The sequence below is a fragment of the Salmo salar genome, chromosome 01, assembly GCF_965601325.2.
Source record: "Salmo salar chromosome 01, fSalSal1, whole genome shotgun sequence".
NCBI lineage: Eukaryota > Metazoa > Chordata > Actinopteri > Salmoniformes > Salmonidae > Salmo > Salmo salar.
This window is the reverse complement of record NC_138291.1, coordinates 53,469,413-53,594,605: the sequence shown is the minus strand read 5'-3', so window position 1 is coordinate 53,594,605 and position 125,193 is coordinate 53,469,413. Positions and strand designations below refer to the sequence as shown.

General features: G+C 41.7%; 7 protein-coding genes across 19 annotated transcripts; 5 read left to right on the top strand and 2 right to left on the bottom strand.

The window, feature by feature from the left end:
* The first annotated feature begins 5,559 nt into the window (after nt 1-5,559).
* LOC100195485 (abhydrolase domain containing 12, lysophospholipase) lies at nt 5,560-13,132 on the top strand. Its single transcript, NM_001140514.1, is given in 13 exon segments — nt 5,560-5,782; nt 9,338-9,465; nt 9,558-9,663; nt 9,863-9,982; nt 10,065-10,095; nt 10,172-10,217; nt 10,544-10,673; nt 11,378-11,415; nt 11,580-11,659; nt 11,758-11,840; nt 12,093-12,171; nt 12,359-12,483; nt 12,600-13,132. Coding segments are annotated over 13 exon segments (1,119 nt in total). The 5' UTR covers nt 5,560-5,657; the 3' UTR covers nt 12,628-13,132.
* Nucleotides 13,133-14,402: 1,270 nt separating this feature from the next.
* Nucleotides 14,403-33,561, top strand: tm9sf3 (transmembrane 9 superfamily member 3). Its single transcript, NM_001141728.1, is given in 15 exon segments — nt 14,403-14,542; nt 17,634-17,829; nt 18,050-18,172; nt 20,460-20,620; nt 20,769-20,846; nt 21,261-21,392; nt 21,574-21,740; nt 21,847-21,941; nt 23,440-23,570; nt 24,342-24,481; nt 24,819-24,887; nt 29,629-29,775; nt 30,191-30,274; nt 32,178-32,254; nt 32,399-33,561. Coding segments are annotated over 15 exon segments (1,764 nt in total). The 5' UTR covers nt 14,403-14,446; the 3' UTR covers nt 32,467-33,561.
* Nucleotides 33,562-34,322: 761 nt separating this feature from the next.
* Nucleotides 34,323-38,483, bottom strand: LOC106604727 (thioredoxin-dependent peroxide reductase, mitochondrial). Its single transcript, XM_014199680.3, has 7 exons — nt 38,331-38,483; nt 37,869-37,983; nt 37,501-37,642; nt 37,168-37,303; nt 34,942-35,045; nt 34,670-34,835; nt 34,323-34,512 (listed from the first exon to the last, which is right to left on the bottom strand). The coding sequence occupies exons 1-7, from the start codon at nt 38,364-38,366 to the stop codon at nt 34,459-34,461; spliced, it is 753 nt and encodes a 250-aa protein (XP_014055155.1). The 5' UTR covers nt 38,367-38,483; the 3' UTR covers nt 34,323-34,458.
* A 4,116-nt stretch (nt 38,484-42,599) lies between these two features.
* On the top strand, nt 42,600-58,771 carry sfxn4 (sideroflexin 4). The gene is made up of 14 exons (NM_001139929.1): nt 42,600-42,765; nt 42,898-42,963; nt 50,368-50,430; nt 50,524-50,553; nt 51,972-52,026; nt 52,446-52,471; nt 52,667-52,720; nt 54,344-54,406; nt 54,513-54,581; nt 54,906-54,996; nt 56,839-56,954; nt 57,050-57,135; nt 57,388-57,505; nt 57,597-58,771. Exons 1-14 carry the CDS (start codon nt 42,727-42,729, stop codon nt 57,672-57,674), a joined length of 954 nt encoding a protein of 317 aa, NP_001133401.1. The 5' UTR covers nt 42,600-42,726; the 3' UTR covers nt 57,675-58,771.
* Nucleotides 58,544-99,182, bottom strand: dennd10 (DENN domain containing 10). Of its 7 annotated transcripts, none has more exons than XM_082975137.1 (11): nt 65,395-65,519; nt 65,211-65,259; nt 63,576-63,705; nt 63,135-63,331; nt 62,947-63,026; nt 62,701-62,849; nt 62,419-62,530; nt 62,101-62,201; nt 61,597-61,704; nt 61,351-61,445; nt 58,544-61,122 (listed from the first exon to the last, which is right to left on the bottom strand). In XM_082975137.1, the coding sequence occupies exons 3-11, from the start codon at nt 63,619-63,621 to the stop codon at nt 60,955-60,957; spliced, it is 1,056 nt and encodes a 351-aa protein (XP_082831263.1). In that variant the 5' UTR covers nt 63,622-63,705; nt 65,211-65,259; nt 65,395-65,519; the 3' UTR covers nt 58,544-60,954. The 7 variants fall into 7 exon arrangements, with proteins under 7 accessions (XP_082831263.1, XP_014055141.1, XP_045575382.1 ...); XM_014199666.3 differs by having other exon boundaries at nt 63,576-63,685; XM_045719426.2 differs by having other exon boundaries at nt 63,576-63,645.
* Nucleotides 65,939-82,368, top strand: LOC106604689 (eukaryotic translation initiation factor 3 subunit A). 6 transcript variants are annotated; one of them, XM_014199636.3, is made up of 23 exons: nt 65,939-66,117; nt 68,009-68,199; nt 68,305-68,441; nt 68,724-68,887; nt 69,408-69,607; nt 69,774-69,982; nt 70,555-70,726; nt 71,072-71,176; nt 71,357-71,455; nt 71,999-72,115; nt 72,315-72,500; nt 72,832-73,179; nt 74,776-74,880; nt 75,007-75,120; nt 75,326-75,448; nt 77,717-77,870; nt 78,165-78,364; nt 80,011-80,099; nt 80,201-80,218; nt 80,336-80,775; nt 81,019-81,160; nt 81,333-81,520; nt 81,817-82,368. In XM_014199636.3, the coding sequence occupies exons 1-23, from the start codon at nt 66,069-66,071 to the stop codon at nt 82,026-82,028; spliced, it is 3,762 nt and encodes a 1,253-aa protein (XP_014055111.1). In that variant the 5' UTR covers nt 65,939-66,068; the 3' UTR covers nt 82,029-82,368. The 6 variants fall into 6 exon arrangements, with proteins under 6 accessions (XP_014055111.1, XP_014055102.1, XP_014055089.1 ...); XM_014199627.3 differs by having other exon boundaries at nt 81,019-81,172; XM_014199614.3 differs by having other exon boundaries at nt 80,998-81,160.
* Nucleotides 99,183-99,190: 8 nt separating the features above from the next.
* emx2 (empty spiracles homeobox 2) lies at nt 99,191-104,171 on the top strand. 2 transcript variants are annotated; one of them, NM_001141726.1, is given in 3 exon segments: nt 99,228-99,895; nt 101,221-101,405; nt 102,994-104,171. In NM_001141726.1, coding segments are annotated over 3 exon segments (747 nt in total). In that variant the 5' UTR covers nt 99,228-99,507; the 3' UTR covers nt 103,168-104,171.
* Nucleotides 104,172-125,193: the final 21,022 nt, after the last annotated feature.

The window sequence follows — 125,193 nt, the reverse complement described above, 5'->3', positions numbered from 1 at the left end:
AAATTCAGAGAGTTATCAGATTGTCCGTTCCTACATTTTTTGCTGACGTTTACTGACACTGGCCATATTCAAGGGGTGTTGAGTGTTGGTAAATTAATCAGTTATCCTGAGGGAATTTACAAACGCACCCTTACTAGGCAGGTTAGCTCAAGAGTGAGAGTGCTTGAAGCAACCACTAGAGCGAGTGGCTCCCTCTGCAGGTCTGAATCAAGGGCAACACCCTTGACTTTAAATACTGTAAATGACTACACAATGCCAAACATTTGGCTACCATATACACTACATGACCAAAAGTATGGTCGTCGAACATATCATTTCAAAATCATGGGCATTAACGTGGAGTTGGTCCCCCTTTTGCTTCTATAACAGCCTTCACTCTTCTGGGAAGGCTTTCCGCTAGATGGTGGAACATTGCTGAAGGGGACTTGCTTCCATTCAGCCTCAAGAACATTAGTGAGGTCGGGTGCTGATGTTGGGCGATTAGGCCTGGTTCGCAGTCTGCGTTTCAATTCATTCCAAAGGTGTTAGATGGGGTTGAGGTCAGGACTGTGTGCAGGCCAGTCAAGTTCTTCCACACCAATCTCGACAAACCATTTCTATATGGACCTCGCTTTGTGCATCCGTCGGAGTGCTAGATGGTGAAGCGTGATTCATCACTCCAGAGAACACGTTTTCACTGCTCCGGAGTCCAATGGCGGCAAGCTTCACACCACTCCAGCCGAAGCTTGGCATTGCGCTTGGTGATCTCAGACTAGTGTGCAGCTGCTCGGCCATGGAAATCCAAATCTTGTGCTGACTTTGCTTCCAGAGGCAGTTTGGAACTCTGCAGTGAGTGTTGCAATCGAGGACAGACCATTTTTACACGCTTCAGCACTCAGCGGTCCCATTCTGTGAGCTTGTGTGGCTTACCACTTCAGGGCTGAGCCGTTGTTACTCATAGACATTTCCACTTCACAATAACAGCAGTTACAGTTGACCAGGGAAGCTCTGAAGAAATTTGACGAACTGACTTGTTGGAAAGGTGGCATCCGATGACGGTGCCATGTTGAAGGTCACTGAACTCTTCAGTAAGGCCATTCTACTGCCAATGTTTGTCTATGGAGATTGCATGGCTGTGTGCTCGATTTTATACACCTGTCAGCAACGAGTGTGGCTGAAATAGCCAAATCCACTCATTTGAAGGGGTGTCCACCTATTTTTGGTGATGTAGTGAATCTTACAATCTCCCACATTTTAGGATGGCAAGACCGGGAACACAAACATGAGCAAAAAATGGTACAATTAATACAGAAAGTATTACCCCTTTTTCCCATCAACTATTTCCCTTTTTCTTTGATTTTACAGACAAACTAGGACCAACAATAGTAGCCTGACTTTATCAGAAATTTCATCAATATAAAACCAACCAACCTCTTTTGACCTTGTGGGGTTTATTTATTGAATACATGATACTGAGATTGTGCTATGGTAACGCACAACTAAGAAAGATGGTACTATATGATAATTATTTGCAGCATTTATCATAATTCTGCGTTACTATGGTAGAATGTATAATGCAGGTTAAAAAACATGGTATTTCCATGATCCACATCTATCTATACCATGGTAATTCAGGAAGTACAGCGCAGTTGGTAGAGCATGGCTCAGTTGGTAGAGCATGGTGTTTGCAACGCCAGCATGGTGTGTGCAACGCCAGGGTTGTGGGTTCAATTCCCACGGGGGGCCAGTACAAAGAATAAAATAAATGCATGAAATGAAATGTATGCATTCACTACTGTAAGTCGCTCTGGATAAGAGCGTCTGCTAAATGACTAAAATGTCAAATGCATTCGGAAAGTATTTAGACCTCTTCACTTTTTCCACATTTTGTTATGTTACAGCCTTATTCTAAAATGGATTCAATTGTTTTTTTCGTCAGCAATCTACACACAATACCCCATAATGACAAAGCAAAAACAGGTTTAGACATTTTAGCAAATTAATAAAAAATAAAATGTTTAAATGAAATTACATAAGTATTCAGAACCTTTACTCAGTACTTTGTTGAAGCACCTTTGGCATCGATTACAGCTTTGAGTCTTCTTGGGTATGACGCTACAAGCTTGGTAGACCTGTATTTGTGGAGTTTCTCCCATTCTTCTCTGCAGATCCTCTCAAGCTCTGCCAAGTTGGATGGGGAGCGTCGCTGCACAGTTATTTCCAGGTCTCTCCATTTTTCTTTGTTTTTATCAAAGTATTGCTTATGCATATTCAGATGCCTGATTGCATCCAGACTACACTACCGGTCAAAAGTTTTAGAACACAAAACTCAAGGTTATTCTTTATGTTTACTGTTTTCTACATTGTAGAATAATAGTGAAGACAAACTATGAAATAACACATATGGAATCATGTAGTAATCAAAAAAGTGTTTATTTTATATTTGAGATTCTTCAAATAGACACCCTTTGCCTTGATGAGAGCTTTGCGCACTCTTGGCATTCTCTCAACCAGCTTCACCTGGAATGCTTTTCCAACAGTCTTGAAGGAGTTCCCGCTTTTCCTTCACTCTGCGACTCATCCCTAACCATCATAATTGGGTTGAGGTCGGGTGATTGTGGAGGCCAGGTCATCTGATGCAGCACTCCATCACTCTCCTTCTTGGTCAAATAGCCCTTACACAGCCTGGAGGTGTGTTGTGTCATTGTCCTGTTGAAAAACAAATGATAGTCCCACTAAGTGAAAACCAGACGAGATGGTGTAGTGTATATCAAATTCCAAACACAAGCCTGGCAGATCTGAACTTATTGTGAGCACAATACTTTGAATGTTTTATAGACACTGAACAAAAATATAAATGTGACATGTAATGTGTTGGTCCCATGTTTTATGAGCTGAAATAAAAGATCCCAGAAATGTTCCATACGCAAAAATATCATGTTTCTCTAAAATGTTTTGCCCAAATTTGTCTACATCCCTGTTAGTGAGGATTTCTCCTTTGCCAAGATAATCCATCCCCCTGACAGGTGTGGCATAAAAAAGCTGATTAAACAGCACGATCATTACACTGGTGCACCTTGTGCTGGGGACAATAAAAGGCCACTCAAAAATGTGCAGTTTTGTCACACAACCCAATGCCATAGATGTCTCAAGTTTTGAGGGAGCGTGCTGTTGGCATGCTGACTGCAGGAATGTCCACCAGAGCTGTTGCCAGAGAATTTGATGTTAATTTCTCTACCAACGTTGTTTTAGAGAATTTGGCAGTGCGTCTAACCAGCCTTACAACCGCATACCATCTGTATGGCATTGTGTGCGCCAACGGTTTACTGATGTCAACATTGTGAACAAAGTGGCCCATGGTGGTGGTGGGGTTATGGTATGGGCAGGCATATGCTACGGACAATGAACACAATTACATTTTATCAATGGCAATTTGAATGCACAGAGATACTGTGACGAGATCCAGAGGTCCATTGTCGTACCATTCATCCACCGCCATCACGTTTCAGCATGATAATCTACGGCCACATGTCGCAAGGATATGTATACAATTCCCAGAAGCTTAATATCTCCCAGTTCTTCCATGGCCTGCATACTCACCAGACATGTCACCCATTGAGCATGTTAGGGATGCTCTGAATCAACGTGTATGACAGCTACTGACTGGTTTTCTGATCCACGCCCCTACCTTTTTTTTTAAAGGTATTTAGGACCAAACAGATGCATATCTGTATTCCCAGTCATGTAAAATCCATAGAATAGGGCCTAATTGACTGATTTCAATTGACTGATTTCCTTATATGAACTGTAACTCAGTAAAATCTTTGAAATTGTTGCATGTTGCGTTTATGTTGGGTTTGGCCGAGGTAGGCCGTCGTTGTAAATAAGAATTTGTTCTTAACTGACTTGCCTAGTTAAATAAATAAAATTGTTCAGTATAATACAGTCAAGAAATGGAATGGCAAGGCCACAGAATATCACATACGCAGACCACCTCAAGCATGCCCCTAGTAGAGCTGGGGGTGGTGTTTACCCAGTGTTGTAAAGTACCTAAGTAAAAATATTTTTGAAGTACTACTTAAGCAATTTTTTTGCGGCATATGTACTTTACTATTTATATTTTTGACTACTTTTACTTCACCAATATTCCTAAAAAAAATTATGTGATTTTTACTACATATATTTTCCCTGACACCCAACATTTTTAGTTAGATTTTGAATGCTCAGGACAGGAAAATGGTCCCATTCACACACTTATCTATAGAACATCCCTGTCCATATCTACTGCCTCTGATATGATGGACTCACTAAACACAAACGCTTCATTTGTAAATGATGTCTGAGTGTTGGAGTATGCACCTGGCTATCCGTAAGTAAATTAAGTATATTAAAAACCAAATACTTTTAGACTTTTAATCAAGTACTACTTTACTGGATGACTTTCACTTTGAGTCATTTTCGATTTTGGCATCTTTATTTTTACTCAAGTATGACAATTGAGTACTGTTTCCACCACTGTGTTTACCACACCACCACGCCTTCAGCAGGCTTGAAAAGTGGGATTGATCTGTTGGTCTTTGTTTGATCCATTTGTTTCAGTTTTCAGTAGTTAAATCCTTTGACGTATTGTTGATTTAAAAATATATATTTTTCAACAAAAATGCACTGGATTGGTTGAAAGGCAATACTAAACTTACACTGACTGTACAAAACAATAAGCACACCTTCCTAATATTGAGTTGCACCCCCCTTTTGCCCTCAGAACAGCCTCCATTCATCGGGGCATGGACTCTACAAGGTGTCAAAAGTGTTTCACAGGGCTGTTGGCCCATGTTTATACCAATGCTTCCCACAGTTGTGTCAAGTTGGCTGGATGTCCTTTGGGTGGTGGACCATTTTTGATGCACTCGGGGAAACTGTTGTGTGAAAAACCCAGCAGTGTTGAAGTTCTTGACACAAACCGGTGCACCTGGCACCTACTACCATATCATGTTCAAATGCACTTAAATCACCCTCTGAATGGTACATACACAATCCATGTCTCAATTGTCTCATGGCTTAAAAATCCTTCTTTAACCCCCCCCCCCCCCCCCCACATCTACACTGATGAAAGTGGATTTAACTGGTAACACTTGGCCAGTCTGTCATAGAACGAGCAGGTGTTCCTAATGTTTTGTACACTCAGTGTATGCCATTGTACATTGAAGCACAGTGGATCTCAAAGCTGTATTGCTGTGATCATAAAACATGAAAACACATACCAAATAAAATTCCTTAGTCATAAAGGCCTACACTGTAGGTATCCTACTGAATTGTATATGTTCCATGTGAAAAGATCCCTCTTACAAGTATTATATGTCCCCATTGTATAAACTGAAGTATGCCTTCGTGCGTTGACTTATCCTTATGATTGAAAAACATATTTCTAATATGTGAATTCATAAGGTACACCGGGAAGCATTATTTCATGGCTTGTACATACACAGGTTAGGTTAACAAAAACAAATATAAAAAAAACGCTTAACTCCTCCCTCATTTCCTTATCAACAGTGTGGGACGACTGAACTTTCACCCATGGAGCCTCTGAGGTAGACTAAAAGAACATACGTAGGGTAGAAAATAAAGTAGTTAGTCACATAGCCTAGATGTCAATCTAGAACAGAACGGCTGCATTACAGATGCAGAGGACTGGTGGCTCGGTTAGTAAACATCTCAGGATGAGGAAGAGGACCGGTGACCATGATTCCGAGGAGCAGAAGACTGCGAGAAAAAAAACTTGGGCGTCATCGAGTGCGCAGCCGAGGTGAGTTGGTAGGCTGTGCACCGCACTAGCACTGCGTAAAATGAATCTCCCGTCTAGTCGAGACTAGAGTCTAGACTAGTAAATAGGCCTACAGTTGAAGTCGGAAGTTTACATACACTTAGGTTGGAGTCATTAAAACTCATTTTTCTACCACTCCACAAATTTCTTGTTAACAAAATATAGTTTTGGCAAGTCGGTTAGGACATCTACTTTGTGCATGACACAGGTAATTTGTCCAACAATTGTTTACAGACAGATTATTTCACTTATAATTCACTGTATCACAATTCCAGTGGGTCAGAAGTTTACATACACTAAGTTGACTGTGCCTTTAAACAGCTTGGAAAATTCCAGAAAATGATGTCATGGCTTTAGAAGCTTCTGATAGGCTAATTGACATCATTTGAGTCAATTGGAGGTGTACCTGTGGATGTATTTCAAGGCCTACCTTCAAACTCACTGCCTCTTTGCTTGACATCATGGGAAAATCAAAAATAAATCAGCCAAGACCTCCACAATGATAGACCTCCACAAGTCTGGTTCATCCTTGGGAGCAATTTCCAAACGCCTGAAGTTACCACGTTCATCTGTACAAACTATAGTATGCAAGTATAAACACCATGAGACCACGCAGCCGTCATACCGCTCAGGAAGGAGATGTGTTCTGTCTCCTAGAGATGAACGTGTTTTGGTGCGAAAAGTGCAAATCATTCCCAGAACAACAGCAAAGGACCTTGTGAAGATGCTGGAGGAAACGGGTACAAAAGTACAGTTGTATGAAAAAGTTTGGGCACCCCTCTGAGGCTGCATAATAATTTACTCTGTCACAGGAAATGATCACAGTGGCATGCCATTCATTTTCTAATAAAAGCTGAGTACTGGGGTATTGTCCAGACAAAGATTTTTAGTGTAGCAATATTAAGTTGTATGAAATTAAATCAGATGTGAAAAATAGGCTATGCAAAAATTTGGGCACCCTTGTCATTCTGTTGATTTGAATACTTGTAACTACTTAGCACTGATTAATTGGAACACACAATTGGTTTGGTGAGCTCATTAAGCCTTGAACTTCATAGACCAGTGCATCCAATCATGAGAAAATGTATTTAAGGTGGCCAATTGCAAGTTGTTGTTCTCTTTGACTCTCCTCTGAAGAGTGGCAACATGGGGGGCCTCAAAACAACTCTCAAATGACCTGAAAACAAAGATTGTTCAACATTATGGTATAGAGGAAGGCTACAAAAAGCTATCGCAGAGATGTAAGCTGTCAGTGTCCACTGTGAGGAACATAGTGAGGAAATGGAAGACCACAGCCACAGTTCTTGTTAAGGCCAGAAGTGGCAGGCCAAGTAAAATATCGGAGAGGCAAAGGCGAAGGATGGTGAGAACGGTCAAAAACAGCCCACAGACCACCTCCAAAGACCTACAACATCATCTTGCTGCAGATGGTGTCACTGTGCATCGTTCAACAATTCAGCGCACTTTGCACAAGGAGAAGCTGTATGGGAGAGTGATGCGGAAGAAGCCTTTTCTGCACAAACGCCACAAACAGAGTCGCTTGAGGTATGCAAACGCACATTTGGACAAGCCAGCTTCATTTTGGAATAAGGTGTTGTGGACTGATGAAACAAAGATTGAGATATTTGGTCATAACAAGGGACGTTATGCATGGCAGCAAAAGAACACAGCGTTCCAAGAAAAACACTTGCTACCCACAGTAAAATTTGGTGGGGGTTCCATCATGCTGTGCGGCTGTGTGGCCAGTGCCGGTACTGGGATCTTGTTAAAGTTGAGGGTCGCATGGATTCCACTCAATATCAGCAGATTCTTGGGAATAATGTTGAAGAATCTGTCACAAAGTTGAAGTTACGCCGGGGCTGGATATTTCAACAAGACAACGACCCAAAACGCTGCTCAAAATCTACCTGGGCATTTATGCAGAGGAACAAGTACAATGTTCTGGACTGGCCATCCCAGTCCCCAGACCTGAATATCATTGAGAATCTGTGGGATGATTTGAAGCGGGCTGTCCATGCTCGGCAACCATCAAACCTAACTGAATTGGAGATGTTTTGTAAGGAGGAATGGTCCAAAATACCTTCATCCAGAATCCACACACTCATTAGAGGCTATAGGAAGCATCTAGAGGCTATTATTTTAGCAAAAGGAGGCTCTAGTAAATATTGATGTGATTTTCCTATTGGGGTGCCCAAATTTATGCACCTGTCTAATTTTGTTTTGATGCATATTGCACATTTTCTGTTAATCCAATAAACCTCATTTCACTACTGAAATATTACTGTTTCCATCAGTTATTTGATAGATCAAAATGAAATTGCTGATCCAAACACCCAATAATTTATAAATGGAAATCATGGAAATTGTGAAGGGTGCCCAAACTTTTTCATACGACTATATCTATATCCACAGAACCTGAAAGGCCGCTCAGCAAGGAAGAAGCCACTGCTCCAAAATGGCCATAAAAAAAGCCAGACTACGGTTTGCAAATGCACATGGGGACAAAGATCATACTTTTTAGAGAAATGTCCTCTGGTCTGATGAAACAAAAATAGAACTGTTTGGTCATAATGACCATCATTATGTTTGGAGGAAAAAGGGGGAGACTTTCAAGCCGAAGAACACCATCCCAACTGTGAAGCACAGGGCTGGCAGCGTCATGTTGTGGGGGTGCTTTGCTGCAGGAGGGACTGGTGCACTTCACAAAATAGATGGCATCATGAGGCTGAAAAATTATGTGGATATATTGAAAGTTAAATCTTGGTCGCAAATGGGTCTTCCAAAAGCATACTTCCAAAGTGGGACAACAAAGTCAAGGTATTGGAGTGGCCATCACAAAGCCCTGACCTCAATCCTATAGAAAATATGTGGGCAGAACTGAAAAAGCATGTGCGAGTAAGAAGGCCTACAAACCTGACTCAGTTACACCAGCTCTGTCAGGAGGAATGGGCCAAAATTCACCCAACTTATTGTGGGAAACTTGTGGAAGGCTACCCGAAATATTTGACCCAAGTTAAACAATTTAAAGGCAATGCTACCAAATACTAATTGAGTGTATGTAAACTTCTGACCCACTGGGAATGTGATGAAAGAAAAGCTGAAATAAATTACTCTACTATTATTCTGACATTTCACATTCTTAAAATAAAAGTGGTGAAACTAACTGACCTAAGACAGGGAATTCTTACTAGGATTAAATGTCAGGAATTGTGAAAAACTGAATTTAAATGTATTTGGCTAAAGTGTATGTAAACTTCCGACTTCAACTGTATTATTGGCATAACATGCGCTTCAATGTCAATATCCAGAAAGGTCAGCTGACAGCATGGACCAGTTGTCATTGTAATGTTTCTGCTTTTTCCCCTTGCATTTGGGGAAGTAATGATCCATTTTCTCATTTTCTCTCTCAATTCAATTTACATCTTTTTTTTTATTTAGGGGCTTTTTTGGCATGGGAAACATATGTTAACATTGCCAAAGCAAGTGAAGTAGATCGCTCTCCCTCAGTCGTTCTCTCTGGCTTTCTCTCTGTCTCAGACCTTGCCCCCGTTTGTTGTGGTGGTTCAAAAGAGGTCTCCTGGCCGTATGTGTCATTTATGTTTCTGTGCCTTTCATGATGGCACCGTTTCCTGACATCATAAAGCACCTGGTTTATTCTCACAGAGGTGAGTGTAATCATGAGCATTATCCAAAAATACTGGACAAATTAGGAATAATAACTCAGAGTAATTAGTATATATTCTCACCTTGTTTTTAGTCAGGATCCCATTCTTCATCGACCACAGCCAGCCAGCCGACCTGTCTCTTAACCACACAATGAACATGTACCTTACATCCGAACACGGGATCTCATTGGGAGTATGGTGAGTAGGCTAACGTAAACCCTTTCTCCAGGTTACATTGTGAGTTACGTTTAATGTAGCCTACCTACCTTACATCTGAAGTACATTCACTGCCACTGGACAGTGTAGATTTATAAAGACTGCATTGAACTTTATAGATCAAAGTCAGTATATAGTCCCTTACCCCTTACACGTGTTGTCCCTGTACAATATCTTCAAGGCACACAGTCCCTGAAAGTCAGTGGAAAGAGGCACAGGGAAAGGACTTGGAATGGTACCAAGATTCTTTGGGAGCTGGAAATCCGATCTTCATTTATCTTCATGGCAATGGAGGCACAAGGTAGCAAGAACAATGGATTGCTTCACAATAATATTTCAAATGTTCTCACTTTGAATCTAAAAGTCCACATTATTTCAAACAGGGCAGCAAGTCACCGTGTGGGAGTAATACATGTAAGCGACTGACAACTACAACAAAAGTTACTTCATCATGGTGTGAATGATTAACTGGTGATTGGCCTTTCTACAGCTGCTGAGTGCAATGGATTACCATGTTTTGGCTTTGGACTACAGAGGTTGGTTAAACTTGAATTCTTCTACTAGACGGTTGAAACATGTCATTACACATCCTTGACAACCTGACATTAGCCTCATTTTGTCGTGTGTTATTTCACCTTGCTGTAAAGAGACTGATAACCAACTCCCAATTCCAAATACTGTAGTAAAGTTCACCTTACCCTCTGGGGTTGTTTTGCTTCTGACTGCCCCCTTGTGGTAATTTACAAATCAGTATACAACTGCATCAAGTTTGCCTCAGGCAGACAGACATGACATGATAGGACTATACGTAGTCTAGTATGTTTGCATACTGTACAGCCATTGATATAAGAAACTCTGACAGGTTTCGGGGACTCCACCGGAGAGCCCACTGAAGTTGGTCTAACCACTGACACCCTCTACTTGTACCAGTGGGTAAAAGCCCGCAGTGGGAGCAGTCTGGTGGTATTATGGGGACACTCCCTTGGCACTGGGTGAGTGACCAGGTAGATGGTTCAGTCGGTAGAGAAAAGCGAATGGAAATGATAACTTATGTCAATGCATAGTTGCACACAATTATGCTTTTACTCAAACAATACACAGCAGTCTCTTAAATGAACAATGCTCAGCTTTCAATTCAAACAAATAACAGTTAAATCATATGACCACGATTCAAATCATGAAGAGCCTAACAGTCAAATAAAATGCACATCTCAGATGTAATTGGCAATTTTCATTAAAGCAAAGGTAGTCAAAAGTAATATTGTGTCTGCATAAGCAGACACAATATTACCTTTAGCTTTATTAAGATTAACTTAAACTTTCCCTGTAATGCCTTTGTCTTACATTCCAGAGATATGTGTATGTCATTCCACTGGTAGGTATCTCATTATTTAAATTATGATTATGTTTAAAAGTAAGCATTGTTCATTCAAGAGACTGGACTATGTTTAACGTTTGATTCAACACTTGTTTCATTTGTTGCTTGTTCCCCTCATACACAATACAGTATTTGTGAGTTTAAGTTAGAGGACCTGTCACTACCACTACTACTACTACTTAATCTACCCCCACTAATGGTGATGATTTAAATACTCAAATCAATGATTAGAAATATGACAGAACATTTTGACAGTTACTCTGATAGAGTATAAGACATGAGCAGTAAATGCCATTTTTCCCCCTCATCTTTGTACAGAGTGGCCACTAATACTGCAGTCAAACTAATGGAACATGGTAGGCCTAAATCCATTCAACTTTCGTATTTTATACCCTCTGGTTAAAGTACAATACACATGATCGGCATAATGACATTCATTTCATGAAAGTTTCTTGTGTGACTCATTATGCAAGCTGACTTGATATATTTACATGCTTAGAATATTTTTTGTTTTTATCAGGGATTGTTGTTGATGGTGTGATCATTGAGGGAGCATTCACCAACATTCGACAGAAGGGTGCTCATGATCTGTTTGGCTGGGTAAGATTCACATACCCTCCTTTCCATAGCGATACAGTACATCTTTAAACGCCATGATTTTGTATTCATTAATGTACTAAGCTGCATTTTGTCTTCAGTTTTATTGGAAGTTCCCAGGTTTTGAGTACTTTTTCCTGGACACAAGGGCAGAAAACAATATAATCTTCCCTAATGATGAAAAGTAAGTATTTTTGATTTAGACTTAGGTTCAAATTAAACCAAAACATTTTGTTGTAAATTTGTTTTGGTTCATGCAACTTTTCACCGTACTTGTCATCCCTTATTTTGATATCATAATACAGGTTTGCAATATGCGGTAACAAATCGAATCAAAATAACTGATACACCCACTGCAACCAAATGTGTTTCAGAATTGTTCTGAGAGTTTGAGGTTGACTGTTCATGAAAGTGATGTTTCACCGTGTCTCTACAGCTTGAAGAGGATGAGGAGTCCTCTTCTGATACTTCATGCAGAGGATGACCACATAGTGCCTATCCACATGGCTCAGCAGGTGTGACTTATAGTTTTACTGTAACTAACAATAATTTCTCTATTGTCATCTGTCTATTTTATCACAGGCAACATTTGTGATATATTATCTGTATGGTTTGAATGACAATAGCAAGAAGGGTTCCTGGAAACATGATATACAGTTAAGGAAGGTTCCACCTCTCGTCCTTTGTTGTGTTCCTATCAAGCTGTATGAAATTGCACAGAGCGCCCAAAACTCAGAGAATCGAGTTAAGATGGTACCGTTCGCCAGATCCCTTGGGTACCTTCACAATGGATTGTACAAAGACCCTCACCTGCCCAACATTATTAGGTGAGGAAATCCTGTCAACTCTTCAATTGCAATTTGAAAAAAAGGCAACACCGGTTCTATATCAATGTTTATTCTAACTATAAAACGTACACCTTTTTTCATCCATATCGTTACAGGGAATTTGTACATTCATTGCCCCCCTAATCCAGTGACCTATGCAGAAGAACCTTTGGACATCAATTGTTTCAACATATCTATAGAACTGCAAAACCTAGATGCAGTTTGCACGTGTCTCTTTACCTTATGGCAAATCAGTAGGGTGGACTTCAATCACATGGTCCAATCATTGATCTAATATCAGATAAAAGTTGCATTGCTAGTAATGTAAAGCACTTACTTAGCTGAAAGGACTGAGAACAAAAAGAGAATCTAAGAGGTTCAACTCTGGGTTGAGCACTTACTGAGATGTCCAATGCATTATTATCTAGCTATAGTCTTAGTCTATGTGCAAATTACAGAACTTTTGAGATGGAGGCAATGAATTGGTTTCCTTTCTATGAATTATAAACATGAAAAATTATGATTAATCAATGTTTTAAAGTGTTCAAGCTTTGGTGAATTCTTAGTAGGGATTACAGAAAAGATACTGTTGTAATAGCTTTTCTTTTTGGCAAGTATTACATTACAAATAAAACCTGATCAACGTTCATGAATCGTACATGTTCTTGTTGGATGTTTACATGGCTGGTTACTAGTACGTCTGAGATAAAGACTAAAAGAGACAAATCACTACAGTGGAAGTGATACATACTGTATTTTATGATGTAATGAGATGTACCTAGAAATCCTAGTAGATACACTACCGTTCAAAAGTTTGGGGTCATTTAGAAATGTCCTTGTTTTTGAAAGCATCCCGGAGTCGCCTCTTAACTGTTGACGTTGAGACTGGTGTTTTGTGGGTACTATTTAATGAAGCTGCCAGTTGAGGACTTGTGAGGCGTCTGTTTCTCAAACTAGACACTCTAATGTACTTGTCCTCTTGCTCAGTTGTGCACCGGGGCCTCACACTCCTCTTTCTATTCTGGTTAGAGCCAGTCAGCACTTTTCTGTGAAGGGAGTAGTACACAGCGTTGTACGAGATCTTCAGTTTCCTGGCAATTTGTCGCATGGAATAGCCTTCATTTCTCAGAACAAGAATAGACTGAGTTTCAGAAAAAATGTATTTGTTTCTGGCCATTTTCAGCCTGTAATCGAATCCATAAATGCTGATGCCCGGATACTCAACTAGTCTAAAGAAGGCCAGTTTTATTGCTTCTTTAATCAGAACAACAGTTTTCAGCTGTGCTAACATAATTGCAAAATGGTTTTCTAATGATCAATAAGCCTTTTAAAATTATAAACTTGGATTAGTTAACACAATGTCCCATTGGAACACAAGAGTGATGGTTGCTGATAATGGGCCTATGTAGATATTCCATAAAAACACTATAGTTTTCAGCTACAATAGTCATTTACAACATTAACAATGTCTACACTATATTTCTGATACATTTGTTATTTTAATGGACAAAAAAAATGTGCTTTTCTTTAAAAAATAATGACTTATCTAAGTGATCTCAAATTGTTAAATTGTAGTGTATAATGACGATCTGTTCAATGAGTTGTCTCTGTAAAATTAGATATCAACAGCTTAGTCATACATGAGAAGTGGGTCAGGCTTCATGCCCCCAAAGGTGAGGCAGTTCTAATACTTACAGTCGGATGACGTGGCTGAAAGTTGCGGACAGTGTAGAAACCAGAGTTCCATTATTCAACTATTTGTTCACCGTCTTCGATTTGATTTGAGATTTCAAACCATGTGACATGTCTGCATCAATCACAAGCGAATGCGATGCGATGCGAGGCAATTTACGCCATATGCGTATGAGAGCATCCTGAAAAACTGCCACTGTCGTACAACCAGGAAGAAGGTGGGATAGCATTAACAAAGCTAACATCCCAAATCTGCAAACTTTCCCAGAAAATGATGGGGTCTTCCAGGTGGAAGATTGCAGTGGTGGTCTTTCTCTCGGTTGCCGAGATATTAATGCCGATCGAGGCAGATGAACACGAACACACGGTAAGATCATTTGAGGCCGAATAAAAATGGGTAGCCTTGTGTGTAGTGTGAAAATAATGGACGTTCTGGCTTGTTAGCTAGCTGTAGTAGCTACATGATACAACCGATTAGCCTATTATTTTTTTTAACTCGGCGAGATAAGAGGAATAATATCGTTGCATGTAACTAACTAGTTCATTGTTATGAGGTTAACGTTCAATGTTAAATAATAAATACAATAACTAACGTTGGGGAACAAGTTAACGTAGGGGACCAAAGTTAGCTAGCTAATGTTAGCAAGTGACATCTCATTGCATACCTATGGTAGGAATATTTTGCATAACCAGTCATCCATATAATTTGGTTATTTAGCTACTTATCTAGCTAGCTTGCCAAATACATATAGAAAAATGTCTCTTCTAGGAATATGCCTAGCTAGTTAACTATTGTTGGTAGTTTACTAACGTTGTCATTGCGAAGACTGCATATCCGGTTATTCAGGCGGCAGGCCTGTCTAGGTACCAGGACATCAAATGGTCAAGACAAAAGCAAATCGCCTTCCGCGTTTTAGGGTACAATTGGAAGTAAATACTTTTGCTCTTGATTTCTGACCTGTAACCTATATGGTGGTTTGATTATGCTTCAACCTAGCCAATAATTCTCAACTTTGCAAGTTCAACCTAGCCTATTTCATAGACGCTGACTACCTTCAGCGTCTATTCATGAACGTATCTTCTGGCCGAGGGAGTGTTGTAGTAGCCCCGACGCTCGGTATGAACGTTAACACGCATCGCTTGCGGCACTGGTTTGGAAACGTAAGAGACGTGTATTTCATAGCGGTGACAAATAATTTTCATAAAAACAAAAGGTTAAATTACTACACCTTTTTTAATAGGGTTTGTGATCCCACACGGCCATATCTCCATGTTAGCGCTTGTTTACTGAAGACAGACAGAAGATAGCTAATTAATACAGGTGGTCAACTATCTAGCTTCCTCTGAAAACTTGTGTGTAATGGGGAAGTGTAGTTTGTTGGTTGGAGGCGCACACACGGCAGTATGGATCTGTGCAAACCTGCTAGACCCTACATGGCCAAAAGTATGTGGACACCCTTTCAAATTAGTCCATTCGGCTGTTTCAGTCACACCTGTTGCTGACGGGTGTATAAAATCGAGCACACAGCCATGCCATCAACATGGACAAACATTAGCAGTAGAATGGCCTTACTGAAGAGTTCAGTGACTTTCAATGTGTTACTGTTCTAGGATGCCACCTTTCCAACAAGTCAGTTTGTAAAATGTATTCCCTGCTAGTGCTGCCAACTGTAAGTGCTGTTATTGTGAAGTGGAAATGTCAAGGAATGACAACAGCTTAGCTGTAAAGTGGTAGGCCACACAAGCTCACAGAACGAGACCGCCGAGTACTGAAGCAAGTAGCCTGTAAAAAATTGTCTATCCTCGGTTGCAACACTCACGACTGAGTTCCAAACTGCCTCTGGAAGCAACGTCAACACAAAACTGTTAGGAGCTTAATGAAATGGGTTTTCATGGCTGAGCAGCTGCACACAAGCCTAATATCACCATGCACAATGCCAAGCGTCTGCTAGAGTAGTGTAAAGCTTGCTGCCATTGGACTCTGAAAACGCATGCTCTGGAGTGATGGATCACACTTCCCCATCTGGCAGTCCGACAGATGAATCTGGATTTGGGGGATGCTAGGAGAACGCTACCTGCCCAACTGCGCAGTGCCAACTGTAAAGTTTGGAGGAGGAATAATGGTCTGGGGCTGTTTTCATAGTTCGGTCTATTCCCCTTAGTTCCAGTGAAGGGAAATCCTAATGCTACAGCATACAATGACATTCTAGACGATTTTGTGCTTCAAACTTTGTGGCAACAGTTTGGGGAAGGCTTTTTCCTCTTTCAGCCTGACAATGCCCCGTGCACTGAGGTCCATACCTCACTAATGATCTTGTTGCTGAATGGAATGTTCCAACATCTAGTGGAAAGCCTTCCCAAAAGAGTGGAGGCTGTTATAGCAGCAAAGGGGGGGACCAATTCCATATTGATGCCCATGATTTTGGAATGAGATGTTTGACGAGCAGGTGTCCACATACTTCTGGCCATGTATTGTATGTAAAAAAGAACGTAGGCCTATTGCAAGTGATTATTGACGTTTCTAAACATTAAAATAGAGCGTCGGGATTGTAGTTCACATGGTCTTACCGGTAAAAGACTCTGCATGGTCAATTTGACGTCTGTAGTGGCCGTACAGCATTTACGGTGATATGGCCTCTGCAGAAGTCAGGGCATTCATACTTCTTGCGCTTTGTTGTTGTCAAGGACCTCCCGCCCCCACCTACCATCAACCAATCATGTCAATGCAGAGCTACACGGAGCCCTCAATTGCATCCCTCCAAATGGAGCCTCCGACCACATTTTTGGATCAAGTAAAAATTGGATTTAAGCCTTGTTTATAGGTGAGAACCCTTTGCATAAGGCACAGTGCCTTGTTAATGCCTTGGGTTCTCAAGTGCAAGCTTCAACTTGGTCCTCACTGGTGCCATAGCCAGTTAGCACTAGCTAGTAAGCTTTGCATCCGCACTCAGTGCAGAATGAATAGCTGGCTACACAACCAGCGCAAGCAGACGTCCTTACCAATGCTGTGTTGTCAGTGTGAATGTGATCAGGTGAGTTTTTACATGGATAAAGCCCCTTGTCGCTACATTGTTTTCTGCCCATGATTGTCAACTAACAAGGGTGCTTGCTCATGCTTGAGCTTTCACTCCGGTTGAAAAGACCTGTATTCAGTTCAATATACATCTCGTTGTTGATGCCTCATGCCTGTATGTCGTGTGGATTGGTTTTGACATGGTGTCATTAAAACAGTAACTTTATGACTCATTGTCAATGTATTTTTGCCACCGACAGCTGCTATCCGAAAGCTTGATAGATGGAGGCTGCTTGGAATAGACTAACATGTTGGCGGTTTTTGTTATTATTTGCCTGAATGCACAATTGTAATATCCTTGAATGGAATACCAAATGAAGCCATCTGAGAACTAACAAAACAAGTAAGTTATAGCATGTTTAATGTGTTTTCTTCCCCTTTTCAGTACACAGATAAAGAGGAGGTGGTTTTATGGATGAATACAGTGGGGCCTTACCACAACAGACAAGAAACGTACAAGTACTTCTCCCTGCCGTTCTGCGTGGGCACCAAAAAGACCATTAGCCACTACCATGAGACATTAGGAGAGGCTCTGCAAGGAGTCGAGCTGGAGTTCAGTGGCCTAGACATTAAGTTCAAAGGTATACAAAAATCTACACCCACAGGCAACTGTACTATGTGAATTACTTGGACTCTGGAGTGACAAAGTCACTATTTTATCAGCATTGTTTGATTTTGAGTAGTCAATTATATGCTTTCCTAGCATGAAGTTAGATCCAAAAGCAGCCTACACTTGCTTTATGTCTTGTAGTGTTATGTCATACTAAAAAATGTTTATTTTTTTTCATTTTGTTCTCACAGATGAAGTCATGCAAACAACATACTGTGAAATCGAGCTGGACAAAGCCAAACGGGATGCCTTTGTATATGCCATTAAAAACCACTATTGGTACCAAATGTACATTGATGACCTACCTATCTGGGGTGAGTGATACTGCTGCACCGCCTGTTGCAACTTGTCCAGTAATTTAGTTATGGAGAATCAGTTATGCCCCTGAGGCAGTTGAAAATATGGCATCCAAATGTTCATTCATACTTTTCTGGGCTTATCTGTTGCCTCACTGGTTGGTATGGGAAGTTGTTTGACTATGGGATGTTGTTTGACTATGACAAAGGTTATCTATGGAAAAGCTGAGTTCATTACTATTGAAAAGGTCCCAGTTTTGGAATGAGGAATTTCTTAAACATGGAGTTATTTCACATGGAATGGTGCCTACTAAGGTTGGTCGACGTGCCGATGTCTAGTTTATTTCAACTTGACTGGCACCGCAGTAGAGCTGACCGGGCAGCGACCAGCCGGGCCATGCCAGGTGGCCTTTGCTATAACCTGCATAAGCTATTTCAATAAATATGTTTTAAACAATTTACAGAATGCAAGAGAATAATGTACAGAGCTAAGCTTTTCACCAAAGCAGCGCAAAATGTCCAGTCAGAAAATGTTTTTTTCCCCCTCTTTGAATATTTTTACCGAACACTCCGGTGTCTTAATTATTTTAAAGCCTAAATTTGTTTTTTTTTCTCTCCATTTGATATGACTTCAGTTTTTATGCATGCTGGCTTTCTCCCGCCGCGCTACTTCATGATCAAACAATTAATTTATCTAATGGAGTTCTAGGCTATATCAGAAAGTTTGAAGTTGTTTTTGAATAACCTAAAAACATTAACATGTTCTGACAATGTAAACTCAGCATTCCTCTCTCTCCCCCAGTAACATATTTCAAGTTTAGAAGTCAGAACCCATCATAGGCCTAAGGTAATAATGAGAGGGGTAGAACAAACCATAGCAAGACAAAAAACAGAGCTAGTAATTTGAGAAAAAAAACATTTCAGTAAATATTAGTCTATTAGCTATAAAGGAAATTCTGCATGCATCCCTCTTCCTTGCTGTTGCAAATCAAACGACCAAAAGGCCAATCCTACTAATTAAAATATCCTATCAAAGCATTAATACAAGTTAGTTATGAAGAGTATTTCCCAAATAGGCTAGTGTTTTAATGTCCTAAAGTTGCAGCTTTCAAATGGGAAAGTCAGTCTATAGGCCATTTTCGGCCAGCTTTATTTTGAATGACAATTATTAGACAACGAGTGAAATCGAGCAAACAATATCAAGATGGAAAAGTCCAATTGGAAGTCAAAAGAACTTACAGCTGAGCAAAGCTTATGAAAGAGTAGGCCTATTTCCATAGCCTATTATTCACAATGTAGGCTACAACCTACCTACATCGTTTAAAACAGAAGCCTAGGCCTAATAAGAGCAGAAGATGAGGCAAAAATGTCAATCATTGAATAGTTATCCAGTTCTGGGGACAGCAGCGTTGCGTGCTTTACAGCCAGGCCCTTGGTGATTTATAACCCATCACACGACGCACTGCCAGTGATTGTCCTTGACTGCCACTTGTCCAGACGCACACCTCTTTCATGCCACCGCTCCACATCACAGTGTATTGGTCGAGTACACAGATTAGCCTATTCCTCTCCAATAAAGATTTGGCTCCAAATATATTTTGTCAAGATTCCTCTCATTGGCTAAACAGCCACACTTAAACACAGAGTATACAAAACATTAAGACTATGGCGAATCAGGTGACCAGGTGAAAACTACCATCCCTTATTGATATCACTTGTTAAATCTACACAGTGTAGATAAAGGGGAGGAGCCCGGTTAAAGAAGGATTTTCAGGCCTTGAGACAATTGAGACATGGATTGTGTATGTGTGCTATTCAGAGGGGGAATGGGCAAGACAAAATATTGAAGGCATATCGGTTTGTACGTCTTTTTCACGTTCAACAGTTTTCCTATGTGTATGAAGCATGGTCCACCACCCAAAGGACATCCAGCCAACTTGACACAACTGTGGGAAGCATTGGAGTCAACATGTGCCAGCATCTCTGTGGAACGCTTTTGACACTTTGTACAGTCCAACCCCTGACGAATTGAGGCTGGGGGGGGGGGGGGGGGGTGGTGTGTGCAACGCAATATTAGGAAGGTGTTCCTAATGTTTGCTGTACTCGGTGTTAGTGTATGCACAGGAGGTGGGGCAGATGGCCTTGCCCAAGTCTTTATAACAACGGAATAGTTCCATATTCTGAGTATGAATAAATATAGACTTTAGCCCTGGATCTGGTTACTGCATTCCACACCAAACTTGCCAAGTTGCCGGTAAATTTCTGGTGGCAGTGCACTCATCGCACTAATCTCTCTCTATTCTAGGAATTGTCGGCGAGGCAGATGAAAACGGAGAGGATCATTATCTGTGGACTTACAAGAAATTGGAGATCGGCTTCAATGGCAACAGAATTGTTGATGTCAACCTGACGAGTGAAGGCAAAGTCAAGCTTGTGCCCAACACACGAATTGCAATGTCGTACTCGGTAAGTATTTGCAATTGCTTTTCAGAGATGGGAAATGGGACTGGATCTTTCACAGAGCTTTATATTGTTTTAAAGTAAAGTCCTCTACGTCAGCATCCAAACGTGGCTCATTTGCCAAAGGATTGATGTGAATTGTCTTTTACCACAGGTAAAGTGGAAGAAGTCAGATGTGAAGTTTGAAGACCGATTTGACAAGTATCTCGATCCATCTTTTTTCCAACACAGAGTAAGTTCAATCTTTAAGATAAGCAATGCAATTTTGCACTGAACTCTACAGTACTCGGTGATCAACCTGTTTTTAAAGATGCAGTATGCAGAAATTGCTCCGCCATTTCCTGGCTGCTAAAATTCTAATAGTTTGCCTAATTTCAGTTTGTGACCCAAACAAGCAAGTATAGTGTAGAGAATCATTGTACCATTTAAACAAACGGGAAGCATGGAAATGGCACTCACAGAACATATCTACTGCTTCTTAGATTTGCTTTCAATGAGTGAAAGCGCTAATATTTCTATGTGGATTTTATCGGGTCACCCAGAAAGTTACATATTGCAGCTTTAACAATTCTGGGATTCAAGGATGTCATGTTCTAAGGATGTGCGATATTCCCTGTGGTAATAAAAAAAAGTGTGTTTTCTCTAGATTCACTGGTTTTCCATCTTCAATTCCTTCATGATGGTTATCTTCTTGGTTGGCCTGGTGTCCATGATCCTGATGAGAACTCTAAGGAAGGACTATGCTAGATACAGCAAAGAGGAGGAAATGGATGACATGGTAACGTTTCATAGCCTCAGTAGCATTAGTGATAGAAAATCACGTTGAACATCATGCACTTAAGATTTTGCTTTATTAGTTTAGGCCCAGGGCTTCGTGTGATTTTTTTTTTTTTTTTAGCTAGCTGTATGTCCTTTGTCTTAATGTACCCCTGGACCTTTGACGCCTCTCCCTGCTGCAGGACAGGGACCTGGGGGATGAGTATGGGTGGAAGCAGGTCCATGGAGACGTATTCCGGCCGTCCAGCCACCCCATGATCTTCTCCTCCCTTATTGGCTCTGGATGCCAGATCTTCTCGGTCTCGTTCATCGTCATCGTCGTGGCCATGATTGAGGATCTGTACACCGAGTGAGTGATGAGCACCTCCCCGCGGATAACCTAATGGAGTGTTTCTTCGTTGCTGTCTAACGTGGGTGTGTTCACGCACACTGCGGCTTCCCATTTGTCTCTGCAGGAGAGGATCAATGCTGAGCACAGCCATCTTTGTGTATGCTGCCACCTCTCCTGTCAATGGCTATTTTGGCGGAAGTTTGTATGCAAAACAAGGAGGTATGTAAGGGCTTGTCTTAAAAATAGAAACTCCATTCCTACACATCACACCTCAATTATTACTGCACTTTGCAAGGGAAGCTTTGCACACACAATATTGTCACATTTTCTGAACATGGAGCCTGGGTTGTCAAAACACTGTTTGTGGTACTTGGTGTAGAATGCTGCGGTTGATGCCTATTGACAAAAATGTGGCTACATTGTTAGTGTCATTATGTGTAAATGGCACATGGTGTTACAGAATCCCCCTCCTGAGGGTGCTGTGGGACTCATTTCTAGCGTGAGCATTTTCTTTCTGGAGCTGTTCGGGCTGACTCACCCATCCTCACCCTTTCTCCCCCTCACATGAGAGATCAATATCTCCTCCAGCTCATGGCTTTAGCCAATCGGACATTAAAATAATTTGGCTGGCCTTCGCTTCATACTCGTCGCCAAACCCACTGGCTCCAGGTCATCTACAAGACCCTGCTAGGTAAAGTCCCCTCTTATCTCAGCTCACTGGTCACCATAGCAGCACCCACCTGTAGCACGCGCTCCAGCAGGTATATCTCTCTAGTCACCCCCAAAGCCAATTCTTCCTTTGGCTGCTCTCCCCTTCCAGTTCTCTGCTGCCAATGACTGGAACGAACTACAAAAATCTCTGAAACTGGAAACACTTATTTTCCTCACTAGCTTTAAGCACCAGCTGTCAGAGCAGCTCACAGATCACTGCACCTGTACATAGCCCATCTATAATTTAGCCCAAACAACTACCTCTTCCCCTACGGTATTTATTTATTTTGCTCTTTTGCACCCCATTATTTCTATTTCTACTTTGCACTTTCTTCCACTACAAATCGACCATTCCAGTGTTTTACTTGCTATATTGTATTTACTTTGCCACCATGGCCTTTTGCCTTTACCTCCCTTATCTCATCTCATTTGCTCACATTGTATATAGACTTATTTTTCTACTGTATTATTGACTGTATGTTTGTTTTACTCAATGTGTAACTCTGTGTTGTTGTATGTGTCGAACTGCTTTGCTTATCTTGGCCAGGTCACAATTGTAATGAGAACTTGTTCTCAACTTGCCTACCTGGTTAAATAAAGATAAAATAAAAATAGCCATGTGTCTCACCACTGTGCACGCTCTAGCCATGCAGTCTCTCCAGGTCCTGATTGGCTAGCCAGCCTGACCCATGCTCTCTAAGGGAGTAAATATTACCAGTACCTGAATGGTGTTATTCCAGTCTGAGTGTGGGTGGACATATGTGCATGGGATGTGTGAACACAGAAACCATACCCATGTTCATATTCTCTTGAGTGTGATTTTAAAGTTTCTGTGTGTGTTAACTCTTGGGCTGCATTATTCCCCTCTAATCAGGGGCGGTGTCAGTGAGTCACACACCAGTAAATTACATAGAGCCGTGTCGCTCTCTTTCACATGGTATGGTAGATTGTCATTCACGCATAATGTGCACCCTTACGGTAACCAATTTTATATTTGATCCTATAGGCAGACGATGGATTAAACAGATGTTTATCGGGGCCTTCCTGATCCCTGCCATGGTGTGTGGGACAGCCTTCTTCATCAACTTCATCGCCATGTACTACCATGCCTCCCGAGCCATCCCTTTTGGCACAATGGTGAGTTTAGAGCAGTGGTATTCAAAATATTAAAGAGAACTGATCGTTGTATTGTATGGGACAACATACAAATGTTATTGAGAAATGTAATTAGAAAATGACAATTTTATTGAGTAAATGTATTTATTGGTTCATTTACATTTTGAAACGAGAGATGAACATGTACTAAATTGGTTATTTGTTGATATAAAAAGTTTTTTTTAAAGGTAGTATCATTATATGTGGGGTGGGGTTGGCAGAAATTCTAGCAAAAAAATGGGGTCCCCAGAAATTCTGTTAATTGGTAACCAATTTATTATATCAATAAGGCACCTCTAGAGATTGTGGTATATGGCCAATATACCACAGCTAAGGTCTGTATCCAGGCACCCCGTTGTGCTTAAGAACCGCTCTTAGCTGTGGTATATTTAAGCAATAAGGCCCGAGGGGGTGTGGTATATGGCCAATACACCACGGCTAAGAGCTGTTCTTATGCACATTGCAACGCGAAGTGCCTGGACACACCCCCTAGCTGTGGTATATTGGCCATATATCACAAACCCCGAGGTGCCTTATTGCTATTACAAACTGGTTACCAACGGAAAAAGAAATGTTTTGTTATACCCGGTATACAGATGTGGTATATCAGACCGTCAGCCAATCAGCATTCAGGGCTCGAACCACCCACATTATAATGGCCAATATGCCACCCCCCCAGGCCTTATTGATTAATGAGAGAGCAGACTATATTTAAGCATTCTCATGGATTCTACCATTCCATGTTGTTTTCAGGTGGCTGTTTGCTGCATTTGTTTGTTTGTTATCCTGCCACTCAACCTTGTGGGGACCATTCTGGGAAGAAACCTCTCTGGCCAGCCCAACTTTCCGTGTCGAGTCAATGCAGTGCCGCGGCCAATCCCTGAGAAGAAATGGTATCTATGACTATGATCTTATTTGTACAGCACGACGCACTAAAAGCAATGCATGTGTGCCATTTTGTCATTTTACGTTCATTGGTGTTTGTTTATTAAGATCCCAGTGCTGATATGTTTGCTACTTGAGAGCCACTGTACTGTTAAGTTTATGTTCTCGTTGATAGTTCAATAAAGGTCTGATTGGCCAAAGAGTCTATACCTACTTTCCCAGGTTGAAACCAGTCCTGGATTAACAGAGGAATGAAAACAGTGCTGAGGCCTGGAGTTGCATAGCTCTGTGATTTGTAAACTATTGGTGACAATGTCTGTATTGTAAATGTATAACATTTTCCAGGTTCATGGAGCCAGCTGTCATTGTCTGTCTGGGAGGCATCCTTCCATTCGGTTCCATTTTTATTGAAATGTAAGTCCTACCTCACATTAACCTCACTACACTATAATCTAGATCAGTTGTCACCAACCGGTCGATCTCCAAGGCAATCCTTGTCTATCACCAAACATTTCTATGGAAAAACCCAACGATAAAGCCTTGAGTTCCTATTTTAATTATTTGTTTTTCCGATGAATGTACGGCGCTCCAGCATGAGTGGACATCAAAATATTTATTTGAGGTATCGGGGAAAGCTGTGTGCAGAGAGCATTGCTGTCTTGAAAGACTACAACTTGTCCGACACACTTCCAGACGAAGCATGCAGAGAAATATAGAAATGTCTTCTGAGCAGAGGGCAAGTGAATCGAAATAATTTCTTTCTTTCAACTGTTGTTCCATATTCTCTGCGATGTCCTCAACACGCCGTGTCACTGTTTTTCTTGACAGGGAAACATTTTCAAACAGCTCTTTCTTGTCGGGGCAAATGGTGATGGTGGCATACCTCGTCTATGCACTACCTGGGTTGATTGGAGTCCATGTGCGAGTGGGTCGGCCGGCCTCAGGCTGGGGACGAGCTCCCTCCCTCAGGAGTGGTGCGCCAGCGAGCTGTTAGTCCCTCTACTGGGCCCAGTATCCCTCCCCGGAAGCGTGGCCGGCGCCACCGCAGGCAGAGCCCATCGGCTGCCAGTCCTGGACGGGGGCAGGAGTTGGACCGCTGGGACCACCTTGAACGGTGGGTGCATGCCCTGCGTCAGGAGGTTGATAGCTGTTCCCTGTTGGCCAGTAATGGGCTGTTCCTGGGGGACGATGCTGGCACTGTTCACCACCGTGAGCGGGGCTGACAGGCCATGCAAAGCCGGCGGTGGGGCTTCATCGCCCCCAGCGGCTCGAGAGGCTGAGGGGCCTACTCACTCGGGTAGCCACTGCACTGGGCATCAAACAGGTGGACAGTGATGACTCTCCATCTGTCCCCATCTCTGCTGAGTTCCGCGAGGCCTTACAGGAGAGCTGGGCCTCTGCCAGGGTGCGCGTCTGACTCAAAGCAGAGATTGGACCATGGAGTTATGTGGCGGGCGCGGAGTCACTCAGCCTCGGAGTACCCGACACCATGATAGCTGCCATGGTCTTCCCGGACCGGGAGATTATATGGCGGACCCGCGACTGAAGCCGGGACCCCCCCCCCCCCCGAGTATTTGATGCGGACTTGAAAGCCACATATGGGTCCCTCTGCTCTCTTGGCCGCCTTACCAGGCCTTTCTGCAGACTGTTTCCCCGGCTGCAGGGGGGCACAGAGGAGCTCCTCCGGGAAGCGATGGCGGTGTCTCGCCTGCTTTCCCTGCTCCAGAGGTGGTTACCTCCCGGCGCCATCTCTGGCTGGCCCAATCCCATCTGCCAGCTGCTCTTCAGAGCACATTTGCCACTCTCCCCATCACCCCAGGGCTGACATTTGGCACAGGGGTTAATGACATTCTGGAGCAGACCGATAAGGTTTGTAGGGACTGTGAGACCCTGAGACTGTTCATGCCGCCGCCCGGGTCCAAGGCAGACGGACCGTCGCCACCCACCTGCACTTGAACAACAGTGGGGTCCCTCTCCTGCCCCATCGCCTCGTGGGGACGTGCCTGGGGTGCCAGAGGAAAGGCGTGCCTCAGCAGCCCCCCCTCGAAGAAAACCCTGCGTCTGGAGATCGTCTCACTGCTGGACAAGGGTGCCATCCGCAGGATCGAGAGTTTAGAACGTCTAGGTGGGTTCTACTCCACTTATTTTGTGGTTCCAAAAAGAGACGGAAGGTCCTCCGCAACCTCGATGGGTACTTAAAGGTACAGAGGTTCCAAATGCTGTCCCCAGCCCGTGTGTTGCAGGCCGTGTCCAGGGACCAGTGGTTTGTGACGCTGGACCTGAGGGATGCGTATTTCCATTCACCCAGCTCATTGCCAGTACCTCCAATTCGCTTTCGAAGGGAGGGTTTACGAATTCATGGTTCTTTCCTTTTGGCATCTCCTTGGCACCCCGCACTTTCACAAAGAGCATGGACGCTGTCCTGACACCACTCACGTCCCGAGGGTTGTTGATCCCCAATTACCTGGACGATTGGCTGATTTGGGCCCCAACCAGGACCCAGGACCTGTCAGACAGAGACATGCTCCTGACCCACATCGGCGGGCTGGGCATTACTATAAACGATGAGAAGAGTCGTCTGACGCCAACCCAGAGGCTAGCACACGGTGTCGGTCCTGCCTGCTGTGTACCGGATAAAACCGTGCCCAACAGGCGGAACACCGGCTTCCGGTTGGCCCGATAGCACAGCAGAGGGAAGGCTAGGGCGGCACCGTGTGCTAGCTAGCTTGCTAGTTAGCGATCACACATTGTCACTCCCGCCTGCTGTGATCCAGAGTCCTCTTTAGTTCTAGCTGTCTAAGCTAGCACATAGTGTATTTTGCTCCCACCTGTTGAACACCTGCCCTCACCGTTAACAGAACTGCGGGAACACTGCCCGACAGGCAGGGGTGAAGGACACCGTTTACCGTTGTATGGCTAGCTAGCTACCGTTGTGTCGCTCCTTCTGTGGGGTTTATCGGCGGCTTCAACGTTATTGTGCATTAACGCCACCTGCTTTACTGGAGCGCTCCCACCAGTCCCAACTTAAACATGGACCAATGGAAGTATAAAGAGGGCTTCCTGCAAATGCAGGAATGCCCTGAATTGCTGGCCGCAATTTCACCCTTGAGGGACGGTGAGTTGGGTGAGAGGCAGCCTCACTGCTCACTAACTGCTGCTCCCTCCCCTCAGACTGACCATCAGATGCAGGCCATCAGTCCAGTAAAACAAAGCACTCACTCACCTGTGCCTCACAAGCAATACAACCAGTGTGATCATATACCTACATTTTTTAAATGTAATTTCAAAATGGTCTGTGAAGAACAACATTGGCAGGGCAATTCAAGCATAGCCAATATGAGGTGATAATGTATTGGGCTTATGAACTGTTGCACAAACCTCATTGCTACAGAACTGTTTTTAATTGGTTAATGTTGCATAGGCTTACGTTTTAAGTCATGTTTGAATTGTTTTTAAATCAGAGGGGTAGATCTGCCTGCATTTTCTGAGTCAAGATTACTTGAGTCAAAAGGTTGGTGACCACTGAGTGCATTTGAACCGCTTAACTTTATCCACATTGTTATGTTACAGCCTTATTCTAAAATTGATTAAATTAATAAAAAATCCTCAATCTACACACACTACCCCGTAATGACAAAGCGAGAACAGGTTTAGACATTTTTGCAACCAAAAAAGTATTCAGACACTTTGCTAAGAGACTTTGAAATTTAGCTCCGGTGCATCCGGTTTCTGTTGATCATCCTTGATATTTTTCTACAACTTGATTGGAGTCCACTTGTGCTAAATTCAATTGATTGGACATGATTTGGAAAGGCGCACGCCCGCACACACCCGTCTATGTAAGGTCCCACAGTAGACAGTGCATGTCAGAGCAAAAACCAAGCCATGATGTTGAAGGAATTGTCCGTAGAGCTCCGAGACAGGATTGTGCCAAGGCACAAATCTAGGGAAGTGTACCAAAACATTTCTGCGGCATTGAAGATCCCCAAGAACACAGTGACCTTCATCATTCTTAAATGGAAGAATTTTGGACCCACCAAGACTCTTCCTAGAGCTGGCTGCCTGGCCAAACTGAACAATCGGGGAGAAGGGCCTTGGTCAGGGAGGTGACCAAGAACCCAATGGTCACTCTGACAGCGCTTGTTGTCCTTCTGGAACGTTCTCCCATCTCTGCAGCACTCCACCAATCAGGCCTTTATGGTAATGGCCAGACGGAAGCCACTCCTCAGTAAAAGGCACGTGACAGCCTGCTTGGAGGTTGCCAAAAGGCACCTAAAGGACTCTGACCATAAGAAACAAGATTCTCTGGTCTGATGAAACCAAGATTGAACTTGGGTCTGAATGCCAAATGTCAGGTTTGGAGGAACCTGGCACAATTAGTCAAGATCAAGGGAAAGTAGAGATCCTTGATGAAAAACTCCTCCAGAGCGCTCAGGATCTTAGACTGGGTTGAAGGTTTACCTTCCAACAACACAACACAGGAGTGGCTTCGGGACAAGTCTCTGAATGTCCTCGAGTGGCCCAGCCAGAGCCTGGACTTGAACCCAATCAAACATCTCTGAAGAGAACTGAAAATGGCTGTGCAGCCAACCTGACTGAGCTTGAGAGGTTCTGCTGAGAAGAATGGGATAAAGTCCCCAAATACAGGTGTGCCAAGCTTGTCGTGTCGTACCTAAGACGACTTGAGGCTGTAATCGCTGCCAATGGTGCTTCAAAGTGCTGAGTAAAGGGTCTGAATACTTATGAAAATGAAAGATTTCAGTTTACATTTCATTTACATTTCAGTCATTTAGCAGACACTCTTATCCAGAGCGACTTACAGTAGTGAATGCATACATTTATTTTTTTTTAAAATTTTTCCCCATACTGGTCCCCCGTGGGAATCGAACCCACAACCCTGGCGTTGCAAACACCATGCTCTACCAACTGAGCCACACATTTCTAAATGTGTTTTTGCTTTGCCATTATGGGGTATTGTTGATTTGATGAGGGGGGGGGGGGGAGAACAATTACATTTTAAAATAAGGCTAATGTAACAAAGTGGAAAGTCTAGGGGTCTGAATACTTTCCGACTGCACTGCATATCAGCATTTAGCAGGTCGATAATTCACCAAATAAGACCTGTGCGTAAGACCATTGTTTGCTTATTTTACAGGTACTTCATTTTCACTTCATTTTGGGCCTACAAGATCTACTACGTGTACGGGTTCATGATGCTGGTCCTGGTTATCCTCTGCATTGTCACTGTGTGTGTCACAATTGTCTGTACTTACTTCCTCCTCAATGCTGAGGACTACAGATGGTGAGTGAAAGATAACCAGCAATGTATTTACTTGAATCATGTAATTGTAGAGACATTAAATTAATTCATTACATTAATTAAATGAGGGACCTTGTACACCACTGTGTGATTAGGCCTAAGTAAGTATATAATTACATGGCTAGCTTTAAAACTATTAAAAAGCATGAGCTGATGCACACCCCAAAATTTTAGGTGCTGACTAACGGGATGGTAAACTTTATAAAAAGAAAGTTGCATACTAAATTGACTTCCTAGATGCCCAACAATTTAATGGATATTAAACATGGCTAGCTTTAGGACTATAACACAGCTAAATTCAGGAACAAACCTTAACACCAGCGTTACTGTAATATTCAGCCTGAGGATGTTGCATCTGTGCTTTTCAATTAAATTCTTTCTTTTTTTCTCCACTCAGGCAATGGACAAGCTTTCTCTCTGCTGCATCCACTGCAGTTTATGTTTACATGTACTCCTTTTACTACTATTTCTTCAAAACAAAGTGAGTTCCAAAATCCATTTTGTTATTTAAAACACATTTGTACACAACTGAAGTGAATAATCTGTTGACCGTAAAGACTAGCCCCAGTGCATTCTGTCATAAGGGAAGGTTGTTATTCGTTTACTAAAAATGAATACAAGTATAAAAAAATGTACAAATGCAATTTAATTGTTTTACCTTTTGGGGCCCTCACCAGTTTGAATCGAATAGGGGGGGACCCCCATTGATTTTGTTAGTCACTTTCACTCGTATGATTAAAATTTGCAAACATTTCTCTCCACGGTATACTGAAACTTCGGTACATTTCCGATACAAAAAAAAAAACGGTTCAGTACTTCTTTCAAATGTGCCACACGTGATTGACAGGATCAAATCTATCACCGCAGCCCCTTTATAGCGTGAAGAGCATAGTGCTTGCTCCACCTACTCACTCATTGTTAGAGCTGTCTGGGCTTAATTAGCTCCCCAGTCCTCACTCATGCTGCACAGACGTTTACACAATTGAATAATGCAACACGGCACGTAGAAATGTTGAAACTGTTCGTTACTGTTCGCAAAACATTGTCTAAACAGGCTAGAACACTTTTACAATGCAAGAGAAAACCGATGGTGTTCAGCATTCAATTGTAGGCTAACTTTCAACTGAATTCACTACCCTAGTACTTTGTTTGTGATATGCAAACCATAATGCAAAAATGCTGATTTCAAAGCTGACTAATCATACTATTAATTCACTTCATCTCCCTCGCCACCAAAAACAAATTAACTTGTTCGTCTTCCTTTGCTTCCCGTCTAGATTCCATAGCCAGTCAGATTCTACAGCCACATTCTGCCTCACCAATAACATCATTAATTTCTTAGACAGCACACACATTTTGAATAGAGATTGCTTGTTCTATGCAAATGTTGTTGATCAGTACAATAAAATATGTTCTAGCAGTTGCCAATAAAAATGTGTCCTAAATGGAAGGTTCTCATCTATAGCCCCATGAAATCAGCTAAAACAAGCTTAAAAATTCAATGCATGCATATACTGCTATTGAATAATATGCATTCGCCTATATTGCGAATAGACCTAGGCTAAATCTTGGTTTACCCAGTTTATCAAGAGATCTCCCATTCAAATGATTACCGTTTTGTAGTTTGATTGTATTTACTAAAGTAAAATTGATTGTATAATTGGTGAATACGTGGCTGTCATTAATGGACAACATATTTCAGATGTAATTATATTTTTCTCAGATGCCCAACGATTGAACAGCGCAGTAGCTTAGTTTGTCTGGAACATGTGCCATTCTGTAACTTTGACTAATACATATTTTTTTTGTGGTATTGAGTATTGTGATACTAAACCTGGTATCGAAGTTAAAATTCTGGTATCGTGACACTAGTGTCTTCCTGTGTATTACTTCCGCTGACCAGTGGTGTAAAGTACTGAAGTAGTTTTTTGGGGTATCTGTACTATTTTTGTATTTTTATACTTTTACTTCACTACATTCCTAAAGAAAATAATACTTTTTAATGCATTGTCCCTGACACCCAAAAGTACTTGTTACATTTTGACAGGAAAATTGTAATTCACATACTTATCAAGAGAACATCCCTGGTCATCCCTACTGCCTCTGATCTGGCAGACTCACTTAACACACATGCTTCGTTTGTAAATTGAGTGTTGGAGTGTGCCCCTGGTTATCCGTCAATAAAAAAAAAATGCCATTTGAACTTTTACTTTTGATACTTACGTACATTTAAAACCAAATGCTTTTAGACTTGAGTAGTATAATACTCGGTGACTTTTACTTGAGTGATTTTCTGTTAAGGTATCTTTACTTTTACTCAAGTATGACAATTGAGTACTTTTTCTACCACTGCCTGCTGACAGTTGTTTTGTCCCACAATTCAGGATGTATGGTCTGTTCCAGACGTCCTTTTACTTTGGCTACATGGCAGTATTCAGTACGTCTCTCGGAATCATGTGTGGTAGGTTCAACTTCTATTCACAGCATCTGTTTTGATCAAAGTATTGTGACTGTTACTTCGTAAACACTTTTAAATTCTCAAACGAGTGCAAAGCATGTGTGGTTATTGATGCAATGACACTCTTGTAACATCTTTCTTTTGTAGGAGCCGTTGGGTATGTGGGAACAAGTGCCTTCGTGAGGAAGATCTACACAAATGTGAAAATTGACTAGGACAGTCGCAAGCAGCAACAAGGGATCCAAGGATCAGCTGAAGCTCTCCCCAACAGAAGCGGGCACAAGTCGTTTCTTTTGCAAAAAGAGATTGTGGTATCTCAATTTGTACAAATGTAGTTTTTCCCATTTCTGAATTCATTTCAATGTTGCAAAAGAGTGTACTAGAGCAAAAAAAAACTGCAGGAAAAAGAAAACATTAACATCGGTTCTGTTTTTATCAATTGCATTCAATCAATGTTCTGAAGCAGATGTTCTTCAAAACGTAACATGGCTTCCCCTTTCCAATCCAGTCCCACCCGCCACCAGAGAACATAAAGATCTTTATTGATGGAATAGTCTAGCTCTCTTCAGTGAAGAGGCCATATTGAAAGCCTTTGTTCTATTGTATTAGAATATTGAAGAGTTGGGTTTGTTCATGCTCTGACCTGATTCTATTTTGTATTCCTGAGTCACTCTGGATGAAATATTATTTTATTCTGGCTTCTACATTCAATTTTTACCAGCTACACTAGACAATTTTTACATTCAATAACTGGATGTTATACTAACTTATCTGAGTTGGAGCCATTCCCATATTTGGACAATTCTCTCATTTCCAAATGCAGTAGTTTTACAACCAGCCACCCAATAAATTTGTTTGCTGTACATATGGAGAAAAAAAAACATTCAGGAAAGGAAGGTGTGATCAACAGTTGGTTTTGAGTTACGTTTTAAATGGATGTTTGATGTGATCCAATTTCCTGTTTAGGCTGTTTTCATAATGGTAGGGTTTGAATGAAGACTACTTGTGAAAGATAATATGGATGGGGGGAAAAGTGTATATAACCTTAATGTAACTTTAGATGTAGATCCCAAATGTATTTTGGTTGTACAGATTTACTACAGGTATTTTTTTTTTTTTTTTTTACAAATGATTCAGTTATAAGCAAAAATATATTTCGTTTTGTCTCTTGGGTTTGGTGCTTGGGGTGGCGCTGTTACATATTGCATGACGTTTCCATCAAACCATATGCTCATCAAATTCTGCTTTTTTTTGGCAGTTTCTCACTTTCCCTGGTTGTAGCAATAATAATAAAAAAAAAGTTTGTCGCTGACTTTGTGCTGGCTGCTTGCAGAAAGGGGTGACATTGACAAACTGACACTATTTGGTTTTATGGATTATTTAAAGCTTTAAAGGGCTCTGTTCTTTGGTCAGACATGTCCCTCACAACCTGAAACATTGAATGTCAGATGAAATGAGGCGATTGTGCCAAGTTGCCGCAAACGTACTGTACAAAGTGAAGTACACTTAGCTACGTACAGTGCTGCGGAGTATTTAATGCTCCCCCTATGTGTAAATACAGTATGTACCTTAAATGTATGAGAAGTTGCAATGCCTTTTTCAAATTTTACATCCACTGAAGTTGATGTGTACCATATGTCAAGACATTTTAAACCTGCATATTAATTTGCTGTAAAAAAAAAACTATGTACAGAGCTTATATAGGAATGGTTTGTAAATGAAGGTTAAGTTGTCTGGCTTTTAAATCTCGTAACTGCTTTTTGTTTTTTCAACTATCAAGACACGGTAGGAACGGTCTCTTAACACTGTTTGGGGAAAATACAATCTTTATGTATGATCAGTTTAATTTTATTGATTGAAAAGTGTGTGATGGGTGTTCCCCCCCCCCCCCCCCTTTGCTTATTTTGATACTGTCAAACAGACCCTTGAAACTCTTGACGCTCTTTGCAATGTTAGGACCATTCATTATTTTAAAACAAACGTGTAGGCTCTCAATACTTGCAATGTGATCACAGTGAATTGCTTGTAAGAAATAGAAGCTAGTGAACAGGATGAAATGTTTCAACTCAGATAACTGACCACTTCAAAATCTTTATTTCCATCTACTTTAAAACTAATCTGTAATGGAAAGTATTTGGTATATTGTTTTTTTTTCTTCTCAATTCTGGATAATTAATTTGATTTATTAAAGCTGTGAAGTGTGTCCTCTAGTCGTTGACTTTCTCAAAGTACTCCTTTGAACCTTCTGGAGTTGGCTTGATCTGAAAAACAAAAACTTGCATAGTAAGCAAACTGATCATCCAAAAACAATGTACTGATGGGAGACCAAGACAAAGTCCTTGCTACTCATATTTTGGTGCTTGTATTCATTTTAGTTGTCTGAGGCCCTGGCAGGGTAGTGAAAGAGAGTGGCCTCACCGTAGGAGAGTCAGGGGTCCAGCTAGCAGGGCACACTTCACCGTGAGTCTCCACAAACTGGAAGGCCCTCACCAGACGCAGGGTCTCGTCCACACAGCGGCCCACTGGCAGGTCGTTGACGCTCATGTGCTTCACCACACCATTTGGATCAATGATAAACAGTCCCCTAATGGACAAACAGACAATGTATAACTACTCAATATCATAGTAGAAATACATACAATTCTGTGTTAAACTATTGGGAATAGGTTGCCATTTGGAATGCACAGTACCTCAGTGCAATGCCAGGACCCTCCAGAAGTATGCCATAGTCTCTGGACACCTGTTTGTTGAGGTCTGCCAGCAGGGGGATGTGGATGTCACCCAAACCTCCAGCCTGAGAACAAGACACCAAGACAATTTATTAGCACTGTGTGTATGTAATAAAGGGAAAGGGGGACAACCTAGTCAGTTGTACAACTGAAATGTGCCTTACGCATTTAACCCAACCCCTCTGAATCGGAGGTACGGAGGGCTGTCTTAAATCGACGTCTTCGGCGCCCGGGGAACAGTCGGCTAACTGCCTTGCTCAAGGTCAGAATGACACATTTTTTTCCTTGTAAGATCGGGGATTTGATCCAGCAACCTTTCGGTTACTGGCCCAATGCTCCAACCTGCCAGGCTTAATGTCTGTATGTCTATGGGAAAATGTCTATGTACAGTACCAGTCAAAAGTTTAGATACATATACTCATTCCAAGGTTGTTGTTTTTTTCCTACATTGTAGAATAATAGTGAAGACAAACTATTAAATAACACGTATGGAATCATGTAGTAACCAACAAAGTGTTAAACAAATTCTTCAAAGTAGCCACCCTTTGCCTTGATGACAGCTTTAAACAGTCTTGGCATTCTCTCAACCAGCTTCATGAGGTAGTCACCTGGAATGCATTTCAATTCATTACATTTTATTATTACATTTAAGTCATTTAGCAGACGCTCTTATCCAGAGCGACTTACAAATTGGTGCATTCACCTTATGATATCCAGTGGAACAACCACTTTACAATAGTGCATCTAAATCTTTTAAGGGGGGGGGGGGGGGGGGGGGAAATTAACAGGTGTGCCTTGTTAAATGTTAATTTGTGGAATTTCTTTCCTTAATGTGTTTGAGCCAATCAGTTGTTGTGACAAGGTAGGGGTGGTATACAGAAGATAGCCCTATTTGGTAAAAGACCAAGTCCATATTATGGCAAGAACAGCTCAAATAAGCAAAGAGAAACGACAGTCCATCATTATTTTAAGACATGAAGGTCAGTCAATACGGAACATTTCTCGAAAGTTTTCTTCAAGTGCAGTCGCAAAAACCATAAAGCACTATGATTAAACTAGCTCTCATGGAAAACCCAGAGTTACCTCTGCTGCAGAGGATAAGTTCATTAGAGTTACCAGCCTCAGAAATTACAGACCAAATAAATGCTTCTCAGAGCAGTCTAAGGCACTGCATCTCATTGCTAGAGGCGTCACTACAGACCATACCCTGGTTCGATCCCGGGCTGTATCAGGAGTCCATTGGGCGGTGCACAATTGGTCCAGCGTCGTACGGGTTAGGGGAGGGTTTGGCCAGGGTAGGCTGTCATTTTTAAATAATTTGTTCTTAACTTACTTGCCTAGTTAAATAAAAGGTTTTAATTTTTTTTAATTGCAGCAAAAAAAACACTATGAAAGGACACCAATAATAATAAGAGATTTGCTTGGGCCAAGAAACACGAGCAATGGACATTAGACTGGTGGAAATCTATCCTTTGGTCTGATGAGTCTAAATTTAAGATTTTTGGTTCCAACTGCATGTGTGGTTTCCTCCGTGAAGCATGGAGGAGGAAGTGTGATGATGTGGGAGTGCTTTGCTGGTGACACTGACTTATTTCGAATTCAAGGCACACTTAACCAGCATGGCTACCACAACGATACGCCATCCCATCTGTTTTACGCTTAGTGGGACTATCATTTATTTCTCAACAGTACAATGACTCAACACACCTCCAGGCTGTGTAAGGGCTATTTGACCAAGATGGAATGTGATGGAGTGCTGCATCAGATAACCTGGCCTCTACAATCACCCAACCTCAAACCAATTGCGATGGTTTGGACTGCAGAGTGAAGGAAAAGCAGCCAACAAGTGCTCAGCATATGTGGGAACTCCTTCAAGACGGTTGAAAAAGCATTCCAGGTAACTACCTCATGAAGGTGGTTGAGAGAATGCCAAGACTGTGCAAAGCTGTCATCAAGGCAAAGGGTGGCTACTTTGAAGAATCTAAAATCTAACACTTTTTTGGTTACTACATGATTCCATGTGTTATTTCATAGTTTTGATGTCTTCACTATTATTCCACAATGTAGTAAATAGTAAAAATAAAGAAAAATCCTGGAATGAGTACGTGTGTCCAAACTTTAGACTGGTAATGTATATGGAATGATTTCTGTATGTCTGGAATACTACCCTAGGTACACCCACTGTACCTTGCGAGGGGTTTTTATCCATGCCAGGTGGGTGAAGTGCGAATCCACCGACACGCCCACCACTTCACAGTTGATGTCATGGAACTCGCTGGCCTTGTCACTGAATGAGATGATCTCTGTCGGACAAACAAACGTGCTGTAATGAGAAAGAAAAAAATGTTTCTGAATAAAATGTCACATCCACCATCTCCTGCTTAGGTATCTGTAGTGCAAAGAGCATAGCCCGTTAAATAATTCTAAAGATTAATAAAGTCAAGGATGGTGGACCGTACACGACATGCAGCTAAACACAGCAATCCATTCTTGTCTTTCCAAGGGAATAGTGCAACTCACAAATCGAGAGGGTAGAAGAAAAGGACCAGGTATTTGCCCTTAAAGTCATCTAGGCTCATCTCCTTGAACTCGCCATTGTGGACAGCTGTAGCTTTAAAATGTGGTGCGTGCTGAGTGACAGCAGGAGCCCATCCAGCTGTACCTATTGGGAGAAAGATATTAAATGAATAAAGTGGATTCTATATTTAGGTGAATTACATTTTTTTTTATAACATTTACTTTATTGCATGACTTTAATATAATTGTATAAAGTTGTTCAGCAGTTACTGAATGTGTTTTGGGAATGCAATTTAATATGCATAATTGTTGCATCCTCCCTCACTTTGATCAACTTCATATCACATTCCCTGTCCATGGTCTATACATACTGGTGGAGAAACAGGTTTTCTGCAGCACAGGACAGATCAAAATTCTTGAGGCCTTGCTCACTGAATTTCCACGTGGCGAGGCTGATACTTTCAGTCCTCCAGATGCAACCTTTGCCTTAATGGGGAGGGGATAACGTTAGAGAGGGAAATTGCACTTCGTGACAACAACCGTTATTATTGGCGCTACCGTTAGTATAATCAGTGATTGTATATTTAGAGTTTTTACTTAAAATTTGGCATTAGCTGTAAATCTTTATTTGGGCAGAGGGATTTGTCCTGAATAAAATCAGTGACGTTCCCGTCAAGCTCAGTTGAGACTTTTTGCAAATCTTCGTCCAATTCGCATTGCCAATTTATATAGCTACAACGAAATTATAAATTGCTATTATACCGTTTGTATTTCAATGCAGCCCACTAATACTGGTAACTTTGTAACATAAAACTATTTCAGAAGGAACTTACAGAGGTCTTTAATAGTCTCCCAATGGTGGCTGCCATTTTGTATATTGACAAGAGCAGAGGCTAAATTGCATTACTGGATACGAAGGCCTCAATTTGCATACTTCTAGCGTCCGCGCGCGCCTCTCCTTCTCAAAACCCATTGGATGAGAAAGCCAGAGGTCCCTCCCCTCTGACCTCCTCCAATGTGTTTTGAGAATGAGGAGAGAGGACACTCACTGCAGAAAATCACATGGCCCTGACAAAGAGAATACAGTATAAAGATAGGCTAAAACGGCTTCTCCAGGTAGAAATCCCCGACCACACTTGTTGACTAGCAAAGCTCATGCGTAGAAACACCGTCAGGTCTAACGGTCGTCTCAAGCGAACTGCGCATGTACATGTCGTCAATTTAAAGGCACCTCTTCGATATAAAGTTGTTTTGAATGAAAACAACATGCTTAATTACTTAAGACATTGGCTTGGATCTAGGTTGTGCCTTTAGATTTATCAAATAAGTAAGATTTTTTTCACTTCTCTCATTGACTTCTCAAAACCCGGCCTGTTTTTTTTCGCAAGCGTTCCTGGAAGTCTCGCGATGTTGCGTCTCTGGGTATATGTACAATAAATAGCCTATCTAAGGTACAGCAACGGTAAAAGGTACATAAAAAATCCTCATAGTTTCTGGAATATTATACCTCATTTTGTTTTTCAGAAGTTCGGAGGGCTTAATTTTTTACTACAATGTCCATATATTGTGGGTAAACTTCCTGTGAAACTGGCGGATTTTCACAAGCAGGCTTTAATGTGCTGGGCTTTGTTGTATAAACACAACTTTTCACCTCATAAATGTTTTATATGGAACAATGGGTCGATATTACATAGAAACAAGATGTTATTTAACCATAAATGGTTCTCGAAAAACATTGTTCTTGTCAGCCAATTAGTTAATATTAGTGGGAATCTATTTACACGGAGAGAATTTATGGAAAGAGACAACTTTGAGGTTTCAAGCAAGGAATATGACACTGTTATTAAAGCTATACCTAGTGGGATAAAAACTTTACTTCAGAATAATACATATTTTGGAATATCTCCGATTGTAAGCAATGTTCAGGTGAATGGCATTGGTCTACTAGATACGAAATTCAACAATCGTTTATTAAGGTATATTTGATACAGGAAGTCTATTCCCCCCGTGATATTTTGTTAGGCTTCATCGTTTGATGTAAACTGGCGCCGCTTTGCTCACTCCACACAAATTTATGGTGACCAATAAAGTGAAGGAGATCTCCTTTAAGATAATCCATAGATTCTATCCTTGTAATAGTTTGATTTCTAAATACATACTTGATGTTACCAGTGAATGCAGTTTTTCTGAACTAGAAACTGAATCTATTGAACACTTTTATTCTGTAATTGTTTATATAGTGAAGTGTTCTGGACTGATGTAAAACTATATCTTGGCCTCAAATTGCATACAACCATTGAAATTTCTAAGTTTGACATATTTTTTTACTACACTGATTCCACAATTGAACGTGAGTATGTCATAAATCTCTTTATTTTATTAGGAAAATGTTTCATACACAAATCAACATTTATGAAGAAAAAGCCCCTTTTCTTAATTTTTTTATCTGATGTGGAAAACTATTTAGAGTCTTTAAAACGTATACAAAACAAAATGTCAAAAAAATGTATTCGCTATATGTCTGTATTTGATTTGATATAATGTGGAATAGTTTTATTTAATAGTTTTTCTCATTTCTTTGGAATCCCTCTGGCTGTTATGTTCATGTTTTGCATGTTACTGTTAAAAAAAAAAAAAATCATTAAAAAAAAAGGTACAGCCACGGGATTTGGGAATGACAACAGATGAAAAAGGATCAAATGCACGACTTCTTCTTCTGTGGGTTTTATGGCACACTACAACCCAAAAAGGTATATTACCGCCACCAACTGGACGGGTTGAAAAAAACAAGGTAAAAATACGCGACAGGAAAAACTAACTTAATCCACCCAAAATAAAACAATAAAAAAAAAAACACATAGTGAGAGTAAGCCTACTGCGTGAAGTAGGAGAAGATGGAACAAGATGGACATTCTGCACATTTTCTTATCGATGAAACATTTGATCTCAATAAAGTTTTTTGTTCACAAAACTAGACATCTGTTTTGAACAGAGGGGACTAAGTTTTGTCGACTTTGCCCTTTTCCAAAGTATTTCAACATCGTGTTGTTTAGAAGGTGCGCAAAGGCGAATTTAGTTATTTCACATGCGCACTTCACAGAATAGGTGTTCCCTAACAGAAATATGCAGATGATGCTAGAACATGCAAATAGGACCTCGCTAGCTCGTGCTTGGCTCTGCCCATCTCCTTGCTTGTTCTGCCCACTATGACTAATTTGTTCCCTTTGGAAACGACAGGTTGTGGTCTTACCAGGATGTGTACTCAGAGCATGTGCGGACCAACTGACATTTTCAACCTCTCCCTGACCGAGTCTGTAATACCTACATGTTTCAAGTAGACCACCATAGTCCGTGTGCCCAAGAAAGTGAAAATAACCTGCCTAAATGACTACCGCCCTGTAGCACTCACATCGGTAGCCATGAAGTGCTTTGAAAGGCTGGTCATGGCTCACATAAACACCATCATCCCGGAAAGCCTAGACCCACTCCAATTCACATACCGCCCTAACAGATCCACAGACGACACAATCTCAATCGCACTGCACACTGCCCTTTCCCACTTGGACAAAAGGAACACCTATGTGAGAATGCTGTTCATTAACTACAGCTCAGCGTTCAACACCATAGTGCCCTCAAAGCTCATCACTAAGCTAAGGACCCTAGAACTAAATACCTTCCTCTGCAACTGAATCCTGGACTTCCTGACAGGCCGCCCCCAGGTGGTAAGGGCAGGCAACAACACATCTGCCACGCTGATCCTCAATATGGGGCCCCTCAGGGGTGCGTGCTCAGTCCCCTCCTGTACTCCCTGTTCACCCACGACTGCGTGGCCAAGCACGACTCCAACACCATCATTAAGTTTGCTGATGACACAACAGTGGTAGGCCTGATCACTGACAACGTGAGACAGCCTATATGGACGCCAGGACAACCTCTCCCTCAACGTGACCAAGACAAAGGAGCTGATCGTGAACTACAGGGAAAGGATGGCTGTTACTTTTTAATACATTTTTTACTTTAGTTTATTTAGTAAATATTTTCTAACTCTATTTCTTGAACTGCATTGTTGGTTAAGGGCTCATAAGTCAGCATTTCACAGTAAGGTCTACTACACCTGTTGTATTCGGCACATGTGACATAAAATTAGATTTGATCTTGGTATAGTTATGTGAATGTAATATACTTTCATCTCTTGTATCTTGGACAGTGTTTGACATTGCAGAGGGTTAGGCATTGCAGTAATATCCGACCAATTACGTGCTCGCTTTAGAAACGCCAACTCCTTTGCACACGCCTATACTCCGGTCTCCACATAATGGGGCGCAGCTACCGCTTCTCAAAATTCTCCAGATCTCAAAGGTAAGCATGACAACGAAGTGATTTAGGAGGTATGGCAACGCGGGAGGACGTGACCGGCCTGACACTCTTGTACAGTAGGTGGCAGTGTAAGCACCTCTTGGTTGGATGCGATCCGCCAACACAATTAAAAGAAGAAGTGTGTACAGCAGTGCGGTGTTTTAGGGCGTCATACAAATGTTTTGCGCAGGTAGGCTGCCTAATAATAACTTACCTAGCTAGGTAAAATACCTTGGAAAACTTTTTAAATATATATATATATATATATATATATATATATATATATATATATATATATATATATATAATATTGAAGACTCATGTTAAAAGGAACCACCAGCTTTCATATGTTCTGAGCAAGGAACGTAAACGTTTTTTTTTTCATGACACATATTGCACTTTTACTTCTCCAACACTGTTTTTGCATTATTTAAACCAAATTGAACATGTTTCTTTATTTATTTGAGACTAAATAGATTTTATTTATGTATTCTATTAAGTTAAAATAAGTGTTCATTCAGTATTGTTGTAATTGTTTTATATATATTTGGAATACATCTTGCAGAGAAAGTTTGTTCGCCAGTAACATAACGTAGCAGGCGTAGTATAAACTGGTTCGCTATCTGCAGATTTCTTAATTTTGGTCATTGTGCTTGCCAATCTGCGCACTGCTCAGCTCAGGCTGACTCTTGTGAACATGGCAAACGCTCCCTGCCATGTGATCAACTCAGGAAGAGAATTGTACACAGAACTTGACCTAGACACGTACAATTCAAACGGAGTTATTTCTATATTTCTTTCCATAATGCAACAAAATATGTAATCTATACACCAATAATTCAGTGTGACTGTGGGTAGTCGTTGCTTTTTCAAATGGATATTAACTTGCTTTATTGGAAAAACGAGGGCAAGGTGAATATCCCATCCATCAACGTGTTAGATGAGCAATGAATAACATACATCATGTCTGTAGTAACCCACAGTATGCATATTTGGAATGATTATTGATCTGAAGTGTTTCAATGCATGGAAATTCTTTTTCAGACATTCCTCAGTCGACTACGCCTCTGGTTTAATATTCTTGACCCAAGTTCCTTGCTCTGCTCTGATGTGAGTATCGAGGAAATGTGACTTATGAATGATTACATTTTTTTGTAAACTCCACATGTGACTCGATTGTGGAGAGAACCGTTAACTGGATGTGAACTAGCCTTTGATCATGACTCTCAGTTCTGTTACACATGAGCGTCATTGGACGAAGGCGTCTTCTGTAAGGGGGAGTATTTTTAACAGCATGGACGCTCGGTCTGAACGTTAACAGCTACCTTCTCTTGCTGTAAAGATTTGGATGCATAAAGACCTTAACTTTCATATTAGCGATAAATAATTTTCCAAAAACAAAAGGTTAAATTGATACACACTTTTTTATAGGGTTAGGGTTCACACATGGCCATATTTCGATGTTAGAGCGGTTGTTTACAGAATGCAGGGAAGACCTGTGCTAATTAGCCATCTGTAGTGCTGAGCAATTAGTGCTTTGAGGTCGTTTCGATTATAAAAAAAGAATGGTTTTCGGTTTAGAATATATATATTTTTTTACATGAAGTGCATTATGTAGGTTGAATGCTATAACAACCCAGAATACAACAATAAAAAACCCACGATGGTAGTGACTGTCCATTACTGCTTATCACTTAACCATCATTTATTCACATTACTTTAATACAATATTTCAGTTGTGTATTTTACATTTTGTTTTATTCTTCAAAGTAAAAAAAGGTATACTTTTATGACATCTGAATACCAACTATCAATCACTTTGATCATGTATTTTCAGATACCTCGCCAAGCAACAGCTGCTATCTATGTCACCTCACGATCAGGCATTCTTCTCTCTTCAGTAGCAGGCGTAAAAAGAAAAGGAGAGCTCAGATGCAATATTTTTATAACCAATGTTTCGACAGCCAAGCTGTCTTTTTCTTCTTCGATGAGGTTTAACAGCGGTTGGCATCCAATATGTTGCATTACCGCCACCAACTAGACTGGAGTACAACTCCCTTATACTTTGCTTGAAAAAATAAACAAACAAATACCCTACCATCTAACATATTAACTAGGGAAATTGTGTCACTTCTCTTGCGTTCTGTGCAAGCAGAGTCAGGGTATATGCAGCAGTTTGGGCTGTGAAGACCATTTCTTCCTAACAAAGACCGTAATTAATTTGCCCGAATTTTACATAATTATGACATAACATTGGAGGTTGTGCAATGTAACAGCAATATTTAGACTTAGGGATGCCACCCGTTCGATAAAATTCGGAACGGTTCCGTATTTCACTGAAAGAATAAACGTTTTGTTTTCGAAATGATAGTTTCTGGATTTGACCATATTAATGACCTATGGCTCCTATTTCTGTGTGTTTATTATAATTAAGTCTATGATTTGATATGTGATTGAGCGGTGGTAGGCAGCAGCAGGCTCGTAAGCATTCATTCAAACCGCACTTTCCTCCTTGCCAGCAGCTCTTCGCAATGCTTGAAACACAGCGCTGTTTATGACTTCAAGCCTATCAACTCCCGAGACTAGGCTGGCAATAAAAGAGTGCCTATAAGAACAGCCAGTAGTCAAAGGTATACGAAATACAAATGGTATAGAGAGAAATAGTCCTATAATAACTACAACCTAAAACTTCTTAACTGGGAATATTGAAGACTCATGTTAAAAGGAACCACCAGCTTTCCTATGTTCTGAGCAAGGAACTTAAACGTTAGATTTTTTACATGGCACATATTGCACTTTTACTTCTCCAACACTGTTTTTGCATTATTTAAACCAAATTGAACATGCTTCATTATTTATTTGAGACTAAATAGATTTTATTTATGTATTCTATTAAGTTAAAATAAGTGTTCATTCAGTATTGTTGTAATTGTTATATATATATATATATATATATATACTGCTCAAAAAAATAAAGGGAACACTTAAACAACACAATGTAACTCCAAGTCAATCACACTTCTGTGAAATCAAACTGTCCACTTATGAAGCAACACTGATTGACAATACATTTCACATGCTGTTGTGCAAATGGAAGAGACAACAGGTGGAAATGATAGGCAATAAGCAAGACACCCCCAATAAAGGAGTGGTTCTGCAGGTGGAGACCACAGACCACTTCTCAGTTCCTATGCTTCCTGGCTGATGTTTTGGTCACTTTTGAATGCTGGCGGTGCTTTCACTCTAGTGGTAGCATGAGACGGAGTCTACAACCCACACAAGTGGCTCAGGTAGTGCAGCTCATCCAGGATGGCACATCAATGCAAGCTGTGGCAAGAAGGTTTGCTGTGTCTGTCAGCGTAGTGTCCAGAGCATGGAGGCGCTACCAGGAGACAGGCCAGTACATCAGGAGACGTGGAGGAGGCCGTAGGAGGGCAACAACCCAGCAGCAGGACCGCAACCTCCGCCTTTGTGCAAGGAGGAGCACTGCCAGAGCCCTGCAAAATGACCTCCAGCAGGCCACAAATGTGCATGTGTCTGCTCAAATGGTCAGAAACAGACTCCATAAGGGTGGTATGAGGGCCCGACGTCCACAGGTGGGGGTTGTGCTTACAGCCCAACACCGTGCAGGACGTTTGGCTTTTGCCAGAGAACACCAAGATTGGCAAATTCGCCACTGGCGCCTTGTGCTCTTCACAGATGAAAGCAGGTTCACACTGAGCACATGTGACAGACGTGACAGTCTGGAGACGCCGTGGAGAACATTCTGCTGCCTGCAACATCCTCCAGCATGACCGGTTTGGCGGTGGGTCAGTTATGGTGTGGGGTGGCATTTCTTTGGGGGGCCTCACAGCCCTCCATGTGCTCGCTAGAGGTAGCCTGACTGCCATTAGGTACCGAGATGAGATCCTCAGACCCCTTGTGAGACCATGTGCTGGTGCGGTTGGCCCTGGGTTCCTCCTAATGCAAGACAATGCTAGACCTCATGTGGCTGGAGTGTGTCAGCAGTTCCTGCAAGAGGAAGGCATTGATGCTATGGACTGGCCCGCCCATTCCCCAGACCTGAATCCAATTGAGCACATCTGGGACATCATGTCTCGCTCCATCCACCAACGCCACGTTGCACCACAGACTGTCCAGGAGTTGGCGGATGCTTTAGTCCAGGTCTGGGAGGAGATCCCTCAGGAGACCATCCGCCACCTCATCAGGAGCATGCCCAGGCGTTGTAGGGAGGTCATACAGGCACATGGAGGCCACACACACTACTGAGCCTCATTTTGACTTGTTTTAAGGACATTACATCAAAGTTGGATCAGCCTGTAGTGTGGTTTTCCACTTTAATTTTGAGTGTGACTCCAAATCCAGACCTCCATGGGTTGATAAATTGGATTTCCATTGATTATTTTTGTGATTTTGTTGTCAGCACATTCAACTATGTAAAGAAAAAAGTATTTAATAAGATTATTTCTTTCATTCAGATCTAGGATGTGTTGTTTAAGTGTTCCCTTTATTTTTTTGAGCAGTGTATATTGTCCGATTATAATCGGTATCAGCATTTTGTGGTCCTCCAATAATCGGTATCGCTGTTGAAAAATCATATTCGGTCGACCTCTACCAGAAACCATGGAAAGATGGAATCATTCACACACAACTGAAAGCACGAACCACTGTATTTTAACCATGGCAAGGTGGCTGGGAATATGGCCGAATACAAACAGTGTAGTTATTCCCTCCGTAAGGCAATCAAACCTGCAAAACGTCAGTACAGAGACAAAGTGGAGTCGCAATTCAACGGCTCAGACACGAGACGTATGTGGCAGGGTCTACAGACAATCACAGACTACAAATGGAAAACCAGCCACTTCATGGACTCCGACGTCTTGCTTCTGGATAAGCTAAACACATTTTCCGCCAGCTTTGAGGATCACAGTGCCACCGACGCGGCCAGCTATCAAGGCCTGTGGGCTCTCCTCCGTGGCCAAGGTGAGTAAGACATTTAAGTGTGTTAACCCTCGCAAGGCTGCCGGCCCAGATGGCATCCCTAGCCGCGTCCACTTCGCTGATCCTCAACACGGGGGCCCCACAAGGGTGCGTGCTCACCCCCCTCCTGTACTCCCTCTTCACCCATGACTGCGTGGCCACGCATGCCTCCAAGTCAATCAAGTTTGCAGACGCAACAGTAGTAGGCCTGATTGCCAACAATGATGAGACAGCCTACAGGGAGGAGGTGAGGGTCCTGGGAGAGTGGTGCCAGGAATATAACCTCTCACTCAATGTCAACAAAACAAAGGAGCTGATCGTGGACTTCAGGAAACCGCAGAGGGAGCACCCCCCTATCCATATCGACGGGACCGCAGTGGAGAAGGTGGGAAGCTTCAAGTTCTTCGGCGTACACATCACTGACAAACTGAAATGGTCCACCCACGCAGACAGTGTGGTGAAGAAGGCGCAGCAGCGCCTCTTCAACCTCAGGAGGCTGAAGAAATTTTCCTTGGCACCTAAAACCCTCAAACTTTTACAGATGCACAATTGAGAGCATCCTGTCAGGCTGTATCACCGCCTGGTACGGCATCTGCACCGCCCACAACCGCAAGGCTTTCCAGAGGGTGGTGCGGTCTGCCCAACGCATCACTGGGGGCAAACTACCTGCTCTCCAGGACAGCTACAGCACCCTATGTCACAGGAAGGCCAACAAGATCATCAAAGGCAACAACCAACCAAGCCACTGCCTGTTCACCCCGCTATCATCCAGAAGGTGAGGTCAGTAAAGGTGCATCAAAGCTGGGACCGAGAAGCTGTTTTTCAATCTCTATCTCAAGGCCATCAGACTGTTAAATAGCCATCACTAGCACCTTAGAGGCTGCTGCCATATATACAGAGACTTAAAATCACTGGCCACTTTAATAGTGGAACACTAGTCACTTTAATAATGTTTACATATTTTGCATTACTCATCTCATGTGTATATACTGTATTTTAGTCTATGCCGCTCCGACATTGCTCATCCAAGAATTTATATATTCCTTTAGATTTGTGTGTATTGTTGTGAAATTGTTAGATATAACTTGTTCGATATTACTGCACTGTTGGAGCTAGAAACACAAGCATTTTTCTACACCCGCAATAACATCTGCTAAATGTGTATGTGACCAATAAGATTTGATTTGAGATGGAGTATTTGGCTGTTTTGGCTTCCAGAGCCAATTCACCTTTAATTAGGGCTAGGCGTCCCATCAACGTGGCAGTTGTAAATAATGCAGCGCCATGTGTCACGATCGCAGATTTTAGAGAAACAACAGATGTCGGTACATATGTGTCTTATATCGTCTGAAAGCTTAAATTCTTGTTAATATAACTGCACTGTCCAATTTACAGTAGATATTACTGCGAAAAAATGGCATGCTATTTTCTGAGGAGAGCTCCTAACAACAAAACACTTTCTTTTCACCCCGATAGGTTTGATAAGTTCACCTCTGAAGGTGAAATGTGTACTTACATTCTGAAATCTTGCTCTGATTTATCATCCAAAGGGTCCCAACTTAACCTTGCTCTGGCCATGTGATCCCGTGGCTCCGTACGGAGGGTGTGAGATGCAATTGCGTAGCCTCTGGAGGCTTTGGGAGGCCAAATCAAGCTCCGAACTGCATAGCCACACACCTCCCAAATTTTGTAACAATGCAGAGGGTTCCGTATAGCTCCGCTTTTTCATGACTGGTTGATGGTAGGTGGGGGCGGGAGGTCCTGTATAAACACAAACTCACTTCCTTGGCAACAGCTCTGCTCCAGGAAGCGCAAGAAGTATGAATGCTCTGACTTCTGCGGTGGCCGCATCGCAATCCTTGCTGTACAGCATTTTCTGCTATGCGGCCTCCGTAGAAGTCAGAGCATTCCTGCTTCTTGCGCTTCCCGGAGCAGAGCTGTTGTAAAGGAAGTGAGTTTGTGTTTATACAGGACCTCCCACCCCCACTGACCGTCAACCAACCATGGCAATGCGGAGGTATGCAGAGCCCTCCACATTGTTACAAAATTTGGGAGGCACACAGCGATGTGGTACAGAGTTTGATTTGGCCTCCGGAGGCTCCGCAATTGTGTCAACCCTCCGTACGGAGCCTCCGGATTTCATTGCCAGAGCAAGCATAAATTGTATTTAAGGCTGTAGAGTAGACCAGTGGTTTTCAACCGGTGTGCTGCGGTGTGCCTTGAGGATCTATCAGGTGTGCTGCGAAACCTTTCCTAATCTTGATAATTTGTTTGAACACTCACTTACAAACGTGACCAGTGGTATGAATGTCGGATTTTGACTTGGGCGCACCAGTGCCGCTCAGATAATTCATTGAATGGCACACATGGTTACATCTGCATTTTTGTTTCAAGTCCAGTGTGCAGGAGCTGTTGTTACAGTTGTATCATTTGAGGGGCGCACATCACAAGCAAAATTATTTGTTTAATTTTACTTTGCCTGTGAGAACCATTAGCGAAGGTCTGCGGCTTAGCAGTAACGAACCTGGTCTTAGAGCATTTCGTATTATTATGTATATAAATCCGGGACATTCTAATTAGTATGGTGTGTTACATTTGGTAAGGTTACATAAGACGGATGGTTACTAAAGGCAAAAATGAAAGGCGGGTATAACGCGAACGTCTAGCAACTCAAAGGTTGCAAGTTCGAATCTCATCACAGAAAACTTTAGCATTTTAGCTAATTACTAACTTTTCAAATACTTAGCATGTTAGCTAACCCTAACCTTAACCCTTTTAGCTAACCCTAACCTTAACCTTAATCCTTTTAGCTAGCCGTTCCCCTAATCTTAACCCTTTAACCTAACTCTTAAACTTACCCCTAACTCTTAACCCCTAGCCTAGCTAACTTTAGCAACCTATCTAGAATTCGTAACATATCATACTTTTTGCAAATTCATTACATATAAATTAATTATCATTTGTAACAATGAATACATACCACACGGAACGTAACATAAATGGAGTGTCTCAGATTTACTTACAGAATAATACAAAATGCTTTGAGACCAGGTTGCAGTACCACAGTGTCTTACAAACAAACAAACAAAGTGTGGCTTTGTCTGTGGTTGCACCTTTACGATGCAGAAAACCGCTCGTCGCTAGACCGTTCGGTTCAAAAGGAAGACCTATTTTACCAACGTTTAAAGGGGTACACACAAATTAACCATCGTGAGTAAGGAACTATGAAAATAGTTTAAATAAACTCTATTTAATCTATGAAAAATGGTTGTCACCGAAAATGTATGGATCAGAAAAGTTTTTATCACGTCAAGTTGTGCCACGGTTAAAAAAAAGGTTGAAAACCACTAGAATAGACTGTAGTAAACAGTTCACTCACACAGGAGGCCCCACTGTTTGAGTCACATTTGGGGCTATGTCACAGATCTCTTTGGCTATGTGTTCTTGCTACACATAGAATTTCAAGCACCATGAATTGTAGCTCACAAAGGTGAAAAATGTATATTCAAATTAGGGTTTATTTCTTTTTCTCAGGCTGAAATAGAAAATGCCCACTCACTCATTGGAAGTGTGGAGAGAATGGTGCATGATGAAAAGGTAGGCTAAAATTGCTGAAAAGGTAAGGTTTTTCTGTCATCATGGCAAATGTTTTCATTTGACACATTTTAAATGAAGTTCTGTTTCCTCTAGGCTGGAGATGCAGCATGGATACTTTCTCTTGTAAGTGAGATCCTACAACCAGCTAAGTCTACAACCTGTACTAAATCTGGCTTGTACAGAAACTGTCTGATATCCAGTCAGCGTGAATTGAAAAATTATAATAGTATACACTACCGTTCAAAAGTTTGGGGTCACTTAGAAATGTCCTTGTTTTTGAAAGAAAAGCATTTTTTTTTCGTCCATTAAAATAACATCAAATTGATCAGACATACAGTGTAGACATTGTTGGAAATGACTATTGTAGCTGGAAACGGCTGAGTTTTAAAAAAAAATTCTAATGGAATATATACATAGGCCTACAGAGGCCCATTATCAGCAACCATCACTCCTGTGTTCCAATGGTACGTTGTGTTAGCTAATCCAAGTTTATCATTTTAAAAGGCTAATTGATCATTAGAAATCCCTTTTGCAATTATGTTAGCACAACTGAAAACTGTTGTTCTGATTTAAAGAAGCAATAAAACGGGCCTTCTTTAGACTGGTTAAGTATCTCTGGGTTCGACTACAGGCTCAAAGGCCAGAAACAAATAATTTTCTTTTGAAACTCAGTCTATTCTTGTTCTGAGAAATTAAGGCTATTCCATGCGCGAAATCGCCAAGAAACTGAAGATATCGTACAACGCTGTGTACTACTCCCTTCAAAGAACAGAGCAAACTGGCTCTAAACAGAATAGAAAGAGTGGGAGGCCCCGGTGCACAACTGAGCAAGAGGACAAGTACATTAGTGTCTAGTTTTACAAACAGACGCCTCACAAGTCCTCAACTGGCAGCTTCATTAAATAGTATCCGCAAAACACCAGTCTCAATGTCAACAGTGAAGAGGCGACTCTGGGGTGTTGGCCTTCTAGGCAGAGTTCCTCTGTCCAGTGTCTGTGTTCTTTTGCCCATCTATTATTTTCATTGGCCAGTCTGAGATAATGCTTTTTCTTTTCAACTCTGTTTCTGGCCATTTTGAGCCTGTAATCGAACCCACAAATGCTGATGCTCCAGATAATCAACTATTCTAAAGAAGGCCAGTTTTATTGCTTCTTTAATCAGAACATCAGTTTTCAGCTGTGCTAACATAATTGCAAAAGGGTTTTCTAATGATCAATTAGCCTTTTAAAATGATAAACTTGGATTAGCTAACACAACGTGCCATTGGAACACAGGAGTGATGGTTGCTGATAATGGGCCTCTGTACGCCTATGTAGATATTCCATAAACAAAAATCTGCCGTTTCCAGCTACAATAGTTATTTACAACATTAACAATGTCTACACTGTATTTCTGATCAATTTGATGTTATTTTAATGGACAAAAGAATGTGCTTATCTTTCAAACAAGGACATTTCTAAGTGACCCCAAACTTTTGAACGGTAGTGTACATTATGGCTTGATTATGGCATTTATTTTGATATCTCTGATTGTTTCTGCAGTCTTCTGTTCATGCTGGTACTGGTGCTATACTTCCAGCTGTTTTCCGTCCTCAAGGTACTGTCTCATTAATCAAGTGAAATGTCTGATCGTAGCCTAGTTCTTTTCTCTGTGCTTTGTTACATTAGTCAAAATCCGGTCTTAGAAATCCAAGACTTAGGGCAACAAACATGGGGTAACATTGTGGGAGGCAGCCCGTCTGTCTAGAGCAGGGTCTCCAGCCCGGTTCCTGGAGAGCTAACTTCCTGTAGGTTTTTGCTCCAACCCCAGTTGTAACTAACCTGTTTCATCTTATCAACCAGCTAATTGTTAGAATCAAGTGTGCTAGATTAGGGTTGGAGTGAACCTACAGGATGGTACTTCTCCAGGAACAGGGTTGGAGAGCCCCGGTCTAGAGAGACTAGCTTTTGACAGAAAATAAGGGCCACAAAATCATGATATCTTTTAACGGCATCTTTCATTTTATTTATTTTTAGCATTTTTACCAATATCAGCCCCTTTGGTAAGTGTTTTACATTTTATTTCATGGTGTATCACTTTTTACTCTAAATTGTTAGTACAAAAATGTTAATAATCACTCAAACTCCCATAGCAATTGCAGCTGGTGTATTTCAATTTCATGGTTATTTCAAATTAATTTATATAATCTCGTATTCACCACACTGTAGTGGTTAACATACTTTTCATTTTCCTTCAGGTTGTTGCCAGCTTTTTGCCACACAGTGGAGTCAAACCGGCTCTATTCTGGCAGGTAAGGGACTTGCAGATGATCACATCAACTGATATAATCATAACCAAGTACCAGTGGAGGCTCCTCAGAGGAGGAAGGGGAGGACCATCCTCCTCACTGAAATAATTTATTAAAACACTGTTTTGCAATGAAGGTCTACAGTTGACTTAACAGCACTCTGGGTATATTGACTTCAATACAAAACCTAGGAGGCTTATGGTTCTTACCCCTTTCCATAGACTTACACAGTAATTATGACAAGTTCCGGAGGACGTCCTCCAAACTATCAGAGCTCTTGCATGATCTGACATTTTGTCCACAGTCAAAGGAACAGAGAATGAATCTAGTACTGAAAGCATAAGCTACAGCTAACTAACACTGCAGTGCATAAAATGTAGTGAGTAGTTGACTCAAAGAGAGAAAGACAATAGTTGAACAGTTTTGAACAAATTCATATCTTTAAAAATTTAGAAATAAACTGGGGGAGGAAGAAAAATTGCATAAATAGGAAAGTATACCAGTTTCATTTGACCAGGATGTTGACAGCTGTGCCACACAGATTGCAAAATAGTTAGGAAGAGATTTTTGATGTACCGATTCCATGGTAAAGGGTGTATGAGTCGATATATAAAACGCTGCAAGATTTAAGACTTCGTGCTTTTCATCTAAAATGATTGTACAGAATTCTTGTCACCAACAAAATGTTTAATATTTGGGGCATACAATCATTGCAGCTCTGCAGATTTTGTTGTCAGGATACAGAATCAATAGATAATTTGTTTTGGCATTGCCCTCAGGTAGCCTGTTTCTGGTCTCAGGTTCAGGAATGGCTGAAAATGCATAACATTGATCTAAAATTGACCCTAGAGATAGTACTGTTGGGACATTTGGAGAGACCAGGTCAGTCAATTACTAATACTCTTAGTAAAAGTATTTATACACATATACACACACTCTCATTCTCGGATGGTTGAGGGGCAGCTCTTGGGGAACTGTGGGGGGATCTTAGAGGCCTGGCGGTTGGAAACTTGGGGCGGTTGCTGATGGGTCGCTGGTTCGGGTCCCCGTTTTTTGACCTTGTGGGAGATCTGTCGATGTGCCCTTGAGCAGGATGTTGACCTTAGTTGCTTCTGTGGGTCGCTCTGGATGGGAGTCTGTTAGAGCACCAATGATTCTTTTGAAAAACGTTTCTTAAATGGAAGCAAACGGAGCGAAACGGGGACGAACATACCTGAATTTGTCCAATAGAAACTCGTTTGCAACTGTTGGACTAATGATTACACCCTAGATCAGATAGATGCAGGCAAGAGTGTGCAAGGCGGTTTTGAATGTGTCACTGTCTGTCATCTTGATTATTCAAATGTTTCTCTCAACCTGTTCACCTACGTTGTAAACCTTCATTCATAGGCTAGGTTGTTGCAAGCTCATGATAGGTATAGGGGAAAATGTGAGTATCCTGTAGTAGCCTAAACCTATCGACGTTATGTTGAACTGGGTAAATGGAATATGATTGACAGTCATCCAATAAGCTTTAATAGAAAAAGGCCATGCTCATAAAAAATTGTTCTCCCTCATCTTAAATGTCACCAACCGCCACTGCCTGGTACTCAATATTGTTCACTAATGAGATAAATATTTCTGTAGTTTTTGCTTCAGAGTTACAGCGCTGGATTCAATCATGCAAATAGAAACGTATCTTCTGACAAGGTAAATAGTGAAGAAATTACCTTATTTTCACCCAATTATGTCATCCCACACTGTACTCTGTTTTCTACTGGTGTTTCATATGGGTATCATGTCTTTTCTCCATCAGGGGATTAAGACCTCTTTGAAGCAAGGTCTGTTGATTGTCGGATCAGTTGCATATGCAACATGTGCAGGGGTGAGTATCACTACTGGGGAAGAATTGTATGTATTTGGTTAATGAATTACTTGTAGAAGAGTAGATTGAGGCGGCAGGTAGCCTAGTGGCTAGAGCGTTGGGCCAGTAACCGAAAGGTTGGTAGATCGAATCCCCGAGCTGACAAGGTAAAGATCTGTCGTTCTTCCCCTGAACAAGGCAGTTAACCCACTGTTCCTAGGCCGTCATTGTAAATAAGAATTTGTTCTTAACTGACTTGCCTAGTTAACATTTTTTTTTAAAGATGATGTCAGAGGCTGTTTGATCATCAAGATGACACCAGGTTTGACTTTTCCTGTGTTTCAGGCAATTCCTCAAATAGTCATACAGCGACTTAGCATGAGCAGCCCAGCTGTCCAGATGTTTTTTAGGTCCGTATTACCAATTCCCCTCTCAGGTAAGTCCTAAGGATTTGAAAAACTATTTCTCACTTGAAAAGTGCACTGAAAGTAAGTGATCTGGGTGCACCTCAGCCACGCTCCATGTCCTAAACGATATCATAACCACCATCGATACGAGACAATACTGTGCAGCCGTATTCATCGACCTGGCCAAGCCTTTCGACTCTGTCAATCACCACATTCTTATCGGCAGACTCAACAGCCTTGGTTTCTCAAATGACTGCCTCGCCTGGTTCACCAACAACTTCTCTGACAGAGTTCAGTGTGTCAAATCGGAGGGCCTGTTGTCCGTACCTCTGGCAGTCTCTATGGGGGTGCCACAGGGTTCAATTCTCGGGCCGACTCTTTTCTCTGTATACATCAATGATGTCACTCTTGCTGCTGGTGAGTCTCTGATCCACCTTTACGCAGATGACACCATTCTGTATACTTCTGGCCCTTCTTTGGACACTGTGTTAACTAAACTCCAGACGAGCTTCAATGCCATACAACTCTCCTTCCATGGCCTCCAACTGCTCTTAAATGCAAGTTAAACTAAATGCATGCTCTTCAACCAATCGCTGCCCGCACCTGCCCGCCCGTCCAGCATCACTACTCTGGACGGTTCTGACTTAGAATATGTGGACAACTATAAATACCTAGGTGTCTGGTTTGTAAACTCTCCTTCCAGACTCACATTAAGCATCTCCAATCCAAAATTAAATCTAGAATCGGCTTCCTATTTCGCAACAAAGCATCCTTCACTCATGCTGCTAAACATACCCTCGTAAACCTGACTATCCTACCGATCCTTGACTTCGGCGATGTCATTTACAAAATAGCCTCCAACACTCTACTCAACAAACTGGATGCAGTCTATCACAGTGCCATCCGTTTTGTCACCAAAGCCCCATATACTACCCACCTCTGCGACCTGTATGCTCTCGTTGGCTGGCCTTCGCTTTATATTCGTCGCCAAACCCACTGGCTCCAGGTCATCTATAAGTCTTTGCTAGGTAAAGCCCCGCCTTATCTCAGCTCACTGGTCACCATAGCAGCACCCACCCATAGCACGTGCTCCAGCAGGTATATTTCACTGGTCAAATCAAAGCCTATTCTTCCTTTGGCTACCTTTCCTTCCAGTTCTCTGCTGCCAATGACTGGAATGAATTGCAAAAATCACTGAAACTGGAGACCCATATCTCCCTCTAACTTTAAGCACCAGCTGTCAGAGCAGCTCACAGATCACTGCACCTGTACATAGCCCATCTGTAAATAGCCCATCCAACTACCTCATCCCCATACTGTTATTTATTTTTTGCTCCTTTGCACGCCAGTATCTCTACTTGCACATTTATCTTCTGCACATCTATCACTCCAGTGTTTAATTGCTAAATCGTAATTATTTTGCCACTATGGCCTATTTATTGCCTTACCTCCCATATCTTACCTCATTTGCACACACTGTATATAGACTTTTCTATTGTGTTATTGACTGTATGTTTGTTTATTCCATGTGTAACTCTGTGTTGTTTGTGTCGCTTTGCTTTATCTTGGCCAGGTCACAGTTGTAAATGAGAACTTGTTCTCAACTGGCCTACCTAGTTAAATAAAGGTGAAATAAAAAAAAATCTGGTACATCAGGGTACCGTTACAAAGAATGATCACAATACCAATTTTAGATGAACGTTGTTACATTTTCTATCCAGAATCAGTGCCCGAGTATGACTCTGATTGTGTCTTATGAACAAAGTACTTGATAGATTTATTGATCAAAGGGTGTTTGTTTCTGAAAGCCCTTATGTACATTTATGGATAGGGTGGTGTTCCTTTTCTCAGATCTGTGCTTTATCCCATAGCCTCCCTGGCCTATTTCAATGTGGTCATTGTCAGAAGTGAGGAGTCCGAGAATGGAATCCAGGTGTTTGATTCCAATGGGAATTCTGTTGGAATCTCTCAGGCAGCTGGAGCAAAGGTGAGAGGAAAAAGTTAGTGAAGTAAAATAAAAAGGCATCAGCAGGCTCTTTTAATATACCTTTGTTAATGTTCGCTGACATGTTTCCTGGTTAGGCTGTGAAGGAGACTGCTCTCTCCAGAGCTGCTCTGTTAGGCACTACAGCTGCTGTTCCTAATCTTCTTCTTTTCCTCTTGCAAAAGTAAGTCACTCGTCTTGTGCTGGGGCTGTATTTCCCACTATGACCTATTCAAGTCTTTGAGTATATAAGGTTAGCTAATCTGTTTTATAAATAGTTGGTGACACAGCTTTGCTAATATTGCCTATGATATGACTAATACAATATGTGTTTTAATCCAGGAACATTTAGCTTGAAATCAGAAAAATGATTATGAAGATGTCTTTACCTAAAGCTATTAACATATTGACCCCATCTTTTTTTCTGTCATTTCAGGGCAAGGTTTCTGCAAAGGAGCCCCCTGCTGGTGGCTCCTATACGTCACATCAGCACTGCGATCGTCCTGGGCCTGATGATCCCAGTGTCCTTCAGTCTCTATCCACAGCTTGGAACGGTAGGACCTAGATACATTAATACTGTATTTACTGTGCGCTTCTCAAAACCCAAACATACTGCAACTCAACATTTTATTCTCTGCTTTACAGATCAAAAAGGAAAAGCTGGAAAAAGAATTCGAGACTGCAGCGGTAAGCGGTGAACTATTCTACCACAGGGGGCTCTGAAGCACCAGCAAACAAGTTCTGCAGACTGCAATGTGGGAGCAGGAGGACCAAATCCGTGTGACTTCATTGACTGGGCAGCACGAGAAGTAACCTTGACGGCCACGGGATGCAGCGTTGCTTCATACACTAGGATGATGAATTCAGTCGTAATTAATTACAAATTGATAAAGGACAGAGTCCATGTTTCGATTCAGTTGAATTTAATAGCTGCAACTTGTAAGTGGATGTGAATTAACAATGCACTGCAAATGAATTGTAATCACGAGTTTGTTTAGCAAACAATGCCCTTCCTCGTACAGCTGTTCACGTTTCAAGTTTAGTGATTTGGTTTGCAAGTTCGATCTTACAAAAGCAAATCATATTACTCTCCATTATTTTAGTTTATTTTTGTCAATTGAAGTGGATTTTCTTGACAGCACAGATACTTACTTGTATTTTTAGAACAAATAGGATATTCCAGAAATGTAAAATAGATTAGTTGAATCTCCTAAAACTAGATGAGGACATGCATAGTGCACGCAACATTAGTGTCTCATTTAATCTATTCAGGCACAAAGACAAGCCTTTGAGAACAAGGGTAGAATTGCCCAATAAGTAAAACAATAAATTACATTGTTTTCAAGATGTCATATTACAGTAACAAATAGGTATGCAACATCATTTGACATAATGGTCATATATAAAACCAAAAATATTGCTCTAGTAACTAACAATAGCTGACAGCTTTCCAGGGAGGACAGAGATCCGTTATGCCTCCACCCTTGGCAATCGGTCTACTGCTTATCAAACTGAGGACACAAGTTTAGAAAAATGTTATCTGTTCTCCCTCCCATCTGACCAACACCCAAATATATGACAAATTCCTTACATTGCATTTATCCAAAGATATTAGTTCAATTTTGGAACTTTATTCAATAATAAGAATCGACAACACATTGTTAAGATAACTGATAGAAATATTTAAAATAAACTACATTTCTCATATTTGCCATGCATCTCTTACTTTCATTCTGAAATCTAAGAGGATAAATCATGATTCTTGAGACCTCAAATGATTCTGTTACGTCTTTAAAATAAACTATTGGATTGCTGAACTATGTAATGCTAGGGATACATGATTTATTAGACAGTTTAAGACACTGCAGTGCTTATATTCCCAGCCAATACATTCTGCACCTGGGGAACAAGACAACTATGTTCTCACTTGTTCATGTAAGACAAAGTAACCACAACCAAACACTGTTACCTCGTCAGTGTTCAATGGATTAGCCCTATTTCACATATTGCCAATAGCACCATTCATTTAGGTATTCGCTGTTATTGTATTATTGTCAAGACGATACTTTACAATAAAGAAAATGTATATCAATAGTTTTTTTCTGTCACGGAAAATGACAGGTAGGCTTTTAGTATTGTTAAAAATCAGGAATGCAATAGTGTGTGATACATAACACCTGAGTGCTTCCCATTCACCTTAACCATTAAAATGGCACTGTGGCATATTTGAGGTTTCAACATCCAAAATATGCATCAATATGGGGACAAAATGGATGAAATTTTGCCACTCATCAAACTAAGCTGCCATACAACTGAATTTGATGAAATTGATATCAAACAGCTATAGCAGGTAGCTACAGCACATTATACTAGTTGTGCAGTATAAAAGTACATTTTTGCATTTTGGCTGCTGTTGTCCCCACAAACCAAATCCTTGTTGAATGCAAGTGCACGGTTCTTTCTTACTACAACATAGTGCATTTGGAAAGCATTCAGACCCCTTGACTTTTTCCACGTTTTATGTTACAGCCTTATTTATTCTAAAATTGTTAAATAAAATGTTCCTCAGTCTACACACAATACCCTATAAAGACAACGGCAAAACAGGTTTTTAAAAATGTTATTTACATAAGTATTCAGACCCTTTGCTATGAGACTCGGAATTGAGCTCAAGTGCATCCTGTTGTTTCCATTGATCATCCTTGAGATGTTTCTACAAATTGATTGGTAAATTCAATTGATTGGACATGATTTGGTAAGGCACACACCTGTCTAAGGTCCCACATTTGACAGTGCATGTCAGAGGATAAACCAAGCCATGAGGTCGAAGGAATTGTCCATAGAGCTCCGAGACAGAATTTTGTTGAGGCACAGATCTGGGGAAGGGTACCAAAAAATGTCTGCAGCATTGAAGGTTCCCAAGAACACAATGGCCTCAATCATTCTTAAATGGAAGATGTTTGGAACCACCAAGTCTCTTCCTAGAGCTGTCCGCCCGGCCAAACTGAGCAATCAGGGGAGAAGGGCATTGGTCAGGGAGATGACCAAGAACCCGATGGTCACTCTGACAGAGCTCCAGAGTTCCTCTGAGGAGATGGGAGAACCTTCCAGAAGGACCACCAGCACTCCACCAATCAGGCCTTTATGGTAGATTGGCCAGACGGAAGCCACTCCTAAGTAAAAGGCACATGACAGCCTGCTTGGAGTTTCCCAAAAGGCACCTACAGTCTCTCAGGCCATGGAAAACAAGATTCTCTGGTCTGATGAAACCAAGATCGAACTCTTTGGCCTGAATGCAAAGCGTCACGTCTGGAGGAAACCTGGTACTATCCCTACGGTGAAGCATGGTGGTGGCAGCATCATGCTGTGGCGATGTTTTTCTGAGGCAGGGACTGGGAGACTAGTCAGGATCAAGGGAAAGATGAACGGCGCAAAGTACAGAGAGATCCTCAATGAAAACCTGATCCAGAGCGCGCAGGACCTCAGACTGGGGTGAATGTTCACCTTCCAACAGGACAATGACCCTAAGCACACAGCCAAGCCAATGCAGAAGTGGCTTCGGGACAAGTCTCTGAATGTCCTTGAGTGGCCCAGTCAGAGCCCGGTCTTGAACCCGATTGAACATCTCTGGAGAGACCTGGAAATAGCTGTGCAGTGACGCTCCCCATCCAACCTGACAGCTTGAGAGGATCTGCAGAGAAGGGGAGAAACTCCCCAAATACAGGTGCCAAGCTTGTAGCGTCATACCCAAGAAGACGCGAGGCTGTAATCGCTGCTAAAGTACTGAGTAAAGGGTCTGAATACTTATGTAAATGTGATAGTTTTTTTTTTAAATACATAAACTATTTAATACATTTTAGAATAAGGCTGTAACGTAACAAAATGTGGAAAAAGTCAAGGAGTCTGAATACTTTCCGAATGCACTGTATGTATAATTGCATAGATGAAGGCCCATGCTAATATTCAGAGTGACCTCACACCAGATGATGTAGGAGGTCAAGGGTCATATCTTGAGGAGCTGCTCAGCAGCTGCCAAGTGGAACAAGAAGTTTTCGGTAGCAGGCGGGAAGTGACGCTGCTTTAAGTTCTCCAGGGTGATTTTAGAGTTTTCACAGTCCTCAGCTAAGGACGCCAGGTTAGCAAGGATCTCCCTTGTCTTTATGGAAATGTCCTGGAAAACAGGTTGAATTTCAGTCATCATCGCAAACAGACAGCTTTTTTTTTTAAAGATTGTGCTAAATACCTGAATACTTTTAATGTATTACATTTCTATAACACTTCATTACATGTATAATCTCAAATTGTATAAAATACTAAGTCTTTGAATAGACATCCACAAACATCATCTCTGAGCACAGAAGGACAAATGGTAAGGATGTCATGTGTGCTTTCAACTCACCTTGATAACCTGCCCATCTGTTCTATCAGCATCCTCTGCAGACTGGACAATGACGAGGCCAATGTCTTTGTGCAACTTTCCCATAGCCATGGCCTCTGGTAGTGTGGTAGAGACGTCATAGTGTTTAAGAAATGGTGGATGCTTGCATTGGTAGCAAAGTTTATCTTCAGTAGAATTTTTTTTAAACATCGTTCTTCACTTTGTCTTCTACACTCATAGGAAGAATATACTAATTGTGACACCCACCTTTGGCACTCTGGGATATGGTAATCTCAGTATCTGGGAGGTTTACATACACATCAAACAAGTCAGATCTGTTGCTCACTTGTGGGTCAACAAATCCTGCGACATATCCTGCAGAGACAGTGAGCATATGGGTGAATGCAGATGGTGGATACTCAAATTGAACACTAGGTTGAAAATCTCCAAGGAACATGTTTCTTTATGAACAACATGCATGTAAATTAATTAAATGCAAGTCAATTATTGCATGAGTCTTCCTGTGTCTGTCAGTGAAGAACTGACTGTTGGGAAACAATGGGTATCTGTTCAATATCTGGGTTGTGTTCATTAGGACATGCAAAGGAAAACATTTTAAAATAGTTTTGCAACAGAAAATGAACATATCCTATTGGACAGGTCCAGGAAGTCCCTCCCTTAGTCCATTTTCTTCTCTTTGGTGTTTAATGATCACACCCAAGTCTGAATCAGTTTGTTGTAATGTGGATCTAATGATCCAGACATCCTCACCAGTGCATGTCCTGAGATTCTCCAGCTCACTGTCAGTCAGGTGGACATAAGGGTGCAGAATGGACCAGTCTTTCCTGTGCCATGTCAGAGCTGGAAGAGCTCTGTGGGAGGAGAATACAATTAAATGATACATTTAATATAATGATTAGAATGTTCTTTCAGAAAATGACATTGTTATCCACTTCTACAATGAAGTCCAATATACAATGAAGTATATTGAATATTCTACATTTCCATCGTTTGTGCCCCACCGTAATGTAACAATTATGTTTGTCAAAGCTCAAACCATAACTGCATTTCCTCATTTGCCTTAGTCACCTTGTGAACTCCAACAGTGCTTCAATCCGAGGGTGATGGACCACAATCCTCTTCTTTAGCATAAGGGCTGTGTATAGGATGATGGTCTCCATCCCAAACTGGGACACCACATCTGAAACAGTAATCACAAGATAGTCACCCTAATCCTGCCAATCAAATGGTATCAGCTTCTTCATGGACATGCTTCTTTGCATACCATTAAGAAATCTTGACAGTGTCAAGCACCTTGTATCAACAATAATTTCCTTACACTGTAATAACTGTTTTAAGTACACATTTTACCTTTCACTGAGCCTGCCAAGTACGCCTTCCTGACATCGTAGTCCTTGATGAGAAAGGAGCCGTTCTCATCACTCTGGCAGATGCCTTTGGTGAGGACTGCAATGTAACCCTCCATCATTTTCACTGGGCTCCCATGTTTGATGTACATCCTGAATGATAAAATACACATGAAGAAATACATTTTTGGGGAAGTATTAAATAAGCAGACACTTAGCCATGGGGATGCATTAGTGTAGTATGTTGTACCTGCATAGTACTCGACTGAATGCGGCATACTTCTCAGGGTTGAAGTCCTTTGCTGTGACAACTAATGAAAAATGTGTGACCTAAAGAGAGAGAAATATGAGCAATATAATAGAAGTTATCATCATTAGGCCTACAACACCTTTGTTACAGTTCTTTCAATGAATGGAGAATGTATAAACTAACTGTACCTTCTTTAGGGCGGTGGGTTCCTGTACCTCTACAGTGGATATATAGTACCAGGTACGGCAGAACTGTCCGAACACAAAGGTGTTCAGGCCCTGGCTGTCCCGTGTGAGACAGCACTTACTGAGCAGGACCTCCCGGAGCTCAGCACTGACTGAGGGATAGCACCACACCCACAAGGTGTCTGCATTCACGTCTTTCTCTGTGTGGGGGAAGAATGGGAGTATACTATGTCATATTACTTTCACAACTCATTATCACAAATATTACCAGTATATATTTCAATTAAATTGGAACTGTTCTCAAGATTTACAGGAAGTCAAATACTTGATCACATTGATATCATGTGGTGACAGTCAAAGCCAAACAAGAGAACACTTGGCATGCATCAACCAGCAGGATAACATAATTACAACAAGGGAATGATATTCGGTGTTTTGCCTTACCAATTAATCCAATGCTTAGCATGAGCTGAGTTTCTGGTGCCGCCATCTCCCATTACAGTTCAGTCGTAAACTGTGGGAGTTGATCATTAGGGACTCGTGATAGCTTGTTACTTAGGACAAGGAAGCAACACTTTCACCAAACAAGCAGGCCAAAGTAATATTAGTTTTACATTGGATATTCGGCTTTCTCCAGTCAATGGCTATTGAACCAAGCATGCCATGACTATGAAGATGGTACAGTATATTCTGAATCGGGTGGATGGAGAAAAATCTGAAATTTCTATAAAAAAAAAGATGTGGATTTTTGTCCATCCTCCCCCGATTCATAATATATAGTTTTCATAGTCATGGCACGCTTTGTCTAAGCTATTGAAGATTGAAACCTTATTATTAAAAACAAAAAGAAAGAAAGAAAAGGTGTGGATTTTTCTCCATCCACCCCTGATTCAGAATATACCATCTTCATAGAGCTTGCAAGCTTGTAGTCCTAAAATCCAGAAATAAGTTACCTCTGGTTCGTTCAGCCATCCCTATGGGAAAAATGTATGGGGAAAGAAATGCTAAAAGCAGAGCTGCCCTATTTTTCGGTGCCATCGTGCCAACCAGCATGGCTACCACAGCATTCTGCAGCGATACGTAATCTCATCTGGTTTTCACTTAGTGGGACTATCATTTGTTTTTCAACAGAACAATGACCCAACACACCTCCAGGCTGTGTAATGGCTATTTGACCAAGTCGGAGAGTGATGGAGTGCTGCATCAGATGACCAAGCCTCCACAATCACCTGACCTCAAACCAATTGAGATGGTTTGGGATTAGTTGGACTGCAGAGTGAAAGAAAAGCAGCCAACAAGTGCTCAGCATATGTGAAAACTCCTTCAAGACTGTTGGAAAAGCATTGCAGGTGAAGCTGGTTGTGAGAATGCCAAGAATATGCAAAGCCAAAGCGGGGCTACTTTATCGAATTTGTTTAAACACTTTTTTGGTTACTACATGATTACATATGTGTTATTTCATAGTTTTGATGTCTTCACTATTATTCTACAATGTAGAAACAGTATAAATAAAGAATAATCCTTGAATGAGTAGGTGTCCAAACTTTTGACTGGTACTGTAAGTATGCCCCCAATGCAATTCTGAATTCAAATCCATCAACAGTGTGATTTCAACAGATTTTTTACTTTACTTTGTCAAATGAACTAGCTAATTGTCTTTTGTTGAATTTATATAACATTCCAACCTTGTTTAGCATTATCTAGTACAATTGTGTCATGTTTTCACGATTTGCAACATTTTGCATCAGTTTCAATACGGAACTTTTATTTTGAAGGCGAACAACCTATTCCACTCTTGTCGCTCACGCTAATGTGTGTTCACAACACACTGGTCTTTTCCCTCGTACCGACTGACAGTCGTGGCAACCTAACACTCACTCCACCAATATGTCGAGTTGACAAACCCAGCTAAGGTTATACCTACATTAACCAGCCACAATGAATGATTAGCTACAATAACTTCGACTGTCATAACATTTGATTTGAGGAGAAGTCATGTAGCTACAGTTTGCAGAATACACTTATGCTCATAACTATAGCTACAGTACTAGGAAACAAAGTTAATGAAAGTACAATTACCGTGTGTATCGTCCAGATCTGCAATTATGATCGTGCAGAGTGAGCCAATCTAGAACATTTATAAATTATTAGCTAACATTGACGCTTTCAAAAAGCAAAGTCTATCAAATTATCTTCCTACTTCCTGATAGTGGTTCTTCTTCTTCGGTTGCTTTAAGAATAGAAGTAGAGATGGTAAAATTACCTTTGAAGAAAACCATGAAAAAGTCTTTTTCTTTTTTACACTGACTTTTTTTGGAGTATAAAGAAAGAAATACACAGCACAAATGCAGACTTTTTCGTCGTTTAGGATTAATATCTTTGGTGCCACCTGCTGTGTTGGCGGTATTACTGTATCATCACTGTAGAAATACTATATTAGAAAAGTTAATTCCTCTTATCCTCTCATAGAAAAAATATGTATCTCAATTTACCCCCAATCAATGTATCACAAATTTTCTTTTTTTATTTATGTTGTGCTCAAAGACCGTATTATTTAAATGTCACATTAAATGTCAGGTTATGTTTTCATCTCAAATGCCTGCAAAGCAAATGAATGTTTATTAATATTTAATTAATACGTATATTTATTTGTTTAATTCTTTACAGCAACGTCATGAGAAAAAAAAATCACATGAAATTAAAATACATTTTCCTCTCAATAATTCTTAATAATTTACTTAAGGCCTTTCTATCTGATGTACGTCTGTTCTGTTACATACGGGAACCTTTGTCGTCACTGATGTGGGCCGTTCACGTGGTTCATTCCTTTCCTAGGAGCTTGTCGGAACGGGTGAATGCCTGGCGCGGATGGACCGGTGAAATTAGTCAAATTCACCCAAACCAACCTTCTCTTCATTCCGCGAGAAAGTCAGAAAAATGCCGGCATATTTCCAACGACCGGAGAATGCTCTCAAACGAGCAAATGGTGAGTCGTATATGATAATTTCTTAGATGTCCGCGCTTGCTTCCCAGTTATGTATTCGCATTGGTTTGCCGTGGTTCGCTAGCTACGCATGGCGGGGGGACATGTTGTAAGTACAGGTACACCCATTCAAGCCACCCGTGTCACTAGGCCTTTGAATAACACTACCCATAATTACGTTAAAAGATGTATAGCCCGGCTAATTCAGCAAGAGTACTTTAAATCTAAAGTCACACCGATCAGATTTATGTCTGTTACTGATGATAGGCCGGGTGCATCGAAAAGTACCTGCCATCTTGTTCACTCTGACTAGCTAACATTAACGTCAGCACGTCCTAGCCTTGAAGGGTTAGCTAACGTATTAGCATATCCCCTAGCTAAGCTGCTAACTAGTGACACGGGGATCAACTTGTCCAACTCACTCGGAAGTCAGTAATAATCGGTTTCGCCACATCAACTGAAAGGTAAGAGCTGCTGCTGGTTCATGTTTTTAGCCTTGTATTGGATAACTAACTAGGTAACTAGCTAGATTGGATCACCAAAACAGAAGGCCCAGCTAAGATTGGCTATCAATGGGCGAGTTGGTTTTGCATCGCCCTGTTCCCCGGGCAGGGTTTGCACAACCCAACCCAACCCCCCCCCCCCCCCCCCATGGAAGTCGGTTGTCACATGATGTTGTCATAGCTAACGTTCTCTGTACTAATTAATCTTGCATTTATATTGTCACTCGTTAGTCAACATATGGCTGGTTTGGGGTGTAGCTAAATAGCTACTATAGTAGCTAAAGTGCAGCTAGTAGCTTAGCGGTTGGGACAGTAACCCCTAGTCTAGGGGTCCCGTACTACTATTGCTGACCCTGTAAAACAACACATTTCACTGGACCTGTCCGGTGTATGTGATCATAAAAAATGCAATATATAGTCAGCTATCAGGGCCTCGTTTCCCAAAAAGTATCTTAAGGCTATGTTCATCATTAGAACGAACCTTCGTAGAAGCATCGTTAAATCTCATTCGACATCGTTACTAAAGTTGCACTTGAAAAAGGCTCATAATCTAAAGCCTGCCTCAAACCACTTGAAGAACAGCAAAATGCGTGGTTAGGTGTTGGTTTCCCCCCCCCTGCCGAGTCACTTTATACACAGACGTCCACAAAACAGAATCAAGATGTTTATCTGTCTCTGTGATGTAGATAACTTCACGAAGTTGACTACGAATCCAAAGTTCCCAATGTCTGCAGTTGTTATAAACAAGCAAAGGGTTAAAAAAGATGCTTCAAATGAGAGCCGGGATGACTGCATTCAAATATAAATAGCCTAACTAAAGTATAGGATACATAGGCCCATGTACTGTTATTTCAATGATATTGAAATCAATTTCATGTTAGTTCAATGTTTTATTTGGCTACTGTCTAATTTCTGCCTCAATATATTTAATGATGTGTAGCCTAATGTGTGCAATGATGTGCCAAATCATGATTAAGTGCGTTTATTATAGGGTAAGCATTAGAATAAGCCGTCTCAATATTTGCGGCCATACGTGATATCTTTCTAGGAGCTGATCTGTCATTATTGTGGAATAATTATAAGATCAAGGTAGGATATGAATGGAGAAAGCTGATCTGAGCGACGGACTGCCTTTCTTTCGATCCTATCAGTATCGACACGTGCCTCCATGATGCTCTTAGCAATGTTCTTTCGTTGCAAATTCGGCTGTTGTAGGAAAGATGCATCGCTAAAACACTCGTAAGCCTAAATTCCAGCGCCGTCGGGGAAACCGGACTCAGATATTTGTCACCTATTAGGTGTCCCTTGTGCATGAAAGTTATATTGCAGCAACTGATTCACCTTCAGAACCTTTTTCATCCTTTTTCATGTAATGTGCTATGTTTTTACAGAGTTTTTGGAGGTGGGCAAAAAGCAGCCAGCTTTGGATGTTTTGTACGATGTCATTAAGAGCAAAAAGCATCGAACATGGCAGAAGATCCACGAGCCCATCATGCTCAAGTACCTGGAGCTCTGCGTGGACCTGCGCAAGAGCCACCTGGCAAAGGAGGGTCTCTACCAGTACAAGAACATCTGCCAGCAGGTCGGTACACCAAGCCCTCTCTTGGACAAGCGTAAACGTTGGATGCTATTGATCCTACAAAGTCACTCACCTGCCGGAGTTAAGTATGAGCCTCTTGTTTTGTAGGTGAACATCAAATCCCTTGAGGATGTGGTTCGAGCCTACCTGAAGTTGGCCGAGGAGAAGACGGAGACGGCCAAGGGGGAGTCGCAGCAGATGGTCCTGGACATTGAGGATCTTGACAACATCCAGACTCCTGAGAGGTATTTAACCTTTTATTTAACTAGGAACCATTTAACCTTAAGATATGGGTCCATTGAAACCTTATTCCAATGTGATGGGCTGATACTATCTTTCAGATATATTGGACTATCCGCAAACGTATTGATTGTTACCACCTTTTTAATAGCTGTAACCATGATAACTATTGTGCTTCACCTCTGCTGTAAACCGTTAGCATGGTGGCGACGTGTGCGCGGGGATGCAATGTTGACGGTGTAGTTCTGTGAGCTCAAATATGACTTGACTACCTTGTGTGATCCTAGTGTACTTCTGAGCGCTGTGAGTGGTGAAGACACCCAGGATCGTACAGACCGTCTGCTGCTCACTCCCTGGGTGAAATTTCTGTGGGAATCCTACCGCCAATGCCTGGACCTGCTGCGTAACAACTCCAAGGTGGAGCGCCTCTACCACGACATTGCCCAACAAGGTGAGCACAGTCTGAACTTTTAACCTGATGTACATCCGGGTAGGAAACTACATTCACCCAATTTGTCAGTGGATGGTCAGGAAGCGAAAATAATTATAATCATTTGTACACGGCAAATTGACCACAAGTAAGCCTAAAAAGATTTGTTTTGGAAAATAGCATTTCCTACCTGATTTACATTGAGACATTCTATTTTTTTTTTTGTGGAAATACTTAGAAACAGATTTCTGAAATTGTTTTTTTTTTTTTTACCAAAAACTAAAATCATTTTTACTGAACTTTGGGGGGGGCCCCAAAAAAATTACTTGCGTGCCGCCTTTTGCTGCCCCCTGATGTACATTTTCAGTGCCCGGTTTGAGTGTAGGTTTGATATTATCTAACAATCTTGTTATTAGAAATATAAGTCTGAGATGCATAAGTGTAATATGCTGTGACTGTAGCGTTAGGTTTACTCACATTTTCTGGCACCATAATCAATTTATTGCTCCTTATCCTAATCTTATCCTAATGTACTCCGCAGCGTTCAAGTTCTGCCTTCAGTACACCCGTAAGGCAGAGTTCCGGAAGCTTTGTGACAATCTGCGCATGCATCTGGGTCAGATCCAGCGCCACCACAACCAGAGCACAGCCATCAACCTGAACAACCCTGAGAGCCAGTCTATGCACCTGGAAACACGCCTGGTGCAGCTGGACAGTGCCATCGCCATGGAGCTCTGGCAGGTATTTCAAATGTGATTAGCTTGCCATGTTTAGTTGTATTAATGTCGCATCTCGAATACTTTTATTGCCCATTTTCTTTATTCAACAGGCAATTTTATCTACATTTTATTATGAACATTGATTTTATGTGTTATGAATGGTGAAATTAGATTTTTGATTTTTACAGGAAGCTTTCAAGGCTGTGGAAGACATCCATGGTCTCTTCGCCCTTTCCAAGAAGCCCCCCAAGCCTCAACTTATGGCCAACTACTACAACAAGGTGTCCACTGTGTTTTGGAAGTCTGGGAACGCCCTGTTCCACGCCTGCACCCTCCATCGCCTCTACCACCTTTCCAGGGAGATGCGCAAGAACCTCACCCAGGAAGAGATGCAGAGGTATGCAAGCCCAGTCCTGACCAGTCTGTTGGAATGTGTGGCACATAGAATTACTTGAATGGCCATTCCCTTAACAACAACAAAAACAATGGTCAGACCGTTCATCAACCGGACTTATGGTTTCTCTCTTACCTTAATCACATGTCGATCAGTCACCCTCACACCTCTGCCCCATTTGCAACTAATCAGTGCCTTTTGTTACGCTACAGGACACTGCCCCCTTCCTCTTCATGTTCGTGTGCTTTTTGTCATCAATGTTTGGTGATGGGTAGATCCAAGTGTAACAGTATAGCTTCCGTCCCTCTCCTCGCCCCAACCTGGGCTTGAACCAGGGACCCTCTGCACACATCAACAACTGACACCCACGAAGCATCGTTACCCATCGCGCCACAAAAGTCACGGCCCTTGCAGAGCAAGGGGAACAACTACTTCAAGGTCTCAGAGTGACGTCACCCGATTGACACGCTATTAGCGCGCACCACCGCTAACTAACTAGCCATTTCACATCGGTTACACAAGGTTGCAGGTCAGGCAGTTGCTCACGGCTCTCCTCTCTCCTCTCTCTCCCTCAGGATGTCTACAAGGGTCCTCCTGGCCACCCTGTCCATTCCCATCACCCCGGAACGCACAGACATCGCCCGCCTGTTGGACATGGACGGCATAATCGTGGAGAAACACCGTAGGCTGGCCACACTACTGGGCCTGCAGTCCCCACCAACCCGCCAGAGCCTCATCAATGACATGGTATGTACCCACATGCATGGAACAGACTAGAAATAACCATAGATTTCTGTTTGTGAGCAGGCCGGTAACAGTATGTCCCATATGTCAGTGTTAGGAGTTTTGTATTCTACTTGTTTTAGTCCTGTGAACTACCCATACAGATACATTTGTTTACTACATAATGAACAATTCAAATAAACACTCGTTTTTCCATTGCTGAGATTTACTTGCATGACGTTAGCTTGTCCAAAAATAGTCTGACTTGGTTTTTACCAGAGGAAGTTTGACCAACTGCTGTTTCTTTTTTAGTTGTCCTTTTGTCAGGGGTCTTTCAGTGCTATGTGCATGTTATGTTTCCCCCTTTAGGTTCGGTTCAACTTGCTGCAGTACATTGTACCTGAAGTGAAGGAGCTGTACAATTGGCTGGAGATGGACTTCCACCCACTGAAGCTGAGCGGAAGAGTAACAAAGGTAACATTTGAATTCAGAGAAGTTACAATGTCGCAACATTGGGCAATTTGACTTGCAACTGTCCAAAACCGATATAAAATACATACAAATATAATTCCTCTGAAATTACAACTATTTGTGTCATGGCTGATTCATTTACCATTTGTTTTTCTTCATCTGTGGTATTGACCTTCCTCATAGGTGTTGAACTGGGTGAGAGACCAGTCTGACAAGGAGGCGGACCTCCAGCAATATGTTCCCCACCTGCAGAGTAATACCATCCTCAGGCTGCTGCAGCAGGTGACTGATTGCTCACTTATACTTTAATGGTCTGTTAATCTCACTTGTAATTAAATGGCACGAATATGTGCCAAACAATAACTGATTCAATACAATGCCATACAATATGACTTTATTATTAACTATGTCTGTTGTCCTTGTAACTCTATAGTGCAGGGATGGGCACTAGGAGGCCCGCGAGCCGATTTAAATACCACCCACGGTGGATTTAGTAAAAAAAAAAAAAATTAAGTGGATAAAATTACATTTGAACATATAAAACCTGATAGAAAGTATGTAAATGTTATCTACCTAATGTATTTTAAAATCACTGTCCTTATTACAGCACGCATTGATTATACATTTTTTTTTTTACTAACAAACGGTCCAAAAAAATATCCTGACGTGGCCCTCAAGCCTCAGGATGTTGCCCATCCCTGCTATAATGTGGAATGCATGATTTCATTGATTGTAACAATATGCTGTGTAACATGTCATGTATTGTATGTACATTGTGGTCCTATTAACTAATCACTGACCTCTTTTGTTTTAATGGGATATTAGGTGGCTCAGATCTATCAAAGCATTGAGTTCAACCGTCTGGCCTCCCTGGTTCCATTTGTGGATCCCTTCCAATTGGAGCGCTCCATTGTGGATGCTGCTCGACACTGCGATCTGCAGGTAGAGTACTGGACATGGATTTGTCAATAATATTCTCTGTGCAAAATTGTACAAACACCCAAGTTGATTTTTCACCTAAATACATTGTTTTTTTTAATTCTCATACCTATTCAGTCAATATTTCCACAACTAAAATATTAACACACTTCTGTTTGTTACACAGAATGACTTGAAATCCTTTTGAAATGTCTTTTTCTAGGTTCGAATTGACCACACCACTCGCAACCTGAGCTTTGGTTCAGACCTGAATTACTCCACCAAGGAGGACTCTCCCGTGGGGCCGTTCTTGCAGAACATGCCCTCTGCCCAGATCAGGAACCAGCTGACAGCCATGTCGTCTTCCTTGGCCAAGGCAATCCAGGTCATCAAGCCTGCATCCATGCTGGTGAGTACAGCCTCCCGTCGAGATGGCATTTGTACATGCACTGCTAGCCCTAAAAGAAGTAGACAACGTCGCTGTCCTCCCTGATAAAATATCAAAACGTGCTTGCATTCCATAAATTATTATAAGGTATTAAGGCATTTTGAAAAGGTAACATTTTGTGCCAATACTATATGTATTGTTCCGTGCATACACACACACACACACCACCAATTCACATTGATACTGCGTGAAACCCCTATTCATGCACAATCTTTATTGCTCCTCTTCATTCTCGCTCTAACAAACCTCTCCCCATCTCTCACTCTTCTACCCTCTTGTCCACCATTTCCAGAAAGAGCGCGAGGAGCAGAGCCAGCTAGCCATCACCGCCTACCTGAAGAACGGCCGCAAGGAGCACCAGCGCATCCTGGCCCGCCGGCAGACCATCGAGGAGCGCAAGGAGCGCCTGGAGAACCTCAACATCCAGCGGGAGAAAGAGGAGCTGGAGCAGCGCGAGGCGGAGCTGCAGAAGGTGCGCAAGGCAGAGGAGGAGCGCCTGCGCCAGGAGGCCAAGGAGCGCGAGAAGGAGCGCATCATGCAGGAGCACGAGCAGATCAAGAAGAAGACGGTGCGCGAGCGGCTGGAGCAGATCAAGAAGACAGAGCTGGGAGCCAAGGCCTTCAAAGACATCGATATAGAGGTAAACCACACACAAGCTCAACTAAGCTGTACACTCTGACACCCGACCAACATATTGCTTTGTTAAAAATGAAAAGATCGCAGATTGAGATCGATGGGTCAAACCCTTATCAGTACCATAAGTGTTTGCCTGGAATGTACACTGAACAAAAATGATATAAACTCGACATGTAAATTGTTGGTCCCATTTTCATGTGCTGAAATCAAAGATCCCAGAAATGTTCCGTAGACACACAAAGCTTATTTCTCAAATGTTGTGCCCAAATGTATTTACATCCCTATTAGTGAGAATTTCTCCTTTGCCAAGATAATCAATCCACCTGACAGGTGTGGTATATCAAGAAGCTGATCAAACAGTCATGATCATTACACCTTGTGCTGTGGCCAATAAAAGGCCACTAAAATGTGCATCGTTTTGTTACACAATACGATGCCATAGATGTTTTGAGGGAGCATGCAATTGGCATACTGACTGCAGGAATGTCCACCAGAGCTGTTGCCAGAGAATTTAATGTTAACTTCTCTACCATAAGCCTCCTCAAATGTCGTTTTAGAGAATTTGGCAGTTGTCCTCACAACCGCAAACCGCTCGCCCACACGAAGCCATACACGTGGTCTACGTGTATGGCATCGTGTGGGCGAGCGGTTTGCTGATGTCAACGTTGTGAACAGAGTGCCCCGTGGTGGTGCGGTTATGGTACGGGCAGGCACAAGCTACGGACAATGAACACAATTGCATTTTATCAATGGCAAATTGAATGCACAGAGATACCGTGACGAGATCCTGAGGCCCATTGTCGTGCCATTCATCCGCCGCCTTCACCTCATATTTCAGCATGATAATGCACAGCCCCATGTCGCAAGGATCTGTACACAATTCCTGGAAGCTGAAAATGTCCCAGTTCTTCCATGACCTGCAGTACTCACCAGCCATGTCACCCATTGAGCATGTTTGGGATGCTCTGGGTTGACGTGTACGACAGTGTCTTCCAGTTCTCGCCAATATCCAGCAACTTTTCACAGCCATTAAAGAGGAGTGGGACAACATTCCACAGGCCACAACCAATAGCCTGGTCAACTCTGTGAAAGAGATGTGTCACGCTGCATGAGGCAAATGGTGGTCACACCAAATACTGACTGGTTTTCTGATCCACGCCCCTACCTTTTTTATAAAAGGTATCTGTGACCAACGGATACATAGCTGTATTCCCAGTCATGTGAAATCCATAGATAAGGGCCTAATGAATAGATTACAATTGACTGATTTCGTTATGAACTGTTACTCAGTAAAATCTTTGAAATTGTTGCATTTATTTTTGTTCAGTATAGAAAGTTTATTGATCACGTATACAATTTTAACCTCCCTTGTTATTGCAGGTCAACGAAATGCGTATATTTCTAGCTCAAATTGCAACAATATCTAGCAATACAATACATACATAATCCAAAAGTCAAAATAAGAATAAGAAATTTAAGGCATGTTAGAACAAGCAATGTCGGAGTCCGGAATATTAACCTATATCTAGAATGAGTTTTGGAAATGAAGTGTGGCTCTACAATGGTGGAATTAACTAACTGTTAACCTCCTTTTGCACAGGACCTTGAGGACCTGGACCCTGACTTCATCATGTCCAAACAGGTGGAGCAGCTTGAGAAGGAGAAGAGAGAGCTTCAGGACCGCCTGAAGAACCAGGAGAAAAAGGTGAAGACATTTACAGTTCAGCAAATGTATATTCCTTGTTTTTGGTCTTGCCTGTCAAACAGGTGATGCATAAAGACCTCCACTAGGGGAAAAATGACTCACTCAATGTTTCGTGGGTCCTTGCAGATTGACTACTTTGAGAGGGCCAAACGTCTGGAGGAGATCCCCTTGATCAAGAAGGCCTATGAGGAGCAGCGTGTCAAGGACATGGAGTTATGGGAGCTCCAAGAGGAGGAGAGGGTAAGACGATATATTTATTTAGCGTCTATGCCTTTTGTGTTGAACATTCACAAAGCCATTGTAGAAGGCAGGCACGAACTGAACGCTCTAGCGATGGAAAACTGTCAGGCTGACTGGTCTCTGTTTTTCGTGATTACATTTTTTTACATTTTTATTGTCGTTACACAATGGTCAATGATTATGGTCCATCTGTTTTGTGTTGTAGATCAGCAACATGAAGGTGGAACGTGAGAGGGCCTTGGAGCACAAGCAAAGGATGTCCAGAATGATGGAGGACAAGGAGAATTTTGTGGGCAAAATAACAGACGCTCGAAGCTTCATCTACGAGGTAAATGCCATTTTTAAAACCGGGTAGTTTGGCTCCTGGATGCTGATTATACCACGGGTATGACAAATAACTGTTTACTGTTCTAAATACATTTGTAACCAGTTCATAATAGCAATATGGCGCCTCGGGGTTTGTGGTATATGGCCAATATACCACGGCTAAGAGCTGTATCCAGGCATTGCGCATAAGAACAGCTCTTAGCCATGGTATATTGGCCATATACCACAAACCCCAAGGCGCCTTATTGCTTAATTAAAATTGGCATGAAACCACCGATTCTAGAAGCCCATTGGCAATGGCATTAAAGGAAAAATCCACCCAAAACCACTCATTCCTGTCATTTCAAGTGTTCCATAACACTGAACAATATTTCTTGTGAATTTTTTTTTCATTTTGTCATTATAATAAGGTTGGTAGCAACATGTGGAATTCTGATGCAGCTCAAGTCGACTACAAAACCCACAATGCAGTGCTCTATATATGGGCGGGCTAGCTAACATAGCTACACAATAATACTAAAGTCAATATTAGCATGTGAAGTAGCTAGTTAGCTGTAATATCGCCTAAACAAACTGCACTATCAATTTAAGAGTCTACAATCTCACCATGTTTAACCTTTAGATCAATATGCCTCAGAGTGGAGTCTGACAATCGCAATAGACTATATGTGGAAACACCCTAACACATTTCTCCTATTTGTCACTGGTCAGTCCATTGCATGACGAGTTACAAATAGGAGAAATGTGTTAAGGTGTTTTCACATATAGTCCTCTTTAAAAGAACCAATCTCAGTCCTCTTTTAAAGTGAACTCTGTGGTAAAAATAAAAGCAAAATATCTCAGTTCTCTTTGTATTCACGCTGCCCTTGCCTTTGAGGACACAACTCGTTTGCCTGTTCACTTCACCTATTTTGTGGTGTGAGTCCTCTTTGCATTCACATTGCTATGTTTAGAAAGGAACCAAGATTTTTTTCCCAACATTCACTCAATGCACTGTGGGTTTTTACAAAGTGCAGGACGAACCATTCCATCCAAATGTGTTAACGGACAGCTAGATCTACCATATACCTACTTACATTTTGGAAGCTAATAGATTACAGTTATGGCTCACCTTTTAACTAAATGCAATCAGAAGATACTATTAACATGTACATATTGGTAACAGAATTAATAACTGCAGATTAAATAACGTTGTAATTGAAAATTGTACACCCAATGTAGGCTACTGCCCCTTTAAGAGCTAGAATATATTTTGTACTCTTATGTTTTCTTACCAAATATGTTGTCATCTCACGCTATTCAAACCCCACTATTGAATAAACAGTTTATGAAGCTCTCTTGGCCTATAGAGCACATCGCAAACAAATAATCTGAACTAAACTCCACACAGAGTATTTTGGAATTTCTGTGCATCCTTGATAAATCGCTAATCAATATCCAAAAACGGCACACGTTTTTTTTTTTCTGTGAACCTGCACAGCATTTTCTCTCTTTTGTGGCACCAATGTGAGGGCCTATGGCAGGGGAAACAGTGTTGCAATAGTCTAGTGTGTGGCGCGGGATTAATAACGAGCAAACCTGGGGAGCTTAGTTTTCACATCGCCCTAAAAAAAGGAACCGGACCGCGGAATTCAAGCGAACCAAACTCAGACCACCTCTCGAGATGGTTTCTGTTGGGGGCCTCTTTTGAGGCGTCTGAGTTCCTTTTTGGAGTGTTCACACCGCACACCAAAAAATTAAGCAAAGCGCACTGAGTTCACAGAAATTGTCTGAAAGGTGTGAACACTGTTAGACCCCATGTTCAATTCCACATTTCTTGAGGTAGGAATATATGGTCTATGGCTCATTCGAGAGAAGACAACCTACCACGTTATGACATCTGACATGTATGATGGAAGGTTTTGGCAATCTAAAAGTCCTATTAACTTCCAGTGTAGTGAGAGCGGCTTTATCTCAGTGCTACGTCATAACCGGCTGAATTTCTGCCTGCTTGAACGGCAATATCTCAGATTAACATGAATTGGCCCAGGGAATGGATAGAACATCACTCAGCGACGCACGAAAACAATATAACATTCAACATGGGTGAATATTTACTTTAAAGAGCTTATCAATTGCTACAAAGAAAGGAGGAATAACCAGAAAAGTGTTCATTGTCAATGGAGTGACTTATTTTTTTACATTTCCTTTATTAAGAATCCACTTCAGTAAGATATATTTGTTTTATTAAGAATACACCTCAATATTTTTGTTCTTGTTACCATCCAAGGAAAAACTGAAACAGTTCCAGGAGCGCCTGGTGGAGGAGAGGAAGAAGCGTCTAGAGGAGAGGAAGATCCAGCGCAAGGAGGACCGTCGCAACACCTTCTACCGCCAGAAGGAGGAGGAGGCCCAGCGCATCCACGAGGAGCAGCTCAAGAAAGGTACATCCGAGTTACACCTCAGGCCCAGAGAAGACTTGCTGTGTATAGTATGGGTGTATATAGTATGGATGTCAAGTTATCTTAGATCTTGTCGACTCTGAGTTTCTCTTAAAGGTAATAGTAACTTAATTGATGTCAATGGAAGATATCTGCAAAAACTTAGGTTCTGCACACAGATTTCGGGTCCAAGTGTGTTGGTGTTTGTTCATCTGTGTGTCCCATGTGACGGTTGCCCCCCATAGTCCTCAGTGTCCTGTTGTCTGAATCGACGTGTTATCCCATGTGGTGTCGCAGAGCGCGAGGAGCGTGAGCGCATCGAGCAGGAAGCACGTGAGGCAGAGGAGGCGGAGTACCAGGAGCGCCTGCGCAAACTTGAGGAGCAGGAGAGGAAGCAGCGAGCCCGGCAGCAGGAGATCGAGGAGCGTGAGCGCCGCAGGGAGGAAGAGATGAGGGCCCCTGCTAGGTCTGAAGAGAAACCCAGAGGAGAAGCTAAGGTAGCCTACTACACATTCCTGCCCACATCTCCTCCAGAGCACTTTCTCACAGCTCACTTTCTGTTGAGTCAAAGATGACTCACTTTAGAGGGATGTTAAAATAATTCTAATATTTATAAATGGGTTTATATAGCGCTTAAGTTTTGTTCGCTCAGTGATGATTCTCCTTCATTGATCACTCAAAAGAGCGACTTGAAATGAAATGCACTTCTATTTCACCGGCGAACTGAGAGCGAGAACCACAGGCAGCCATCTCAAAGTAAAAAGTGACATTTCTTGACATTTTGGGTGGAAAGTGGGGCATGAATGTACTCCATTTCCCTGTTTACTTAGTTATGAAGTCCCAAAAATATCAGGTAAAGGTATGAGATGAAATTATCATACTGTTGCAAATATGGTGTTCTATAAAATATAGAAGAGGGGGGGAATCTATCTCAGCAAAAAAAAGAAACTTAACATGTGTAAATATTTGTATGAACATAACAAGATTCAACAACTGAGACATAAACTGAACAAGTTCCACAGACTTGTGACTAACAGAAATGGGAAAAATGTGTCCCTGAACAAAGAGGGGGTCAAAAGTAACAGTCAGTATCTGGTGTGGCCACCATCTGCATTAAGTACTGCAGTGCATCTCCCCCTCATCGACTGCACCAGATTTGCCCGTTCTTGCTGTGAGGTGTTACCCCACTCTTCCACCAAGGCACCTGCAAGTTCCCAGACATTTTTGGAGGGAATGGCCCTAGAGCTCACCCTCCGATAAAACAGGTCCCAGACGTGCTCAATGGGATTGAGATCCGGGCTCTTCGCAGGCCATGGCAGAATACTGGCATTCCTGTCTTGCAGGAAATTGTGCACAGAACGAGCAGTATGGCTGGTGGCATTGTCATGCTGGAGGGTCATGTCAGGATAGGTGACGTTGTTGCCGGTGATGTCTGGTGAGGACCTGCCTTACAACAGGCCTACAAGCCCTCAGTCCTGCCTCTCTCAGCCTATTGCGAACAGTCTGAGCACTGATGGAGCAATCCTGTTGTAACTTGGTGTAACTCGTTCCTGGTGTAACTCGGGCAGTTGTTGTTGCCATCCTGTACCTGTCCCACAGGTGTGATGTTTGGATGTACCGATCCTGCAGATGTTACGTGGTCTGCCACTGCGAGGACGATCAGCTGTCCGCCCTGCCTCCCTGTAGTTCTGTCTTAGGCGTCTCACAGTACGGACATTGCAATTTATTGCCCTGGCCACATCTGCAGTCCTCATGCCTCCCTGCAGCATGCCTAAGGCACGTTCACGCAGATGAGCAGGGACCCTGGGCATCTTTCTTTTGGTGTTTTTGAGTCAGTAGAAAGGTGTCCTAAGTTTTCATAACTGTGACCTTAATTGCCTACCGTCTGTAAGCTGTTAGTGTCTTAACGACCATTCCACAGGTGCATGTTCATTAATTGTTTATGGGTCATTGAACAAGCATGGGAAACGGTGTTTAAACCCTTTACAATGAAGACCTCTGAAGTTATTTGGATTTTTACAAATCTTTGAAAGACAGGGTCCTGAAAAAGGGACGTTTTCTTTTTTTGCTGTGTGTGTGTGTGTGTGTGTGTGTGTGTTAATGAAAGTTGTCACTCAGTGTTGTACACTCTTTTCCTCTCTAGGACTGGGGTGCTGAGAAGGAGGAGGGAGGAGGAGGATGGAGGAGGCGTACTGAGGTTGAATCAGAGAGGCGTCGCCCAGTGCCTGATAAGTGAGTGGGACTTAATTCAGACTGTACTTTTGAAGCATTTCATCTGGTTAAAAATACATTTTGTTCACTGGTCAAAAAAAATCTTCTATTACTCTCCATAGTGACGCCGTACCAGATAAGTGAGTGGAATTTCATTCAGATTGCATATTTTGAAGCATTTGACCTGGTTTAAAATACTTTGTGTTCACTGGTCAAAGTGACCTGTCCTATAATGATTCTGTCCTTTCTCTCGCTAGGGACTGGAGAGCCGATGGCGGCGATGACAAAGAAAGAGAGCCACCCTCCAGGAGAGGAGTAGACGGCCCTCGCCGTGGTGGAGCCGACGACCGTGGACCCCCACGCAGGGGCTTTGGGGACGACGACCGCCCCCTGCGCAGAGGCATGGACGAGGACCGTCCACCAAGGAGAACCTTTGGGGATGATGACCGGGGTCTTAGAAGGGGAGGGGACGAGGACCGCGCTCCCCGCAGAGGCTTCGATGATGGCCCCAGGCGTGGCTTTGACGAAGACAGAGGTCCCCGCCGTGGCTTTGATGACGGCCCCCGCAGAGGCACGGACGAGTCCAGGGCCCCCAGACGCGGGGCTGATGATGACACCTGGGGCCCCAGGAGAGGAGGAGATGACGAAAGGGGCGGACCTCGTGACGACAAGCCATGGAAGCCAGCTGGCCGGCCCGGTATGGATGTTTCACATTTAATCTGTCCCAAATATGGATAATTTAAATGTGGTTGCATGTTTGTCTTGTGTAGTATGGTGTGTTGTTGTCGAAAGCCCGCTTCTTTATACTTGTTCTCCTATAATTATGTTAATTCATATTTAATAAACTTCTAATAGTAAATGTTTGTGTAGTGGCAACTTTTGCCAGTTCTTCTTACACGTTGTGCTGGATCATGGGCAGTTGCTCTGGTGTCTGCTTCAGGTGGTGGCTGGCGTGAGAGGGAGAAGGCCCGCGAGGAGAGCTGGGGTCCACCCCGCGAAGGTGGCGGGAGCAAGGAGGGCGACGAGGGCGAGAGAGAGGAAAAACAGGAGAGCGAACGCTTCCCTGAGCGCCGCCCACCCAGGTCAGACGCACAGTATGTGGACTACAAACAGCACTACTGTGATGTGAAGCCTCATACACTATATGATCAGGACTGCCCCTGAACTGATGGATGGTTTTACTCATATAGTGAAAGTCTTACAGGTGTTTAAAAAAAAAAAAAGTATGCTGTAATCGGGGACCTCTGTTTTCAGGGAGGAGGGAGGTGGTGGTGGTGCTTGGAGAAGGCCGGGTGCTGATGATGAGGCGCCCAAGAAAAGCTGGAGAGACTCTGCTCGTCAGGAAGAGCCTGACCGCGAGGATCGCCCTCCTATCCGTCGAGAGCGACCTGAGCGCAGGGATGACCGTGACCGTCCCCCACCCAGCAGAGAGCCTGAAGAAGGTAAGATGAGCCTGCTCAGTCCTCTGCAACCTATCTTACTATCCACATGTTTTTAAATGTCGGTGTAAAGTTTAGTTTTAAACCATTTAGCCAGGTCTGTATTCACTGCAAGCGTCGACCGGTATCAAACATCAACCTATTAATGCAGCAATACTCTTACATGCCTATAATCATGAAAAAATGAGACTACTGTAACCCCTGTTCTCTGGTAGTGTTTCCAGTCTGGAGGATGTATTTTTAAACACAGTACTTAGTTAAGATGCAATCCCCTAACGAGACAGGTTCTCTGCACACAGGAGGAGGCTCTTGGCGCCGTGCCGGCGACGAGAAGCGTGACGTGCGTAAAGAGGAACGTCCGGCTCCCCCCAGACCCAGAGAGGGTGAGCGTGAAGCGGATGGAGAGAAGAGCTCCTGGCGCTCGGAGAAAGACAAAGAGAACGCTGGTCGCGCCAAGAAGACCAACGAAGAGACCGACGATGACGGCTGGACCACTGTGGCCCGCCGCTGAGTCCACCCTCTCTCTGAGCATCTGCTTTCAAATGGCCCCACAAGGACTGTTGTACACCTCTATTGCTGCCAGCCTCCTAGTAATTTAACCTTGGCATAAGCTTGTCATCTCATCAACAATCTCTATTGCCATTGAGTATGTATTTTGTTAGAATTAAGGTTGCTTAACCTAAAAACTAGTTAATTCCCATTTTGATGTGCATGCTTAGAGTATACAATTAGTCTCACTTAATATCTAGTGTGTGGTTCTATCTTAAAGCATTCAACCATATTTGACACAATGAGTTGCATGTTTATAGATAAATACGGCCTTTATTAATAAAGTACTTTGCTCAACAGTTGATTTTCTTTGCTCACTCAATTTCTCTGTTAATGCTCAAGGTCTGACTGATTGTGGTAGCGTAGCCACTTTGTAGAACTTGTCTTACACTTGGTCCTTTTTGAAGGATGAGCAGGATTTGTTATTTTTCTGGTAAGACAAGTTTTAGTAACTTTTTGGTCTTTACTGGGCTGCATCAAATGTGGCATTAACCCTCAACCTAACAACATTTTACATGCACTATAAATACCAAAGTATGTGGACACCCCTTCAAATTAGTGGATTGGACTATTTCAGCCACACCCGTATGCATACACAGGGGCGAAAATCTGATATCAACTTTGGAGGGGACAATTACATGAAATTTTCTCAAGAGCAATTCCTGAGGGGGACACCAAAAGTAGTGCTGTAACACATAGCCTACATTGTAATATGGTAAATGTATATTGAGGAACCAAAGAAATAAGGTGTTTGCCGTACTCCTAACTACCGATACCCAAAACTACACAACTAATCACAACAGCAATACCATTGCCTTTAACAAATCTTAGTTCAGTCACCAGTTTAAGTTGAGAGTGGGGGTATCCATGGCATTTTCCAATTATGTTCCTATTTTACAAGTCAAAAAAATTGAGAACCTTTCATAATGTTGCCAAACAAAGACTCAACAAACTTACCTGAGACTCCCTGTCTCTGCCAGTCTGTCCCTGCATATCTGTCCCCAACTCTGCTGTCTCTGTGCCATCTGTTGCCTGCTCTGCCTAATGACATCATTGTGAAACATTTCCATTAGAATTTCATTTCTTTCTTATGAACATTTTATCAACTAGTCTTTGAGATATTAGGCTACTAGGGTTCTTACTATGCGTTTTGGTGTATTGAAAAATACTCAGATGTCGGTCTTTATTTTTCTACCTGGCTGGCTGGCTACACACACACACAGTGTGTAGGTTATTTACAGTAGGAGATGGGCTTCTATCATCTTCTATCATTCTATTTGGGCTTCGATCTAAAAGGTATCTAGCAAATGTGAAACGGATTAAAATGACAAGAGTTGACAGCTGTATGAGTTCACCATTTACACAACATATGCTGCAACCTTTTGTAATTTTAATAGTTTGTTTCATATTGGCTGGCTTCCAACAATAGCTGAATTTGCAAAGCTAGCGAGCACCAATTCAGTTTCAGTGGTGTTTGCTATAATCTTTGCTACCCGGGTTAAATAAAGGTGAAATAAAATAAATAAATAAAAGTTCACTTGCGACAATTTAGCTTTTGCAACGAGACCATTAAATATATTTAAGACAATGGTAGAAGAGTGTAGTTCTGTTCAGTTTGGATTTCAGTTTATCGCTAACCTTATCACAGGGACTTTGAAGCACTAACTTACATCATCTGCATGCTGATTCCATCTTTGACGACGCCACATAAATGGAATAGGTACTAGCTAGCTTAATAGTTAATATTTGCGCGCTAGCTCTGCATTTTCAGCTAGTGTGTGTGCGCGATTGACTGGATTAACCTCACGTCAGTTACTTGCATTGAGTGCCTTTCAGACAGTAGATACGACCTCTCTGTTACCTAGCAAGCTAAGGAACTAGCAGTGGATCAAACCATTGTGAGGCAAAGGGTGGGGAGGGTTGCAATCTTTTGAAACTTAAAAACGCGCTATTAAGTGTCTATAATCAGCACAATTGCTTTCATTGCGTATTATTAATATTATTTAAATTACATAGTTATGTTTCAGTGATATATTGGGGGGGACAAATCATATTTTTCCCAGGATGGGGGGGTCGTAAAGTAAATAAAAACAAACATATCAATAATGATAATAATAACTGTTGTGCAGGACGCTGCAGAGTCTGTCTGGGTTGATCAGGTGAGGGGTGTATACTTCTGGTACTGGGATGGTTTGGCTGTGGTGGGTCAGTCAAGAGAGGGTATGTGGAGTGTGTTAGCTAGCTATTTGTGTAGGTAGCTATCAAGTATTTCAGATTTCCCTTCCAGTGAAGGGAAATCTTAATGCAGCATACGAATGCAGCATACAGCATACGATGATTCTGTGCTTCCAACTTTGTGGCAACAGTTTGGGGAAGGCCCTTTCCTGTTTCAGCATGACAATGCCCCCGTGCACAAAGTGAAGTCCGTACAGAAAAGGTTTGTCAAGATCGGTGTGGAAGAACTTGACTGGCCTGCACACAGCGTTGACCTAAACCCCATTGAACACCTTGGGGTTAATTGGAACGCCGACTGCGAGCCAGGCCTAATCGCCCAACATCAGTGCCCAACCTCACCAATACTCTTGTGGCTGAATGGAAGAAACTTCCTGCAGCAATGTTCCAGAAGAATGGAGGCTGTTATAGCAGCAAAGGGGGGACCAACTCCATATTAATTCCCATGATTTTGGAATGAGATGTTCGACGAGCATGTCGTGTGCATGGATTACCAAGAAGAAACTATTGGAAAAAGCAACAATCATAGCAAAATATCAGATTATTATTATTACATATGTAATTGTTATCCGATTTATATTTTTTTCTCACTAAAACACTTAAGCAAAGTTGGTTAATTTGCATATTCTGTCAAACGAAAATGTAATGTGCAGCCTTTTTCCAAAGAACAATCCACATTAGTACAAAAATCTAATAATGGCAGTATGCTTCAAAAATCATGCCCAAATCCTCTAACATAAAACTGGGGGGGAACTGTCACACCAGCCTTCGCTATCACTTCCTGTCCTGTCCAGCCCAGGCGTTCGGCATCGCCGGCCTTCTAGCTGCTGCTGAACCTACTGCTGGCAAATACCCTTCACACATCAACCCCGGACTTGTCTCGTCATCATTACACACACCTGGTTTCAATCCCCACTTTATCACTGTATATATACTCCCTCTGCCATTTGTCTTTGTCGGTCATTGTAAATGTTACTTGTTTTCCTGAGAGGAATCTCTCATATTTCCTGAGTACTTTATATTCTGCACTTTGGGTTCGCCCTGTGCCTTTTTGTTTATGAAGATATATTTTGAGCACAACAGCGTTTGGGTTTCGTCCCGCTTTGATGTATGGTGGCTCAGTTGGTAGAGCATGGTGTTTGCAACGCCAGCATGGTGTGTGCAACGCCAGGGTGGTGGGTTCGATTCCCATGGGGGGCCAGTACAAAAAAAAAATGCATGAAATGATATGTATGCATTCACTACTGTAAGTCGCTCTGGATAAGAGCGTCTGCTAAATGACTAAAATGTATATGTAAAAATGTAAATAAATTCAGTAGCTCTAAACCTGCAACTGCCTCCTCTCTACACCGGTAACAACGGTTAATATCCTAGAGTAAAACCTGGTTCAATCTGCTTTCCAACAGACACCGTGAGACAAATTCACCTTTCAGCAGGACAATACACAATGACAAATATACACTGGAATTGCTTACCAAGACAACATTGAATGTTCCTGATTGGCCTAGTTACCGTTTTGACTTAAATCGGCTTGAAAATCTATGGCAAGACTTGAAAATGGCTGTCTAGCAATGATCAACAACCAACTTGACAGAGATTTAATTTTTTATTTTTTTAATAATTTATTTTATTTTTATTTCACCTTTATTTAACCAGGTAGGCTAGTTGAGAACAAGTTCTCATTTACAACTGCGACCTGGCCAAGATAAAGCAAAGCAGTGCGACACAACCAACACAGAGTTACACATGGAATTAACAAACAGTCAATAACACAATAGAGAAAAATAAAGTCTATATACTGTGTGTGCAAATGGCATGAGGAGGTAAGGCAATAAATAGGCCATTGTAGCGAAGTAATTACAATTTAGCAAATTAACACTGGAGTGGTAGATGTGCAGATGATGATGTGCAAGTAGAAGTACATTTACATTACATTTTAGTCATTTAGCAGACGCTCTTATCCAGAGCGACTTACAGTAGTGAATGCATACATTTCATAAATATCATACTTTTTTTTTTCTTCTCCGTACTGGTGTGCAAAAGAGCAGAAAAGTAAATAAAAACAATATGGGGATGAGGTAGGTAGATTGGATGGGCTATTTACAGATGGGCTATGTAAAGCTGCAGCGATCGGTTAGCTGATGTTTAAAGTTAGTGAGGGAAATATAAGTCTCCAGCTTCAGTGATTAAAAAAAAATAATTGCAATTCGTTCCATTCATTGGCAGCAGAGAACTGGAAGGAAAGGCGGCCAAAGGAGGTGTTGGCTTTGTAGAAATATTATACAATATATCAGATGTGCATATCCCTTAGACACTTACCCAGAAAGAGCTGTAATCACTGCCAAAGGTGATCCTAGCATGTATTGACATGTATTATTTTGTTATGTCACAGCCTTATTCTAAAATAGATGTTTTTTAATCCCCCTCAATCTACACACAATACCCCTATAATGACGAAAAAAAACAGTTTTATGTTTGCAAATGTATTAACAATAAACCCTTTAAACTCAGTACTTTGTTGAAGCACCTTTGGCAGCGATTACAGCCTTGAGTCTTCTTGGGTATGACGCGTCAAGCTTGAGACACCTGGCTGGGCCACTCAGGGACATTCAGAGACTAGTCCCGAAGCCACTTCTGCATTGTCTTGTCTTTGTGCTTAGGGTCCCTGTCCTGTTGGAAAGTGAACCTTCACCCCAGTCTGAGGTCCTGAGTGCTCTGGAGCAGGTTTTCCTCAATGATCTCTCTGTACTTTGCTCCGTTCATCTTTTCCTCGATCCTGACTAGTCTCCCACTCGCTGCCTCTGAAAAACATACCCACAACATGATGCTGCCACCACCATGCTTCACAGTAGGGATGGTGCCAGATTTCCTCCAAACGTGACGCTGGGCATTCCGGCCAAAGAGTTCAATCTTGGTTTCATCAGACCAGAGAATCTTGTTTCTGGCCACTCTAACATAAAGGCCTGATTGGTGGAGTGCTGCAGACATTGTTGTCCTTCTGTAAGGTTCTCCCATCTCCACAGAGGAACTCTGGAGCTCTGTCAGAGGGGCCATCGTGTTCTTTGTCACATCCCTGACCAAGGCCCTTCTCCCCAGATTGCTCAGTTTGGCCGGGCGGCCAGCTCTAGGAAGAGTTTTGGTGGTTCCAACCTTATTCCATTTAAGAATGATGGAGGCCACTGTGTTCTTGGGGACCTTCAATGCTGCAGACAGTTTTTGGTACTCTTCTCCAGACCTGTGCCTCGACACAATCCTGTCTCAGAGCTCTGCAGACAATTTCTTCAAACTCATGGCTTGGTTTTTGCAAATAGTCTGGGTTGGCATTTGATTAGATGTTCAGGAGTCTTATGGCTTGGGGGTAGAAGCTGTTTAGAAGCCTCTTGGACCTAGCCTTGGCACTCCAGTACCGCTTGCTGTGCCGTAGCAGAGAGAACAGTCTACGATTAGGGTGGGTGGAGTCTTTGAAAATTTTTAGGGCCTTCCTCTGACACCGCCTGGTATAGAGGTCCTGGATATCAGGAAGCTTGGCCCCAGTGATGCACTGGGCCATACGCACTACCCTCTGTAGTGCCAAGCGGTCGGAGGCCGAACAGTTGCCATACCAGACAGTGATGCAACCAGTCAGGATGCTCTCGATGGTGCAGCTGTAGAACCTTTTGAGGATCTGAGGACCCATGCCAAATCTTTTCAGTCTCCTGAGGGGGAATAGGTTTTGTTGTGCCCTCTTCACGACTGTCTTGGTGTGCTTGGACCATGTTAGTTTGTTGGTGATGTGGACACCAAGGAATACTTATGTAAATAAGGTATTTCTGTTTTAAATTTTTTAATACATTTGCAAAAGTTTCTAAAAACCTGTTTTTGCTTCGTTATTTTGGGGTATTGTGTGTAGATTGAATAAAAATAAAAAATTAATCAATTTTAGAATAAGGCTGTAATGTAAGAAAATGTGGAAAAAGTCAAGGGGTCTGAATACTTTCCGAATGTACTCTATTTCTAAATCTAATGTTCAATAAATGTGCAAAAATGTCTAAAAACATGTTATAACTTTGTCATTATGGGGTATTGTGTGTAGATGGGTGAGAAAAAATATAAATTTTATCCATTTTGAATTCAGGCTGTGACACAACAAAATATGGAATTCCTGTCGAAATAAAGGTTACATTTTATTTTGATTGGAATTCTGGTATTTATATAACATTTTCAGTAAAATAACTTTTGTGGGAGAATACATACCAATACAGCACTATGTGTACATTCAGAGGGTAGCTGGTTTCTGTATTACAGTTCTAGCAAGTATTCAGTTCTAGCAGTCTTCCCTGTGGCTCAGTTGGTAGAGCATGGTGTGTGCGACGCCAGGGTTGTGGGTTTGATTCCCACGGGGGGCCAGTACAAAAAAAATATATTAAAAAAAAATATATGCAATGTATGCATTCACTACTGTAAGTCGTTCTGGATAAAAGCGTCTGCTAAATGACGAATACATTTACATTTTAATACCACTGACACTTTCTTTAGCTGTTTTGACTGCGACTAAGCATATATCTAAGGTAATGTTGATTTTGTACATTGTCATACCCAGTTATAACCAGTTATAACCATAGGCTAGTACATAAGGTGCTCCATATTTCAGGTGATCTGTCTATCTGGTCAAAATCACTGATACAGGTCCCCCTCCACTCTCTGATGATATGTAACTTGTAATTATGTCTCCAGAGAAACCTCGATTTTTTTTTGATTTTTCCTAGAATAACTACTTTTCGGGGGAATACACATCAATACAGAGTGTATCTGAATTCTGTTTTTCAGTTCTATCAAGTATTTATACCATTGGCAGATTTGTTATATGCACAAAAAAAAGGTAATTATAGGCAAGTACACCGGGAGCTAAAGGAAACACCAACATAAAGTGTCGTAATAGGGCATTGATCCACCAGAACAGCTTCAATGCACCATGGCATAGATTCTACAAGTGTCTGGAATTCTATTGGAGGGATGTGACACCGTTCTTCCATGAGAAATTCCATAATTTGGTGTTTTGTTGATGGTGGTGGAAAACACTGTCTCAGGAGCTGCTCCAGAATCTCCCATAAGTGTTCAATTGGGTTGAGATTTGGTGACAGACAGACAGACAGACAGACAGACAGACAGACAGACAGACAGACAGACAGACAGACAGACAGACAGACAGACAGACAGACAGACAGACAGACAGACAGACAGACAGACAGACAGACAGACAGACAGACAGACGCACACGCACACGCACACACACACACACCCTTTAAACCCCCTATACTCCTTTGAGACCCCTTGTTCAAAGTCACTGAGATCTCATCTTCTAGCCATGGTAGCCAAAACAATGAGAAATGGGGCTATTTTAGACATGAGCCTAAGCATGATGGAATGTTAATTGCAGTGGAAGCAGGGCTGTCTTACCGAACGGGCACGCATGGCACATGCCCTGGTGCCCCCTTAGAGGTATGCACTAGTCCAGCACTGTGTGGAAGAACCTGCTTTCAATATACTTTGTATCCCTCATAAGTGTTTCCTTTATTTTGGTAGTTACCTGTATATCTTTGCAGATTATCTGTCTATCTAGTCAAAATCACTGATACAGGTCCCCCTCCACCCTTTGGTGGTATGGATAACTTGTAATTATGTCTCCAGAGAAACTTAGATTTAAATAAAGTTCCTATTTATCAAATTTCTATAGGCGGAAGTACGTGTTTTTTTTTTTAAGTCCATGTTGATACAGAAACATTAAACAATGATTTAAATTTGTTAAGAACAAGTGGATTGACAAAGTCATGAAACGTTTGAAGAATTTTGACCCCATTTAGTAGCTTAAGGGTTAAAACCACACAATGTTCTGTGCATATCATCAAAGAGTGGGTCATTTTGACATGCAACCGTCTGGTGATCTCCATATATGTAAGGCTCAAGGAGCTCCGTGAGAGCCTTCTACATGATTTGAAGCATTGCTTCGTTTGTTTACTAAATCTATGACAACAAAAACAATGGGAACAGGTCCCTCATTTGTTTTATATACACTATATAGTAAGATGCCCCTGCATCCCACTGCTGGCTTTCCTCTGAACCTAAGCAGGGTTGGTCCCTGAATGGGAGACCAGCTGCTGCTGGAAGTGGTGTTGGAGGGCAAGCAGGGGGCACTCTTCCCTTCTGGTCTAAGGTGATCCCAATGCCCCAGGGCAGTGAAGGGGAAATTGCCCTGTGTAGGGTGCTGTCTTTCAGATAGGATGTTAAACAGGTGTCCAGACTTTCTGTGGTCATTAAAAATGATACGGCACTCATTGTAAGAGTGTTAAACACGGTGTCATGGCTAAATTCCATCATGGCCACCTATTCACCCCCCTCATTCCTAATTGGCATGTATCACTCCCCACCTTGATAGCTGATGTGTGGTGAGTGTTCTGGCACCAAAATGGTTGCCGTGCATCACCCAAGTGGGTGCTACACATTGGTGGTGTATGAGATGAGTTTACCATTTATTTATAAAGCCCTTTTTACATCAGCGGGTGTCACAAAGTGTTATACAGAAACCCAAACAGCAAGCAATGCAGCTTTGAGTACCTCAGTTGGTAGAAATGTGCTATATAAATCACAATAATTATTAAAAACATTTGAACAATTTGCATAAAATAACTCACCAACAGTAAGTCCTTAACCATTCAAGCTAGTGACACAAAACCAACTTTCTCATGTTAATCCTATCTTCAAATTCTTCAACTATTTCATTAACTAATAACCATATACATTTGCATCACACAACCCATCAGCTCTTGAACCATTCAAGCTAGAGACATCACGCCAACTGTCTCATGTTCAGGCTATCGTAACTTTCAATTCTTAAAACTCTGATCAATTATAACTATATAAATGTGCACACTTAGCATAAAATAACTCACCAAAAGTAACTCTTGAACCGTTTAAGCTAGAGGCACAAAAACAACTTCATCATGTTCAGGCTATCCTATCCAATCAATACATTTTTACATCTACTTACTTTTTCAACTATAACCAATCACTACCATCACTACTGCAGTGCTATAACGTATTTCAGATCCATAAATACAAGCTAGCAAGCGCACTACATTTTCTTCAGGAAATGTACTTTCTCGTTTTTTATTCATCTTTAAAACATGTTTAAATATTTCATCCTCTTTGACATTAGCATTTTGTGTATATTATTGACCAAAAAATACAATTAAATCCATTTTAATACCACTTTGTAACACAATAAAATGTGAAGAAATCCAAGGGATCTGAATACTTTTGCCAAATTCGAAAAGAGCTAATAAGAAGATGTGTAAAATATAGGCCTAACGTAGTAGTGATTTTAGCATGTAAATCTTGGTGGGGCAAAACAAAAACAAGTGGGATGCATGCCAGCAAAGCCACTACACAACACAACACATTAATTGCACTATAACGGTGACAAACGGTGGCCACAAACAGCCTACATAAAGCTGTACCAACATCTTACCACTGCTACACCTGGCTATCAGCGGAGCCTTGTCTGGCAGCGGAACAGTTAATTCAGCCTCATTTACTGCCTTTTAAAAAAACATAGCTGATATAGCTGACTTGCTTTAAAAAATATGGTTTTCAATGACAATTGAGATGTAGAAACTATGGCATAATGGGACGACAAGCGAATGAGAGGCAATCCGTAATTTCGATTAAGACATTAATGAGCAAGCTAGGACGGACGTAACATTAGTAAATATAACTATTTGTTTAGCACCTTTGAAATGTACAACGACAGAATTCAGAACATGGGCCGTTCTTACAGTGTTCTCCCTGTACACCAAGTCAGCCAATGAAAGCTAAAACAGGTTATAGGCTACATGTGCACCACCAAGTCAGAACAGTAGGCGACATTTAAGAGCGGTAAATATACCAAATGATTAGGGTGAGGCACATGGACATCTTACTACACAACATACACTTAGCTAAAGTATACATATCTCCCTGGCAAATTACATAATTTATGCAGCAGCATACAGTACAATACATTTTTGGACTCATCTTTTCCCCCGATGCCTTGAGATGGATGAAATCATACCTTGAAGGCAGAACTCAGTGTGTCAGAGTGAGCAATGAGCTGCCGCCCACTCTTAGCTATGATGTGGGCGTGCCCCAAGGGTCAATACTGGGGCCCCTCCTGTTCAGCCTGTACATTAATGATCTGCCGTCTGTCTGTACTGGGTCTGAAGTTCAAATGTATGCAGATGATACAGTGATATATGTGCATGCAAAGAGAAAACAAGAAGCTGCACAAGAACTCACTACTGTCATGGTCCAGGTTACAAAGTGGCTCAGTGACTCTTGTATGCATCTCAATGGGAAAAAAACTGTCTGCATGTTCTTCACAAAGAGGGCAACAGATGCTACTGAGCCAGATGTCTATGTGTCAGGGGAGAAGCTCCAGGTGGTATCTGATTTTAAGTACCTTGGCATCATACTTGATTCCAAACTCTCTTTTAAAAAGCAGGTGAAAAAAGTAATTCAAATAACCAAATTCAACCCAGCTAATTTCCAATTTATACGAATTTGTTTGACTACAGAGGTAGCAAAACTGTATTTCAAATCTATGATACTCCCCCACTTAACATACTGCTTGACTAGTTGGGCCCAAGCTTGCTATACAACATTAAAACCTATTCAGTCTGTCTACAAACAGGCTCTCAAAGTGCTTGATAGGAAGCCCAATAGCCATCATCACTGTTACATCCTCAGAAAGCATGAGCTCCTGAGTTGGGAATATCTTGTAAAATACACAGACGCATGTCTTGTATTCAAGATCCTAAATGGCCTGGCTCCCCCTCCACTCAGTACTTTTGTTAAACAGAAAACCCAAACATATGGCAGCAGATCCACAAGGTCTACCTTGAGAGGTGACTGTATAGTTCCCTTAGTCAATCTGCTTTCTCCGTGAGAGCTTCCCATGTTTGGTATACACTGCCATCAGAAACACATAACTGCACCACCTATCACACTTTCACAAAAAACATGAAGATACGGCTAAAGGCCAATCAGATTTGTGAACATAATCCCTAGCTGTGTATTGCTGCTTTCCATGTTGTCTGTAGCTGTGAGGTGTGGAAACACTTTGTTGCTTTTATGGATTTTGTCTTGTTGCTTTTTGTGCTATGTTGCTCTGTCTGTATGCTATGTCTTGCTTGACCTATGTTGCTCTGCATGTGCTCACTGCTCAATGATTGTCTGTATTGTTATTGTAATTATTTTCATAACCTGACCAGGGACTACGGTTGAAAATTAGCCGGCTGGCTAAAACCGGCACTTTTACTGAAACGTTGATTAATGTCCACTGTCCCTGTAAAAATAAACTCAAACTCAAACTCCTTGTTGAATTTGCTATTTCCAATTTGTTGTGTAATGTTTATGTCCAATGGCCGATGAGCTCCGATACGTTTTATCTATCATTTATCTTCATTATTCCTCTTCATATTACAAGGATTAAAAAGGATTTGCCAGTAGATTGTCGACTTTATTCATGATGATGACTGCTAGCTAAGATTTTGAAAGTATGATGTTGACATGATCAGTCCAATCAAAGCTACTGTACATATAACATGATTTGACGTCCTCCCAGCTGCCCACTGCACTGAGGCTAGGTAACACGGTCACCACCGATAAATCCATGATAATCGAAAATTTCAATAAGCATTTCTCAACGGCTGGCCATGCCTTCCTCCTGGCTACTCCAACCCCGGCCAACAGCTCCGCCCCCCCCCGTCCCCCGTCCCCGTCCCCATCCCCCCGCAGCTATTCGCCCAAGCCTCCCCAGCTTCTCCTTCACTCAAATCCAGATAGCAGATGTTCTGAAAGAGCTACAAAACCTGGACCCATACAAATCAGCTGGGCTAGACAATCTGGACCCTCTCTTTCTAAAACTATCCGCCGCCATTGTTGCAACCCCTATTACCAGCCTGTTCGACCTCTCTTTCATATCGTCCGAGATCCTTAAAGATTGGAAAGCTGTCGCGGTCATCCCCCTCTTCAAAGGGGGTGACACCCTAGACCCAAACTGTTACAGACCTATTTCCATCCTGCCCTGCCTATCTAAAGTCTTCGAAAGCCAAGTTAATAAACAGATCACTGACCATTTTGAATCCCACCGTACCTTCTCCGCTGTGCATTCCGGTTTCCAAGCCGGTCACGGGTGCGCCTCAGCCACGCTCAAGGTACTAAACGATATCATAACCGCCATCGATAAAAGACAGTACTGTGCAGCCGTCTTCATCGACCTGGCCAAGGCGTTTGACTCTGTCAATCACCGTATTCTTATTGGCAGACTCAATAGCCTTGGTTTTTCTAACGACTGCCTCACCTGGTTCACCAACTACTTTGCAGACAGAGTTCAGTGTGTCAAATCGGAGGGCATGTTGTCCGGACCTCTGGCAGTCTCTATGGGTTCAATTCTCGGGCCGACTCTTTTCTCTGTATATATCAATGATGTTGCTCTTGCTGCGGGCGATTCCCTGATCCACCTCTACGCAGACGACACCATTCTGTATACTTCTGACCCTTCCTTGGTCACTGTGCTAACAAACCTCCAAACGAGCTTCAATGCCATACAACACTCCTTCCGTGGCCTCCAACTGCTCTTAAACGCTAGTAAAACCAAATGCATGCTTTTCAACCTTTTGCTGCCCGCACCTGCCCGCCCGACTAGCATCACCACCCTGGACGGTTCCGACCTAGAATATGTGGGACAACTATAAATACCTAGGTGTCTGGTTAGACTGTAAACTCTCCTTCCAGACTCATATTAAACATCTCCAATCCAAAATCAAATATAGAATCGGCTTTCTATTTCGCAACAAAGCCTCCTTCACTCACGCCACCAAACTTAGCCTAGTAAAACTGACTATCCACCAATCCTTGACTTCGGCGATGTCATCTACAAAATAGCTTCCATTACTCTACTCAGCAAACTGGATGCAGTCTATCACAGTGTCATCCGTTTTGTTACCAAATCACCTTATACCACCTACCACTGCGACCTGTATGCTCTAGTCGGCTGGCCCTCGCTACATATTCATCGCCAGACCCACTGGCTCCAGGTCATCTATAAGTCTATCCAGCAGGTATATCTCACTGATCATCCCCAAAGCCAACACCTTATTTGGCCGCCTTCCCTTCCAGTTCTTCCAGCACTGAGCAAGGCTGAAACACCTGCATTTTGGAGCTGCCATACTCAAGAAAGCAAAGAGACCATGTTTGTATGCGGCTTAATTAACTCAATGATATATAAGATGACGGGTTTACACTGGCCTAAGGTAGATTTCAAGATGGCTTGAGAAAGGCCTATGCCATGCTGTCAAATGTGTGTAGATAATTCAACACACCCCCACACACTTTCTTTTCCTAAGTTTAAGACCGATCAAAATCTACAATATCAGGGCTATGAAGATAGGCAAAGTTATTAGCAAATGTGTAATCTTATTTTGTTTTCATCACCAGAATTAGTTTTCAAAAATGTAACAGCGTGCAAATGACACGCTGTTAACATTTAGCCTAATGAAAATCGGATAAATCATAGGCTATGCAGGTTTAGGTCTACTGGTCCTACTTTACCCACGCACCTTATCATTCAACAATAGTTTACGCATGGTAATTTTTCAATAGGCATAGTCATTATGCATTATGCCAAAATTGTTGGCTTGTAATTATTACTTATCAGCTATTTTCATCCGTTTAAATGTAATGAACATGGAAAGATATCAAATTATAGTGACCCTACAGTTTTGCTATGTCAATGCAACATAGCCTATGTTAAAAAAGTTGACTCAACAATGACTTTATTATTTTTGACAAATAGTTTGAGGTCTAGCCTAGGCCTACTATGTGAAATATTTCATATTTACACATATTCATCGAAATGAAATAGGCTTACATCAGAAATGTCTATACAAAGCAATGACACCATACGTTTCTCGACGAGGACAACTTTGAATACATAGTTAAACTATTTTTCTCACTTGCTTGTTGTTTCCTGTAACTGAAATTAACACATTTAAAGCGTTTGCAAAAATATTTACTCTACACATTTTAATAATGGTGTAAAAGCCTACAATAGCCCAATTCAAGCGCACTTTCACAAGACGTCCACTTGAGGACGGCAGCGCACCATGACTGTCAAAACCGAGAGGAAGTCCGCACAATCCGTGACTGATGCTGTAAAGAAAAACCTGTACTTATTTCATAATTATCTTTACAAACAGATATGCAACTCAAAAGACTGCAACTGAAAAGACAGATTTTTCTTAATCACCGATAAACAAACGATTATCCGCATATGTAGGCCTAAATATTTTTGCATTGACAACTCTACCAATAGGTGACGCACTTTTGGACAGCCTTTGAGCAATTCTCCTTCATCACTGGTACATTGGATGGATTAAAATAAGAAACCATTCAAAGAATGAGACCAGTGTAATATAAGGGGGATCTTGCTATGTTGTAGAAAAAAATTATGTATCTTGCATCATTTCACTAAAGTAGGTCTAACTGTTAATCGTTAGGCCTACTAAATAAATAAGGGCATGTATTGTTATACGGCTATTAATATTATCATTTGTGTAACAATAATACGGATGAACTGATAATAATAATAATAATACTATTTGTTTATTATTACTCATATTCTGTTTTAGTGCTGTAGTAAATGCATTAGCCTACTGTTTATCAGTCTGTAACTTCAAAAAGTCCGTTTCCTCATTGAGTAATAGAGGCCAATATGATACATAGGCCTACAGCAGATAAAATGTAAATGTAAATCATAGGCCTATACTGTGTACACAGGACGTTTTAAAAGACACTGTCCACGGAGGGAAACTGGGAATATTACTACGCAAGGAGACAATGGCCTTCAATAAATCGTGCGATATTGTATGATCAGTGCGCTACACAAATGCTTATTGGGGTTGTAATTGATTAAAATAAACACAATGCTTGCTGACTTCAGTAAAGTTTCCAATCGTCCCAGTTTTCACGTAGAAGACATGGCTACCATTCTGCTATTAGTCAATTGAAATGCCAGAGACTTGGCCCTGTTGCCTACTATCATGAGGTGTCCCGACGTAAAATTAGTTCAACTGAAGTCAGCCTTCGAAATCTTTCAGATATATTTTAAAGGAAAATTACAATTGGCTCAGAACAGGGCAGCACAGCTGGCCCTTGGATGTACACAGAGATAAAACATTAATCATATGCATGTCAATCTCTCCTGGCTCAAAGTGGAGGAGAGATTGACTTCATCACTACTTGTATTTGAGAGAGATATTGACATGTTGAAAGCACCGAGCTGTCTATTTAAACGACTAGCACACAGCTCAGACACCCATGCACCCACTCGGGTCTTTTCACAGTCCCCAAGTCCAGAATAGACTATGGGAGGCGCACAGTGCTACACAGAGCCATGACTACATGGGAACTCTATTCCACATCAGGTAACTGATGCAAGCAGTATAATCAGATTTATAAAACAGATAAAAATACATCTGCGAAGCAACACAAACATAGGCACAGACACATGCATACACACACATGATAACATACGCACGTACACATGGATTTTGTGTTGTAGATATGTGGTAGTGGAGTAGGGGCCTGAGGGCACACACTTAGCGTGTTGTGAAATCTGTTATGAATGTATTGTAATGTTTTTAAAATTGTATAACTGCCTTAATTTCGCCGGATCCCAGGAAGAGTAGCTGCCGCTAATGGGGATCCATAATAAATAAAAATACAAAATACAAAGTCAATCTTAGATTACATTTACAGAGTGTAACCTCGGCATAATATAAATAACAATGAATAATCATATACATAAGCCTAATAATCATGTCAATGTTTTGGATTTTCTTACACGTGTGGGTCACCAAAGATGGGCTTTATAATAATGATAATGACTAAAAACCCTACAGTTATCTTATTCCAACAGTGCGAGTTTAATGGATTAAGAAAACATCATGCTTATTTTCATTGGAATTCAGCAATAGCAAAATAATGAATATATCACTAAAACATGTAAGTCTATTGCGGTACATACTAGGTTATACATTGCGATTGGCTTTATTGTTATGGTACAGGCTTTGTAAAACTCAAATTACCAGTGATAAAGTTTTCATCGGTGAATGTTGGACTTGCACCCGGATAAAGTAGGCCTATTAAAGGTTGTGTGTAAACTAATGTAGGCCTACGTAGTCCTAAATGAATGGGTCGTTAGTTGGTATGTCAATACGAAAAAACGAACTGCACTGAACGTCGTGTGGATCCAATATCCATTACTGTAATATTCTGGCCAATAGAAATTGGGGAGACCTCAATCCCTGACTAATCGCAAACGGATTGGAGAAAATGAAAACACGGAAAGACGATGCCAGGGTATGTGGTGGGGTATGCTGGAATTACCATAATAATGGAAAATAAAAATGGAATTTAAAAGGTACATGTAAAATGGTAGACCCTTATTTAAACACAACTATGTGGTGGCTATGGGTAAACACACCCAGTTCAATGGTTTGTAGGCTACATTTTACACTAAGAATGTATCACACATTGTCAATAAATGTTAAACCGACTTTTAGCACTATACTTCAACATAAAAATCAACACTGATAAACATGAAGGCCCCTTTAAGACCAACTGTCCTCAGGCCTCATCGGTAGACATAAATGCAAACGTAAGTACCTTGAGCTTTTCTACTGGTTCAGATGAGTATGTAAAATGTTCTGAAGATCTGGTTCTGAACGAATCCGTTCCGTTTTGCTCGAGTCCGCCTCTCTGTGCCTGTTCCTATTGACGCACTTAAAGACTCTTCCCTCAACCTTAAGGCGAGTAGCAGCGACCAATCACCATGCCATTACAGGCTTCAGAGGAAGCTGTTTATGTGACTCCAGCGCTAATTAGGCTCATGAACTAACAAATCGCTTGCACAACTGTGAGGAACCGATCACATCCATGGATTGTCTGGCGCAGTCGACCACCTTTATGGCTGTTAATTGATTTGTTGTTACTTTGGCTTCTATTCTTGCTGCACTCTTTGCTCCCAAGTTATTTATGCTGACAAACTTTCTCGGTGTGGAGTAGTAGCCTATTTTTACGAAGAACGCCTGCACCTCTTACATTCTAAGCTGGGGAATCTTGACTATCAAACCATGTTTCAACCTACACCGAAGAGGTGTTTTACTATAGAATCGTTGGTAGCGAAGGATAATCCTCTACCAGTGTCGAGGTCTGAGGAGCCCATACGACCAGCAGCTCTGAGCTATGCAAACTCCAGCCAGATGAATCCATTTCTGAACGGGTTTCATTCCAGCGGCAGGGGCGTCTACTCTAATCCGGACTTGGTGTTTGCTGAGGCGGTCTCACATCATAACAACTCCGGTGTCCCAGTTCATTCGGTGCCCCCTCCACACGCTTTGGCTCACCCACTTTCATCCTCGCATAGTCCGCACCCTCTTTTTGCCAGCCAGCAAAGGGACCCCTCTACTTTTTACCCATGGCTAATACATAGATATAGGTACTTGGGTCACAGATTCCAAGGTAGGTTGAGATCGCATTTGTCTCTTTGACGTATTTATTACGGATTTGTACTGTTTGTCTTTTTGGATTTTCCATAGCATTTCTCGTTAACTGTAATTTATATAACATTTATTTATGAGGATGAAGACACGAATGCTATAGTGGTGTAAATATCAGTGGGCTATCGAAATATATATTTGTGGTGTCTTGAACAATTGTTTAAACCGTTTTTGTCTGTTATAGGCTAATTAGAACTGTTAAACTGGAGTAGACTACTTTCAGTAATGTAGGGCATAGTATTTCTTAGGGTGGCTACACGGGTTCACATTTGTTTTACCTGTAGCCTATAATTTACATTTTGTTGAAGAAATCGCAGTGTGGATTTTTAAAAAGTCCTTTAGCATCTAAAACATTTGATTGAAACACAATCATAACACCTTACAAATCTAAATTGTAGATCTATATAATTGGATTGTTATTTTTTTTTAAACAAAATTGTTGACTTTTAAAAATTGAGTTATTACTTTCTTTTCTCGTTTAAAAATGTGTGTGTTTTAAACTGCGTGCAAATCAACTGAACAACAATGACAGAAGCCTGTGTCATTTATGGCAATCGTCTCTGCCATGGAATATGCTATGGGTAATATTTCTGGCCTATGTTTTTATGGCCGAAACTGCTGTTGAAGAAATTGTACACTATGCACTTTTAAAATCACAATTTATAGGCCCCCAAATTGGACTGTCATTTGAAAACATTGTTTTATGCGGGTGCATGCACATTATATGTATCTGAGACGTGCAAATTGTATAGTAGGCCTAACTGAACGATATATTTTCATTTGGAACCAATAATGGTTACGAGTGTCTAGTTAATAATTAAGACAATAGGGTTAATGTATCCTGTGTTATTCTCCACCATATACTTACATTATAGTCTACCGGTAATGTAGAAAATAAAAGTTTGAAAAGGGGTAGCCTATAGGCACCCAGAACTCTTTGTTATTGTAGACTATTATATTTTTAATGTGTGGTGTTTTTAAGATAACCAAAGACGGGATAGAATCGCCGCTTAAATAGCTACTGCATAATCCTATCGTTGCCATTTGAAGACTATAAACTGTATCAATTTGCTATTGTTTAAGTTCTTGCTGTCGAAAAAAAAAATCAAGGTGTTGCTGTGTCTAAATTGGTCTCGATGTTCAATTGAGTGGTGCCGTAGACTTTAGTTAAAAGTTAGACGGCCCAAGTCTACCGTATAACCAAAATATGATCATAGCATCATCGTCTCTTTAGCCTCAGTTTGCAAGATTGTTCATAATGAATATCCCTCCCATTGTCGTTTTCAGGTAACGAAACAAGTCCGGAGAGCTTCCTTTTGCACAATGCACTGGCCAGAAAGCCCAAAAGAATTCGGACAGCTTTTTCACCTTCGCAACTTCTGCGGCTTGAGCACGCATTTGAAAAAAACCATTACGTCGTAGGTGCCGAACGAAAACAGCTTGCGCACACCCTTAGCCTCACAGAAACTCAGGTAAGAACATTTTCCCTGAATTTAATATTCACAGGTTTATCGTTAAATCCGCATCAGGCCAACTTTGAATAGGGAATGGATTTAAAATACTATCATGTCAAGTTGCGTCAAACCTGACATGACCCACAGGTTACAACAATAACTGTTTTTGTGTAGGCTACGGAATCTGGAATATGCTACATTTTCTCGGAATAATTAGGCTACTTATTGGGAATTCAAAGTTCTCATTGCATAAGCTATAAGTGACATTAGGGGAATTATGAAAATATATATTGAAAACACGATAATATATTGTCTATTGGGGGGGAAACTGCACAAATGCTACACTTAGAAGAAAGGTTCCATATAGCCTAGAACCAAAAATGGTTATAACGCTTGCTTTATATATGGAAGTCCTAAAACTTGTTTAGGCCTATAGAAACCATTTTGTATGGTTATTTTTCACTGAACCAAATGGTTCTAGAACCCCAAAATAAACACACTTCTAAGAGTGTATGGTTAAATATAGGCCTAGACCCAATCCATCTAGCAAGATGTCATAGAGACTAGGCCTAATTTAAGAATTTAAATGAAGGGGGGAAAACGATAGAAATGAAAACACAAGTTTATTCATTTTTCAAAATCACTATTGGATTAACGTGTAACCCGCAGTTTTAGAGAGACAAACAAATAAATGTATAGGCTACACCATTTGCATTGAAGCTTTAGCTGGGGAAAATCCATGATCATAGGCTATAACCTCGTTTTAGGCGGGGTTGAGAGAAAAAAGGTTCCCATTCAAAATGGAGGGCAATTAACCAGTTAACCATTTTATAGGATCTATGGCACGCTAAAAAGAATGAGCCGGACTCAATGAATTTTCCTGACCATATTTAAGATCGTATTTGTGCCTATCAGCTTGCGGAACGGTCGGTGTCTTTTGTCCCAGTGTCACCACCGGCTCTTCTCTAAACGGAGGCTATTAGAGGGGAATGAGGAAGAAATGAACCATCGCCCACTTCAATTAGCTGACTGAAAGCACATTAAATGCACCTCACTTGCCAAGCTGTCGGACGAATGGCTTGTAGATATGAATATAGCCCACTGTAGCCTATTGATATGCATTTACAAAAGGCTTAAAATTAACAGGTTTATGTATAAGAAATCTGGATTTTGACAATTTTTAGAAATTATAAAAATGAAATCAAACATATATTTATGCAATTGCATATCCATGGCCCTGTTTGCGTCATGTTTTTTTTCGACCAATAGGCTTAGGGACGTCAATTTCTGGTATATTGGCTTATGTTTATAGTAGGCTATAACCAACATAGACATGCCGTTTTTTTTTACCTTTATCCCATAAAGGCATCAATGGACTACCCCTACATTTATTCATCAAATACATTTTCTCTTGAAAATAACCTTACTTCTAGCCTATAATGTAAAGACTTTAGTGCCATAACATTGGGGAAATTTTCACACGGCAATCTATGAGAGCCTATGTTTATCTTTTGCTGTTCTGCTATTTGAATTCACACTTTGCGCACATGGAGGGTTTTTGTTTAGTATTTGTGAATTTATTCTAGCCTTTATTTGTTTCCCTTAGGTAAAAGTGTGGTTTCAGAACCGAAGAACCAAGTTCAAACGGCAAAAGTTGGAGGAGGAGGGTTCAGATTCGCAACAGAAGAAGAAGGGGACCCATCACATAAACCGATGGAGACTTGCAACAAAACAAGGATCTGGAAGTCCCGAGGAAATTGACGTCACTTCAGACGATTAATATAGCCTACTAAATTGTTTGAGCCTGTGACAGCTGCGTGGCGTGAAGTATGACATGGCTAAGGATGCTGTGTACAGGGAGAGGGTTAAGCTAATGTCACATTTCGATTCTTCGGAGATCGGCAGCTGAGGGTGAGAGAATTCAGATTGGTGGCACTGCTGTCATCATGGGTCTGTCAATACGTATCAAATTGCCCAGGCGAAAGTGATCGACAGTATCGCAGTCCACTTACCTGACCCCCTTCCACGCACCAACCCACCACTACAATCTCCCACGAACCTCCCAAAAATTAATCTCCAATTCACATTGGAAATTTGCACTTCTGAAAGTTTCTAAATATGAACGTTTCCACTCAAGATACCAAAATACAAAACTGTTTTTGTAAAACTTGAATTGCATGGACTTTCTGGTAGTTGTTATAATTTGATAATTTTCTCAAAACACAACTTTGTTTTTACTCAATCTCAGAGATGTTGTGCTTCTTCCTTTTTACAAAGTGTGCAGTCTTTTAATTAATGATTATCGTGTTAAAGTGATTGTGAAAACAGTATGAAGTAGCAGTGCTGCGTTATAGTGTTTTTAAAGAAAACACTAATGGAAATGAATTTCGAAAACTTTCTAAAAGTTTATCAAACCACATATGAAGTACTTAAAGGGAAAGTATCCAAGACACTCCTTAAACCCAAGCTTTACCATGTCTCCGTTATTCTGGCCCGAGCATATTGTCAGGATTTGACCCTCCCGTGTGAGTTGCCACGAAGGACTAATGCAAGAATTGACAGCCATAGAGGCGAGAGAACTTCAAGCACTGAGCGTTTCCATGTACAGAGATAGTCCAACAAAAAGTTAATGTTTCTGTTAAACCCTCTTTTACCAGAATGTACATAATTTTGTGTTTGTGTTAAGTTTGCTACAATTTTAACACAAAGTATACTTCCAAGAAGTATGTAATTGTCAATATTTTGTCAATAAAGTTTTATCAATATGTTGCGCGCAGAGTAAAAGTAGGTCTAATGGTTTTGATTTGCGAGCAGCTTTCATATCTTGACATTTTATTCCCGCTGTCACCAATCACCCGCTCCATAGCCTATATCTTGATTTTGGTCATACCAGTCTCTCAAGTAGACTACACTTGAGGTAGCTAGCTCTATGACACATTTCAGAGGGAATCCAGACAATGTGAAGGCTTGTTAAAGTAACTTATAAATCATGCTATTACGAGAAAACGCAAGATTTTTTTTTTTTCTGTGGCAAATGCATGGTTGTTTTTCCGAGAGGGGCAGCGTCTGGTCTACTCAGGCTACAAAGAGTCCTACGAGCTTTTGTGAAAGTGCAAATCAGTTTGGGCAATTATCATGGGAGTAATATGAGGGGGAAAGGGGATGCATTGCCCAGTGGTCCACGTTAATCTCTTAATCCGTGGATCCAATGGGGTTTGGTTGGACATAATTTAGTACAATCTGACTACCCCTCAAGAAGCGATAAGAGAAGGTTGCAATGTGCAGCAAAATGGGATCTTTGTTTAATATCTTGTCTCGTACAGCCACGGATATACACATACACACGCTCTTCCCACAAAACAGCATCAACCCATGCATAGTCTACTCTTCTCATTTATGTGTAGCCTATTATGCTTGTGTGGGGAAAAAAGAAAAACCTATTATTTAAAAATAATCGTTTTTACATCTATATAAGACCTTTTATATAGCCTACCATATTTTTCATTATAAATGACTCAAAAATAACAAGGCACATTGGAAAACTATTTACACTAGTTATCTCAGAAATGTGTCAAATCCACTATGAACATTTTATGATGTGAGGTGTAGTGTTTATTTCTATAATTGTTTCACAGCTTGAAAATTAGCTTTTCGGAGGGGGTGGTGTGAGGGGGCTATAGGCCTATATACAAACTATATGGATGAGGAATTTTAAATAGGCCCATGCACTATAACAGCAATAAAAATCTTCAGAGAATACCATTAGCTTTGAAAAAACCCTAAAAGCTTTATTACAAACCCAGCTTTGAAATAGGGGGATTAGAGGGCTGAAAGGGTCCCACAATAGTTAGAAGAAAAGGTTTCATGCTAATGAGGTTAATGCCCTTTGTATCTCCGGACTCCACAACTTCATTACTCCTATCTCGGGCAACACCGAGCGGCTCAGAGCGCGCAATCCACTCGAGCTTTTCCCTACCCTGCCTAAAGAAGGATTTGATAGCAGTCCTGTTCAAACTAGATAATTATATCTTTTCAAGTTGGAATTAAGATAAAGTGCAGTGAAGGCGGTGAGCCTTGATCCGCTGCAAACAAATTTGGCGCACTTTCTCCCTCAGCCTTGCCTCAATACGCAGGACAGCCCCCTCATTAGGCTATGACTTGGTCTCCTTTCATTAAATTTTCACTCTTTTGATTTAAACAAGCCAATCTTTTGAATTGAATGGCAGATCCTTGCATTTAACGAAATTAAATAAATGTTATAACGAAGAACCAGATCTGTTAAAATGTACGGGTTTCCCTATGAATAGCCTAGGCCTATATTATTCACAGACCTAATTTTGAGCTTTTTTTGTTAATTTTTTATTTAACCACTCAAGTCAGTTAAGAACAAATTCTTATTAACAATGACGGCCTACCTCGGCCAAATCCTAACGATGATGGGCCATTTGTGCGACGGCCTATGGGACTCCTAATCACGGCCGGTTGTGATACAGCCCGGAATCGAACCAGGGTCTATAGTGACGCCTCTAGCGCTGAGATGCAGTGCTTTAGACCGCTGCGCCATTCAGGAGCTAGGGGAGGACATTTCTATTTAACTTGCATTGCAGGCCTTTATAGCACATGCTGAAATGTATGTAGCCTAGTGGCCAGAGTGTTGGGCCAGTAACCGAAAGGTTGCTAGATCGAATCCCCGAGCTGACAAGGTAAAAATCTGTCGTTCTGCCCCAAACAAGGCAGTTAACCTACTGTTCCTAAGCCGTCATTGTAAATAAGAATTTGTTCTTAACTGACTTGCCTAGTTAAAAAAAAAACATATATATATATTAGAGTGGCTATATTCGTCAAATAGGCCTATTGGATTAACACTGTATTCTATCTGGTGTCAATTTATTTTATTCAACATAGTTGTGTGTTTTTTGTGATAAAGGCCATGATAGGCCTATATATTGCATAGGAGTTTGTACCTAAAGACAAACCTTCTTATTTTTATAAGGCCTACAAATGCAAGGATTTAAAGATCTTTTGTTTTGACAATTTACCATGATCACTGAGGTGACAGAGTAAAGCAGAAGCCCGAGGGATAAAGTACCAATGTGCGCAGAAAAGAACAAGGCAGGTCCCACTGGGCACAGACGTCAATTCAAGGTCTATTCAGCGTTGTTTCAACTTCATTTCATTGAAGATAGTTGGGAAACAACGTTGATTCAACCAGTGTGTGCCCAGTGGGCTGACGTTGTTGCTATTTTTATTGTACTGTTTCCTCCACTCAAACTTGCTCCGAGTCAGTGAATGTTAGGTTATGAGGTACTAGACCTCATATATCAATCGATTACTTTCCCAAACAATCAAGCTGTGCGTATGGGGAGTGTTGGGGACCTTGTGACCCGCTTATCTAACCTTGCGCTGCTATAGGCAGTACAGGGGCTAAAGCGGGTTTTTTTTGTGCCACGCTTAAGGACTGGGAAACGATCAATCATCAAAGCCCCATGGCTTTGGTTTATTATTAAGTTACTTAGCGTGGTCCTCGTTTGCCAGTTGCGATGTAACTTAAGCATTACGACGATCGTACCGTATGCATCGTTATTTACAAGTCAACTTTTTAAGTGTTCCCCAAACAAGCACGTATAACGTTCACTTAGTGATTTCAATATTATTGTAATAGCCTATAGAACTATAGGTTTATTTAGCCTGTGTATCTTTTAATGCTGTCATCTCGTTTTTCATTTGAAGCATAATTTTATCCTTCACTTGTTTGTAACAATTGCCTAATTTGGAAACTTTGTATTAGCAGTCAACTTCCTTCTGATGTTTTGGCAGTCACAGTCAGACACATAGCCTAATCATCTTGATTCTATGTTTAGCGCGGATCTTCTGTGAATAAAGTGACGCGGAAGGGCCAAAAAAGCATCTAACGAGTGGTCAGGATCACTCGTAGATGTGTGAAGGTTTTTTAATAGCCACATTAATAACGAAGGTTCTAACGAAGGCTCTGGTAAATGAGGCCCTGATCATTGCTGGCTGCTAAATACGCGATGAGAAGTATGGGTTTTGACACCATTTGAAAGGCTTGTGCATAAGCCAAAGGTCTACTTACCTGATGTGAAATAATTATCCGTAATTTAAAAAGCGGTCATATCAAGTGGTCCCAGTGACCCAAAACCCCCAATCTACAATTATTACCTAGGCTATAATTAGCCAACGTCTGCTGAAGTCACTAATGTGAATGGTATTTGAATGGCGACAGGCGACCATTACACACCAATAACGCCACTTTCCTGCTATAGCCTAAATACTGAAAACAAGTAGGCTATATCTGCAAAAACAAACACACATTAGTTGAAGCCCACTATATAAAACATGCAACGAGACTAATCAGCTCTTGTTAGAGCCTAGGCCCTGTAGTCTACTGACAACTCGCACTTTCAAATTAATCAAAATATATATTGCATCACCATTAGGCACAGACGACTGTAATCATGGCTTATACTGTTCATGTTTATGATTTATGATTCCGTTTTTGAAGACTTACTTTTTTTGCTTTGCATTTAGGCTGCTGGTAGGCCTATGCTATAGCGCTACATGCGGACTTCCGTCATTCACGTTGCTTGGCACCAGGTAGGCCTATACAGTGCAGTGTCCACAGTGTCAGCGACGGCCTTTTCACGTTCTCATCTCGTATAGTAAGTGGGCTAAAGTCATGTCAGAGAATACAATGTTTTTGAGCTGCCGTCGCACTGTGAGAATTTGATGCCAGAACAAACTGATCTATCCTGTTTCACAAATTGCATCTGAAATTGATCCTTCAAACGAGAGAATGAACCCTACACAATTCCCTTGACACTGACATAAGGTACAGCGATAAATATACAAGACTAATTAGCAATCACCATATAATCATCTTCCAAATTGCGTAATAAATTAAATTAAACATTATAGTGTCTCGGAAACAGTTTCTCATTTTATTATTAACGAGGGAAGGTGCTTGCCCAGGCCTATTGAGATTATTGTTTTCCAATCACAACAATTTTCATTTTTACATGCAGAAGGCAAAGCCAATTGTTATTTAGATTGGCGGACTGCATAGTTCACTGACTTTTTCAAATGATATTGATCGGGTGGTTTTGACACGTATTGTGGAAAAAAACACCCCTATTGGAAACATGGAGCAACAACTACAAAACAGAGATTTTGATTCAACTTTACGTGCCCTTTTCAAAATAATATTTCTGAAATATGAGAGTCAAAGGTTTCATGTTGTTATATAGTTGATATAGAGCCTAACTGAGGACACGCACACGTGCATTTATTGAGATTAAGATTATATACAATTTAGGAGACAGATACACCCTATTCATTCTAGAAGTGCAATCTATAATTTTGAATGTATTACTTTTTATGTTGGATAGGGCTGCTCATGACTTATGGGCCATAAGATCAGCAGAAGTAAACACTTTTCATTATCACCGATTAGCCTAGCATTGACGGCCCTATATAGCTCATTAAACTACTACTGTTACTGTTTCTGTAGACTTACATTTAGGCTAATATAATTCACATTTTAATGTAGAACACTTTCCTTAAGTGCCTTATTATAAAGTAAGAAACAAGTAGTCCTGATAACCTTAAATGCCTATTTCCCAGAGAGTTGTGCCTATTTTACCAATCATTTACGCCTGTCATTGGCTACAATTCAATTTTAGTTTCGGGATAGCATACACCTGAAAATATTGTTTAGTGTAGTTTAGCATCCTATCCAAAGTAGCCTATTATGCTTATTTTTCACTAACGTTCTAATATGGCCTACTTTTATTTGGGGGCAAGACATATCCTATGGGTGCAAGATATGGGTGCACATATGGTTATGGATCGCAATACATATTCAGTGCTGACCCATATGTTGTTATTGGTGCTCAAAAATGGGTTAAAACGTTCTCCATGCGGTAGCCTATTCATTAAGATTATATATCGCAAGCTATTAAGTAGTACCATATTTTAGCGAAATTCCTTTATTACAGAATAGGTCTAGACTTGTGTTCTGCTCCTTGTGTTCGCACCATTAGTTGTTTGCGAGTGTTGCCAAATACATGCATCATGATGTAATGTAGGGTTCCTGACTGTTACTCTTGTTGGAATATTATTTCTAAATAATGGAAAATTCGGGTATTCAGGAATACCCCACCCCCCCCCCCCCCCTCCCACCCCCTTCTCCTTGATGTTATCTATAGCCTACAGAATGAGAGAGAGCGAGAGAGAGAGAGAGAGAGAGAGAGAGAGAGAGAGAGAGAGAGAGAGAGAGAGAGAAGCATAGAGCAATGATGGGAGATTTTTCAACATACAAATGTTCTATTCTCTAACTCTAATTAGCAAACATCTGAGTATTATTCTATGGAACATTGCAAATAAGCCATGTTTGACAATAGGAACACGTAACTCTTCAACTAAATTTATCTATGTCAGTGGTGTATAATTATGTATTCTCCGTAGGCCTAAATATTAATGACAGCAAATGCTGTGTCATTATTATGTAGTCAACCACAAGGTCAAACCGGGTTCCTAATTTGGTCAAGAGACGTCTCGAGCGCAGCAGTGACAAATGGCCCACTTTATAATTAAACATTTATATCGTGTTTCGGCAAGATGGGACTGGGAAACACCTGTAGACGTGTATTTTCGCCGTCTGTCAGGCTCCTAGGCTACAGGGCTTCTTGGCTCGAGGCCGGTGACAAACCTCGTGCGGACAGTTTCAGCATCTGCTTGAACATTGACCAGCAGAGTGCAATCACCTTGCTGACCAGGATTAGCCTACAGCGGACAGTGTTTTAAAGGCATTTAACCTTTGGTGGCACCTTAATTGGGGAGAACGGGCTCGTGGAAAATGGCTGGAGCGGAATAAGTGTAATGGTATCAAACACATGGTTTCCATGTGTGATGCCATTCCATTCGTTCCATTCCAGGTCATTATTACGAGTCGTCTTCCCCTCAGCAGCCTCCACTGCTTTTTACACAACTTCCAGTCGCACACACAATGTTACAGGTAAGTAGGTTTTCATGTATTATTTTATGGGGTTTGTTGAGTGTGAGTGTGAGTGTGTTTGTATAAACATAGCCAAGTCATGTTTGTAATGGCTTAGCTATAAAAAGGAACATTTTTGACTCATTTAAACTTCTGTGTTAGGCCTAGAGACCTCAGAACTAAACCTTTGTTTACTGAGGTTTATGAAGTTGTAAGGTTTCACTAAACAGAGTCCCATTAGCCTAACTTGCTCCCTTTTATGTCATGTTGGCCTAATCATATGTTCTCACATGTCCACAAACCCTTTAGTCAGAAAACAAATAATATCCCTATCTTCTGAAGTGCTACATTCAAAAACATTATACAGCGTACTGCAATCTGGTCTCAGATCAAAACGTATTATATTTTACTACAATCGGTGCCACTCATTTAGTATGATATGTTACTTTACGCTAGGTTATATTACATTGGCCTACCAATGTAATAGTGGTCGTACAATATAATCTGAATTGTAGGACATACAGTATCCTACGTCTTGATAGTTTAGCATGATAAATTAAGTTTGACTGCTTTAGTATGATAGGCTATGTTCAACTGCTTTAGTATGATATATTACGTTCAACTGCTTTAGTATGATATATTACGTTCGACTGCTTTAGTATGATAATTTACGTTCGACTGCTTTAGTATGATATATTATGTTGAACTTCTTTACTATGATATGCTACATTAGGTTAGGAGTGAGAGTTAGGGTTAAGGTTAGAAGTTAGGTTAAAGGGTTACGTTTAGGGTTAGGGGAAGGGTTAGCTAACAGTCTAAGTAGTTGCAAAGTACCTAAAAAGTAGTAAGTAGTTGCAAAGTTTACAATTAGCTAAAATGCTGAAGTTGTGTGTGATGAGTATCGAACACGCAACCTTTGGCTTGCTAGACGTTCACGGTATGCACCCACCCACCCCCTCCTTTTGTTTCTGTCTTAAGTAACCTACTATAACACACTAGATCACCAAAAGTATGTGGACACCCCTTCAAATGAGTAGATTCTGCTATTTTAGCCACACCCATTGGTGACAGGTGTTTAAAATCGAGCACACAGCCATGCAATCTCAAAAGACAAACATTGGCAGTAAAATGGCCTTATTAAAGAGCTCGGTGACTTCCAACAAGTCAGTTAGTCAAATTTCTGCCCTGCTAGCGCTGCCCCGGTCAACTGTAAGTGCTGTTGTTGTGAAGTGAAAAGTCTAGGAGCAACAACGGCTCAGTCACATAGTGGTAGGCAACACAAGCTCACAGAACGGGACCAGCACGTGCTGAAGTACGAAGCGCGTAAAAATAATCTGTTCTCGGTTGCAACACTCACTACCAAGTTCCAAACTGCCTCTGGAAGCAACATCAGCACAATAACTGTTCGTCGGGAGCTTCATGAAATGGATTTCCATGGCAGAGCAGCCGCACACAATTCTAAGATCACCATATGCAATGCCAAGCATCGGCTGGAGTGTTGTAAAGCTCGCCGCCATTGGAGTGATGAATCACGCTTCCCCATCCCAGATTAATCTGGGTTTGGCCGATGCCAGGAGAACGCTACCTTCCCCAATGCAGAGTGGCAATTGTAAAGTTTGGTGGAGGAGGAAAAATGGTCTGGGGCTGTTTTTTATGGTTCAGGCTCCTTAGTTCTAGTGAAGGGAAATCTTAACTCTACAGCATACAATGACATTCTAGACGATTTTGTGCTTCCAACTTTGTGGCAACTGTTTTAGCATGATAATGCCCCCGTGCGCAAAGCGAGGGCCATACAGAAATGGTTTGTTGAGATCGGTGTGGAAGAGCTTGACCGGCCTGCACAGAGCCCTGACCTCAACCCCATTGAACATCTATGGGCTGAATTGGAACGACGGCTGCGAGCCAGGCCTAATCACCCAAAATCAGTGCCCGACCTCACTAATGCTCATGTGGCTGAATGGAAACAAGTCCCTGCAGCAATGTTCCAACATCTAGTGGAAAGCATTCCTAGAAGAGTGGAGGCGGTTATAGCAGCAATGGGGGGACCAACTCCATATTAATGCCCATGATTTTGGAATGAAATGTTCGACGAGCAGGTGTCCACATACTTTTGGTCATGTAGTGTTTACCAAATGTAACATATCATACTAATTTGAGTGTCCTGGATTTACGTAGGCCAATGTAATGTAACCTAACGTCTAGTAACATATACTAAATGGAGTGGCACAGATTTTATCAAAATATAATACGTTTTGCTCTGAGACCAGGCTGCATATATCAGCAATCAACATTCCCTTCAGAGCACTAATGTGTAACATATGGCTGGACAGTACACCTGATAAAATACTTTAGGGGCCTTGCAGTTTGGAAAATCCTCAATTCGTTCCCTAAATAAAACAAACAATGGCTTCACAAAATATATCACATGTGAAGCCAAACTATTTAATGTCTCTTGACCTAGAGTTTACTCCTCCCACATCAGGACTCAGTGTGTTTCTGTTTGCTGACAATGAACTGTCCTTTAGATGTTTTGGGTCGGTTTTACATGGCACATTATGACAGCATGCCATGCAATAAATGTTTTAAACAAATGCTTGTTGTATCAGGACCCACAGGGTAGGCCTATTCTAGCTGTCACGTCCTGACCATAGAAATATGTTTTCTATGGTAGAGTAGTTCAGGGCGTGACAGGTTTTTCTTCTTCTATGTTTTCTATTTCTATGTTTAGGTTCTGGTTTTGTATTTCTATGTTGGGGTTTTGTTTGGGATGATCTCCAATTAGAGGCAGCTGGTCCTCGTTGTCTCTAATTGGAGATCATACTTAAGTAGGGGTTTTTCCACCTGGGTTTGTGGGTGATTATTTCTGAGTTAGTGTATGTTTCTACTCTGCGTCACGGTTTGTTGTTTTACTCAGCTCAGTAAGCCTGCAGAACGTGACGTTCGTTTTTTCTTTGTTTGTTTGTTATTTTGTTTGAGTGTTCTGAGTTACAATAAATATAAATATGAGCACTTTCCACGCTGCACCTTCTACTCCTTTTGACGACCGTGACAGAATCACCCACCACCAAAGGACCAAGCAGGGTGCCCAGGAGAAACAGGAATGAACTTGGGAGGAAATTCTGGACGGGAAAGGACCCTGGAGTCAGGCTGGGCAGTATCGCCGTCCGAAAGAAGAAATCGAGGCAGCAAGAGCGGAGCGGCGATACTACGGGGCATTATACCAACCACGAGGCAAGTGCGAGAGGCAGCCCCCCCCAATTTTTTGGGGGGGGGCACACGGGGAGACTGGCAGAGTCAGGATGGAGACCTGAGCCAACTCCCCGTGCTTACCATGGGGAGCGAGTGAAGAAGCAAGCACCGTGTTATGCGGTGATGTGCACTGTGTCGCCAGTGCGCATTCACAGCCCGGTGCGATCTCTGCCCGCGCCCCGCATTTTCCGTGCTAGGTTGAGCATTCAGCCAGGAAGGGTGGTGCCAGCTCAGCGCTCCTGGTCTCCAGTTTGCCTTCTCGGTCCAGGATATCCTGCGCCGGCTCTGCGCACTGTGTCGCCAGTGCGTATTCACAGCCCAGTTCGTCCTGTGCCAGCTCCCCGCGTTTGCCAGGCGAAAGTAAGCATCCAGCCAGGACGGGTTGTGCCAGCTATACGCTCGAGACCTCCGGTGCGCCTCCACGGCCCAGTATATCCTGTGCCTGCCCCACGTACCCGGCCTCCAGTGAGTCTATCCAGCCTGGTACGTCCTGTGCCTGCTCCTCGCACTTGCCCTGAGGTGCGTGTCACCAGTCTGGCGCCACCTGTGCCACTCCCACGCATCAGGCCTCCAGTGCGCCTGCCCAGTCCAGGGTGTCCTGTTCCTGCTCCCCGCACTCGCCCTGAGGTGCGTGTTACTAGTCTGGCATCACCTGTGCCAGCCCCACGCATCAGGCCTCTGGTGCGCATTCCCAGTCCAGAGCTTCCGGCGACAGTTCGCAGTCCAGAGCTTCCGGCGACAGTTCGCAGTCCAGAGCTTCCGGCGACAGTTCCCAAGTCCGGAACCTCCGGCGGCAGCCTGCAGCCCGGAACCTCCGGCGGCGGCCTGCAGCCCGGAACCTCCGGCGGCGGCCTGCAGCCCGGAACCTCCGGCGGCGGCCTGCAGCCCGGAACCTCCGGCAGCGCGCCGCAGTCCGGTTCCTGAGGCGACGCTCCGCAGTCCGGTTCCTCCTCCGACGATCCGCAGTCCGGTTTCTCCGACGACGATCCACGGTCCGGTGGTACTGAAGCAGAGGGATCAGCAGGCGGAGCTGGGGTTACGCCCCGAACCGGAGCCGCCTCCTCTGTGGGAGTATCCGCTGGATGAGAGGGTTCTGGGTACTGCACCAGAGCCGCCATAGACAAGTTACCCACCCTGCCCTCCCTTTTTCCCCCTTTTTTTGGGGGGGAGGGGGGTTTGTTGTTTTGTCTAGGTGCAGTCAGAGTCCGCACCTTTGGGGGGGGGGGGGGGGGGTGGGGGGTTACTGTCACGTCCTGACCATAGAAAGATGTTATTTTCTATGGTAGAGTAGGTCAGGGCGTGACAGGGTTTCTTTTCTCTATGTTTTCTATTTCTATGTTTAGGTTCTAGTTTTGTATTTCTATGTTGGGGTTTTGTTTGGGATGATCTCCAATTAGAGGCAGCTGGTCCTCGTTGTCTCTAATTGGAGATCATACTTAAGTAGGGGTTTTTCCACCTGGGTTTTGTGGGTGATTATTTCTGAGTTAGTGTATGTTTCTACTCTGCGTCACGGTTTGTTGTTTTTGTTCTTCAGTTTATTTATGTATTGCACAGTTTCAGTGTAAATAAAATGTGGAACAACACACACGCTGCACTTTGGTCCGCTCATTCCTACGACAACCGTGACACTAGCGATATTTTGGGGTGGACAGAGGGCGGGACGAGATGCTCTGTAACATCAACATGTACCACTAAAGCAATTGGTTTAACTCACAGAGGCTGTAGGTCTACTCTTACCAACAGCATGGTTTCTACCTACACCCCTCCTTCTGGAAATATTAGACTTTTTCCCTTACTGTTATATTCAGGTAGAGGTCTGATGGTGTAAATGCCATTTTTATTGCTTTAAAAATGTATTTTACATTTAATATGAAATTAGTAGTTAATATGCACTCATTGTAGCAAAGACTACTATAAAGTGATATAATGTCAGTGTGTTTACAATAAGCCACCAAATGGTCCTCTGTGAAAGCTGGATGGCTTGGTCACTTACCTTGTCACCTTTGGGTCAAGATACCACATGATCAGGTGGATAATCCAATAACAGACAGGTAATCGTAAAATGATCATTTTTTCCAGCTCTATATCATTGCTCTTAGATGCCTGGACTCAGTGAGGCGTGGTCAGGAAAACCCATGATATTAGCTCACCTCCACTGCTCCTCTGCACAAATGAATGTGAGTTTCTAACAATACACTCTAAAAAGAAAAGGTTCCTGAAGTATCTTTTAGGGGTTCTTCAAATTGAAACTGTTGGGGAACCTCTACAAGTTCTTCGAAGAACCCCTTTAAATGGATCCCCGAAGAACCTTTTGGGTTGCATTCTTTAACTAATAATACTAATATGCATAACAGTAACAACAACACACATTTTTAAGTTGTCAGTGTTTATTATGATTTTAGTGGCAAAGTAAAATAAAGAAAATCTAAATATGAGGTAAACTCCCAGCAGAGACCCAAGTCCAGTGGGTACATCCTCTGGCCTGTTGATGTTAATGTGTTGATGTTCTCCGTGTCCATAGCCAGAATGAATGTGCAGTGCATGATGATCAAACAAGTTCCCTGTTATATTCATCAGCGGTGTAGGGAGGGTGAAGTCTGTGAATCCAAAAAATAGTCAAATAGTAATTATACAGATGGTTAACAAAACATGCACACAACAGTATTCATACCTTGGTTTTTGTGGTAAATGTGAATTTAAAAAACTGTTTTTATAATGGTTTTCATACACATACCTTGTCCATAATGAAGAGTCCTATGGGATATTCATTGAAGTGGTAAGGGGGAGGAGGATGGTAAATGTGATCTGCATAACATACCAATACCAATTGACATACCATTCTATGCCTCCTTGTCTGTATACCTGCAGACACAGACACAAAAGTGAACAGTTCAGTCATCTGCACCCAATACAGCTAGCCTTCAACATATTCTTATAGCCTACATATTCTCGCCTCTTTGTTGATTCGATATCCATTGAATTGTGTCCATTTTCTGTTTAGAAAGATTTGCACAAATATGAAAAGATACAGTGTCATCAGAAAACAACATAGATGCATATCATACAAGGGACAAACCTTACCTTAAATTGAGATCTTCACATTTTTCAGTTATGTGCCTGCACCTGCTCTCCAAATGTTTCAGTTGGGCAGTTAGGTTCCTGCAAGAACCCCCACCAACTAAGGAGGTTCCTCGATTAACCCCACCTCCTATGGGGTTCTTGGAATAACCTTTTGGGTGCAATTTTCAGTGCCAAGAACCCTAAGGTTCTTTAAAGAACTTTGAGGATCTTAGAAGAACCCTTGTTGAACCCCTAATTTTTAGTGTAGACAGTCCACTTCTTCTGCTTTCAGCAGCGTATGAGGCAGCAATGTAAACGTTATTGAAGTTGAATACAAGACGGTCTTTTGTAATGAGCTATTTGACTTCTGTGTGCCTCCTTCTGGGCGCACTTCCACACGTCACTACAGTAAGCTTAGCAATTGAGATAATGTGTTTTTATTTTGAAAGTGAGGCACCCTTTATTTAACACTTTCATGGTTTGATGAGGCAAGAAATGGATTTATATATGATGTTATAATGCCTAAACCATACTATTTGAATCAAAAGTCAACAGTCAACAACCAAGCTTCAGGATTGTATCTTTAAATTAGATGTAAAATGTGGTGTAGTCTGAAGTTCATGGGAGTAAATGGGCAGGCAGGTGAATTTGAGGGTATTTGTTCATGTTACTCTTCTTTTGTGCATAAAATTCCGGTTGGCAGTGTCTCCCTCTCTAGGGTGATACAGGTGGTAACTTGGGCAAAGACAAGTCTCCCCCTTACTGGTGTGGAATAAGATCTGGTTCAGTCAGACAGGGATAGATCGAGATTCCTGGTCGCTCTGAGGGTATGGCTGGATAGGCGTTGGCAATGTCTGGTGAAGCTGGATGTGTTGGCTGGCTATGGTTGGGATCATCACACTATTGCCGATGTGGGCTGTTGGAAATCTGGATAGAGTGGTCTATTCAAGCGAGTGAGTGGTTTTGGCTGGAGGATACACCACAATTCCCTGCAGCATGAGAGACTTGTCCCAGTGTCGTGGTGGAAACAAGCAGAATCTTGGTGTTGAACTGAGTGGCCTGGCTGCCCTGGGATGCTGTATGGGGTGCTGGTTGTCAATGGTTACAGGGTGATGTGTCCCCTCAGTAAGATTCAATATGTGCTGTTATTTCAAGTATGACTTATTTGATGGAAACCTACCACATTTTACCACTTGCGTAATATTTTGGCTTTCTGAATGCAAGTATTTTGTTTACTTTGCTTTCATAATCAAGCTTTGTGTATGCTAATTAGTTAATTCGTTTATTAGTTGAATATAATGATGGACTCCAATGAGTACAAACAACTTGTTTCTTTTCAGCTGCTAAGGAAAGTAATTTCAGAAATTAGTGTTCATTATTAAGAGGTATGTTAATGATTGTATACATACAACATTTTAGGTGTAGTCTACTGCTCTACTGTGCATTCTTCAGTTTCAAATACTGGTGTTGTACATTCTATGCATCACTATAGTTGAAACTCAGTCATTGTCACCAATGGAAATGTTATGTCATCCCTTTCCTGAAGGTTTCTTTTAGTGACTGATGAGAACAGACTGTGATCTGTCTGTTAAACTAATATGTGTTTATGAGTGAGACATCTTGACAGTTGACAGATGCATTGAAGCAGCTATAATGACAGAATCCTTTCAGATGACTGTCTCCTGCAAGGTGCAGCAAGTCAATGCAAGATCAGGGCCCATATTCTCCAAGTGACTCAAAGCAGAAGTGCTGATCTAGGATTGCCGTTTAGATTATAATGAATAAGATTACAACATGGAGAGGGGGGACTGGATCCTAGATCAGGACTCCTACTCTGAGATGCTTTATGAATACAGTCCCAGGTATTGTCATGGCATGCAGACATGCATGTTTTCCAATGTTAGTATATTACACTGTTCTTTATGATTACTATAATCCAATGGAGAGTATTCATAAAACTAAATCTCTCCAATAAATTCACGTTTTTTTCCCTATTACGCAACACATGTCATATGGAAAATATTCCTTGAGATCAAGACTAGATGATTGTTGATTATTCTGATTCTAATTTCTCAATTTAGTGTAGTTCCAGTGGCGGGAAAGTTTTATTGAGCGATTGGTTGGTGGAAACTGTAATCATTTCTGTCACCAGCAAACAGCACCAACACTATCTCTGGCCTTCTTAATCAAACCGTTTGGAAGTGAATGGAAATCATATTTGTACCCTGAGAGATCATTTGGAATTTGTTTGCAAATGTAAGATCCCATGTCTGTGGCAAATGAATGCAAAATGATGGATAATATCTTTAATACAGTTACGTTAACATGTTATCTCTGATTTACATCAAGTTAATCGCTGCACTGCAGCCGGGCCCAGGTCCACGCGGTGGCAAACGGGGGCATAGCCAGCCTCAGTTGAAACTTGTACCCTCTCAGATTTCGTTTTATGCCCCGATATAAAAATAGCCAAAAAAGTTCAAATGATTGAATCTGTATGTCTGCTGTGCTGTGTCAGCGCGGGGTCAAGTTTACAGTTGAAGCTGCTTCACTCAACTCTGCCTCACGCTCCACCACTACAGAGTTTAGTGATCTTCTTATCCAGCTGTAAAAAGCGTTGGCGTTATTAACCTTAGCCTATTTAGCTAGCTCGAACCATATCATAAATTGGCGTTTGCCAAAGTAACCAAACAAAGCCAAAAGGAGAAAGAGAGCGATGAGCAGCAGCATCAAACCACGGATGCCACTGCCAAGGCCAGCCGAGATGATGCCGCCGAGCTCCAGCTAGCTCCGCGTACAGAGCCAGGAGAATGGCTCCGCAGCCTGCTTCCACCTCTTGACTGTTCCTGACGATCTTGGAAAAGATGAGCCAGCCCAGGTTAGTCTAGAATCCTACCCTAGACACAGGTTTTCTGTCGAAAAAAAAAAGGTTCATTTAATAGCAACTGGTTCATAGGAAGAGAGTGGCTGGTGTACTCGTTTACTGCAGAGTTCAATATAATTCCAATGCAAGAATCCAAATGACGCCCCAGGGTATAGCTACATATCGGTATGTTTGATCATAGAAATAGATACGTTCTGTTGTGGTTTTCTTGGCAGCCTACTGGTTTTCGTGGTTGTAAGTGGAACTGTACATATTGGAAACGTGTTTATGGTAGGCTGGCATTGCTTAATTGATTACGTGGGGTCGAATCCACAGAAGTGTATTGTGCCATATGACAACGTGTTGCTGTACTCATTAGGGGCATGGTTTTCCATGGTCTATTCGTTTGTATCTCATTGTAGTAGGCTGTAGGCTATGTATTGGATATTTGGATCTCCTTTCGCCTTGTTTATTTACTGTTAATGTAACTAGCCTAAATATGGATTGTGTCATGCCTTTTTCGATCTGATATTTTGTTTACTAGGCCTACTTGGTACCGCTGTTTTTTTCTGTTTGCATTTGCAGTTGTGTCAGTATTCTAAGTCAAACTGTTATTCAGTATTTTTGTTTGCATGCATGAATAACTAGGCTACTACTTTCACCATTTAGTTTGCGTTATATTGGTAAGACAGCTGTGTGTACGGATGTATTCACATAGGCTGTTTGGAATAGGGCAATTACTCGATCTGTCCTGTAGCCTATATTCATTACCAAAACGTGCTTGCTTTGTGTGTGTAGGGCACTGTCCATTGTGCTTATACAGCGCAGCTGAGATAGGCTACAGCTCTCGTACCAACCTATCACTGTCTTGGAGTCTCGGCATTTGAACTTGATGTTTATTGTGGTATAGCATGGTATAAGCAGAATTTAATATAATTCCAAAGCAAGAACCCCCCCCCCCCCCCCAAAAGTATTGTTTGATTATAGCTAACCCCTGTGTGATTAGGAATTACATTTAGACTATTCAAAATATGTGGGAGAAGTGTTCTATAAAATATAGCCTGGAAGTAGTATATATCCAAAGGATCGCTCCACCAAAATCCAGGATTTAGCGTGCTGTGACGTTTTAACGCAGCCTGAAGTTTGTAACTGTATACAGCCACATGGAACCCCTCCCTTCCCAATATAGATGACTGTGAGAAGAACACAGCCCCTAACACAGCTAGGATCAATATCTGCCTCTCAGTAGCTCGTCAAGGACACAGAAGGGTGCCTCTACTCTACTGTGTGTATATGGGGTAAAGCTGAGGATGCAGAAATAGTTGATGACAGTAGGAGCTAATAGGCCTCGACCTGATGTGTTTAAAAAAATGAGGCTTTTTGATATACAGTAACTATCTATCCCGCTAATGTGACATATAACGCAGAACCCAAATGTGAATGTAACTGTTGACCAATATGTCAGATTATGTGACATGAAAGTAAAATGCCTAGTAGATATCTCGCATATCTGCCGATAATCTAATACATTATAGACAACATTATTCTGGCGAAGCATAATCCACTTTTATTATGTAATATACTGTAACGGTTACAGTGACAACGTTCTGCATTGTGTGGCTTAGCCATTGAGGGACATGATCTCAAGTGGCGTTTCCGAGAGGAGCCTCTAATTACTCCCAAAAATAACTCATTTTGGAAGGTTTAGGTGAAAATGATTACTCTTTGTTGCCCGCACTATTCTTACAATGTCTGAGAGCAATGACATTGAAGCTTAGCTGGCATTGGTGTAGAGAGGCTCTCTTCGTTGCCGTCTGAGCCAAAGTGCTGTTGCGGATGTCTTGAAAGGTTGTAAAAGATACTTTTCACAGCAACAAGTGGAAAGTAATTCTACTTTAACAGGTTATATCTGTGTCTGTCATCCGATCGTTATCCCAAATTATAGGCCTTTAAAAGCTGATATCCTCAAATAATTGAATGGGAATCTTATTGAAAATGACGAGCAGCAATGTATATCTGACCTCTGCATGCATGAGTCAAATGGGTCGTTTTTTAAAAACGGTTATCCGAGAAACAGGTACAATATGAACACTTGATTGATTTGTGTTTTAAAATAGAATTCAGCGGAAGAAAATATCTTTCTACGTGAGATTACTTGATTTTATTGAGTACGCAATGCTCTTCTTAAAGCGTTTCTGACAGGCCTCCCTATAGGTCTATGAGTTTATAGAAGTGGTATATAAAGGCTACAGGGTCTATGTGCTTGACATTATTTTATATTTTAAGGTGAGGAGAGAGCAAATCAGACCCCTTCACACATGAAAGGCAGTGGCTGTGTTTGATTTTCTGCACTCTCACCCTGGCTCTTGCTGTCCTTTTAGGGGACTCCAGAAGCTAGTTAAAAGGTGTTTGATTCTCACCATGAATCTAATTAGATCTCTGACTGAGGTCTTAACATTTCCTTCAAAAAAAAAAAGAAAAAAAAAGAACTGCACAGAGGGGAAAAAGGTGCTAAAACACCAACCCTTTTATTCCCCTCCATTGCACCTCAGCTCAACCCGCTCAGCCCATCCCCTTTTGTGGAGAAAAACAAAGTCCAGTAAGCTAATGAAGTTTGTAATGAAGGAGATTCTGTCAGGCTGACTGGGTAATTAGAACATGGTTCCTCGGAGGTGTTAGCGGTCCAAGCTCATCAGAGCAGAGGCTGCATGTATGACCAGGGAGAGGGTCCCTGTCAGACCTCTCCACGGGGTCAGGAAAAGGAGGAGGGTTCATTTTCACCTGCAGTGACAGCAGCTCTATGCAGTTCATTCTGGGAAAAGGCTGCTTGTTTAGGGGTGTACAGTAGAATGTACACTCGTAAATGTCACCAAAAAGGCCCATTAAAAATGTTCACGATTAAGTATGTTTGGTTTGGGCCACTTTAACAGATCGGATGTACAATATCATGTAGCTTGAAAACCAGAGATATATATAAGTGAAAGGAGGGATTTACTTTGTCCGGCTAGTTTTCCATAGTAATGGAATAGGAATATTTGTATCTTCTTATATCACTATTGTCTAACAACTGAATCCTGGGTATCTGCAATTGCATTTATCATCCAGGAATGTTCCCGAAATGTTGCCTTCTGTGTGTGCAAAATTAATATAAAAATGTTTACAGAGATAACCACTGTACATAAACTCGTCATATAGAATGGTGTAAAAGGTGTTTCTTACATATACGATTGTTAGAGACTATGAGTGGAAACCTGGGAACAACAGAAAGACAGGTCAACTCAGTGTTCTAAGATGTAAGACAGCTCTATTCTAATTATCGTGTTTACTTCAGATTTGTTGACGTGGGTGTTGATAAAGAAAATACACCTGGCCTCAATTAACCACATTTATCTCAGATTATCTCTCCGTAAGATTTCTGCCCAGGTAAAAGATTATTATTATTAAAAGCCGAGATATGCAGGAGGATTACCTTTTCTGACAGTGATATCTCTGAGAGAGAAATGCATGAAATAAATGGAAATGGAATCAAAAAGTAAGCTGGTGAGTTCTAGGGAACACACATTTATTGAACAATCAGTATTTTATTTCCCTCGTATATATTTATTCCAATTTGGAAATCAAATAATATTTCTTAGAAGACCTACATTGATCGTTATTAAACTTTTTACAGTATTTGATTTCCAGACATGGTTCAAAGTATTGTCTTCAGCTTATTCATAGTACTTTATACTGTATGTTATACATATGTGTCACGTTGTATGATGATAGGAGACAGGCGCAGGAATATAAAATAGTTATTTTTATTTCTCTACCCAAAATAGCGTACGTGATGAACATGACGGGGACGAAGCCCAAAACAAACACGTATACATATAACACAGGGCTGTAACCCAAACAAAGAGCGAGGTGTAAACCTCTAGTTAATACACGGGACGAGACCCGTAATAACAAGTGCACACTAACACGGTAACACAAAAACCGATACAACAGAGCACAGGTACTCCAAGGTACTACAAGACCAACAGACATGGAACAATAATCAACAAGGACAATGGGGAACAGAGGGCACATTTATACAAATACCAATCAGGGGGAATGGGAACCAGGTGTGCATGATGAGACAAGGCAGTGCGGGTTGGTGGTAATGAATCCAGTTCAGTGACGCCTAGAAGGCCGGTGATGTAGACCTCCGGAGCTGGTGAACGGAATGAGCAGCAGTACCGGGGGAATCCGTGACAATATGTTATATGTCTAGTTATGCATGTTATGTCAACCTTGATTCTGTTTGTATATTTCAAACCAGGACAAATTACTAAATACATTTCTGGATTGACTGTAATAGGGGCAACTGACTGCCCTATACAATTCCACAAGAAATCTCTGGCCAGTTGTATTATCCAACTCCAATTCAATAGCCTAAATGACCACACAGGAGATAAATGGGGACAGATTACCACTATTTACAATTGGTTTTACCCCCCTTGGAGTTTGTCACACTTTGTTGCGTTACAAAGTGGGATTGAAATGGATTTAATTGTGATTTTTTTGTGTGACAAATCTACACAAAATAATGTCAATGTAAAAAGATAAACTAAAATATAGTTGTTGCATAAGTATTCACCCACTTCGTTTAGGCAAGCCTAAATTACACTGAACAAAAATATGAACGCAACATGCAACAATTTCAAAGATTTTACTGAGTTACATCTCATATAAGGAAATCAGTCAATTGAAATAAATTCATTAGGCTCTAATCTATGGATTTCACATGACTAGGAATACAGATACAGCTGTTGGTCACAGATACCTTTGAAAAAAGGCAGGCGTGGATCAGAAAACCAGTCAGTATCTGGTGTGACCACCATTTGCCTTATGCAGCGAGACACATCTACGCATAGAGTTGATCAGGCTGTTGATTGTGTCCTGTGGAATGTTGTCCCACTCCTCTTCAATGGCTGTGCGAAGTTTCTGGATATTGGCGGGAACTGCAACACGCCGTCGTACACGTTGAACCAGAGCATCCCAAACATGCTCAATGGTTGACATATCCAGTGAGTTTGCAGGCCACGGAAGAACTGGGAAATGTTCAGCTTCCAGGAATTGTGTACAGATCCTTGCGACATAGGGCAGTGCAATATCATGCTGAATCTCGTCACGGTATCTCTGTGCATTCAAATTGCCATTGATAAAATCCAATTGTGTTTGTTGTCCATAGCTTATGCCTGCCCATACCATAACCCCAGCGCCATCATGGGGCACTCTGTTCACAATGTTGAGATCAGCAAACTGCTCACCCACATGACGCCACACATCTGCCATCTGCCTGGTACAGTTGAAACTGGGATTCATCCATGAAGAGCACACTTCTCCAGCATGCCAGTGGCCATCAAAGGTGAGTACTTGCCCACTGAAGTCGGTTACGACGCCGAACTTCAGTCAGGTCAAGACCATGGAGAGGATGACAAGGATGTAGATGAGCTTCCCTGAGATGGTTTCTGACAGTTTGTGCAGAAATTGTTCGGTTTTGCAAACACACAGCTGGTCTCAGATGATCCCGCAGGTGAAGAAACCGGATGTGAAGGTCCTGGGTTGGCGTGATTACACATAGTCTGTGGTTGTGAGGC

Coding starts and splice junctions, on each gene's coding strand:
- LOC106604727 (XM_014199680.3), bottom strand. CDS start 38,366: ATGGCAGCCACCATTGGGAGACTATTAAAGACCTCT. Junction 37,984..38,330: donor GGAGACTATTAAAGACCTCT/GTAAGTTCCTTC, acceptor CTCCCCATTAAG/GCAAAGGTTGCATCTGGAGG. Junction 37,304..37,500: donor TTCTTCTACCCTCTCGATTT/GTGAGTTGCACT, acceptor TTCTCATTACAG/CACGTTTGTTTGTCCGACAG.
- sfxn4 (NM_001139929.1), top strand. CDS start 42,727: ATGGATATTAACTTGCTTTATTGGAAAAACGAGGGCAAG. Junction 52,027..52,445: donor AGCTGTTTTCCGTCCTCAAG/GTACTGTCTCAT, acceptor ATTTATTTTTAG/CATTTTTACCAATATCAGCC. Junction 52,721..54,343: donor AACCGGCTCTATTCTGGCAG/GTAAGGGACTTG, acceptor ATATTTCTGTAG/TTTTTGCTTCAGAGTTACAG.
- dennd10 (XM_045719431.2), bottom strand. CDS start 63,621: ATGGCGGCACCAGAAACTCAGCTCATGCTAAGCATTGGATTAATTG. Junction 61,705..62,100: donor GAATCTCAGGACATGCACTG/GTGAGGATGTCT, acceptor CTGTCTCTGCAG/GATATGTCGCAGGATTTGTT. Junction 61,446..61,596: donor CATATCCCAGAGTGCCAAAG/GTGGGTGTCACA, acceptor CCACACTACCAG/AGGCCATGGCTATGGGAAAG.
- LOC106604689 (XM_014199605.3), top strand. CDS start 66,069: ATGCCGGCATATTTCCAACGACCGGAGAATGCTCTCAAACGAGCAAAT. Junction 68,200..68,304: donor ACAAGAACATCTGCCAGCAG/GTCGGTACACCA, acceptor CTTGTTTTGTAG/GTGAACATCAAATCCCTTGA. Junction 72,116..72,314: donor CTCGACACTGCGATCTGCAG/GTAGAGTACTGG, acceptor GTCTTTTTCTAG/GTTCGAATTGACCACACCAC.
- emx2 (XM_014198367.3), top strand. CDS start 99,508: ATGTTTCAACCTACACCGAAGAGGTGTTTTACTATAGAATCGTTGGTA. Junction 99,896..102,993: donor CTTGGGTCACAGATTCCAAG/GTAGGTTGAGAT, acceptor TGTTTCCCTTAG/GTAAAAGTGTGGTTTCAGAA.